The sequence below is a fragment of the Mesocricetus auratus genome, unplaced genomic scaffold, assembly GCF_017639785.1.
Source record: "Mesocricetus auratus isolate SY011 unplaced genomic scaffold, BCM_Maur_2.0 Super-Scaffold_100011, whole genome shotgun sequence".
Lineage (NCBI taxonomy): Eukaryota > Metazoa > Chordata > Mammalia > Rodentia > Cricetidae > Mesocricetus > Mesocricetus auratus.
Window position 1 is genome coordinate 2,682,074 of NW_024429195.1, and position 144,179 is coordinate 2,826,252.

At 43.4% G+C, this 144,179-nt stretch overlaps 4 protein-coding genes, 1 long non-coding RNA gene and 1 pseudogene across 10 annotated transcripts in view; 4 read left to right on the forward strand and 2 right to left on the reverse strand.

The window, feature by feature from the left end:
• The first annotated feature begins 19,031 nt into the window (after positions 1 to 19,031).
• On the forward strand, positions 19,032 to 23,506 carry LOC121143150. The gene is made up of 2 exons (XR_005880276.1): positions 19,032 to 19,148; positions 23,170 to 23,506. It is a non-coding gene; the product is annotated as an uncharacterized LOC121143150 (long non-coding RNA).
• Positions 19,954 to 71,934, reverse strand: Gmps (guanine monophosphate synthase). 3 transcript variants are annotated; one of them, XM_040754347.1, is made up of 18 exons: positions 71,879 to 71,934; positions 67,158 to 67,366; positions 56,411 to 56,491; positions 49,646 to 49,827; positions 45,927 to 46,041; positions 42,774 to 42,871; positions 40,864 to 40,967; positions 38,130 to 38,323; positions 37,705 to 37,870; positions 35,947 to 36,098; positions 35,014 to 35,187; positions 30,735 to 30,840; positions 29,616 to 29,731; positions 27,830 to 27,955; positions 23,806 to 23,921; positions 22,130 to 22,260; positions 21,064 to 21,236; positions 19,954 to 20,074 (listed from the first exon to the last, which is right to left on the reverse strand). In XM_040754347.1, exons 2-18 carry the CDS (start codon positions 67,302 to 67,304, stop codon positions 19,973 to 19,975), a joined length of 2,283 nt encoding a protein of 760 aa, XP_040610281.1. In that variant the 5' UTR covers positions 67,305 to 67,366; positions 71,879 to 71,934; the 3' UTR covers positions 19,954 to 19,972. The 3 variants fall into 3 exon arrangements, with proteins under 3 accessions (XP_040610281.1, XP_040610282.1, XP_040610283.1); XM_040754348.1 differs by lacking the exon at positions 56,411 to 56,491 and having other exon boundaries at positions 71,879 to 71,932; XM_040754349.1 differs by lacking the exons at positions 56,411 to 56,491; positions 67,158 to 67,366; positions 71,879 to 71,934 and adding an exon at positions 55,335 to 55,525.
• A 232-nt stretch (positions 71,935 to 72,166) lies between these two features.
• Positions 72,167 to 90,771, forward strand: Slc33a1 (solute carrier family 33 member 1). Its single transcript, XM_005077931.4, has 6 exons — positions 72,167 to 73,394; positions 78,910 to 79,100; positions 84,169 to 84,353; positions 84,921 to 85,038; positions 88,291 to 88,506; positions 89,710 to 90,771. Exons 1-6 carry the CDS (start codon positions 72,617 to 72,619, stop codon positions 89,875 to 89,877), a joined length of 1,656 nt encoding a protein of 551 aa, XP_005077988.1. The 5' UTR covers positions 72,167 to 72,616; the 3' UTR covers positions 89,878 to 90,771.
• Positions 90,772 to 93,267: 2,496 nt separating this feature from the next.
• CUNH3orf33 (chromosome unknown C3orf33 homolog) lies at positions 93,268 to 111,137 on the forward strand. Of its 4 annotated transcripts, none has more exons than XM_040754352.1 (5): positions 93,268 to 94,420; positions 97,466 to 97,525; positions 99,712 to 99,859; positions 105,898 to 106,058; positions 109,468 to 111,137. In XM_040754352.1, the coding sequence occupies exons 2-5, from the start codon at positions 97,481 to 97,483 to the stop codon at positions 109,864 to 109,866; spliced, it is 753 nt and encodes a 250-aa protein (XP_040610286.1). In that variant the 5' UTR covers positions 93,268 to 94,420; positions 97,466 to 97,480; the 3' UTR covers positions 109,867 to 111,137. The 4 variants fall into 4 exon arrangements, with proteins under 4 accessions (XP_040610286.1, XP_005077990.1, XP_040610287.1 ...); XM_005077933.4 differs by lacking the exon at positions 93,268 to 94,420 and adding an exon at positions 95,830 to 95,981; XM_040754353.1 differs by lacking the exon at positions 93,268 to 94,420 and adding an exon at positions 96,012 to 96,259.
• A 12,234-nt stretch (positions 111,138 to 123,371) lies between these two features.
• Positions 123,372 to 144,179, forward strand: part of Plch1 (phospholipase C eta 1) — a 219,688-nt gene continuing 198,880 nt past the window's right edge. The window contains exon 1 of the mRNA XM_040754354.1: positions 123,372 to 123,567. The gene's annotated coding sequence lies outside the window, so the exon portion shown is untranslated. The remainder of the gene's footprint in view (positions 123,568 to 144,179) is intronic.
• Positions 125,755 to 125,873, reverse strand: LOC121143366 (annotated as a pseudogene).

The following is a 144,179-nucleotide window of genomic DNA, read 5'->3' on the forward strand; positions in this document are numbered from 1 at the left end:
CCGTAAGGCTACAAACTTAGAGCTGCAGCCACTCCGCTCCCCCATCGTGAAACCGATCTAAAGTAAACTGTACTTCCTCTGACTTATTCCTGTTAGGCATTTCCCCTAAAATCAGATGGTGGTGGTTTATCTGTGTGTCTGTGTGAAAGGAATACTGAACTACAGAGTTCTCTGTACGAGCCTCTTTGTGGTAGACAGACTACATGGCTGTCACTTAGAACGGGAAGTGTCCCCGGAGGATCTGGGATCTAAAAGCTCGGGTCCCAGTAGCTGGCGCTGTTTGGTGGAGGTTGCAGAGACACAGGCGGCCTCGCTGAAGGAAGTACAGCCCTGGGGGTGGGCTTAGAGAGTTTAAAGCCTGGCTCTGCCTTTGCCTTTGCTGTCTGCTCGGGGATTGCACTGGAAGATGTGAGCTCTCAGTTCTGCCTCCATGATGAATGTTTTGTCTCTTTCCTTCTTCCCTTGAGACTGGGTTTCACTGTGTAGCTTTGGATGGCCTGAAACTCACTGTGTAGACCTACTCACTATATGTAGCTCTGGATGTCCTCGTACACACCAAGGCCCATCTACCTCTGCCTCCTGCGTGTTGGAATTAAAGGTATGCAACACCCACTCGTGGCTCATAATGGACTCTTACCCCTCTGGAGCTGTAAGCCCAAATAAATTCTCTTCTGGGCTGTTACTGGTCATGATGGTATGATGTGGGATGATGCTATTGCTCACTGTAAATATCTGTCACTTATATTGGTTTAATAAAAAGCCGATTGGCCAGTAGCCAGGCAGGAAGGGTAGGTGGGACTACCAGACTAGGAGAATGCTGGGACGAGGAAAAGACCCAGACACCGTCACCAGCCAGACACGCAGAGGAAGCAAGGTGAGATAAGGTACCAAGCTATGTGGCTGAACATAAACAAGAGTTAGGGGTTAATTTAAGTTCTAAGAGCTTGTTAGTAATAAGCCCAAGCAATAGACCAAACGGTTTATGGTTAATATAAGCCTTAACGTGTTTATTTGGGACCGAAGGGTCTGCAGGACAGAAACTTCTGTCTATGATGGTATTTTCTCACAACACCAGACATATTTAACACGATACTATTAACACGCAAAATTAATATGATAATGTTAAAATGTTGAAAAACTGTCTGGAGACTGAAGTGGTTAATTTTGTATCTGCAAGGGAATGGACCAGAAATAGAGACAGGCAGGATATTAAATTTTTTCTATCAAAAGTTGCATCCAGCCATTTTTCCCTTGTTTCAATTTTTATTAAAAGTGTTCTTCCAGTTAGTAAACCAAGAGAGCAGGGGAGGGTATGTGCGACGCATGTTATTCTCGACTGGCTGGGGTGTGATTGTTTCCCAGGTTCAGTCAGTTGTTCATGATGTAACTGCACACAGTTCTGGCGGGGCTTGGTTCCTGGCACCCTCACTGGTGGCTCATAACTTCCTGTAACCCCAGCTTGAGGGTCTGACCCCCCTCCCCCGAACTCCAAGGACCCTGCACTCACACACACATACTCGCACATAACCACACACACACACACACACACACACACACACACACACACACACACGCACACACACACACGGTTTTAGAAACGAAATCTTAAGGGAAACAACCTTCACAGAAAGGTGTTTTGAATTTTCACGCAAAAAAAAAAAAAGGGGGAAAGAACTCATTCTAAAATCAGCCATCAGAGAATATCACCGGTCGATCACACCATTCGCCACTTTAGCTCTTTGATGTTTTTAACTTATTCTTTGAAAGAGTCATACATGGATATAGTATTTTTACTTATTTTTATTTCCATTACCCTCTCACATACCTCCCCCTCTTGTGTTTAAGCCCTTCGTCACAAGAAGTCCCCAGTTTTTTCTTTTTATTTATTATTCTCTCATACACTACATCCCAGCCACAGTTTTCCTTCTGTCCACTCCACACAGTCCCCTCACACACACCTCCTCTCTCCCACAGATCCGCTGCCCCTCCATTTTCCTTCAGGAAAGAACAGGCCTCCCAGAGATATCAACCAAACGTTGCATGACAAGATGCAGTAAGACTAGGCACAAACCCTATATCAAGGCTGGATGAGGCAACCCAGCAAGAGGAAAGGGGTCCCAAGAGCAGGTATAAGAGTCAGAGATAGCCCCACTCCCACTGTTAGAATCCCACAAAAAACCCATGCTGAGGGGGAGCTCTTGAACCCCAGACTGATGGCTGAGAGGCCAACAGGGGACTGATCCAGACTCCATGAATGTAGTGTCAGTGAGGAGGCCTCGGAGATCTCTGGGGCCTTGGGTAGTAGATGAATGTTACCATGGGGTGCGAATGAACTTTGGGAGCACATTCCACATGAAGGGATGCTCTCTCAGCCTGGACACATAGGGAGGGGCTTAGGTCCTGCCCCAGATGAAATGAGACTCTGGAGATCCCCCCAAGGAGGGCCTTACCCTCCCTGGGGAATGATGTGGGGACTGGATGGGGGGCTGGGGGAGGGACAAGGGAGGAGGGGTGGGAGAGGGAGCTGGGATATTGACATGTGAAGCATGCATGCATGTTTCTAAGACATAATGACAGCAAGCATGCGTAGGACCTAGTGCAGACACACACAGCTTCTGTGAGTCTCCATGAGTCCTGCTTAGCTGATTCTGTGTTCTTCGGGTGTCCTGGACCCCTCTAACTCCTATAGTCCTTCCTACCCCCTCCTGTAAGTTTCCTTGAGCTCATCCTAATGTTTTGCTGTGGATCTCTGCATCTGCTCCCATCTGCTGCCAGAGGAAGCCTCTGTGATGATGACTGGGCTAGGCACTGATCTATGAGTATGTAGAGAGCTGCGAAGTGCCGCACCCTTAAGATGGTGCTGGCTTCCGCCTCTGCTAGCCTGACAGCAAGTGCTCTCTGTGATAAACAACTCCTTATTTGGTCAAGGCTGGATATCAGGCTTGCTTCCTCGTATGTGGACCTATCTGCTGTCGCCACATGGCTTACCGGGGTTGGCCGCCCAAGGGCCTTTTTAAGCTGTGGGCGGGCACTCCCTGGGGTCAGAAGATTTGTTCAAGGTCCTGAATAAACTGCCTGTGAGAAGGATTCCTGAGTCGCGTCTTCCTTGCTGGTCGAGGTGGTCGTGGCAGTTGGTGGCTCGTACGGGGACGCTCGTACGAAGAAAGGAATTCAGAACTCACAGCAGTCAGGGGGTGCACCGGTAAGTCCCCAGGTAAGGTGGGGATCCGCGAAAAGAGCGGGATTATTGTTCTCACCCGTAGAGCAGGGGAGAACGGTCAGCAGAGCCGCGTCAAAGCGGACAGGAAAGCAAAGCAGCAGAGCCGCGTCAAAGCGGACGGGACAAAAAGGAAAGTAGTAGAGCTGCGTCAAAGCGGACGGGACAAAAAGGAAAGTAGTAGAGCCACGTCAAAGCGGACGGAGTAAAAGTGAGACAAAGGGTATTTTTTTCTTGGCCCTTTGGGTGGTTGGTTTGCTCCTCTCTGTAGGTAAAGAGAGAGCAGGACAAATGGTTTGTGGAGCAGCGAACCAAAAGTAAAAACATCGTTAGCTTGGCTAGCAGGGAACCCAAAGTAAAAGCTAAAAAGAAACATTAGAAGCTTAAAAGAAACATTGTTAGTTTGGCTAGCAGCGAACCGAAAATAAAAACATTGTTAGTTTGGCTGTGGGCACTTCTCAGTTGCACCCAATTTTTTGGCTCTGAATGAGCTGCTTCGTTCTAAGAATCTAAGATTTTTGGAAGTTAGGGAGAGATCTTGATTTTGCATGGGACTGAGGAACAATATGGAAAATACACAAAAGTCTAGATACTGTATGCTATTGTGTTTTTCAATTTTTTGAAAAATCCACCCTCTCCTAATGGGGACTAGAGAACTACAAACACACTCTTAAGACCAACACAACACTAAACACACTAGCTGCTCCATAGTCATTCTACTGCTTTGAAATCTTGGAACCAGGGTGTCGATCAATACCCACAGAAAAGGTGGGACCTCACTGTGGACGTCCCAAAAGAAGCCACTGCTTTCCTGGGTGCTCCTTGAGTGGAGGCCTGGCTCATGGGTCCTCTGAAGTCACGGCAGGAAGAGATGTGCTAGGTAGCTACGTGGGCAGGAGAAGAAATAGAAACAAATTCCCGGAGGATGTTTTTGGCTATTTCAATGTTGTTGTGGGCAATGACCAAAGCTTTCTGAATGTCCTGGTAGGAGTAGCCCTGACTCATGAGACGCTCAATCTCACTCGAGAGCTGTGGTGAGGCGGCCGTGGAAGCAGGGTTAGCAGTGGCACCTCCACCTTGCTGACAGCTACTTGCTTTTCGTTCAGAGTTGATTCTCCGAGGGAATGGTTTAGGGGGCCTCTCAGGAACTTGGGAACTCTCATTGAAGTTTGTTGTAGGATCACCATCCAGAGGTAACCAGCCAAAGGAGGAGCTAACATCAGACAGCCGGCACAGGTGGCTTAAGCACATCGTAGCTGATTCCTCAGGGCCAGTGCTGGTGTGGGCTGTAGCCCAATTCCCTTCTAATCTGAGACGGTGTTCATCCATCTCTGACTTTAGTTTATTTTCTAGAACACCATGAGAGAACTCCGGATGGCTATTGTGCATGTGAATTCCACTCGAGTTGACCTGTCCCTTGCTGATGGCCTGATGTCCTGGTTAAACTCTGCCATGGATCACCTAAAGGAATGGGTGGGAATAGGGTCCCTACTTGGCCTGATGGCCATAACCTCCCTGGTATGCCTGTGGTGCTTCTGTAATGCTCGGTCTAATCAGCGCCATAATGCAATGATGGTCATGCAAGCATTCGCTGCCATTGAAGAAGGTCAGTCCCCCTCAGCCTGGCTGGCTACCTTTAAAAACTAATTTTCTCTGGTCGGGGTGCAAGGCTAAGCACTGCACGAGGGTTTGCTTGTAAGCAGTTAAGCTACCCTCGGAAGACAAGCCCGATTGCATGAAGGTTGTACCCAAGATCCTTCCCCTGGGAAAACAGGTACAGGATGGGTCAGGGTCACCATAGGCGTAGAGTCTGTAGGTGTCACCTGTACATTATCCCAGCTTTGCACACCAGGGATCGGGCCTCTATCTTCACCCACCTTTGTTATATAAAAACAAAAAGGGGGAACTGTAGAGAGCTGCGAAATGCCGCACCCTTAAGATGGTGCTGGCTTCCGCCTCTGCTAGCCCGATAGCAAGTGCTCTCTGTGATAAACAACTCCTTATTTGGTCAAGGCTGGATATCAGGCTTGCTTCCTCGTATGTGGACCTATCTGCTGTCGCCACATGGCTTACCGGGGTTGGCCGCCCAAGGGCCTTTTTTAAACTGTGGGCGGGCACTCCCTGGGGTCAGAAGATTTGTTCAAGGTCCTGAATAAACTGCTTGTGAGAAGGATCCTGAGTCGCGTCTTCCTTGCTGGTCGAGGTGCCAGAGGAAGCCTCTGTGATGATGACTGGGCTAGGCACTGATCTATGAGTATAGCAGAATATCATTAGGAAGATTCTACCCTAGATCTTCCCAGGTTCCTGGGCATCCCAGAAGTATTGACATGGGCTCCCTCTCAAAGGTTGTGCCTCATGTTAGACCGGTCATTGGATGGTCACTTCCACATGCTCTGAACCACCAATGACCCAGTCCATCTTGTAGGAAGGACAGGTTGTGGGTCAAAGGTTTGGCTGCTGGCCTGGTGCTCCAGTACCACCACTGGAAGCCTATGCTGGCTACAGAAGATGGAAAGTTCATGCTTAATGTCTTCCATTATACTAGGAGGAGTCCACCCTAGGGTCACCTCATAGGTTCCAGGAAGTTTACACTGCACTAGGTTTCCACACCATGCTCCCCTATTCCAGTTCTCTCTCCCTGTAGTCTCTCCCTCCATCCCTCCCTCCCCCACCTGATCCCTCCTGTTCCCATCCTCACCTGCCCCCACAAAATCTATTCTATTTCCCCTTCCCAGAGACATACATGTGTCCCCTCCTAGATCTTTCCTCTTTAACTTCTCTGGGGTTATGGTCTGTGGACCATAATATGATTATCATTTACTTATCAGCTAATATCCATTTATGAGTGAGTATATATCATGTGTGTCTTTCTAGGTCTGGGTTGCCTCGCTCAGGGTGGTTTTCTCTAGTTCAATACATTTGTCTGTGAATTTCATGATGTCATTGTTTTTTTACCCCAGTAGTACTCCATTGTGTAAATGTACCACGTTTTCTTTATTCATTCTTCTGGTGAGGGGTATCTAGGTTTTTTTCCCCCCGTTTCTGGCTATTATGAATAATGCTGTTATGAACATAGTTGAGTTACTGTCCTTAAAACTGACTGAACATATTTTGGGTATATGTCCAAATGTGGTATTACTTGGTCTTGATGTAGACTGATGCCCAATTTTCTAAGAAACCACCATAATGATTTCCAAAGTAACTGTACAAGTTCACACACCCACCAGCAGTGGGGGAGTGCTCCCCTTACTCCATATCCTTTCCAACATAGGCTGTCATTAACATTTTAATCCTTGCCATTCTGATAGTATCTTGAAGTCGTTTTGATTTGCATTTCCCTGATAGCTAAGGACGTTGAACAATTCTTTAAATACCTTCTGGCCATTTGAGATTCTTGAGAATTGTTTAAATCTATACCCCATTTTAATTGGATTATTTGGTATTTTAATGTCTAGCCTTTTCTCTTTTTAAATTTGTCTTTATTTCATGTACATTGGTGTATTGCCTGTATGTATGTCTGTGAGGGTGTCAGATTCTTGGAACTGGAATTTACAGTTGTGAACTCCCATGTGGGTGCTAGGATTTGAACCAGGGTCCTCTGGAAGAGCAACCAGTGCTTTTAACCTCTGCACCATGTCTCCAGCTTAATGTCTAGTTTCTTGAGTTCTTTATATATTTTGGAGATCAGCCCTCTGTCAGATGTGGGGTTGGTGAAGATCTTTTCCCATTCCGTAGACTGCCATTTTGTCTTGACAGTGTCCTTTGCCTTCCAGGAGGTCCCATTTACTGTTATTCTCAGTTGTTCATGCTACTAGTGTTATATTCAGGAAGTAGTCTCCTGTGTCAATGTGTTCAAGGCTATTTCCCACTTAACTCTTCCAGCAATAGTCAACAGAGTGCCTCAACTGGCCTTCTGCAATCATATTAGTGACTACCCTAATTGTCATCATAGAACCTTCATTCAGTAACTGACAGAAGCAGATGCAGAGATCCACAGCCAGGCACTGGGCTGAACTCCAGGAGTCCAGCTGAAGAGAGGGAGGAGGAATTACATGAGCAGGGGGGAAATCAACCCACGGATACAGATGACCTGAGCTCATGGAGTCTAGACAGCTATGGAGCCAACTTAAGCCCTGTGCATGTGGGTGACAGATGTGTGGCTTGGTCTGTTTATGAGGACCATAGCAACGGGACCAGGATCTGTCTCTGGCTCATGACCTGCCTTTCTGGAGCCCATTTCCTATGGTGGGATGCCTTGCTCAGTCTTTTTTTTTTTTTGGTTTTATGAGACAGGGTTTCTCTGTATTGTTTCGGAGGCTATCGGTCCAGCCCGGCCTCGAAGCCTTGCTCAGTCTTGATGTAGGCATGAGGAGCTTGGAGCTGCCTCAACTTGACAGGCCATGCTTTGTTGACTCCCAGGGGAGGCCTTTCTCTTTCTGGGGAGTGGAAGGGGAGGGTTCAGTATAACGGAGGTAGGGGAAGGGAAACAGTGGTTGCTATGTAAAATAAATTTGAAATTTTAATTTAAAAAATGCAAACAAAAGTATCTTCAGAGTTCTATTTAGAGCATTATTTGCAAACACATTTCTAGCACATTCTGTGAACTGTCAGTAGGTGGACCAAACATTTGCAAACCTTCCAGATGAAAATGCCGATGGAACCCCTCAGTCACTGTATGTCACTTGACCCTGACTTAAAGCTCACACATTTGATTTTACCCCAAGGAGAAGAGTTCTTGGCTAAAGAAAGGCAAATGTAAACATGTTAACTATAACCTATAACCAAAGTTTATGGGGCTAAAAACAAAACCAAATCTGTCTTTTGTTCCCATAATTGGTGGTGCGGGCATAGCTACTTGGCTTCCCGATGGCATCTTCTCTGGTTTTTTGTTTGTTTTGGTTTTTTTCAGTCTGCTTCTTCTAAGTTCACTATCTGTTCCTGAGGACTAGGATCCAGGCATTTTCTTCATCATCTTCCCATGGTTCTAACAAGGACAGGCCAAGCTTTAATTAGCACATAAAACTTGACTGACTTTGCTCAGCCTCTCCAAACACAAGTCATCGTATTCTGTGTCTCAGAAATAGTACCACAAAAATCAGCATGAGACTTCAATGGCTTGATAAGCTGTGGACCCAACAGATACACATGTCCCACTAGTAGTCAACCCTGGTGAGAACACAAAAGATGAACCTTTTTTTCTCTATCTGTACATAAAGCCTTTCTCAAACAGCTGCCGTTAGGATGCACACTCAAGTTCACACAGAAACACTGCCTTACTCACAGGCACTGAGTGTTAACACTGCACCCTATTCCCCACTCCACCCCAAGTAAGATGAAAACAGAAATGCCATTTAGTAAACGGAACTCCGAGTCATGTAGAGCTCTTGAGTATCTGGAAAGCCCTCTACATTATATTGGCAGAGTAGAAAGAGCCTGATCAGAAAAGGGAAAGCAATGCAATGAGTCACATGGTTCACAAGTTAGTTGCACAGGCCTGTGGTTCCAGCACTGGGGAGGTGCAGGTACAAGGGAGGATCAAGAACTCAAGGCTAGCCTGAGGCTACATAACCAGTTCCAGGCCAGCCTAGGCTACATGGGAACCTTGACTTAAAAAACAAGGTTTCTTATTCAATAATGAATTCATGGTTCATTGCTTTACTTTAAGCAAAAACAGGTTAGAAGGGCAGCAGAAGTATTGTTTAGCACAAAAATACCCAAAACCACGGCATCGACTGGAAAATCTGAGAACTGATTATCAACTTTGGAAACCACTGGTTGGGAATCACATGGTTCCTCAGTCAGAAAGGACAACTATGTCTCATTCTTCAACCCCGTAACAGAAACAGGAGACTCATCCAAAATACAGTCTAACAATTTCCAAATTTTTAGGGAGACTTGTTAAACATGTTGCCACTAGATATGTGTGTCCATGCATGCATGTGATTCTTGGTACTTCCCAATAAAATGCCATAAAAATCTAATTCAATGTATCATGACTTCGTCACTCATAATCAAACAGAAGCTACATTAGAAAGAATCACAAGATGGGAATTTCTTGCACTTAGCTAAATAATTTTTTATTCCACAAACATTTTTCTTGGAGCAAATGGCAATCATTGTAATGTAATTCAACAAAGACACCTTGACAAAGAGCTCTTGTGTTTTCTACCACTTTATATAGCCATGGTACACGGGAATTTCTCAGTGGTTTTCACTAACTTAAGAAAAAGTGGGCAATGACGTGACACAGACACAGTACTCTAAAGACGTAACATAGTGTCACGGTTAGATTAGGACCCTGGATTCATTTCTTAGGCCCCAACTGACATAAACTCCTTAATGTAAGTCACACATACTACAAAGCGAGCATCAAAAAACTTACCCCGGTGTTAAACACAGTATTTTTTAAATGAAGAATGACAGTTTTGATTTGTAAAATCTTCAAATTTAAACTCAGAAACATTTTTGGCTTTAAGCTGCGGTAGAATCGCAAAGCTTCTCAGTATAAAGTTGAATGTACTCATCCCGGGTCACTGACTGGAGCACTACCATGGGGGAGTGCTGTGGCTGTCAGAAGCATCAGCTCAGCAGTGTTTCTGCCCGTGTTTGCTCTCGTCTTCTCTAAGGAGATGGCTCCGTGCTGCTCACCACAGTACGTGTGATGCAGACAAGTGCTTGTGTATCAGGTCACACACACTGGGCGTCACAACAGACAACAGATTAAGGGTGATCTATATTGTGAGAAACTAAATGCTTACATAAGATGACTATTCAGAACACGTTTGTCGCCAATTTTAGAAGCACACATGCATATACACTTCTTCAGCTGCTCATTTAACAAAAGATACCCAAAGGTTGTGTCCACTGCTAACACTGGACAAGATGCTGACGTATTCCTACACACCTAAGGGAAGTTGATTAAACTTACTGTCCAGAACCGTTGATAACATATGCAATTTCTTGACAATCTCAACATGTCCTGTCCTCTTTGTGCTACACATTTACATAAAAACCAAGACTTAATGACAAACTATGAAATCATTCCCTCCTTTATGAAGTTTACTGAACACAAAAGATGTTAGTAATTTCACATTAACTTAGCAAATCAATTTTATAGCAAAATCATTGCAACATAAAAGACATGGTGACATGTCACTAACAATCACATAGCAATTGATTCACAAAAACTATACTCTTCGTTTCAATTAACAAGTGTTACATAGAAAATATGTTCAGAGGATGTTTACATTCATTTCATTTAAATGTCAAGGCTGTAATAGTCACGGTAGATGTAAAGAAATAACTTAAGAGTATGTTCTTCAAAGGTATGTGACTCCACTAGATTACTGGAAGTTCTGGTTTCTCAAGAATTCGTATTTCAGTGCTTCTGAGTGTAACATATGAAGGAAATAACCACCCTCCCTGAATTCTTTTGACTATAAACACAGCCAAAAGCACTCACGAGGTTCACAGGAAACAAATATCTGAACAAGTAAGTTACAACAGTGCTGTTGCGACTCTAACTGAGAAGGCATCTCTAGTTTTAACAGCTGGTAACCACTGGCACAGCTCCTAAAGCTTCTTCAGGTGGTACAGGAATAGCTCAGTCTTAGCTCAGGACAAAAGGAGTCTCAGAACTGTTGATAAGATAATCCATTCGGTTATTCAGCTCTCACAGGGGTAACAGTGTAGGCTGTCGGACAGATCCCCACATAGGTTGGCATGCCAGACATCTGGAGTATAGATGCAATCAGATCCAAAAATGTGGTCTACACCAACAACAACCATTGCAAATCGAAGAAGGATGAGCAATCAATGGTCATTAATATCCCTCAACATTAATGGCCCTAACTCACCCATAAAAAGACACAGGCTAGCAGAATGGATTTGAAGACAGAACCCTTCCTTCTGCTGCATAAAAGAAACACACCTCACCCTCAAAGACAGACATTACCTGAGAGTTAAAGGTTGGGAAAAAATTTTTCAATCAAATGGACCCAAGAAACAAGCAGGGGTAGCAATCCTAATACCTAACAAACTAGACTTTAAAATAAAATCAATCAAAAGAGATGAAGGAGGTCATTACATACTCATCACAGGTGGGTGAAACCCACCAAGATGAAGTGTCTATCCTGAATATCTATGCCCCAAATACAAAGGCATCCACATTCGTAAAAGAAACATTATTAGAACTTAAATCACATATAAAGTCCCACACAGTTATAGTGGGAGATTTCAACACACCACTCTCACCATTAGACAGGAATTCCAGACAGAAACTCAACAAAGAAGCAAAGTGTCTAATAGAAGTAATGACCCAACTGGGATTAACAGACATCTATAGAACATTTCATCCACATAAAAAAGAATACACCTTCTTCTCACCACCACATGGAACTTTCTCAAAAATCGACCACATACTTGGCAACATATCAAACCTCAGCAGCTACAAAAAAATTGGAATAACTCCATGCATCTTATCAGACCACCATGCTTTAAAATTAGAATTCAACAACAACACAAATTGCAGAAAACCTACAAACTCATGGAAATTGAATAATGCTCAACTGCACCATTCCTGGGTCAAAGAAGAAATAAAAAAAAAAAAATTAAAGACTTCCTCGAATTCAATGAGAATGAAAACACAACATACCCAAACCTATGGGACACTTTGAAAGCAGTGCTACGGGGGGAAGTTCATAGCACTAAGTGCCCACATGAAGAAACTGGAGAATAGTAATACTAGAGAATTAACAGCACAGTTGAAAGCTCTAGAACACAAAGAAGCAAACTCCCCCAGAAGGAGTAGACGCCAGGAAATAATCAAATTGAGGGCTGAAATCAATAAAGTAAAAACTAGGAAAACAATACTAAGAATCAATGCAATGAAGAGTTGGTTCTTTGAGAAAAATCAACAAGATAGACAAACCTTTGTCCAAACTTACCAAACAGCAGAGAGTGAACATGCAAATTAACAAAATCAGAAATGAAAAGGGGGACATAACAACGGACTCTGAGGAAATTCAGAGAATCATCAGGTCATACTTTGAAAACCTGTACTCCAGCCGGGCGGTGGTGGCGCACGCCTTTAATCCCAGCACTCGGGAGGCAGAGGCAGGCGGATCTCTGTGAGTTTGAGGCTGGGCTGGACCGATAGTCTCCGAAACAATACAGAGAAACCCTGTCTCGTAAAAACCAAAAAAAAAAAAAAAGAAAAGAAAACCTGTACTCCACAAAATTTAAAGGAAATGGACGACTTCCTGGATAGCTATCACTTGCCAAAACTAAATCAAGAACAGATAAGCAATTTAAATAGACCTATAATCCCTATGGAAATAGAAGCCGTCATCAAAAGTCTCCAAACCAAAAAAAGTCCAGGTCTAGATGGCCTCAGTGCAGAATTCTACCAGAAATTCAAAGAACAGCTTATACCAATTCTTCTCAAAGTATTCCACACAATAGAAGCAGAAGGGTCTTTGCCAAACTCTTTCTATGAGGCTTCAATAATCTTGATCCCCAAGCCACACAAAGACACAACTAAGAGAACTTCAGACCAATATCCCTCATGAACATTGATGCAAAAATACTCAATAAAATACTGGCAAATTGGATCCAAGAACACATCAAAACAATCATTCACCACGACCAAGTAGGTTTCATCCCAGGGATGCAGGGATGGTTCAACATACGAAAATCCATCAACGTAATCCACCATATAAACAAGCTGAAAAACAAAAATCACATGATCATCTCACTAGATGCTGAAAAAGCCTTTGACAAAATCCAACACCCCTTCATGATAAAGGTCTTGGAGAGATCTGGGATAATAGGGACGTACTTAAACATAATAAAAGCTATATACAGTAAACCAACAGGCAACATCAAACTAAATGGACAGAAACTCAACGCAATTCCTCTAAAATCAGGAACAAAACAAGGCTGTCCACTCTCTCCATACCTTTTCAACATGGTACTTGAAGTTCTAGCTATTGCCATACGACAACAAAGGGGGATCAAGGGGATACAAATTGGGAAGGAAGAGGTCAAACTTTCACTGTTTGCAGATGATATGATAGTTTACATCAATGACCCAAAGAACTCTACCAGGGAACTCTTACAGCTGATTAACACCTTCAGCAAAGTGGCAGGCTACAAGATAAACTCAAGAAAATCAGTAGCCCTACTATATACAGATGATAAAAGGGCTGAAAAAGAAATCAGAGAAACATCACCCTTTACAATTGCCACAAACAACATAAAATACCTTGGGGTAACGCTAACCAAACAAGTGAAAGACCTGTATCGCAAGAACTTTGAATCTTTAAAGAAAGAAATTAAAGAAGCCCTCAGAAAATGGAAAGATCTCCCATTCTCTTGGATAGGTAGGATCAATGTAGTAAAAATGGCATTCCTGCCAAAAGCAATCTAAAGATTCAATGCAATCCATTAAAATCCCAGCACAATTCTTCACAAACCTTGAAAGAACAATAATCAATTTTGTATGGAAAAGCAAAAGACCCAGGATAGCCAAAACAACCCTGTTCAACAAAGCAACGTCCGGAGGCATCACCATCCCTGACCTCAAGCTCTATTACAGAGCTATAGTCCTGAAAACAGCTTGGTATTGGCACAAAAATAGACAGGTAGACCAATGGAATCAAATTGAAAACCCGGATATTAACCCACACACGTATGAACATCTGATCTTTGACAAAGAAGCTAAAAATATACAATGGAATAAAGAAAGCCTCTTCAACAAATGGTGCTGGCATAACTGGAGGCTGGCATGTAGAAGAATGCAGATCGATCCATGTTTATCGCCATGCACAAAACTTAAGTCCAAATGGATCAAAGACCTCAACATAAATCCAGCCACACTGAACCTCTTAGAAGAGAAAGTGGGTGGTACCCTTGAACGAATTGGTACAGGAGACAGCTTCCTGAACATAACATCACTAGCACAGACAGTGAGATCAACAATTAATAAATGGGACCTCCTGAAACTGAGAAGCTTCTGTAAGGCAAAGGACACAGTCAGCAAGACAAAAAGGCAGCCCACAGAATGGGAAAAAATATTCACTAATCCCACATCTGACAGAGGGTTGATCTCCAAAATTTACAAAGAACTCAAGAAGCAAGTCTCCAAAACACCAAAGGATCCAATTAAAAAGTGGGCTGCAGAACTAAATAGAGAATTTTCAATAGAGGAGTCTAAAATGGCTGAGAGGCACTTGAGAAAGTGCTCAACATCCTTAGCCATCCGGGAAATGCAAATCAAAACAACTCTGACATACCATCTCACTCCTGTCAGAATGGCTAAAATCAAAAACACCAATGACAATTTATGCTGGAGAGGATGTGGTGAAAGGGGGACACTCCTCCATTGCTGGTGGGAGTGCCAACTTGTTCAGCCACTTTGGAAATCAGTATGGAGATTCCTCAGAAAAATGGGAATAAACCTACCACAAGACCCAGCAACTCCACTCTTAGGCATATATCCAAAAGATGCCCATTCATACAACAAGGATGTCTGTTCCACTATGTTCATAGCAGCATTATTTGTAATAGCCAGAACGTGGAAGCAATCTAGATGTCCCTCAACCAAAGAGTGGATAGAGAAAATGTGGTACATTTACACAATGGAGTACTATTCAGCAGAAAAAAACAATGGAATCCTGAGATTTGCAGGCAAATGGATGACACTAGAAGAAACCATCCTGAGTGAGGTAAGGCAGTCACAAAAAAAAGAAACATGGCATGTATTCTCTCATATATGGATTTTAGACATAGATCTGGGGAGTGCCAGCCTACAATCCCATGGCCAGAGTCTGGGAAACAGAAACTTCATTCAGTGGTTGATGGAAGAAGAGGCAGACTCCCACGGTTAAGTACTGAGCTGAACTCAAGAAATCCAGTAACAGAGAGGGAGGACTGATAACCAAAGGGATTAAGACTGGGCTGGTTTAACCCCCAGAAACAGCTGAACTTACAAAGGTTAACTCTTGAATCCCAGGCATCAGTCTGGGAATCCAGCATGGGACTGATCAAGACCCCCTGAATGTGAGTGTCAGTGAGGAGGCCTAGGTAATCTATTGAGCCTTGGGCAGCAGATCAGTACCCATCCCGAGTATACACATGGACTTTGGACTCTCATCCAACAATGTGAGATGCACTCTCACCCTGAACTCTTGGGGGAGGGTCTAGGCCCTGCCCTGGATGAAATGACAGACTATGGACACCCCCATGGAGGGCCTCACCCTCCCTGGGGAAATGAGGGAATAATGGGGGGGGGGTTGGGGGAGGGCATGGGAGGAGGGAGGGAAAGGGAGAGGGACCTGGAATAGACTTGTGAAGCAACCTTGCTTCTAATCTAAATTTAAACTGAAAAATAAATTTTAAAAAATGTACCTTCAAAAAAAAATGTGGTCTACACTGCCATCTACACTTAGTGAGGACCTCAGCAAGACTCCAGTTCCTCACCTGTTAGACTAGGACTTTAAACAAGAGGCCAGGCATATCCCCCTTTGTAGCAATTTCTTCCCACTGAGAAACTTAAAACTGGGGGTGGGCACCATCCACCCCACCCTAATTTAGTAACATCTAAGTTTTGTTAGTCCCCCACACACACTCAGGCAACAGCAACCATGGTTGTGATGCACTTAAGATTAAGGTTTCCATGGGATGACTCTTCTGTACACAGCCTGTCTACATAGTCTGGGGATTCCTCGTCTAGCTGTTAAACGTTCATAAAGCCATTACTGCAACGAAAGCCTCATGTGGTAAAAGTTTTCCTCTGCCCCCTGGTATAGCTATTTCAATTGAGACAAGAGAGCATTCTCAAGTTCATTTAGCCTGTACTCAGTTTCCAGTTAAATGGAGAGTTGGGACAAATTAAAGGAGTACCCACCACTGAGGCAACCGTGAAGACGTGCCTTCCAACAGCACTCTGAAGATCCTCGGAGAGGGGTGGAGGGGTGGTGGGCAGGGGCGTTGTGTTGCCATGCGAGAACACTGTCAGAACACGGGGAGTGAGACATGTTCAGATATGGTAACATTTTTGAGAGGTAATGGGATCTCCGGATCGTATGGACTAGACAATACTGTGACAGTACTTTCTCTCTGGTTAGTTGTACAGAGATGAAGTCTGCCTCTTCAACGCAGAAATCAGAAAGTCTGAATAGCAGCCCCTGCTCTGCCTACAGTTAATAGCTTGCATACCATTTGTTGTCAGAGCTGAAACATTCTGGCAGCTCTTCCAAATGCATAGTAAAGAGATTGCCCTGCAAACACTAAGTGAGCATTTCCAACAATCTGACATAACCAGATCTTGATGGTTCTTTAGCTGGCTGGCGGCGGTGGTAGCGGGTGAATGTGGGTCTGTGTTTAATGTTTTAAAAAAGTGTTTGGAGAGATGGCTCAGAGGTTAAGAGCATTGGCTGCTCTTCCAGAGGTCCTGAGTTCAATTCCTAGCAACCACATGGTAGCTCACAACCATTTCTAATGAGATCTGGTGCCCTCTTCTGGTGTGCAGGAATATATGCAGACAGAACATTGTATACATAATAAATAAATCTTTAAAAAAAAAATAAAAATAAAAAGTGTTAAGAACTATCTACTCAACTTCTCCACTGTCTCCTTATGATTTCTGTTGCTTATAACAAGAATGCACCTAGGCATGTGACTCAGCTGGTAGAGTGCTGCAGGCCAAGCATACACATGGCTCTTGGTTCAATCACCAGCAAAGAATAAACTGGACACAGAGTACACATCTCTAATCCCAGCACTAGGGAGGTGGAGGCAAGGGTCAGATGTTCAAGCCATCCCCAAATACATGAGGAACTTGAGGCTGAGCTACATAAAGTCTGTTTCAAGGTGACAGAGAAAGAATATTCAGGATTGGGTTTGATGCTGGAACTTCATAAAATGAGGTAAATGGATTAAACATGACTCATCCAAGTCCACATTTTAACAGTAAGACACAAGAACAAGATGGACAGGGTTGCCTGCTTTACCTGAATACCCTCAGTCCCTACACAGAGTAGAATTTACTAAAACTGACCATCAGTAGCTAAATGCAAAGAGAGCAGGGAAATCACCTTTTACAATTGATGGTTGCATGCAGCAGCTACTCCAAAATGAAGTGGGGGGGGGGGGGGAGCAGGGACAGGACGGGACAGTACAATCCTGTCACTGAGATACATCTAAAAACTTGTCCTCAAAAATTATGTCAGGCCATTACATCCAACAGAACTGACCATCACTGATAGGTCCATAAGACAGGGTTCTGTAAGTGAACCAATGCAATGGGGAAACATTTTTATTAACAGGAGAAAGCGCTTACACACAAGCTTGGAGATCAGAAGTGTGGCAGGCTTCCAAGAGAGAGCTTTTGCTTCTGCTTTCCTTTTATCCTCACCTGTGCCCATCCCCCAAAGGGGCGTGGACAATATTGTGGGCTCACCCCTACAGGGTTAGGATTTATTTATTTGGTTGTTGAATTTCCTGGTCTGCCAATTTTAGAATAAATTACATTTTCACTGATCTCACTTCCTCTAATACTTATAAAGAAACAAAATACATTCACTTAGAAAAGTCTCTCAAGTAAGTAATCGAATATGTCAAAACAGCTCAGGCTATCAAGTGGTAACTGTAGTCTAAGCAAAAGTAAACAACCTGTAAGGTCCTATGATCTAAGGCCTGGAATACACTTAATGGAAGGATGACTACATCCAAGAAAACCTGGCAGTTAGTTCTTAAAAGTCACTAGTAACTATTTCCAAGATGAGCTTGTGTCCTTGACTGTAACTACGTTCAGTAGTTCAGATGAACTACTGTGATGTTATCAAGTAAGCTATCTAATACAAGGCAAAGATGACCACAGAAGAAGGCAGACAGTAAATGAAAATAATCTCTCAGTCCCAGAAACCTTCTGTGTCATGTGCAGGTATGTTTTGGAGAAATTATTTTTTTTCCAGAGTAAGGATTACAAAAAAAAGACATTTAAGAGAATGTATTAGAAAAACACTAAATACATTTTAACTCCAATCAGTCTAAGATTTCAGTATCATATACACCACCAATGTGCAGAATGCAAGTGAGCAGCACTTTAGAAAAACACTAAATACATTTTAACTCCAATCAGTCTAAGATTTCAGTATCATATACACCACCAATGTGCAGAATGCAAGCGAGCAGCACTTTAGAAAAACACTAAATACATTTTAACTCCAATCAGTCTAAGATTTCAGTATCATATACACCACCAATGTCCAGAATGCAAAGATTACAAATGAGCAGCACTTCTAAATGTATGTGATCATCTGATCAGCTTTACATAGATCGTGGCAGTAAACAGTGTGCCACAAAAAACCTCAGGGAAAGAACATTCATAACCTTCATAATTCCTGCTGTTTATATTACAGACATTTTTTCTACAACAGGAAGGTTGTCCATGTAAATAAACATACTGACACACTGGAAAGCATTTTATATTTGCTAGTTCCCATTCAGAAATAACACAACTCTGGATCTGCTTAAATCTACCATTTTCCTGCTGGAAGTCCTTCTGGAGAGCTTCCTCACCAGGAAAGACCAGGAACACTTGACCTTCTGTAGAAGAAAAATACTGTTCAGATGTGGCTGTCTGTTGTGACAGAGGGCCCTTTCCCTCTTGGTTCAGCAGCAGTTTCTGGCTATCCTCTGGACTAGTCAGGCAAGACGACTTTAATTTTCAACACTGAATCCCAAATAGAAATTGGTACTAAGAAATAGACAGCAACCTAAAAAGTGGGTAAGAAAATATGGTCATATTTTAGAATTTAACTCTTTTTACTTCCCTTTTCAGGCCTGAATGACTGTCATGAAGAACCTGTAGGGAGCTGTTGGCAACGGCACCAAGCCCTGCCCTGGCTGTGAGCCTCTGCAGAAGCCAGTAAGGAGAAGGGGGCTGGCAAGGACAGCAGTTGGGACCTCTGCACACATCAGACCTACGCGTGACACTTCACAGGGACCTCTGCCCAGATCAGACCTACGCGTGACACTTCACAGCTTCCTCCTGCATAATAGAAACATCTCCTCTCCCGCCTGTATGTGGTGGGGATGAGTGAGAATTCCTTCTGCGCGGCTGTAGGAGCAGGCGACACAGGCTGGGAGGATAAAGCGCCTTGCTTTCATTAATAAGATGACAGAGGAGAGCACGGCATCTGTATGAAACTCAGTCCCTTTCTGCCACGGCTGTGGCAGCGTAACACCCTAAGGACTTCCATAACATGCTCCTGGTGTCCCACATCTTTCCCTAGTATCCTACCTGAAAGCGTCTAATCAGCTTTCTTTTATCTTTCTACGCTATATACAGCACTTCCTCGCCCTCTGGAGAAATTACTTACAGGGAAATTCAGATTCTCCAAAGGCACACACAGTAAATCACACTGGTAATTCAAGGATGCTTCTAATAGGAAGCAGACAGAAGTCACCGTCACTATCATCACAGACAGACATCGGGGTTCATACATAAGAAGTGAGGAAAAGCAATCTGTCTGCACTTGGGCAATGGTGTCTTGATATTTTCCCATACATACAAATGCTCCATTCCCTTCTAATCATTCCCAGCTCCAAACTTAAGCCGTGCATCGCTGCTACGAGAACTCAGACATGAAGTAGCTGCTTCAGTAACGTTTTTTGCAGTACTGCGTGTCATTGACAAGTGGTTTGTAATGAGCCTCCACCGCACACAGTTCTTCAACAACAACACATTTATTATTCCCACTCGGTGGTTCCCGGGGGCTTTGATGTTAGGTCATACATAATTCTAGAAATTCCAGGGATCTTCTTTATCTCAGTGACCATCTTTAGCACCACCTGTTTACAAAACAAAGGTAACAAGAAAGAGTGAGAATCCACTGCATGCTCAATAATCCTACAGGGCTTGTACTTGCACCTTAAAATTAAAACATCAACTACTTTGGCTATTAATTCTTCACATAAGAGGGATGGCTCTGAATAAACTTAAATAATCTATTTCTCTGATGTAAAGTCAGGGTTTGACAACGCAACAGCATCCAAGCATGTCACTTTATATGTTAACACAATACTTCACAAACTACCTATGGCTTAAACATACAACTCCAACGCTACCAAATATTTCACAAAGCACTCTAATAATGACCGTTGTCAAGGACAGCTTGATCACTTGACTGCCATGAACATCTGACAAGCTTGCCCATAAGGAAAACAGATGCTAAACATTCCCCAAGCAGCCATCCAGCAAGACCCTGCCTAAGCCCCACGTTAGCACACAGGAAAAGAACTCAACTTTTCACCTGCTGCTGTATAAATAACTCCTCTGGAACATGTTAGTGGAAAGACAAGGAACATGGTTTAAAACAACAACATGGGATTGTAGGGTTGGATTGCTGCAATGTTTGCCCAGCATGCACAAGACCCCAGGTTCAATCCCCAGCAAGGTGGCACAGAAGGCAAGAGAATCCGCTTAAGACCATCCTCAGCTAGAGATTCAAAAGAGCAGTCTAAGATACATACCTTTAAATACCATCAAATCTCATTCTTATTTCTTAAAAAGTCCAACTCCTAGCACCATCTCCTTTATATAAGAACACTATTTATAGCAGAAAAAGTTAACGGAACTCATTACTTTCTTTGCTATCAGAATAAGCAGGCATCTGGGAGTGTACTAGATCTAAAGTCCCTTTCAGCTACACTGCATTAAATATTAAGTGGAGACAGAGAGGAAAACTGAGACGATCTACTTTATAGAGAATCAATCTGGGTCACTGTACTATGTAGCGTGAGGCGCCGACATGTATGTTAGAAAAAGTGACATCAATCACCTCTACAGGTATCTCGTTGCCAGGTGTTGCAGGCACACCAGTCATGAAGTCACTAGTAATAAAGGTTCGAATAACCACAGATCGCTGGCATGAGGGCTGTTTCTGAAGTGGATCTCGATCAAAATGTAACGGAGTCAAAATCACTGGCATCTGGCTGATTTTCCCAGCATACCCTAAAGAAAGGAACACATCAGAGCTTATCATGACCACTGTACGGGAAAATTCTGTAGCCTGGCTCAAGGAAACCCTACACAGCATCTCCAGTCTCTCTCCTACCACGTGCAAACATTACGACACTCACACACTGTGGTAGCTCACATCTGTGGGAGGCTGAGACGGAGACCTCCAATGTGAGAGCACCCAAACTACATACTGAAAGCACATCACAAAAGGAAATAAACACAAGCAAAGAATGTTTTGCTCATGGCAATGTTGTAGCAATGAGAGACATATAGAGGGAAAGTCAATATTGTTATCCAGGTAGTCCCATTTATACTATAAACACCAACTTAGTGAACACCAGCCCATTTTCCCAGAGGAAATATAAAGATAGGTTCCTATAAACCTCTAGGCAAATTTGACTCTCTGCAAAACCAAACTAAAGTGTATTTCTGTTTAAAGACACCTAATTAAGATTTATTTTAGATCCATTAACATGGAACTCACAACCAATGGAACTATGATAGCTGCTTTGACTTATTAACACATGGATCTTCAGATGAGGTAGACCACAGCTTTCTTGTGTTGAGGGGTCCAGCTAGCTCTTCAATAGAAAAATCATCAACAAAACCCCCTGAAAATGTTGAAAGTAAAACAGCAAATAGACAATGACAAGAATATTTGTCTGCAAGCCAAAACAAGAAGAGTGCAAACATGTCGATACACATTTGTTTGCTACTCTGGGTGTCTGTAAATGGCCATAAAGATAAGTTAATTTTATTTGAAAGGCAAGATTAAGGAACCTCCTATAATAAAAGACAAAAGCTATATTCTACTACTAGAAAGTAAGGGCAAACAGCTGAAAACGTTGTTACAGTGTACAGTGATAACACAATGAGTCACTTACCAGACTCCCTGAGAATGTTATGGGCCTCAAAATCAGCTTGGCGCAAAGTACTGAGCACCCCCGTTGTCAAGAAAGTAGGAGTAACGTCTGTAGGAGGTTCTTTAACTGGTGGGCCAAAGATATAGACAACTCTAGATGAAACATCAGAGAAAACGCACTACTGTGAGAAATTGTGCTTGGGACTTTGGTTCACCTCAGGACAGCTCTGGGTTGCTTGTTCCCACGGATTTGCAAGTCTGGCTTTCCCAATTCTCTCCTGATCTTTAACACCAACCATTCCAGATTAACAAGTACATTTCAAGTTTTTGTAGCAAACTAAAGACAAAAGAAGTCCCGAGCAATTCATATTTGTTAAGCAAGTAACAGTCATGAGAAAACTGGAAAGAAATTACAAAACAGGATTTAATCACCACTTCTGGCACTAAACTAAGTTTTTTAGTAAGAAGTGTTAAATATCCTCTATTTGATATTATATACAAACCACACTACACTAAACTGCTTTTCTGTAAGAGGAAGTACTTTGAATTCAGGGGCTTCTAATGAAACTGGCATAGTCAAGAATAATACAGACAGATGCTACCACCTTTAACTACTGCCTGTGACAAGCCAATCATCACAAACAGACACAATACACAGTGGAGTCCTGCTTGGTTCTGAGACAGTGAGACTTCCCCAGGGATTAGTAAACATACTGACATAAGCCATGACATAAATCTGAGTATTACCCAATCTCAGAAAACATCCTCTATCTTTGTGAGGAGGTAAGCATTAAGAGTTAGGTCCAATCTCATCTTACAAAAAGAAGCAATAACAGTTCTTATGGAAGTCCGATTTCTACTTTGAGAGATCACATTCACTCCAAGCCAATTTTACTTAAATCTGGACTGTCAAATAAAAATTTTCTGTGAGCTTTTTATGATCTGAACTCTGGTATACAAGCTACATTACAGTAAACACTAAAAGACCTGTGATATTTGTTTTGTAATAAAACAAAAAGTAGCTAACTGTTAAATATGTATTTTCTCCCTCCTTAATTCCAGCAGCGACTATTCCTGTTCCAAGGGTGCACTCGTGGGTTTCCAGGATCCTCCGTCTGCGTAGGAGAACCCTGCGGCCTGACACGTCTTCCTAACCGAACAGACCATGGAGAGGCAATCTAGTCTTACTCTTCCCTCTCTTCCACAGTACAGCGCTGCGCACAATATAAACAAAAGGTTTTCCTGCCTTTCTCAGCATTGCCCAATTCGCTTTCCAATAGCCAACACCACCACAAACATTACTGGTCCAACAGTTATCCACAGCCCAAGGATACACCAATCTGATGCTGTCTTTGTTAGGGTTTCTAATACTACAATAAATCATCACAACTAATGGCAATTTGGGAAGGAAAGAAGTTATTTCTTACACATCCAGGTAACAGTCCATTACCAAAGAAAGGCAGGAACCCAAACAGAGACGAAATCAAAATATATTAAGTATTTATCAAGCCCTTTAGTGTCTCTGTAACCAAAGTACGGAATTACAAAGAGCTGTAGCTGCAGAATCGTTATCCCTCATCTCTTACATACATGTACTTCAAGCTCTTTAGTGTCTCGGTAACCAAAGTTCTAAAATGCATACCCTCCGTTACACTTCAGCCACACACACCCAAGTCCTCTGCCACCTGCAGAAGGTACCTGTTAATGTTATGACACATTCGGGGTATAAGTCTGGCAAGGAAAATAAGAGATTCCCAGTCAGGTTCATCTTTACTGGAAATTCCACACACATAACTGTAGGAACGACAGTCACCCTGAAAAAGAAATATAACCAAACAGTTAAGTCAAAAGATGGGTCAGAAACTATCTTCCACAGTGACACTATTAGTAGTAATTTTTTTTGCTTTTTAAAATGTATCTGTAAAATATATTCTAGGTATTTATCTAGTGATACAACTAATTCCCAAATTAAAACACCTTTTATTAAAAACCACCTTTTATTAAAAACCACTTGGGAGGTGGAAGCAGGCAGATCTACGTGAGTTCAAGGCCAACCTGGTCTACAGAGCAAGTGCCAGGACAGGCTCTAAAGCTACACAGAGAAACCCTGTCTCGAGGGAAAACAACAACAATGAAAACAAAACAAAAAAAAATCTGGATCAAATTAGTAACAAAGGAACCCTAATAAACATTTCAAAGAATTTATATGAAACATGTCAGAGGTTCACTTGGATGTCATTCCAAATGGCTGCCCAACTATGGCAAACTAGTACATTTAGCTTGACAGGAAGATCTACTACCTATATTTGTATTTAGCTCAATAAGTCTTTTGTTTAAAGATAAACTTAAAATACTAACTTAGATACTGAAAACAAATGAACTATTCAATTGAGCTGATTAAGAAAGTGACATCCAAATAAATAAATAAAAAGAAAGTGACATCCACACAATGAATGCTATTCAGCCATTTAAAAAGTGCAATCTTTTCCTTTGTAACAATTAGGGTAAAACTGGAGATCTTGACGTTATATGAAGATGGGCACCAAAAGTAAGTTCCACACAATGACAGTCCTAGAATCTTAAAAGTTTGTCTTACAGAAGTTGAGAGTACAATAGTGTTGCAAGAAGGGAGGTACAAGAAGGCTGAGGAAGGATTGATCAAGGATATTAACTCACAAAGTTAAAGTTGAATTACTTGAATACATAGTAATAGTAAAATGTTTCAAGAACACAATGAAATACAATATACACATGCATCAAAGCACGGCAGTAGCTGGGTATGGTGACAAGAAGGCAGAAGTCCTCCACAGCACAGACCTGTGTTTGAGAGATAGCCCCAGACAGAACAAGAACATCCTAGGATGCACAGTGGGGAATGTAAGAGGGGTGGGAGGCCCCGCCTAGACCAATTGCAAGGTTTGTTGGCCACACCTGCTTGAGAACAGGAGACACAGGCCGCATGCTCAGTGCTCCACTTCCCATGCCCAACTACCCTTCTCCAAGCTGAAAAAAAGAGACTGCTCCAATACTTCACCCTCCTAAAATGACTTTTATTGGGGGGGAGCCTCCAGAGGCCACAGATACCCTGGAGCTAGAGCTGTAGGGCATTCTGAACAGGCTGACATAGGATCTGCTCAGGTCCTCTGGAAGCGCAGCAAATGTTCTTGGTCATTGAGCCATCCTCCCAGCCCCTAATATTTTTATGTTTATTTTTTACTTGTCCATGGTGCTTCCATTTTTCTTTTTACTACATTTTAGTAGATAGTTTAGTACTTTTTTTTTTCCAAGAAATTATTATTTGTTCCTTTTAAAGACTTGTTTTTAACTGGACTCAATCTTAGAAGTAGAAGCTCTTCAAGCAAGAACAGGTTACATCTCTTGCAATTTGTTCCTGGCGTTTTTCTTTGGCTTCCTTCATTCTCTTAGACAAAAGTTTAGCATATTCTTCTGCAGCCTTGTTTTTCTTAGTGCATTCGCCCATACACAAAAATCTCAGTAGCCAAAATATAGAATTTTTTTTACGTATTTGTTTTTACAAAGTCAGTTAACTTTGGTATTTAGAAAACAATTAGAACCAATGCCAAAATAATCATGACTTTTATCTGGGCCTACATGGGTTATTTGCACAATAAAATTGAGTAGCTAACAACTAAGGCAACTTTACTTTGTAAAGAACTTTAGAAGACCCTGAGAAAATTTTATTTCTTTTTCAGAGAGGAGGGCATTAAAACAATCTTACTTAGTAGCTCAGGTCAGCCTCAAATTCATGACAATCCTCCTGTCTGAGCTTCTCAAGTGCTGGGATCTCAGACATGAGCCATCATGCCCAGGAAGTTTTATTTCGGAAAAGAAATAAGGACTGGAGAGATGACTCAGTGGTTAAAGAGCACGGGCTGCTATTGCAGAGGACCCAGGCTCAGTTCCCACAACCACATGTAGCTAACAACCATGGGGCTGGAACTCCAGTTCCAGGGGTGCCAGCTCCCTCTACTGGCCTTTAAGGACACTGCATTCATGTGGTACAGCCATACACGCAGGCAAAACACCCATACATATTACATTTTTTTGAAATCAGTCATCAAGCAAATGCTTCAAATGAATATTTCTTAACAATTAAAAACTTCTCTGAAAAAAAAAAACATAATGGGGAACTATTTCAACATAATTCCCTATCTTGCAGGAGTTGCAAATACGTTAGTTTCTTGAGTAGACTCTAATTAAGAGTTTAAATTTTTACTACTATTGATAAACTTTGTTGGAACTGAACTCCACATGTCACATAAGAACTGAGGAAAGTTTAAAAAAAGCCTATCTACACTTTTACTTTTGTATTGCAGACATCTGCCTGTAACTATCAAAGCAAACCTCAAAATAAACATATGACAACTGAAACAAATGTATGAGCCAGTGAAAGAAAACCAGTCACGCAATTCCAATACTCAACAGTCATTTAAAAACACCGAGCTGCAAATGCAGCTTTTTAAAAGGAAGGAAAACTAGACAAACGCTCTGCAACCAAAACTGGCTAATGTGCTGGCTTTGTCCGTTTGTCTGAAGTATGAATGTCAAACAAGGGACCCTACTCCACAACATGGAAGGAGAGAACTGATGGCCAAAAGTTGATCTACACACACATACTGTGGCATATGGATGTACTCACAGTCATGAATGTACATACACACACACACAAATTAAAAATAACTTTAAAAGACCATAGTAAAATCCTGGTGTTTTAAGTAAGTTTTGTGTTGTATTACAGTCAGTTCTCAGTCACATATGCTTACAGACTACAAGCTAAACATGTATGTACTTAGGCATCTGATGCTTTCTTGCAGGTAAAGAAAGGCTTCTCGGGCCAGGCGGTGGTGGCGCACGCCTTTAATCCCAGCACTCGGAAGGCAGAGGCAGGCGGATCTCTGTGCGTTCGAGGCCAGGCGGGACCGACAGCCTCCAAAACAATACAGAGAAACCCTGTCTCATAAAAACCAAAAAAAAAGAAAGGCTTCTCGGGGCTGGAGAGATGGCTCAGAGGTTAAAAGCACTGGCTGCTCTTCCAGAGGTCATGAGTTCAATTCCCAGCAACCACATGGTGGCTTACAACCATCTGTAATGAGATCTGGTGCCCTCTTCTGATGTACATGGAGGCAGGGTGTTGTATTTGTAATAAATAAATAAATCTTAAAAAAAAAAAAAAAAAAAGAAAGGCTTCTCAAGCCACAGTGTATCTCCTAAGTGTACAGACAAATCAAATAAGGACCTAACCGTTTTGGTTCTGCTTCTACAAGAAAAATAAACCAGCCAACCATGAAGTAAATGGTTCTCTGTAAGTTTTGCTTTTGGCTAGAGGAAAAACAAAGTTCTACAACTATAAAATCTTTGCAAAAGTTTTCATTTCTTTTTGGTTTTTCGAGCAGGGTTTCTCTGTATTGTTTTGGAGGCTGTCCTGGAACTCACTCTGTAGACCAGGCTGGCCTCGAACTCACAGAGATCTGCCTGCCTCTGCCTCCCAAGTGCTGGGATTAAAGGCATGTGCCACCAACGCCTGGCTTGAAAGTTTTCATTTCTTAATAGCTCATTCACTTCATAACCATCTTTAAAACTTTTTATCTTTCTAAACTTGGAATATAATTTCATATTTGATCTTCCAAGGGAATTCCACATCCCAACTTTGTGAAAACCAGCAGCAGAGGTTCCATCGCAATGAGTGGAGGCACGGACTCACCTGCACACCCACAGTTTTAATCGGCAGCAAGAAAGCGTTCAGTGAATGGAGACTTGTAATCTGCATGAGCTTCTCCTGGTCCTCTTCTGTCGTGCAGGCTTTGACTCTTTGTAACAGGGTATGAGGCTGAGAAAAGAAACAGACATTTCCTTTCAGGTAGCAAGCAACAAGGCCTCCATGATCTTATGTGCGAGCACCAATGTTTTTAAAAGCAGATCATGCAGGGTGTGCTTTGTGCTGCCATACTGTACCAGAAAATCCCGGGGTAACGAATAGAAATTAAATTGATATGCACTGAGACTCCGGCTTTTCCATCATCTACTTTCTCCATTTTGTATTGTTAACCCTTTGCACTTCTCCTTTGCTTCTCCTTTATTGGTCTGAAGTTAAATCCTTGATTTCTATTCATACAGTTCTCTTTTTAAGTATTAACACAGACATTGAAAAAGAATCAGCCTTTCTATCCTTTTGGCAATACAAACATTTTTAATGCTTTATGTTCTCTTAGTTTTAAACAGTAACAAATATATTGTTGTAGTTAACTGTTTTATGAAGTCCGAGTCTGACCATTTTACTCATTTATAACTTTATTTGCTTATCAATACCTTTTGTAGGCTGATTATCTTCTATCTCACTGCTTTTCCTACAGCCAGTGCCTTAGGAGTGTTTCCTAACCACAGCTACAGATCCCAGACTAACAACGTCTGAAATTCTAGAGATGGGCAAGTATATACTTCAGAAGCTCCCTGAGAGCCAGATGTGGAGAGGGTCATGACTACCTCTGATAAAATCACTAATATTTATACGTAGCCTTTCTTGGTCTCTTTGTTACGAGAAAGGCAAACTACTAGGAGATGGTGAAGGACGGAAGGCAGGCAATGGACATGAGTAATGAAGGAAGATATGAAGTTAAATGTTTTTCCAGCTGTCCTGGTACTGGGTAAGTGGCTAACAACATATTCAGTGGTGACAGTGTAAATTCCAAGGGGAGCCGCACAACCTCAGAATGGATATTATAATTATATGGCTCACTCGCTGAGGGCACAAACGCTGACTAATCGATTACTTTCAGCAGGTGATGCTCATTATTCCAAGTTTTATAATACAGCTTATTTAGAAAAAAAAAGGAATAAAAAAGAACAACAACAAAAAAAATTCATCTCCTTCAGACGACTTCAAAACATTAGGAAAAAACAGCGACTTAAATTCCTCAAATCAAGGTTGGTGGTAGTAAACGCTCATATCTGTATGACTTTACTGCTCTTAAGACAGCTTGGTGTGCACCGTGGCCATCCCTCTAAGCACTGAGCACCCTGTTTGGTTTGGTTTTGTTTATTCTTCTCTCATATAACACATCCCACGTTTCGCCTCCCTCCACTTCTCCCAGGCCTCTACTAGCCCCCCCCCCCATCCACTCCTCCACCATTTCCCATGCATAAGAACAGGCACCCTCCCAGAGTTATCATCTGTAAGAGCACAACAGGTTATACACCTCCTATCAGGGCTGGTCAAGGAGGAGGAAAAGGGCCCTAAGGCCTTTTGAGGGCAGGACTGATATAGTCTTATTTTGGTTAGACAGACAGATCTTCTAAGGACAGGAGCGATAGTCTTATTTTGGTTAGACAGACAGATCCCCCAGTAGTCTCTGTGTTATGCTTTCTACACAGTCACTACAAGTAAGTATTGTTCTTAATTTTCAAACAAATAACTTCATTTTAAAACAAGAATATTAACAGCCATCTACTTTGTTCTTTGAACTGACCAGATATATCAAATCAGTTATTACCTTCTTAACACTTGCAGAAAAGTCAGCTACTATTTTCAAAATATTGTTGGTTTCAGGAAAGTCTTTACAAATATAAGGTTCTTCAGCACATATTACTCTGATTGCCAAGCCAGGGCCTACAGAATAACAACAATTTTACATCAACAATTTGAATAGAAAACTGAAAGTAATTCTAAGATATAAAACCCTTTAAATGAACACAAGGTATTTAATTTTAATTGACTCCTAGAACTAAAATTTCAAGGCTGAGAGTAGTGCCAATGTTTAACATGTACAAGGACCTAGTTCAATCTCAAATTAAATCAAATGAATTAACACAAGGCATTTAATTTTAATTGCTGGTATTAATTTCCCATCCTAATTGTCTAACTTATATAATCTCACAAAATTTTCCTCAGGAAGTATTTTAATTAAATATATGCCAATTTACTGAAAATCTATTAAGGGAATTTTCCATCATACATAAATGTAAAGAAATAACCATGTAACACTTTTTTGATGTCCATGAATTAGTAACTAACATAGAACAAACAGTGTAAAGAGTGCTTTACATATGAAGGAAGAAGTTCTTGCATTCAAACAAAATGCTGCATCAGAAAACTAAGAGGATTTGGCAGTGACTAGGAGGAATACCTGATCCCAGGGACCCCCAAGGCAGCCTGGGAGAGGTAGGGGCTAGGGGATTCTAACTTTTATTAAGAGAACTAATTGTTTTTTAGAGACCTTATCTTTAAAGGGTGGGAGAGGAAAGACACAAATTTTAATTATCTCTTCTTTCCATAGAATAAATGATATATACATCATTTATGGCATAAAAATCCTAGATGTACAACTAAGAATTATATAGAAATATCAAAATATCTCTATGCCCCCATCTCCTAATCTGGCAGCAACGTCAACTGCCAGACTCCCAGGAATCATGCAGTGTCTAATTGCAGGCACAGAAGAGAATTAGTCATCTAACAGTACAAACACAGTAGGCACTTCCAAGACCTTGTTCCCTGTCACCCTTTCCTTTCCGTCATGTCACACAGACCCAAAACAGAAAGTGACTCAGAGTGGTCCCAACTGACACCACACGAAGGTGGACAGACAAACAGAGCCCACGTGTGCTTTTACCTGGAAAAGGATGCCTGGAAATCAATTCTTCTGGCAGGTCAAGCTCTCTGCCTAAAATCCTCACTTCATCTTTGTGAAAATCTTTCAGAGGTTCTATTACTTTTCCCTACAAGGAGAAAACGGGACCAATTAAACGATTAGACTTTATCATTTAAAATATTTTCTCCTACGAGGCTATATTTCAAGGCTATATTTCTCCTATGAGGAATTAGGTGGATATTTTTAGTGGCATTTATATTCTTTGTTGAAACACATTTTAAAGTAAAAGCCTTGAAAGTCTTAGGAATAAAAACAAATTCAGGGGCTGGAGAGAGGGCTCACCGATGCACAGACATACATACAAACAAAATACCCAAACACATAAAATAAAAGAAAATGTCAAAAAAAAATCTGGGAAAACACCTCCTCTGCTCTCACCCATTTCTCATATGACACAAGACGATTGGAAAAAGTAACGTTAGTGCTTAATTTTTCCAAATGATCTGCACATGGTGGTGCACACCTTTAGTCCTAGTACTTGGGAGGCAAAGGCAGGCAGATCTCTGAGTTCTAAGCCAGCCTGGTCTACACAGAGAAAACCTATCTATAAGAAGAAAAAACAAAAACAGGGGGAAAAGACTTTTCTAAACAGTACCAATAAAAAGATGGGAAGAAATACAAATATTTTATTCTATGTGTGTAGGTATTTTGCCTGCACAAGCACCAGTTGCATGGCCATCAGATCCCCTGGAACTGGAGTTAGGACTGTCAACTGCCATGTGTGTGCTGGGAACTGAATCCCAGTCCTCTGGAAGCAGCCAAGTGCTCTTAACCACTGAGTCATTTCTCCAGCCCCAGGGAAAATAATTCCAATTCCTGTCAAGTTAACACAGCATATGAGCAAAGGGAAGAACTTCTGTATGACACCACTGTGTCAAGTATACAGGGCAGTCAAACATTTACCGTGAAGGGTGGTTATCAGACAGTAGGAGAGGAACAACAGGGCATTTGATAGGTAAGTTTCAGTTCTGCATCAGAGCAAGTTACAGAATTGGCCTAGAATCTCTACAGAGATTCCACTATTCTACTCTAGATGATAATAGGATTTATGGTTTATACAAATTTTTTTTAAAAACAGGTAAGTCTTAACAAGATAGGAAAACGAAAACTTTTAAATCTTTCCAGTGGGAATGTATAAATTCAGCATTTTGGACAGCAGCCTAACAGGAAATCAAAATGTTGAAGAGTCATTATATATAATTTAGGAAATATTTTGTTTTTGAAAGAGTCACCTATAATCCTGGATTTTAACTTGGCATATAGCTGAAGATGACCATGCAACTTTAGATCCTCCTGCTTAGACTTCATGAGTGATGGGTTTACAGGGATGTACCACTACACTAGGCTATTCTGGCAATTCTATACCTAGGCATCCACCAGAAGAAAATGAATGTTTACAAGAATTTGCAGCTAATATTTATAACATCATTTCTAACAGCCCAAATGGGTAATGTCCACCAACTGAAAAATGTGAACACATATACACATTGGAATATTATTTGGCTATAAAAAGCAATGTTACATTATGCCACAGATAAACCTTGAAAATACATGTTAAGATACTAACTGAAATAGTGGAGAGACTACCTTAAATGCCCCTCCCTGATAATGATTTTTTTTGGGGGGGGGGTTTTGAGACAGGGTTTCTCTGTGTTGTTTTGGAGGCTGTCCTGGAACTCGCTTTGTAGACCAGGCTGGCCTCGAACTCACAGAGATCCACCTGCCTCTGCCTCCCGAGTGCTGGGATTAAAGGCGTGTGCCACCAACGCCGGCTCTTTGATAATGATTTTGACGACCATCTTATATACCATCCTAGAATCTCTATCCAGTGACTGATGGAAGCAGAGGCAGACACCCACAGCTAAACACTGAACTGAACTCCTGGAACCCAGTGACAGAGAGGGGAGGAGTGATGAGCAAAGGGGTCAAGACTGGGCTTCTTTAACCCACAGAAACAGCTGACCTGAACAAAGTGGGGCTCATGGACTCCCGACTGATGGCTGGGAGGCCAGCATGGGACTGATCCAGACCCCCTGAATGTGAGAGTCAGTGAGGAGGCCTAGGGAATCTATGGGGCTTTGGGTACCCATCCTATAATGAGGGATGCTCTCTCAATCTGGACACATGGGGGAGGGCCTAGGCCCTCCCTGGAATGAAATGACAGACTCTAGAGATCCCCCATGGAGGGCCTCACCCTCCCTGAGGAATGAAGTGGGGGGGGGGGAGCGGGCATGGAGGGGAGGGAGAGGGAGATGGGACTGACAAGTGAAGCAAGCTTGTTTCTTGTTTTACTTAAAAAAAAAAAAAAACTAGCTGAGCATGGTAGACCATGCCTGTAATCACAGCACTCAGGAGGCAGAGGCTGGAGGGTCACAAAAGTCAGCCTCAGCTACACAGCAAGTTAGAGGCAGGAGATACAGGAGACCATCTTTAAAAAAAAAGAAAGAAAGAAAGAAAAAAGGAAAAAGCCAAACATAAAAGGCCTCAAGGTGTCTAAAACAAGGAAAACTACAGATGCAGAAATTAGTGGTTTGCAAAGCATGGTGACCTTTAACCCCAGCATGTGAGGCAGAGACAGGCAGATCTCTTAAGTGTAAGGGCCACCTGACCTACATGGCAAGTTTCAAGCCAGCCAGGACTATATACAGAGACCATGTCTCCAAAAATAAATTAAAAACAAAACAAAACAAAGCCAGTGGATAGTTGTCTAGAGTTGACAAGCAGAGACGGGCAGAGTACAGTTAGAAAGGACTGGGCTCCTCTTGAGGACAATACATGTTCTACAATTAGTGGTGACGGTCAGTCACCCTTGCAAGTACTGGGAAGGAGAAAGAAAAGATGGAGGAGAGGGAAATGTTCTGTGCACACACGTCATGGGAAGTTCTCACTTCTGTGCACACACAACATGGTTAGTTCTCACTTCTGTGCGCACACATCATGGGAAGTTCTCACTTCTGTGCATACACATCATGGGAAGTTCTCACTTCTGTGCACACACAACATGGGAAGTTCTCACTTCTGTGCGCACACATCATGGGAAGTTCTCACTTCTGTGCGCACACAACATGTTTAGTTCTCACTTCTGTGCGCACACAACATGGGAAGTTCTCACTTCTGTGCACACGCATCATGGGAAGTTCTCACTTCTGTGCACACACATCATGGGAAGTTCTCACTTCTGTGCACACACAACATGGTTAGTTCTCACTTCTGTGCGCACACATCATGGGAAGTTCTCACTTCTGTGCATACACATCATGGGAAGTTCTCACTTCTGTGCACACACAACATGGGAAGTTCTCACTTCTGTGCATACACATCATGGGAAGTTCTCACTTCTGTGCACACACAACATGGGAAGTTCTCACTTCTGTGCGCACACATCATGGTTAGTTCTCACTTCTGTGCGCACACATCATGGGAAGTTCTCACTTCTGTGCACACACAACATGGTTAGTTCTCACTTCTGTGCGCACACATCATGGGAAGTTCTCACTTCTGTGCATACACATCATGGGAAGTTCTCACTTCTGTGCACACACAACATGGGAAGTTCTCACTTCTGTGCATACACATCATGGGAAGTTCTCACTTCTGTGCACACACAACATGGGAAGTTCTCACTTCTGTGCGCACACATCATGGTTAGTTCTCACTTCTGTGCACACACATCATGGTTAGTTCTCACTTCTGTGCACACGCATCATGGGAAGTTCTCACTTCTGTGCGCACACAACATGGGAAGTTCTCACTTCTGTGCACACGCATCATGGGAAGTTCTCACTTCTGTGCACACACATCATGGTTAGTTCTCACTTCTGTGCGCACACATCATGGGAAGTTCTCACTTCTGTGCACACACAACAATGGGAAGTTCTCACTAATGTGCACACACATCATGGTTAGTTCTCACTTCTGTGCACACACATCATGGTTAGTTCTCACTTCTGTGCGCACACATCATGGGAAGTTCTCACTTCTGTGCGCACACATCATGGGAAGTTCTCACTTCTGTGCACACACAACAATGGGAAGTTCTCACTTCTGTGCGCACACAACATGGTTAGTTCTCACTTCTGTGCGCACACATCATGGGAAGTTCTCACTTCTGTGCACACATCATGGTTAGTTCTCACTTCTGTGCACACATCATGGTTAGTTCTCACTTCTGTGCGCACACATCATGGGAAGTTCTCACTTCTGTGCGCACACATCATGGGAAGTTCTCTCGAACCCTCACCTCTTCCCTCAGCTTCCTGATGAGCTCCGTGTCATTATGGTGGGTTTTGATGAGCTCAGCTTTGCCACTAGCCACAAGGGATGCACTTTCGATTAGATCAGGCCGTAAAGTACCTTGGGCAAGGAAAACCTCCTCTGGCTTCAAACTCATTTCTCCAATTACTTCATTGGCAATCTGTTATCAATGAAAGCAGAACAGAACAGTCTTCTAAGAAAATTTTTTTCAACAAAGTTAATGAAATTTGAGTCTTTGCAGTACTAACCAGGAAACTGGATCTATCAAACTAGGGAAACTAAATTTCTGAACACATACATTGTGTGTGATTGAAAAATATGCAAACATTCCCTTCAGCACTTCCTGAAATCTGGCCACTGATAAACCCAGTAGAAGAGCAGTGCCAGCAAAAAGGTTCCTTCTTAAACATCATCTTAGCAACATGCATGCTTTTTAAACCAAAATAGTTAATATCTGCCAGCAGGACACACACACACACACACACACACACACGCGCGCGCGTGCGCACTTACTTTACGTGTATCTTAGAAAATAAAATTAGCTAATTTTGTTGAATACTGCACACATTAAAAGAAAGGTACCTGGCCGGGCGTTGGTGGCGCACACCTTTAATCCCAGCACTTGGGAGGCAGAGGCAGGCGGATCTCTGTGAGTTCGAGGCCAGGCTGGACCGACAGCGTCCAAAACAATACAGAGAAACCCTGTCTCGAAAAACCAAAAGAAAGGTACCTTAGCCAGGTATGGTGGTGCCTTTAATCCCAGCACTGGGAGGCAGAGGTAAGTGGACCTCTATGAGTTCAAAGATAGCCCAGTCTATAAAGCAAGTTCCAGGACGGCCAGAGATACACAGAAAAACCTTATCTTGACAAACCAATATAACAAAGAGAGAGAGACAGAGAGATAGAGACAGGAAGGTACCTTAACAAAAGTATCACCAATGATTTTTCTTTTTTCCTCAGGACTTGTAGTCATATTTAATGTTTTGCTAATTCTTTTTCGTGGGGTCCTGTCTTCATCTGAGATTGGAAGAGTGGTTGTTCCATTGTAGAAAGAATGAGCAGCATTTATCACTGGGAGAGATGGGAGAAGTATTTTAAACTACTGTATTTCTTTACATCATACATATCAAGGCACAGAAAGAAAAGCATACTCTTTGATATTCTTTATATTTGCCCCTGTGTTCAATAACCAGCAATAAATCAGCAGCAAGAGTTCAGATCTGGGAAATCATTAAGAGAACTCTGTAGCATTTAGATGGAACTCAACACTGTCAACGGTGCTGGTTGCTTTCCCTCTGGTCAGTGTTCCCCTAGAACAAGTGAACACCATAGCAATACGTATAGCCCCAAGACAGTTAAAAGCTGTGGCTACTCCACAGAAAACCAAAGTTCTTCAAAAGCTGCTACCTACACATTTAGAATTAACCGGATATCCCTTTATTTATTACACAAGAGCAAGAATCATACTAGTTCAATGGCAAAGTGTTTGCCAAATGTGTACAAGGTCCTGGGTTTAATTCCCAGCACTGTCCAATTAAATTAATAATACAGCTGTGTACACTGAATTTTTAATCTACTATACCATTTCACTGTAGCCAGTTATACCATTTTAGAGACTAAGAAATATCCATGTAAATCTCCAATGTAAATATCGCTAAAAATGTTTACTAGTCATTATCACTGCTGGGCAGTGGTGGTGCACACCTTTAATCCCAGCACTCGGGAGGCAGAAGCAGGTGGATTTTCAAGGCCAATCTGGTCTACAGCGTGAATTCCAGAACATCCAGGACTGTTACACATAGGAACCCTGTCTCAAAAAAAACTAACCACTCCCCCCAAAAAAGTAACAGTGACCGAGGATCTGTCCTTTCATTGACCTTGTATATACAAGCACCCAGCTGTTCATGCAGACATTATATGTCTTCCTCTATAATGCCCCACCAATTTTTTTTAATACACTGTCTCTCACTAAATATGGAGCTCACTAGTTTGGCCAGACCAGTTAGCCAGCAAGCACAGGGACTGGCCTGTTTCTACATTCTCAGTTTGGGGATTACAAGCATTAGGACACATCTGGCTTTTTATATGGGTCCTGAAAATAAATTCAGATTCTCGTGCTTGTGTGGGAAACACTTTACCAATATGGCTTGCTTTATTTTTTTCAAGTCTAGCTATGCTACCAAAGCTAATTCCAAGCTCCTGATATGGAATGATTGTCCTACCTCAATCTCCTAAGTAGCTAGGATTCCCAATACACACAGCAAGCATGTCTGGCTAGTTTTTAATCTTTCCCTGTATGGGCTTGGGTACAAAACAACCTTCATTTGTAGAAGAGCTTAGATACCTGCAAAAGTAATGCTATGAAATCAGGGGAAGGGAGGTTTTGAGAAGACAGGAAAGACAAACAGAACAGGACAGAATGGTAGACGCAAGATGGTAACTTACTAGTTTCAGTATCTTAGGACAACAGTCAGTATTATCTAAGTCTCACCCTGGACACTTCCCGACACTACACTTGATGTCAGCCAAAAGGTCAAGAAGCAACTGAACCCTTCTTGAAACAGAGGAGATTACACATGTCAAGTAAACGGTATTTTCAGCCTTAAGTTTGGAAAAGCAGGCTTGAAGAGATGAACCCTGGTGTGGTATAAATGAACTTCTCATGATTAACTAATACCTTTGACTTGAATTCCAAGTTTTTTGAGGGCCTCTTCAACAGACTGGCTTTCTCGTTTTCTCATAAATCCATTATCAATATGTACAGCGATAACCTGATCTTGGTTTAAAGCACGATTCAGCAAAGCTGTACAAACAGTTGAATCTACACCACCACTAAGTAAAACCTGTAAATAAAATGAAGAGAAAAAAAAAAATCAAACAGGATAAACAAACAAGAAATAAACACTGCCACCTTGCATAACTATTTAAAAGTGCTTTATATGTTAAAGATATGAACCGTATTAAAGATACATTGAAGATATGCATCTCAGGTGATACAACACACACATTATATATGTACCTGTCAGCTGTCAAGGCTAAGCAACCAGCTCTGGATTCCAGTATCTGACTTAGGTTTGCAGACCCCAGGTGACTGCTGCTTACCAACACTTTCGACGTGCCCACTCTCTCTTTGATCTCTCGAATGCATTCAAGCTCTCGGTTCTGCACAGTAAAGGTCCCGCTGCATCCAGCCACATCATACAGGAAATTCTTCAGTATTACTTTCCCGTTTTCTGTAAGGCCAACTTCAGGGTGGAACTGCACACCATATAGCTTTTTAGATTCATTGGCTATACCTTCATGGAGAAAACAGCCACAAAACAATTTTATGTCGAAGAAACAACTAATAGTCACAATCCACTCCTCAGATTCTTTCTCCTATGTTAAATGTATATGCCTTACTTCAAATTTTAACTACAGAGAAAGAAAATACATAAGTAAAACTACGTTGTCATAATCTTTATAAAGTATACAGCAAAAAATTAGCTGTAAGACAGGGCAGAGATTTTACTAGATTTTCACTTCTCTATCATTACCTCGGTTTTCTTGTCTATTTAATATAGAAAACAACTCAATTTCCATATATACTCGACAACCCCCAACATTTAAAAGAAAAGTATTTTCTATTATTTCCTTTTTGAGTTTCATTAACTACAAATACAGGTTGAGCAACCCTATTCAAAGTGTTTAAGATGCCCTAGTGTAACAGTTTCTAAGATTGAAGCATTCCACTTTGCAGGTAGCTCCTTAAGCAGGAAGTAAACAACTTAAACAGCTTCAAGAAGTCCCTGAAATTGACCAGACTCACTAGACGGCCCAGAGTAAGCATTAAAAGGAAGGAAGGGAGAAACTGAGCTAAGACTGACACCAGGCCAGCTGCCTAGACAGACGTCCAGAACAGTCTGGAAACCTAGAAGAGACACTCTCCAATCTGTGAGACGCCAACTGGCTGTGCAGCGTCACCCACGCTGGGGTAGACGCTGGTGACATGGCTGTCTAGGCCATCTCTGTCCCTGTGAGTAGCCTCACTCAGGTTACTGTAGCAATCCCAGTGAAACCCACTGGCTCACTAAATTGGACTTTGGAGGTATCCATACTTTGGTCTGTCCTGGATTCCCTATCTGGGGCAAGTAGAAGTACATGTTGTGTCTCCTCAGAAAAAGTTTTGTCACATTGTCACACACAGATATTTTGGTATTAAATTTTGTATGAAACCCAAGAATAAACATAAAATTCACTGATATATATCATAGACAAGTGATATAAAATTAAACAGTATTTTGACTGCAACTTGGATTTGGGGGCACTCAAAACACTTGCAACTTGTGAATTCAAGTGAGTAATCAAATAAGTTTTGACTTGTGGAATATTTCAGATATTCAGATTAGGGATATTTACTAAATGATTTCACCTACTTGACTACAGTGCTTAACTGTTGCCAAGCAACAAGTGCTAGGTAGGGGCTTTACATGGATATTACTATCCCTGTTTTATGATCCATGCATCAAGAAATTTGCCTCCACCCTTAGTAACTAAGTCGTGCCTGGCAGGCTCAAGATCACTGCACTTCATGCTTTATCTGGCTCTTGGGACTCCACACTCAGTTTACTCATTCACTGTTTGCCCCCTCTCACTCCTGGCTGCTGGTCCTCTTCTCCTTCCTGGCCTGTCTCTACATGGAAGCTGTCTTCTCCACACACTCTCAAGTGAGCTGACAGATTCTAATATCCCATGCTTAGGCTCATCTGTAGACCTCCAGTCTAGTACTTCTCTGGAGTCAAGATGTGTAACTGAATACTGGATACCTTTGTTTTGGTGTTTAACACATCATCTTGAGTTTCATGTGCAAACCGAAACCCCTGAGTTCTTTCCCTTTAAGAAAATAGAAATTCTACTACCCATCTGTTACTGGGGGGGGATCCAGCATTTAAGACCTGACTATTTTACCTTTGCTACTCCATAGCAGGAAACAAATCTTTTATCTGTCCACTCAGAGCATTATCACAATCCAAAGATGTGACTAGTCTGTCTAACACCCTGCTCTAAACTTCACTTTTCTCCCCTGATACCAGAATATACCACCTTCCTGCTTCTACCATGACCAAGTCTACTTTCTCCTCATGGTAACATAATCCTGAAATCAGATCATGCCTACCCTCTATTCAGAACACCACTTATCCAGGAATAAAGCCAAAGCTTAAGATCACTCAAAGCCCCACTACCTCTCGTGTTGGATTTACCCTTGCATATCTCTCACTACAGGCCCAGCTCGGACACTGCTTGCCATTAACACTTCCCTCAAAACAGTAACCACTAGTCACAATAAGGCTCATTACTTCTGCTTGCTTTTTGAATAAGGAGACCCCGCCCAGCTCAGTGGGGGCTTCCTCCTAAATGCTGGGTTAGACACAAACCACACCCAAACATCCGTCTTCATATGCAAGGTCATTTGTGCTGTTCTTCTGCCTGAGTCAGAAAGCAGCCACTAACTTTCTTTCCCACCGTTCACATCCTCTTGGGCCCATACCCAGACGCGTGCGTGCGTCCCTATGAATGAGCTACCGGCTTCTAACTTAGTGTCGTAAAGCACTATGGATTCTGAATGACTCCCTCAGGTGACAATGGCTCCTGCACACTGACAACAAACAGCTGTGAAAGAACAAGCAAGGACTTCATGCCAAAGCTGACAGACTAAGTTCACTCAGTGGGACACAAGTAGGGGGGAAAGAACACAGTAAGTGTGAAAATAAACACTCTAAATGAGCACTCATTTAAAAGTATCTCACACAGATCACTATATCTCCTCGTGATTACTCTGAAAATTCAGAACTTTTACCTGCCACAATATTCCCAGAGCGTGCTACAACCTTGAATCCATCAGCGACTTTGTCTACACTGTCTCCATGTGTAAGTAAAACAATTTCTTCCTTCTGAAGTCCCCTAAAAACATGTAAAGAGGAAGATTTTTAAATGTACACACAAATATCAACGAGAACCATATCAATAAATCATTGTACTACTAGTTTTACAGCAACATGAAACAAGTTAAGCGTCATCAGAGAGAGGGTACCTCAATTGAGAAAGTACCTCCATACGGGTGTAGGCAAGTCTGTGGGGCATTTTCTTAATTAGTGATTAGTGGGGGTGGGGGCAGCCCTGAGCTGGTTGCCCTGAGTTCTCCAAGGAATCAGGCTGCACGAGACACAGGGACTAAACTGCACTCCTCCATGGCTTCTACATCAACTCCTGCATGTAGGTCCCTGATCGGCCTAAGTTCCTGTCCTGATGTCCTTTGACCATGAACAGTGATATGGGAGCCTAAGCTAAATAAACCCTTTCCTCCCCAAGTTTCTTTGTTCATAGTGTGTCATCATAGTAACAGTAACTCTAAGACAGTCATTTTGTTTAGAAACAGAAGTTTGCTATATGGTAGATTAAGAAAATGTAGGGGGTAAAAGTTGCATAGCAATGCAACACTATTAGATTTATACATATATTAAATTTATGTAAATATAAGTATGTTCTTATATTATTTTATATTTATATAAATATTTTATAATAAATAAAGCCAATAAAGGATTTGGTGTTTTTTTGGGTTTTCTGAGGCAGGGTTTCTCTGTGTTGTTTTGGAGGCTGTCCTGGAACTCACTCAGTAGACCAGGCTGGCCTCCAACTCCAGAGATCCATCTGCCTCTGCCTCCCGAGTGCTGGGATTAAAGGCGTGCACCACCAACGCCTGGTACCAATAAAGGATATTAAATCTCAAAGAGGGCAACTAATGAAAATTGAGAACTAGGGCTAGCTCAGTGGCTTAATGTAATCACAAGGATCCAAGTTCAAATCCACAGTATCCACATAAAAAGCCAGTTGCAGCCACATGAGGCCCCGGAACTCCTGAGACAGGAAAAGTCTCAGGTGTTTCCTGGCCTAGCTTCAGGTTCAGTCAGAGACCTTGGCTCAAGAGAATGAGGCAGAGAGCGAAGAGTAGGGTGTCCAACATTCTCCTTTGGCCTCTATGTGATGCTCACGTGTGCACACCCACCACACACAGACACCATATACAGCGCCCGTGCTTGAGCGTGTATGCAATACTGAGACTGCTATTCTGCAGCTACATGTAAGGTAAAATGCAGGTTATTATGTAGCCAGTAAACAAGATTTTCAGGTTAAAAGAAGGACACACTGGGCTGGAGTGACAGCTCTGTGGTTTAGGGCACTTACTCCCCTTCCAGAGGATCCACATTTGGTTCCCAGGACCAACATTAGGCGGCTCACAATCACTCACCCTCTTCTTGTCTCAACAGGTGTGCACACCCACGGAATACACACACACACACACACACACACACACACAATAAATATAGCTTAAGAGTAAGAGGCATTAAAATCAAAACGTTTGGATGAAAATCCTATATTTTAACTCTCATATTAATTAGAAATAATTGTATGTACTGATTATTCAAAAAATACATTGCCTAATTGTTTACAAAAACACCTAGAAATAAGTACAACCAGCACACAAGGTGGCGCTCTAGTGTAAAAAAAAAAGAATGGTGTTTGAAGTGGTTAGCCCTGTGACCCACATGGTAACATAAAAGACCAATTCCCAGCAGTCCTCTAAACACCACACATGCCCCATGGCATTTACACACACACATATACATATATACAAATAACAAAGATTTAATACACACAAGCACACATACATCATGCATACATGCATAAGTAGACACAAAATTAAGATACCTGAACAATGAGCATGTGTTATCCATTGTAATATTGAAAACTCCATCTTCTCTAACACTTTTCTTATGCACAGTGCCTCCAAAAACCTTATTCATCATCTAATGAAGGAGGAAAAACATGAATGTTAATGAGTCAAAAGAAGTTTGTATGCTAAAAATATTCACTTATAACCTTTGCTCTCAAAATTTATGTAACATAAATATAACTGAGCAAACAAGTATTTAGTAAATGTAGGTAACTATAATCACTATATATAAATTATTAAGAAGCATGAATTTATAGCAAAATTTGACAAGGAATTTGACTTGAGATTAATTTCTGTTAAACACTGACAGACCTTCCATTTGGTATATTTTAATTCACATTAAAAAGAGAAATTTCAGACTGGTGTAGTGCCATGTCTTTAATTCCAGCACTCAGGAGACAGAGGCAAGTGAAGTTATGTGGGTTCAAGCCATCCTTACTCTATGTAACTGAGTTCCAGGATAGCCATAGCTACATAGTAACACGCTGACTCAAAAAGAGAAATTTCCCTCAGCTCAGAATTTAATTTAAAACCTCCTGCAAAGATACTCTGCGATTTAAAAAGCCATAGCAAGTAAGAACTGTAGCACCAACACAGGAGATCTATAGAGATGCCTAAGAGGCATGAAGGAAAAACCTATGACCCTTTTTTTGAATGGTTGAATTAGAGAATGACAGATGAGAGGAAACACTGGACACCAGATAAGGGCAATGCAATGAAGCCTTGTACTCCACATAAATGCACTTAGGCATAGCGGGGCACACCTTTAAAACCAGCACTCTGGAGGCAGAGGCCAGCCTGGTCTACAAAACAAGTTCCAGGACAGCCAGGGTTGTTATACAGAGAAACCATGTCTGAGGGAGGCAGGGTGAGAGGACAATAATGCTACTACAAATAATAACATAAAGGACATGAACTTCATCTGCAAACCACAAATCTGGTCAGCTTCGGTATGTAACTTCGGATTTAACTTCCCCTGCAATCAAAGAATAATCTTTACTCTTCCAATAGATGGAAAGAATATATTAAAAAACTCAAGAGTTCAAGGTCCTCTTAGCCACGAAGCAAAGGCTTTGAGGGCAGAATAAGCTCCATGAAACCCTGTTTCTACAATATTTATTCTGTGTATTTGCTGTAAAAACCTGTTTCTTTTCCTTTGTTACATGCTAAAGGCAAAAGGGAAAACATGCAAAGACAATTTATAGCTGGGAATGTTGGTGTATGCCTTTAATCTCAGCATTCAGGAAGTAGAGGAAGGCCTGTATCTGAGTTCAAGACCAGTCTGGTCTACAGAACGAGTAACAGGACAGCTAGAACTGTTACACAGAGAAATCCTGCCTCAGAGGAAAAAAGACAGTTTATAAACTGAACACATTAATACATGGTTATACATTAATCTGGCTTTTCTTTAAAACCTTTTTTTATGTGTTAGTGTTTTGCCTGCATGTATGTATGTATGTATGTGTGCCAATGCATTCCTGTGTCCTCGAAAGTCAGAAGAGGGAGCAGATCTCCTGGAACTACAGTTACTGCTATCATCCCTGGGTACCAGAACTCAAACCCAGCTGCTCTGCTCTTAACCACTTACCATCTCTCCAGCTTCTTGGCATAGAAAAAAAACCTTAAGAATTTCTTGATTTAAAAAAATTTTTTTTGAGTTTAAGAGGAAAGGGGTATATGATGGCTATTCTTGGTTGTCAACTTGATTACAACTAAAATCAACTGAAAACCAAGTTGCTGGGCACACCTGTGAGGAATTTGTAGTTAAATGAATCATTTAACACAGGAATTGTATTTATACAATTGAGGCTGAACACGAACACACACACACACACACACACACACACGACGCACGCATGCACACACACAAAAGAAAGTCTGGGCCCATCTTCTCCTGGCAGTCAACATACCTGGAACTCACTTTGTAGACCAGGCTGGCCTCGAACTCACAGAGATCCGCCTGCCTCTGCCTCCCGAGTGCTGGGGTTAAAGGCGTGCGCCACCACCGCCCGGCTGAGAAAGAAAACTTTGCCTTTGCCAGCACCTCTGGCACTAGAGCCTACTTCTTTGGGATTGTGATGTACACTGAAGTCCAGCTGAGACATCCAGCCTCATGGACTGAACAACTACTGGATTCTCAGACTTTCTGCTGGGAGACAGCCACTGTTGGATTAGAGGGACCATAGCCTATAAACCACTCTAATAAACTCTCTCTCCCACTCCATATATGTTCATTCTATCAGTTCTGTTCCTCTAGAGAACCCTGACTAACATGGGGGGAGGGGGACAAGAAGTTTTTTTTTTAAAGGGAAAATATCACAGTACTCAAGGCTTCAGCAGGAGGATTACCCACTTGTAGGTAGTTTGGACTATGCATCAAAAAGTTCTGTACCTAAGCAAGCTGAAAGAGAGGGAAGGAGGATAGAGGGAGAAAAGAAAGGACAGGGGAAGGAAAGAGGGGACTCATTAAATGTACTAATATGCAACTAATCATAACACATTATTCATTATTTCCAGATGATCCAATCAAGTAAGACAATGTTTACATACTATAATTTCGATAATTTTTAATCTGGTTTATGTTTCTATTCCTTTAGAACTTGTTTGGTAAAACTGATATTAACATTATCTGTTCTCATAGTCAGTGACTTTGTACGTATCTGGTCCATGGCTAAAATGGCCAATGGAGAGCACAACACCAAACAAAAGAGGCTGGGAGAAACAACAGGAGCTCCCACTGTTTACAAACGGACAGACAGCGGTGGGACAGAGTGGAGCACACATCCAATTCCAAAACTTGGGGAAGCAGAGACAGAGGTATCTCTATGAGTTCAAGGCTAACCCGGCTTACATAGGTTCTAGGCTAGTGAGGACTGCATTGTGAGACTCTGTCTCAAATAAACAGATAGGATAGACAGATGGACAGAAAGACAGATACACACAGACAGACAAACGGTGGTGGTTTGTTAAGAAATCTAGTTACTTATAAACAGGTTTCTTTATAAGGTCAACTTTACTATAGAATCAATACACAGCAGTAATATGCCTAAATTATCTTAAAGAGACAGTGGTTTAAATCACAAGAATAAAACATTTAGTCAACTCTCAAACTCAATTTTCAGCTGTACCTGCATGCCATAGCAAATTCCAAGAACAGGCTTGCCGATGGTAAATATTGCTGGGTCAAACCAGGGAGCATCCTCTGCGTACACAGAGTTAGGTCCTCCAGATATGATAATAGCCCTGTGGATTGAAAGGAGTCAGTACAGAATGTGATGCTAATCTTTAATTAAGATCTGTCCCATTTTGTACCATATGCCCAGTTCTTAAGGGTTAGCCCAAATCTGTCATCTAATTTAGCTACGTTACAATTGGCAACAAAATATTCTGCATATTCTAAAAACTTAAAAATATTTCAGGAGTAGGACTATCACAAGAAATTCGTGTTTACTGGTATTTGGGGGGTGGTTAAAATCTAAAGCTGACTTTACTGTTTGGCTTGTTTCTGGATTTTGGGGGGACAGTCTCACTATGTTGCCAAGACTAACATGGAACTCACTACCCACCTCCTCAGCTTCGTGAGTGCTGGGAAAATAGCACACACTGCCACAGTCGCTAGACATTAAGCATGCACTCCTGTGGGAGGAACTATGAACAGCTACAATCAGAAGCAGTTATGCGGGCCAGCCTGCAGAGGAGCGCCTATCTAGAGAGCAGCAGGAGAAAACAAAACAAAGAAAGCACTGGAAGCTGGGGTGGTATGAGCCAAATGTGTAAAATAATCTTAGACGGGTATACAACAGCATCAGGTACTGTGAGTGACACCTAAGGGCTGGAGAAAAAAAGGTTTGGAATAGCACTAGAATAGATACATAACCCATTCCTAACAAAGCTAACTCTGTAAGATGCAGTAAAGCCCAAAGCTTGCCCAGTGGTTGGTAGAGCACTTGCCCAGCTTTTAAGAGGTCCTGGCACCAACAAAAGACGAGGTGCGGGGAAGCAAGCACGTAATAGTCAGGAGCGCTAGGCTCTCAGGCATGTTTACAATTTCCTTTTTTAACTGTTGAACCACAGCACTTGTGGAAATCAGAAGCTAACACGGAGTCCGTTCTCTCCTTCCGCTCACCGGCGGAGCCATCTTGCCAGCCCCATGTTAACTCTATCAGGTGCCACCAGGGCTTCCCAGTGAGAACTGTCTACAAAACAGTAACCACTGTGCCCGGATCCTTCCTTCGTCCATTCCAGTCTACTAAACAACTCCAGGCTAGAAGGTCTCAGTAGTATTAAACGGAAGGCAAACTTTAAAGACAGATTAAATAAAGGATAGAACTCCAGGAGTACTTAAACCAAGTGTGAAAATCCTCAACAACTGAGGTGAACCAACACTGTGAGTCTTATAATACCCAACAAGTTATACAAATCACGCAGGTGAAGGCCATAAAGGTGGGCACCAAGTCTGTCAGGATACAAAACTAAAAGAACAACAGTTAAGCTGGCTGTGGTGGCACAAGCCTTTAATCCCAACCGCGAGAGGCAAGAGGACCTCTGTGCATGGTTTACAAACTGAATTCCAGGATAGCCATAATTACATAGTGAGATCATCTCTAAAACAAAACAAGCAAGCAAACAAAAAAGAAATGGCCAAATAGAACTTCCAGCAGAAAGGATCAAAGAAATAAAAGTCACAGTGATAAAATACCAATGTAACTTGTACAAAACAAAAAACAAAAAAAGTCCAAACAGGATGTCCTCATCAAACCCTTCCCCCAGGGAGCTCAGGGAACTGCAGAGAAAGAAAGACTGCAGGAGAGGATGGGTGACACCAAGCAAACAGCGTCTTCCAGATACAGCAGGGCTGACACACATATGAACCCAGAGCCTGGAACACAGGGCGCACTCAGGTCCAAACCACATGGGGTCCTAGAGCTGAGAAGGGAAGTGACATTATATCCCACCCCTAGCCAGGAAGCTGCCTCCCACTGGCAACTGCTTGCAAAGGAAAATTTAGTTTCTGCAATGGAGTCTCACTGGGTATTCAAACCACACTTAAGGACAGGCACCAAGCCCAGCAGTAGATGGTCGCAGAAAATCATAACGCTTTGTTAGGCTTTTTTTTTAAGCCTTATTGGTCTTTTGCTTGTACTTTTTTGTGTCTATGTGTCTCTTGTGCTTTTTCTTTCTTTTTTTATTCTGGCTTTATTATCTTTTTTACTGTTTTATTTTTCCTAAAGAGAAAGGTGTAGAGGTGGATGGGGATGGGTGGGGAGGATCTGGACGAGGGAAACTACGATCAGAATTTATTATGTGGAAAAGAATTATTTCAATACAAAAGAAAAGGAAGCAGCTCTGAGGACTTGAGAGATGGATGGCTCGGCAGTAGGGAGCCAGGCTCAGAACCATCTGCAACTCCAGTCCCAAGGGATCTGATGCGGAGCACCAGGGATGCACATGGGTGCATGGCAAACACCCACACACATAAATAAATAAAAGGACATCCGCTGGTAGCAAGCAGCTAAACAAAGATAAGACAGTATGCACCTGAATCCCCAACTCTACAGAAAAAGGCAGGAGGGTTAGAGAAAGAACTCTCTGGAGACCAAGAAAGCTCATAAAATACTGAGTTTGGGGGCTGGGACAGCAGTTAAGAGCAGTGGGTGCTCTTCCAGAGGACCCTGGTTCAATTCCCAGCACCCACATGGCAGCTCACACCTGTATGTAACTCAAGTTCCAGGGCTTCTAACACCTGACACAAATACACATGGGGGGGGGTATTGACTACTAGGAAGGCCGTTAAGAGCTTGCCATGCAAGTCTGGTGACCTGAACTCCTTCCATCATCATAGTCCAAGGGAAGAACTGATTGGGGGGGGGGGGAATGTTTGTCTTATTGGTTGATAAAGCACTGTTGGCCAATAGGAAAGCAGGACAGTTGGGCCTAGGGGTTGGGGAGGATTCTGGGAGTGTAGTAAAAAGTAGGAGTCACCATGTGATCCTGTGAAGAGGGGATACATCAGGATGGTGTCCTCAAAAAGATAAGTCCTTATAGAAATATATACTAGTAGTCATGGCTTATACTTAAGACAGAACTAGCCAATGTGAAGCCCTGGACATTGGCCGACAGCACTGTAACTGATAGAGTCTCTGTGTGTTATTTGGGGTTGAAGCGTCTCTGGGCTCGGGCAGCTGGCAGAAGAATACACATTTCACAAGAGTAACTCTCAAGTTTGATAACTGAGCCAGAGACCAGCCGGTAGATCAAACTCTGAAGCCACCTGCTAATCATTGCTGTTGAGTCCTACTATGATGGCACAGGTGTTTGATACCCTCGGCGACAGTCCTCCAGCAGGGTTGTTAATTAATTAATATACAGGAGGTCTTGAGAGAACAAACACAGGTCCTTTGTCTGTACAGATCAATACCGTAGCTGTTCTCCACACTCAACACACTTGGAAGTCAGCCCTACATTAGCTACCCTGGGGACATGAAGGAATCTGCATAGGGTGACAATCTGCCTAGACCACAGACCGAAAGGCTCAGTGTGCTGCAGACGCCTCTGTATACAGAAGGAAAACCTGTGTGGAGGAGAAAAGAGGAGCAGTGGGAAGGAAATGGAGTAGAATCAGAACAAAGTATAATGATACACATCATCAAAACAAACAAAAAATTAAGACATCAAGCTTATCTTTTTACCCGAAAGTATAAATTATTCCTTTTAAATTCCAAATCAAAGCTATAGGAAATTTCTTTAAAAAACCAAGCTGGGTTTTTATAGAAAAAACCCACATGTCCAAGTAAACTAATCATAAAACATCCCAAGATGTAAAACTCAAACAACGATCAAAGGTTACCGAAATCCTTGCTCCTTTATGGCGAAAGCTGGTGTTTCCAAGGGGAAGATCTCTGACTGCACAAAGAGCTCCCGCACTCTTCGGTCGATGACTTTTCCATACTGAGCCCCAGCATCCAGAATGACAACAGCTCCTTCGTACTCGTGACAGCCATCCTTTAGGTCTCCTCCAGCATTCTCTGGCTACAAGTAAAACAAACGGAAATTCTGATTTACAAAAGCTACATTACTTATTAGGGCGGGCTAGTAGGGTGGCTCAGCAGGAACAGAGTTGTACCCAAGTTTGAGGACCTGAGTTTGATCCCAGAGGCCTACACAGCAGGAGAGAATCAATTGTCCTCTGGGCTGGGAGGTAGTAGTGTATACCTTTAATTCCAGTACTCTGGAGGAACAGGCAGGCAGAACTCTATGAGTTCAAGACCAGCCTGGTCTACAAAGTTCCGGGACAGCTAAAGTGGCTACCCAGGGAAATCCCTACACACACACACACACACACACACACACACACACACACACACACGTTCTCCTCTGACATGCGTTCTCCTCTGACATGCATGCTGTGGCACACTGTGTCTTCACATACACAATATAATTCTTTTTTAATTACACCATTTTAAAAAACAGAGGGGTCACTGTTAGCTCCAAAATCACACAGAAATGCAACTTGTTAACTTATGTTGCAGACAAACAGCTCTGTTCTAGCAGTCCTGATTTCTGCCTGCTATGCCAGCATTCCTATTACTTGTGCCTCCTCTAGACAGTAAGTCACATGATTGCCCCAATAGGCTTGACATTCCTCTGAGAAGCATATTAAAGATGTGGTTAAAACCTGCCACTGCAGTGTAAGTATGGCTACATTCACTTTAACTAAAATCTTTTGCAACAGACATATCTAACCTACAACACTAACATTTTTAGAAGTTTTCAAACAGTGTATGTATGCCACCTGTGTACAGGAGCCCAGAGCCAAAAGGGGGCATCAGAAACTGGAGATAGTGGCAGCTTGTGAACTGCATGTCGTGGGTGATAGACACTGAACCGTCGACTACCAATTTTCCTATCCAACAGTTTTCAACAAGTAAGGTAATGCAAAGAGCAGCACCCAGTAATGAAGGCAAGTTCTTTTCTCTTCAAGCTCTGTACTATTCACAATGTGGTTTAATTAGATTTTCAAACTTATTTGCATCATATTGCAAAAGCTGTTTTAGTTAATTATTCATGGTGGCACAGGCCTTGAATTCCAGTACTTTGCAAACACACAGCAAATTTATAATGCTAACATTTTGTGTAGTGGTAGATCATTAGTTCAAGGTCATCCTCAGCTACATAGTGAGTTTGAGGTCAGCCTAAGGATGAACTACACAGTCACAAAGTCTGTCTAAACAAACCTTTCTGGATCTATCTGAAGGATTATGTTCTGCCTTGATGTGTTTTATTGTATCCACATGATTCTAACTGTCGTTGACAGCAACACAGTTGTTCATCTTACATAATGCAGAGTATCTTTAGGAAATAGTGTTGGTAAGAAAAAGTAGACATCAGATATCCAAGCACAGTAAAAGTACATTACCCAGGATCTGAGATCAGAATACATAACACATGAGTTTCTATTACAATTATTTATTGAATTACTCATTTTACATTTCTGTATTTACTTAGTGTGTCGGTAGACACACATGCCAGTGCATGTAAATAAAGGTCAGAGGACAACTTGTGAATTCTGAAGATCAGAACCTGGGTTCTCACACTTGTGTGGCAAGCATTTTTCTTTCCCACTGAGCCATCTCTCCAACCCTTACTATGTATTTTTCATGTATAGGAAAACAACATTGTTGCCAGAGTGTGAGGGAACTTCAGAAGTGATAGAAATACTTATACTGGGGTGGTGGTGGCACACACTATAAAAATTCAACCTATATACTTGGAGATCTGTACAGGTGACCACTTACTACATCTACTCTAAATAAAAATTTAAATTAAAAAACAATCCAAACTATTACCTACCTTCACAAACCAAAAGATGCTGCCACAATGATAACTGTCCCCCTCAATCTTCAATGGCATTAGACAGTGAAGCTCTATGCCAGAGTCATTGACAGAGCCAATACTCAAATCTAAGAGCCAGTTGGCCTGCTGCAGAATCACAATTTTGGGGCTTAGGTTGCACCTGACGAGCATGTGCCAGAAGTGGGGTCAGGGAGGGGATCAGAGGGGCTGGGAGGAAGGAGAAGGGAAGCAGGGGAGACCAAGAGGAGATGCAGCTCAGTGGACAGCGTTTGTCTGGGCTGTGAGAAGCCCTTCATTGCTCTAGCTCATACACACAGTAAAAAAAATAACAGGTGCTGAGCACCTGTGGCCAGGAGTTGTTACCTGTGTAAAATCAGTAGCACTGTTGTATGTAAATAAATTAATTGAAACATGTTTTTAAAGACTGTATTTATTATAAAACAATTATCCAAAGAAGTGAAAAATCAGTTGGGAGTGGGTTCACAGATTTGTAATCCCAATACTCAGGAAATGAAGGCTGGAGAAACTTATGGACAACTTGAGATACATGAGATCCTCTCCCTTCACCCCCCCCATAGCCCCTCCAAAGTAAAGTCTTCACAATTAATATCACAAGATAATAAGACAAACTGAAACGTAACACAAAAAAAATGAAAAGCAGCCAGGTGGTGGAGCAGGCCTTTAACCCCAGCACCAGGGAGGCAGAGGCAGGAGGATCTGAGTTCAAGGTTAGCCTGATCTACAGGTGTTCCAGGACAGCCAAAACTACATAGTGAAATGCTGTTTCAAAAAAAAAAAAAAAAAAAAAAAAAAGGTTGGGGGATTAAAAGTTAGCTAGCATATTCATGGTTTTTTGTTTTTTGGTTTTTTTTTTTGGTTTTTCGAGACAGGGTTTCTCTGTGGCTTTGGAGGCTGTCCTGGAACTCACTCTGTAGACCAGGCTGGTCTCGAACTCACAGAGATCCGCCTGCCTCTGCCTCCCGAGTGCTGGGATTAAAGGCGTGCGCCACCAACGCCCGGCGCATATTCATGGTTTTTAGTTCCTCCAGCATCATGGTTTTTAAAAACAAAAACAAACAAAACAAAGTCCATGGATTAAAAATAAAAGCCTAATGAATTATGATTGTATGGGAACAGAGTTTGGTGAAAATTTGGCCCACTACAAAGACACTCTCTCTTGATTCATAGAGGGCTTATTTTTGTTTATTTTGTCTGCAGCGAGTATATTAAAAAGTTATAAAAGGTAAAGTGAGTGTTGTGGCTTACACTCCTAATCCCAGCGTAGCATTGAAGAGGCTGGGGCTGGCGGCTGTCATGACTTCCAAGCAAGCATGGACTACAGTGTAACCACGGATGCTGGGGCTGCAGAGACGCTCCACCATTAGAGCACTGGCGGCTACTCCAGACGATCTGGCTCAGCTCCCAGAACCCACGTGTGGCTCATGGCCATCTACAATTCCAGTGCCGAGGATATGGTACCCTCTTCTAGCCTCCATCGGCACCAAACACCTCCATGAAGGCTAAATACCAGTTTCTTAGCTTCTTAATGCTGTATGTGATAAGATACACTATGACCAAAAGTGACTTGGAAAGGTAAGAGTTTATTCCGTTGACGATGGTGGTCCATCACCAGGGAACTCAAGGCAGGAGAAGAGAGCCATTAAACGAAGACTGCTTGCTCCCCAAGCTGGCTTACACAAGGTGGGGGCACTCCCACCCACACCAAAAGCATGCCCTACAGACTTGCCTACAGGCAATCTGGGAGGCATTTTCTCAGCTGAGTTCATCTTCCCAAATATCAAAAGCCAACCAGAACACCCAATTACATAAAATAACGGAATTTTTAAAGGTTTTTAAAAACCTGGGCTGGAGAGACTTATTCAGCGATTATGAGCACTGGCTGCTCTTCCAGAAGACCCAGCTTCAATTCTCAACAGCCATGTGGCCGCTCACAACTGTCTGTAATTCCAGTGCAAGGGATCTGGTGTCATTTCCTGGCCTCCACGGGCACACAGGCACACACATGCAGGCAGAACACTCAAACATTTTTTGAACAAAGTGTAACAGTTTGTGCATGTAGAGGAAGCTAGTCTTAGACTAACACTGGAAGGGGCTGGGATAACATCTTCCATGGTTAATTCTAATTGCTCAGCTTAAAGATTAGGTTAGGTGTTTTGGTTTTTTAATTTGTTTTTCATTTTATTTTTTAATTCTGAATAAGGGCTTGTTTTGTTTTTCCAGACAGGGTTTCTCTGTGTAAAAGCACTGGCTGTCCTGGAACAAACTCTGTAGACCAGGCTGGCCTCGAACTCAGAGATCCGCCTGCCTCTGCACCACCAATGCCCCGGCATAAGGGTGTTTTGCAGGCATGTGCTATGTCTGCGCCACGTGCATGCAGTGTCCGCAGGGGACGGAAGAGGGCGTTGGATCACCGGGGACTGGAGTTACAGACCAGCTAAACTGCTTAACGCCCCCCATGACCCTGAAATAAAATTTAGCTAATTCACCGTAAACTCCTATCAGAAATCAAAACTCTTTTTTTAAAAGTTTTTAAAATTATGCTCATACTGTTGAGATCATTTGAAAACTGAAATTTTAACTTTCTGGTACGACTTAATTTCGTGAAAATACTCTTCTGTATCGCAGTGTGTATTTTTCAAAGCTTGTAAAGTAGGCTTGTGTTCCTCTGATACCTCAGCGGATTCATGCACCATACAGATGCTAAATTAAAGACAAATGAACCTAAGTATGTGAGAGCGTGACAGGTGCCTAGCTTTGAGACTATGGATAGGAGCGACCTCACAATGTTCATTCATTTGTTCAATGCAGGCTCTGTGTGATTACTAAGTATTAAACAGCCATTCGAGAAGTTGTGACGCTTAAGCTCCGTCTTTGTAACAGCACTGAAATTATGCGTGGCTGTGGAACTCGATCCTCGCTTCAAAGCTCGGAGTCTCATACACGCGAAAGGAAATGGAACCAGTTCCCTAAAGCCAGGCCACAGCGACGCAGAGGGTGATGCGCACCTCGCTGAAGCGAATCGCAGGTCAACCCTGCAGTTTCCCGCTTTGAGGAGGTCATGAAGACCTCCCGGCCAAAGCCGACTTCAACTCGGAGGGGAAAGGCAGGGGGCCGAGGCCGGGAGCTGAGGGCGACGAGCTCATCAACGGCCCGACAACGCTCTCGGTCTGGGCTCACGCCCTTGGTCAACTCGTCCAGCCCTCGGCTCGCAGCGAGAGACCCGGCGGCGGTGAGCAGGTCCCCAAAACCAGCGCGTGAGGCCGGCGGCGGGGTGCGCAGGACCGGAATCTGTCACACACCTCCCCTCCCTCCGAGGATGGCGGGAGAGCCGGCGCCGGACGGAGCACACCTGGGCCCCGGCGCAAAGGGGGCGCTCGCCGGGACCCCACGGCGGCGGGAAACCGAACAGCCAGGCCCCCGCCCGGGCGGGGAAGACCACGGGCCCGCCGGCGCTGACGCCGCACGCGAGGGAGGCCCCGATGCGGCCCCAGGGCCTCGGCGTCCCTAAGGACCGGGCCGCCGCACGGATCTCCCACTGGCGAGCCGATCGGGCGCCTCCGACCGCGGGAGGCCGCGCCGCGGGCCGGGCCGAGGGACACGGCCGAGCCCCCGGGTCTCGCTCACGCCTGCGGAGAGCGGCGGGGACCCAGGCGCACACTGACCTTGGAATCTCCGTTGCACAGGGCCATCGCGGCGGGGGGCGCCGAGGGGATCGGCGCCGCGGGCGGAGACCGCTGGAGAGGCCTGGAGACGAGCGGCGCCGCTCCGGGACCAGAGAGCCGCGGTGAGCGTGCAGCACGGCGGCAGCTCCCGAGCACAGCGGCGGCGAGCGCGGCTCCCGCCTCCAGCTTCCGGACGTCAGTGCGGCCGCCCCCAACCGGCCCGCCCTAGGAGGCGGGGCCAGCCAAGCCCCGCCCCCGCCGGCCCCCAGGGAAGCGAGCCGCCCGCCTACCGGCATGGAAAGCTTTCGCCACGCGGCTGCGGCCTGGCTTGTTACCGCTAATAGGAGCCCAGGGCGGCTTAGCTTGGCTCGGCCGCAAGGGAAGCCCCAGTCAGGGAGGCCCCTTGCGCTGAAGGTCACCTGACTTCAGTGGCAGCCAAAGGCCGGTGGTGGCTCCAAGGAGCAGGCCTTCGAGGGCCTCTTAGGTAGCCTGGACTCAGCTACAGGACATCAGGTCTACAACGCCTACAGGATTTCCAAAAAGAAAGGAGCTTGCCAGCTGCACTGATTGGCAGCTGCACCAACGGGCTGGTCCTGGAGCTCATATAGCCAACACAGCAAACAGTGGTTTGTTTCGTTAGGAATTGTTTTCCTGTAGTTCCTCCAGCTAGCCCGTCGGCACCCATCGGGGCCAGTGTTACTTTGGAGTGGTTCTCTGAAAGAAAGCCTGAATCAGGGTTCAGGGAAAACACTAACAGAGTGTCCTGGCTCATCCCTGAATACCAGCACCCGGGAAGCTGAGTCAATAGTTTTCCGACCTACCACCTTATCTTAAAAAAAAAAAAAAACATACAATGATGACTTTTAGTAAAGCCTTTCAACAACTATCCATCCATTACAAAACACTAACATTGCCCGTGCTCTGCTGTCAGGGAGTGACGTCGAGCAAGTTGGAACCACCAGAATTTACCAGTGTCTTGAGAATGGTGAAGGACTGTTCTTGTCCTATCTTTTACAAACCAGAAAACTAAGACACAGTAAAATAATTTGTCACTCAAGCAGTCCTGATTCACTTACCTTGTGTTTGGTTTGGTTTTGGTTGGAAAAATGGACAGTTGAATTTCTCAGTGCCATGATAGTTGGGTTTTCTTGGTGGGTCTGCATGAACAGAGTGGAGTCAACGAATGAACAGTTTCAACTTGTGTAACATCCACCCGCTTCCACCGCTCCGACCCTAGCAATGCAGCAGAACAATGTGATAACTGGCTCTAAGGGCTGGCTGCATATCACCTCAACCTGAAAACTAGTAAACTGCAAGAGACATTTCAATAACGGATTCACAATGTCAGCAGGGGTGGGTGGCTCAGTGTATTTTAAGAGACGGTGTCTCTGTGTATCCCTGGCTGTCCCAGAACTCACTGGCTCAGTTTTTAACAATAAGCTATAGATTTCTCGTAGAGTCTACCCTGTTGAAGAAATTACTGTCTATTTACTAGCTGGCCTGGTTGTTGTTGTCTTTCAAGAATGGATGGTGGCTGACCACCACTTTTGATCCCAGAAATCAGGAGTCTGAGGCAGGAACATCTGAGTTCTAGGCCAGCCTGGTTTACTGAGTGAGTTCCAGGACAACCAGAGCTATACAGGGAAAACTGTGGGGAAGGGAGAGAGAAAGAAAGAAAAGAATGAATGGTGTTTGGCTGGACAGATGACTCAGCAGATAAGAACTACCCAAACATAAGGACCTGCGTTCAAGACCCAGCATCCATGTAAAATCCAGGTGTGGCCACATTCACCTATAAACCCAGAAATTCGGAGGACAAGAGATAAGAGAATCACATGGGCTTGCTGGCCGCCAGCCTAGCCCCAGCCTCAGTGACAGAACCTGTCTCGGGAATAAGGTGGAGGTTGATAGAGAACCTCCTCCCACGGCCTCTGTGCTCATCAACACGTGTGCACATAAACACGTGTGCACATATACCACACACACACACACACACACAAAATGAAATAAGAACTTTTTTAAAAAGATGGATGGCATGCAGAAGTCATATGTTATCATGTCCTAGTTGAAGGCTGGCCTAGGCTACACAGTGAGTTCCAAGATAGCCTGAGCTACAAAAAAAAAAAAAAAAAAAAAACCAAGAAGGAAAGGAAGTAAATAAAAGAAAAACTTCGGAGTCTCTTGACACCTCTTTTCTGAGCTCTAGATGCCTGTTATGGAGTGATGGTTAATCCTGATTGTCAATATAACGTGGTCTCTAATCAAGTAAGAGATAAGTGTCTAGGCACAAGTGTAATAGGTTTTCTTGATCACCTTACATGAAAGGGGAAGACCACTTTACATGTTAGCATCGTGTTCCCATGATATCCAGATAAAATGGAGTCCAAGGGAAGAGTTTGCTTTCTGATTATTTGACTGCTCATTGCCTTTCTCTGTCAAGCTGAGTTCATTTACCGGTCGCTGCTGCTACCGTTCTTCTTTAGTGCAGAACCCAGAGTTTCCAACCTTCTAGTGTGGACTGAATCCTGTGGGTAAGACTTGGAGGATGGAGGTAGCTCAACAGCTGAGGATTCTGAAGAGCTACCAGGTTCTCTGGCTCTCCAGGATGTAGACCACCACTGCTCACTGCTCAAGCACCCAGACGGTATCAGAGAAGCCGGTCCAGTAAGTCCCTTTACCGTATATGCATCCTCAGTTCTAGTCTACTAGAGAGCCCTGACTGACACACTATGTAGTTTTGGAGATTGGACGTAGGCCAGCTCTTTGTCACTCACCTATACCCCCCAGCAATCTTTTATTTTTTATTCTTACTTGGGTCTCACTAAGTTGCCCAGAAAGACATTGAACTTACTTTGTAGCCCAGGCTGGCCTTGACCTTGTGACCTTCTGCCTCAGCCTCCTACACAGCTTCAGTTTCAGTCTTTCCTCGCCACCAGCTGCAACTGAATCCAAACCGCTCACTTGCCTGCTAGGTCTGCAGAGATGTGGGACCACTAGCCTATTAGCATTGCAGGCCGTACTCTGCTGCTCCCTCGCTCCCCTCCACACACGCAAACAGCTTCAGTCCCTTAAATAGGGGGTGTTCTTTCTTGACTCTGGCCTTTTGCACAAAGTATCTTTCTCACTATGTTGCCCTGGCTGGCCTGGAGCATTCTATGTGGCCAGCCTGGAGTACGGAGTGGAGACACTGTCTCAAACCACAGAGGAAATGAGAACTGCAGCGGGAGGTGGGTGGCACAGATAGATTTCATAACAGACTGTGGAGCAAAAAAGAGCCAGAAATAATAAACACTATTCAACCATCACAATAGTAATGATTTCAGACATGAAATGTCAATGGATGCTAAAATCAGTGAGTAAAAGATAAGAAGTAGGTTCTACTTACACTATCTCAGAGTATCTCCCCACATAACAATCATTAATCATACAAGGTAAAATAGCAAGATTTTTGTCTTTCTTTTGTTTGTTTTGTTTTTGAGACAGGGTTTCTCCATGTAGCTTTGGAGCCTGTTCTGAAACTTAGATCTGTAGGTACTCTATAGACCAGGCTGGTCTCAAACTCACAGAGATCCGCCTGCCTCTGCCTCCCAAGTGCTGGGATTAAAGGTGTGCGATACAGCCTGGCCTTGTTTGTTTGTTGTTTTTGAGATATGGTCTCAATGTCAACCCTTGCTAGCCATGAACTAGACATGATTTAACTGCATCAGCCTCCCAAGTATGAATGCAACCACATCTGACAAAAATTAGCAACTTTAGAGGTGTCTTAATACACCTCCTTATTTGAGTGACCAACATGAATGTCACCATTAACAACAAATCAGTACAGTGTGTCACTTGATGATCTTAGTGAGATGAGCACAGTGTTACATTAGTGATGTTCTGCCTAAAATGCATGACAGAAACAGAAATCAAATGCAGGCACATTCCAAAAAATGGCCTGTGACTGTATCCAGTATTGATTTCTTTATGAAAACCTGGCCACTAAAGGGAATTTTTTTCTGCAATTAGGGTAGAGTTTATTCATCATCAACATTTTTTCCCTGCTTCACTGTATCAGTTGGTGCGGTCTGAAAGCTGGTTCTACTAGGCCTGAGATAGAGCAGCCCAAAGGTTGGGGCTTGGAACAATCTCTCCCAAGGCTTTCTCACTCACCCCTCTGCCACCTGCTCTGGGGACATCCTCTGAGGGCTGGGACACTTTGACCCTCTCTGTGGCCTCTTTCTCAAACTGCTTAGGACAGCAGGATTTCCTCTGCATCAGGTCAGAATTCCCAGGGGGAGTACTCCTGGTAGAAGCTGTGTTGTCTTTTCTGATTTTCTCCTCTATTGGCACACCAAGGATGAAATCCACAGCTCTGTAAGCAAACACTACATTGAGACATATGCCCAGCCTCTACAAGGCCTTTTCTTTTCTTTTCTTTTCTTTTTTTTTTTTTTTTTTTTTTTTTTTTTTTTGGTTTTTCGAGACAGGGTTTCTCTGTGGCTTTGGAGGCTGTCCTGGAACTCGCTTGGTAGTCCAGGCTGGTCTCGAACTCACAGAGATCCGCCTGCCTCTGCCTCCCGAGTGCTGGGATTAAAGGCGTGCGCCACCAACGCCCGGCTACAAGGCCTTTTCTAATCCAGCCTTAGCTTGCACACAGAATTGTTTCACTGCCATTTATTCACAGGATGAATCACAATCCTAGCCCAAATTCTCTTCTCATTGCTTTTAGAGCTATGCAGTTTATGGAACTATGTGAACCCCAGATAGTCAAGACAAGCCTGAGCAAAAAATACAAGTGCTGGAGGAATTGCCATCCCAGAGCTCAAGAAGTATTATAGAGTCGTAGTAATAAAAAAAAAAAACAGTATGGTACTGGCACTAACACAGACATGTACACAATGGAACAAAATCAAAGACCCAAACATGGGTACATGTAACTACAGCCATCTGATATTTAACAAAGGTGCCAAAAACATACTGGAGAAAAGACAGCATCTTCCACAAATGGTGTTAGGAAAACCAGATGTTCATATGTAAGAAAAATGTAAATAGACCCCTATCTATCACCTTGCACAAAAACTAATTCCAGATGGATGAAAGGCCTAAACTTGAACCCTGAAACACTCACACTGCTAGAAGAGAACACAGGCTGTGCCGTGCGTGACCCGGGTGTAAGAAAGGACTTCCTGACAGGACGTCACTTGTCTAAGAATTACGGCCAACAGTTGACAAGCGGGCTTCTTGAAGAGGCTTCTGCACAGCTGAATTAGCAGTCAACTGGGTGACGAGCAAGCCTACAGAGTGAGAAACATTGCCAGCTGCCTATCTGACAGAGGTTTAAGATCTGGAACGTACGAAGAGCTGCCGAGAAGGGAGCATGACCAACCTGCTCTCCCCAAGGACGCTCTTCTCAAGTAGAAATGCCATCCTCTCTCTCATATTCCTTCACTTTTATCTCAGATGCCCTCAATAACTAACACTGCCCTGCTCAGCCAAGTTTTCAGATTCCAAGTAATATGTGAACTGATGAAATGAAATCCACAATCAAAATTATAGGAAGGAGCCACTGCATGGAAAAAGAAGCCAGAGGCCACAAGCCTGGCAGTAAATCGCTCCTTGTGCTTTTGAAAAATAATCTGCAAACCACAGCTGCAATGGCTTGCTATCTAGAATTTCAATGCTTGGCTTCTGTGTTTTCCTTACACCAACCGCCCTGGGCTTTCAGAAACCATAAGAAGCCACATATATCTTTCTGGTAAAATTCTCCAGTAAACTAAATAAAAGGTTATTGGGATTTCTAGTAGTCAATAAAGGGGGGAAACAAACATATTTTTAACATTCCCCCCCAAGATTCAAGAAAGATTAAGAACTTTCTAAATTGAAACATAATTACCATGAATATAAGAAAAATAACAAAAGAAGTTACTTGATTCCAGTGTGCTGTTTAAAATAGTCCAAAATATGGTCTACAAGAGCTAGTTCCAGGACAGCCTCCAAAGCCACAGAGAAACCCTGTCTCGAAAAACCAAAAAAAAAAAAAAATAGTCCAAAATAACTCAATTGCCTTTGATTATTTATAGAGTGGCCAAGAGAATCCAGATCATATTGAACATGTCATCAAAAAAAGCGGAGTAATCAATATTTTGGTAAAAGCCATTTGGTTAATTAATTTGACTAAACTGGTCCTTGAGGTTTATTCTGGTTAGGAAAAGGATGACTTGAAAATTAAATACAGGATAATGTCCAGTGTTAAAGCATGGTGATTCATGCCTAGATACCATCGCTTGGGAGACTGAGGCAAGGTTGCCATGAATTCCAAATCAGCCTGGGCTACATAGTGAGGTCCAGACCAACCTGGGCTCACCCTGACTCAAAATAAACAGCAATAGTAACAATAAAAGTCAATCAGGGGATGACTGAGCCAACCAAACAAGAAATCAGCAGTGGTATATTAGCAGGTTGTCCTAGGTTACTTCAGAAATTATATGTACATTTTAAAGCCAAACTTACTTGCACATGCCTGTAAACCTGGCATTTAGAAAACAGAGGCAGGGGGATCACTGCAAGTTTCCAATTTTCAGGCCAGCCAGGGCTACATGGTAGGACTGCATCTCAAAGTCCCCTTCCCAAACGCACTTCTGTTAAGACGTCTGCCTCTGTGTTAGTTGGTGAAAGAATCAGAAATATATATATGGGAAGTCCTTCTGTGTATATGTCTCTCTTACTGGTTAATGAATAAAGCAATGTTGGCCAATAGGGAAGCAAGATAGGTGGGACTAGGAGTTGAGGAGGATTCTGGGAAATGTAGTGAATATAGTGAAGAGTAGAGGGTCGCCACGTGATCTCCCAGGAAGAGAGGATGTGTTGGAAGGGCTTCCAAGATAAGTCCTTATAGAAATATATATTAGTAATTATGGGTTAATAATTAAGTCAGAGCTAGCCATTAAGAAACCATAGCAAACAGCCAACAGCTTCATAATTAATATAGTGTCCTGCATGTTATTTGAGGGTGTGATGGGACCCAGGTGGGAATCCCACAACATACACACATACATATACATACACATACACACACACACACACACACACACACACATATATATGAGAGGAAAGCTTTAGAAATCCATGCAAGAAGTGAAAAATACAGAAGGAGTAGAAATAACATTGCACGAGCAGAAAAGTAAGCTAAATGCAGCCATACATCTCCCTGGCCAGAGACGATCTGGGGAGCTGCTTCCCAAAGCAGCCATCAGCCTATACAAATGAAAGCCCTGCAGCGTCCTGCTCAGGAGAAGCCCACATGGTCCTCGTGAAGTCTCAAATTCAGTGGTGAGTTTGGTGAGACGCTGATCCCTGCTGCAGACAGGAAAGCAGCAGAGACCAACGGCATCTTGTCGTGTCATCTCACTTAGGAGACACAGTTTCAAAGCTGTGCTGTCTGAGGCCCTGGGACCAGGGAGCATTCAGAAGTCAGGGAACCTGAATTTGGCCTAGACAGACGCTGTGAAGAGTAAAAATGTCAGACACTGACAACAAAAGTGTATGTATCCCAGGGATGGCTCAGACTGATCAGTACACAGAGAGACACCATCACCCTTGGTGGAAACGGGCCCCACCCACCGGAATTCCCTAAAACTGAGAGTTGTGAGTGAGAGGCCAGTGGATAGACCAGATTCCGCATGACAGCCATCTGTCTGTCACTCACAGATGGGCTGGGGACGTGGTCCGGCATAGGAGCACATCCTGCCCTTGCAGAGGGGACCTGTTTTCACTCCCATGTTGGCTGAATGGCCTGGGACTCCTGTTTCAGGGGATCTAATGGCACCTTGTGGCCTTTGAGGGTACCTGCACACAAGTGGTATACAACCAAACACACACACAAATATACATATGAATGAAAAATAATCTTAAAAATAAAAGAAAGAGCCGGGCGTTGGTGGCGCACGCCTTTAGTCCCAGCACTTGGGAGGCAGAGGCAGGCGGATCTCTGTGAGTTCGAGACCAGCCTGGACTACCAAGCGAGTTCCAGGACAGCCTCCAAAGCCACAGAGAAACCCTGTCTGGGAAAACAAAAAAAAAATAATAATAATAAAAATAAATAAAGAAAGAAAGCAAAGAAAAGAAAAGAAAAGAAAAGAAAAGAAAAGAAAAGAAAAGAAAGAAGAGTTAGAGAGAATGGGTCAGTCTTTCCATAGAATACTGAAGCAATTTTGAAGAAAATGCTGGTGTAAACATAGATCGTAACAGGCATCCTAAGGAAGTCTCAGATGGAAATGAAAACATTACTGAACAGAAGAGGCAAACCTGCAATAAACTTGCAAAGAACAAAAATCAAGTGTAGTGTGCTGCGCAGGGTGGGAGCTGTGAGCAGCGATACAACTGGTATTTATGAGGCTGGCACGACGGTGCATGCCTGTAATTCATGTACTGAGGCAGGAGAAGTGCTGTAGTTTGAGACCAGCCTGATCTATATAGCAAGTTCCAGGTCAGACAGAATCTACATAGAGAGTCTATTTTGAAACAGAACAAAAACACTACCACCATCAAAAACAATAATAACAAAATATGATCTTAGCAACATTTTGCTTTTACCTTTTAAGCCCCAACACCTGGCTTTATTTTTCTTTTAATAGGCCAAATATGGCTGGGGCTATAGCCCAGTTGGTAAAATACTTGCTTATCATGAACAGAGCTGGGTTTGATACTTAAAGCAGCTGTGGGGGTGCATTCCTGTAACCCCAACCTTGAACTCAAGACAGGGTGATGAGAAGTTCAAGGTTATCCTCAGCTATATAGCAGACAGTATGCTAAAGGCCAGCCTGGACTACAAACAGCCTCTATACAAAGCTGCAGGGGCCAGGCTGCCTGGCACAGCTCTGGGGGAAAGTCTCTCCTAGGTAGATCAGCAAGGGCAGGATCCCTACCACAGACAATTCAAAGGTCAACAGGATTGTGGGGGTTTGCATGAAAATGGCCCCCATAGGTGCGCAGATTTGAATAGTTGGTTACCAGGAGTGACATTGTTGGGGGGTGTGGCCTTGTTGGAGGAAGTATGATACTGGGAGTGAGCTTTGAGGTTTCAAAAGCCCATTCCAAGGGCAGAGTCTCTCTTCCTGCTGCCTGAATTTGGAAGTAGAACCGGCAGCTACTTCTTCAGCACCACGTATGACTACGTGCCACTATCTATGCTTCATGCCATGATGGTGATGGACCAAACCTCTGAAACGGCAAGCTGGCCTCAATGAAATGCTTCCTTCACAAGAGTTGCCATGGTCATGACGCCTCTTCACAGCTCTCGAACAGTGACGGAGACAAGGATGATTCTCAGGCCTTAAGATTTCATATAATGTGCCTTGTAATTTGCACTTATCTTAGACTTGCCATCTCTTTCTTTCTTATTTCTATAGATGTGAGCTTTTTACTCTATGCCTGAACCATAACTGTACTTTTTTTTGGGGGGGGGGACTGATATTACTCGGTAGCCAAGGCTGGCCTGAAACTCAAGTTATGGGATGACAGGCATGAGCCACCATTCTGGAGTCCATAACTGAACTTTGGAAGGCTATAGCATGTATCCTACAGGTGCACAACTGGGGAACAATTTCCCTTAAAATTATATATATATATATATATATGTATGTATATATATACATACATACATACACACACACACATATATATACATATATATACATATATATACATATATATACATATATATATGTATATGGATTGCTTTGTCACCTGTTGACATGACAAACTCCCCCAACAAAATCAACTCAAGGGAGAGAGGATTTGTTTTGGCTCACGGTTCAAGGGTGTGGTAATCGGGAACACGTGAATCCTGATGTCCTGATGGCAGGAGCCTGAGGCAGCTGTGACGTTGCTTGTCAGTCAGGAAACACAGACACATGTTAGCGCTCACCCAGCTTTGTACTTCAAGTGACCTAGCCAAGACAATCCCTGGCATGCCCTGGGGCTATTAAATTCATTAGAGAACCCCTTACAAGTACACTAAGTCGCTTGCCTCTTTAGAGATTCTAGATTCTGTCAGGCTGACAGTCAATACTAACCGTACTACCCATATCTGACTTAGATGAGGTTTAGTATTGAAAGCTGATGCCAGAAAACAGTAAGATTTGGAATGCAATGAGTATATTTCCATGTGAGAAGGAGAAGAACTGAGGAAGCAGGACTAGAATAGTATGATCACCCGTATTAATATCCTTCAACTATCCCTAATCATTGACTGTGGAAGCAGAAGTAGAATAGTATGATCACCCTTATTAATATCCTTCAACTGTCCCTAATCATTGACTGTGGAAGCAGAAGTAGAATAGTATGATCACCCGTATTAATATCCTTCAACTATCCCTAATCATTGACTGTGGAGCCTTCGGGCAGTGAGTAGATCATAAAATGGCGCCTCTATAAAAGGAACTAATGACTTTATAAAAGAGACTCTGAGTTGGGTATGGTATGAAGGCCTGTAAGCTCAGAACTCACTATGTAGCTCAGGCTAGCCTGCAACTTGTGAACGTCTTGTCTTAGTCTCTTCAGTGCTTTGATTATAACATGGGTGTCTTTACATCTGGCTGTAGGCTCTTTCAGTTGATTTTGATTTTGTTTTATATTATCACTATCCATTAAAAACAAAATTATACACAAAACATTATGCACACAAACACTGAATTGGATAAATACAAAACTTTTCCCTAAAAGCTTGCACTTGTAATATTCTCCTGTTGTTTGTTGTTAGCTGGATTCAGAAATTTAGTACTCAACAATAGAATGATAATTTAACTGAAGTAGAATAAGCTAGAAAAAGACCAACTTTTAGCACTGCTTGTACTGCTCATTTCCAAGCATGACTTCACTCTGACATCTGGAACAGAAGGACCTGGAGAAGAGCTAAAACACGATATGTCATTACCATTAGCAACCCGACCACAGAAGCTTATACCTGTCGACTGTAATATGTGTTTTTAGGGGAAAAAGCTGAGTGCCAGGCAGGGTTCTGTAAAACCTCGATTGCTCACTCACTTTTCCTTGTTGTTTTGGGGTATAAACTGGACCACAGACCAAAGACTTTCAGGAACTGTCCTGGCTCTGGTGACATCTTTATTACACTCTCACTGGTGTCAGAGTGCTTTTTCAAGAGAGATTCCCACAACATAACTACTGAAGAGAAATCAGCACTATAGCTAAGGAGTCATAATTGAAAGAAATTGTTAAAACACTGATAAAAGCCAGGCATAATGGCACATATCTATAGTTGCAGCACTTGGTAGGTCATAGTGCTACATAGTGAGTTTAAGAGCTATATGAGGCCCTTTCTAAAATAAACAGGACCTTATCTAAACAACAACAAAAAATAAGTAAATAGGCTAACCAACTACTTACTGATCAGATTTGCTGTCTGCTCTATAAAAGGCAATTCATGCCTACTATTGTAAACCTAGTCAAAAGCCCATCACGGGAGAGATCAGAGGTCCTGGGATGGGAAACTTACGATTTTTGTTTTGTTAAATGGACATGTCAAGCTTCTCTCTAGATATTTATGATTATACCCATGGATTAGGGCTGCTCTCAACTTTTGTCACGGAACCTTCTTTTCTTTCTGCAGTGAACAGCCGTCCATACAAAGGTTCAGCTGACCAAAGTGCTGAGAATAAGTGATTGGTGAATGCTCAGCCCTAAATGAGACATTTATATTAACCGTTTCCTGCCACCCCACTAAGACCCAGGGTACAATGCAAGAGCCGGAGGATGGCGTAGAAGTGCTGTCTTCTGAACATGACATGGACATTGCTCTCATGAAGTCACAGCAGCTACGATTACCTGTACGAGATCAATCCAGTCAACACTGCAGCATGGATGGGAGAGGGACTCAGAAGTTTCCCCCCCTATCTTAGGAGCTGTTGGCAGTGGTTGGCTGCTAGGAGGGTCGTTTTTCTTCCAGAGAATGGCTGCTGGTAGGTTGCCCATGCTCCAGTGCTTGGCCTCAAAGACGTGCACATGCAGGTAATACTAGTTGGACTCAGTGAGCTCTGAAAAACAAAAAAGAGAGGGTCCTACTGGGGAAAGTCGGAGGATTGGATATGATCAAGATACATTGTATACAAGTAAAGTATTGGCTTTTTTTTTCTTTTTGTTGTTGTTGTTTATTTTTTGAGACAAGGTTTCTCTGTGTAGCTTTGGAGCCTGTCCTGGAACTCAAATCTGTAGACCAGGCTTACCTCCAACTCACAGAGATCTGCCTGCCTCTGCCTCCCCTAGTGCTGGGATTAAAGGTATGTGCCACCACCATCTGGCTAAGGTATTGTTTTTTTTTGTTTTTTTTAAAAAATATTTTATTTATTTATTATGTATACAATCTTCAGCATGCCAGTAGAGGGCACCAGATCTCATTCAAGGTGGTTGTGAGCCACCATGTGGTTGCTGGGAATTGAACTCAGGACCTCTGGAAGAACAGTCAGTGCTCTTAACCGCTGAGCCATCTCTCCAGCCCCTGGCTAAGGTATTGTTAAAGAATAAAGATAAATTAGAATAAATTCACTTGTTCATTTGACCCTACCAGTTGAGCTATGCAGTGAGACCCTGTCTCACAAAATTAAACGATAACTCAACTGATGTGGCATCCATAAAATGAATAACTATTACAAGTTTAAAAAGAAAAAATATGGGGCTGGAGAGATGGCTCAGAGGTTAAGAGCACTGACTGTTCTTCTAGAGGTCCTGAGTTCAATTCCCAGCAACCACATGGTGGCTCACAACCATCTGTAATGAGATCTGGCGCCCTCTTCTGGTATTGCAGACATGCATGGAGGCAGGATGTTGTATTCATAATAAATAAATAAATCTTTAAAAAAAAAGAAAAAATATGATATATGTGGGTGGTATTGATTTATAAACATCTTATTTGGATTTCAAGAATACTGATGCTGGGGGTGGGGCTGATCCCAAAGGTCACTTATTATATGATTCTACTATACAGATTTTCAAATGACATAAATATAGTCAGGAAAAACATTAGAAACTGAAGAGAATTAGGAGGAGAGAGGGTTGGTATAGGTATGATATCAAACAGGAATAGCACTTAAAAGTTTAACACAGAACACACAAACACACACACACACACTAGTACATGTAAAAAAAAGTGAGATCTAAATAAGACTAGCTAAGTTACTTCATAGGCATCTACTTCCTATGTTTGTAGTATTAATGTATCATCTTACAAAACTCAATGAAATTGCTTGCCTACTTGGTGAATACCAGGCTAATATGACTCTGTCTCCATGGGAGTAGGGGGTGAGGAGTTGACAGAACCCAAAGTTGTCTTCTAGTCTTTATACTCACATACACCATACACTCATGTACACATCCACATACTAGTGTACACCCCAGCACAGGAACACACACATAAAAGGTCTGGGGTTAGCTCAGTGATAGAAGTCTTGTCTAGTATGTATGGAACGCAAGGTCCAATCTCAAAGTAAAGGGGAAAAAACCCCAAATAGAAATGTGTAGTGGCTTAACTTGTAGTAGTGGCCACACCCTTTGGGCCTGGTTTCAGGTGACCCCTTCAAGGCAGAGGAGTGGCTCTCTCCTGGGTGGCAGAAAGAGTTGTCAGAAGGGCAGAGACTGTATGTATCCTCTGGAGCAGGAAGGCTGCAGGTGCTTATTTACTCTTATCTGTGTTAAGTTCTTCCCCAGTAAAACACCTGCTTATCTTTTATCTTGGGTTTGGTGAACTCATTTAAACACCACCTTCAGAAATGCAAACTCATTATTTTCTCTTCAAACAAAGAAACCAAAAGCCTGACATTACGTAGCCTTTGTCTTAGTCAAGTTTCTACTTTCATGACCACAGCAGCTCTTCTAAAGGAAAGCAACTGGGGCTTGCTTTCAGTTTCATTATCTGCATGGCAGGTAGAGTGTGGCGGCACCCAGGAAGACAGCACACAGGTGACAGAGGAGCTACTGAGTCCTACATGGAGACCCACAGGCAGAAGGGAGAGAGGGAGGGAGAGAGAGAGAGAGAGAGACAGAGACAGAGACAGAAAGACAGAGACAGAGAGAGAGACAGAGAGACAGAGAGAGACAGAGAGAGAGAGACAGAGAGACACAGAGAGAGACAGAGAGACAGAGACAGAGAGACAGAGAGACAGAGAGAGACAGAGAGAGAGAGAGACAGAGAGACAGAGAGAGAGAGAGAGACAGAGAGACACAGAGAGACAGAGACAGAGACAGAGAGACAGAGACAGAGAGAGACAGAGAGGCAGAGACAGAGAGACAGAGACAGAGAGACAGAGAGACAGAGACAGAGAGAGACAGAGAGACAGAGAGAGACAGAGACACAGACAGAGACAGAGACACAGACAGAGAGACAGAGACAAAGAGAGACAGAGACAAAGAGAGACAGAGAGACGGCAAGAGGGCCATTAGGCTTGGCTTGGGTTTCTGAAACCTCAAAGTCCATCCCCAGTGACACATTTCCTCCAACAAGGCCACACCCAATTCAACAAGGGCACACTTCCTAATCCTAAACAGTGTCACCTATTGATGACTAAGTATTTAAATATAGGAGCCCATGGGGGGGCACTCTTATTCAAATTCATACAGTCAGTCAGTCTTGTAGGCTGCTTTCCTGAAACCCTTGCAATGCAAAAATGTGAGTGGTAAACCTTACTCTGTATTCAGTGGAATTGAGACTTGTACAGGTATGACAGCAAATGCTGGTGAGGCTAGCGTTTGGCAAGTGGAAGCAGGAGCATCAGGAGTTCAAGACCATCCTAACAGGTACATATCGAGCTCAAAGCTGGCTCGGGCTGCATGAGATCCCTTCTCAAGAAAAGCAAAAACAAAAAGCAGGGCCAGGCAGGGTGGTGCACGCCTTAATCCCAGCACTCAGGTGAAAGGCAGGGGGGTCTCTGTGGGTTCAACTCCAGCCTTGGTCTACAAAATGCATTTTGGGCCAGTTAGGACCACACAGTAAGACCCTGTGGCAAAAATAAGTAAAAAAGAAATAAACTGAGACTTTTGGTCTCACTAAGATAATAGCACTGCAAACTGTTTTCTTTTCCGATTTTTTTGTTTGTTTTTGAGACGTGATTTCTCTGTGTAGCCCTGCCTGTCCTGGAACTTGCTATGTAGACCAGGCTGGCCTTAAACTCAAAGATCCAGCCCGCCTCTACCTCCTGAGTGCTGAGATTAAAGGTGTGTGTCGAGGTTGCCCAGCTTTCAGTGTCTGAGAAAGGGTCTTGCTATGTCGTTATGGATGGCCAGGAACTTCGTTTGGATTACAAGCATGCACCAACTGAACGGGAAATCACACAATCCAATTAAGGACGAATGAAATAAAACCCAGTTCTATTCTTCTCTTTAACAAAGACTAGAAGACTTCAGGGCTGCCATTCATTTTCTGTTGTTTAAATACATTAAACTAGATGTGCTGGCTCATTATTTAAAAAAAAAAAAAACCAGGACTCAGGAGGTTAAGACGGGGTGGTGGTGGTGGTGGGTGGGGTAGTGGTGGCTGTAAGTTTGAGAGCAGTCTGGGTTATATGGGCTAGCCTGAGCGTCAGTGTGACCCAGGACCCAGTCTCAAAACAGTAGAAAAGTTAAAAATAATAGTAATAATAAGCAATAACAATAATTACTAATAGTCTCAAATTCCTGAGCGGGTGCAAGGGCTGGAGAGATGGCCCAGTAGTTGAATGCTTACTGCTTGTTCACCAACGTAACTCCAGCTTCAAACTTCTCTGTCTCTGTCTCACACACGCACACACACACACCCACACACACTCTGAAGTGGGAGGAGAGTTGGAGAAGAAGGGAGGAAAGGAAGGAGGAGGGAGGGAGACAGGGAGCACGAGAGAATCAGCTAAATGGTTAATAAGCTGCGGGGGGGGGGAGAAGAAAAAACCCGCAAGGGCAGCAAACGCGCGACAAAATTTAAAGCATTAAAAAAAAAATGACCAAAGCATGTGCTGCTGTGTTTGCAGGGACGCCTGAAAACTGGCCAGCGAGGCACTTCATAACGTTTTTCGGAAAACCTGTTTCTCCGGCATCGCTGGAGACACCAAATCTATGATCTCAACGTTCCCAGATCCAAGAGCTTCCAACGATTCGTGAAAAGAAACAAAACAAAACAAACAAACAAACAAAAAAAAACAAGAAAGGGAGGCCACTTAAAATGCCTAACTGTGGATGCCAAGAAGGGCGGCTTCGAGAAGTTTCCCAGTGGCATAAAGTAAGACGCGGCGGACTGAAAAGCTATCTATCTCATTCACCCGGTGTGTACACGGCGGTGCCCTACACTTTCCCATCCCACTGGGGAAACTGCACCGCCTCATTTCCACGCAGTCGAGCACCAGGCCAGCCGCGCGCTGACACCAAAGCTCGGTAACCATCTTGGGGCGGGAGCGTTACACAGGGAATGAAGGAAACACAAAGACAAACTCTCCCACACCACCCTGCTGCACAGCATCGCTAAAGAAGGGGCTAGTGGGGGAGGGGGGAGAAAAACAAAAACAAAAACAAAAAAAAACCGTGCTCACGTGGCGACGGAGGCCCAATGGCCGAGGCCCACGAGTGCCAGCCCGGCGCACGCGCAGACGGAACCCCGGGCCCCGCCTCCATCCCACCCCCGCCCCCCGGCGTCGCTTCGTCCGGGACGCACGGTCCGCGGGCGTCATCCCTCCCTCGGAGTCAGAATCCAGGGAATGCTTGGTTCCCGGCCGCACGTGGTTGGCGCCGCCCACGCCGCCGCCCCCGGAGCGGGTTCCTGATTGGTCGGCGCGGTCCGGGAGGCGGGCAGGGGACGTCTTTGGGAAGCGCACCACTTCCCGAAGCGCCAGGCAGGAAGTCATCCCGTGTGTCGCTCGGGTGCCGGCTGCGGTGACAGGAGAGCCCTCCGGCGGGCACCGGGGCACCGGGCGGGCGGGCGTGCGCTCCGGTCCCGCTGCACTTTGCGCGGCGGCCTCCCCCCCAGTCCACCCTCGCAGCGCCACGGCCCGCTCCGCCGGCCTCGATCCCGGCGCGGGGGGACGCTCCTGCCAGCTCCCCCCCGAGTCGCTTCTCCGGGGGCAGCGACCCAGGCTCGGCCTGGGCCTCCGGCTGGGGATCTGGCTCGGTGTTGCTGCTGCTGCTGCTGCTGCACAACCGCGACCGGTCTCGTCCTCCTCCTCCCCGTCGCGTGCGCCCTGCTGGCGGTGAGCGGTCGAGAGCCCCGTCCGGAGCGGCTGCCCGGGAGCCGGGACTAAGACATCTGCTGCTCCGCGTCGCCGCCTCCTGCTATGTCCCCGACCGTGTCTCACAAGGACAGCAGTCGGCAGCGGCGGACGGGCATGTTCAGCCACGCTCTGGACATGAAGAGCGGCCCGCTGCCGCCCGGCGCCTGGGATGACGGCCACGCGGACGCGGTGGGCGGGGAAGGGGACCGAGAAGCCCTCCTAGGGGACGCGGGCCCGAGCGACTACTCCCCCAAAGCCCCGCGGAGCTACAGGGCCGAGCTGGGCAGCATCCTGCTGCTGCTCTTCCTCTACGTGCTGCAGGGCATCCCCCTGGGCCTGGCGGGGAGCATCCCGCTCATCCTGCAGAGCAAGAACGTCAGCTACACGGACCAGGCTTTCTTCAGTTTCGTCTTCTGGCCCTTCAGTCTGAAGCTGCTCTGGGCACCGTTGGTGGACGCCGTCTACTTGAAGAGCTTCGGCCGCCGCAAGTCCTGGCTGGTCCCGACCCAGTACATCCTGGGGGTCTTCATGATCTACCTGTCCACCCAGGTGGACCGTCTGCTCGGAAATACGGACGGCGGGGCCCCCGACGTGGTCGCCCTCACGGTGACCTTCTTCTTGTTTGAATTCCTGGCCGCCACGCAGGACATCGCCGTGGACGGTTGGGCGTTAACGATGCTGTCCCGGGAAAATGTGGGCTACGCTTCCACCTGCAATTCTGTGGGCCAGACGGCGGGCTACTTCCTGGGCAATGTTTTGTTTTTGGCTCTTGAGTCGGCTGACTTTTGTAACAAGTATTTGCGGTTTCAGCCTCAGCCCAGGGGAATCGTCACCCTTTCAGGTAGTGTACCTTAATGTTAATACAGTACTGCTAAGTTTATTTTGCGATCACGACGGAACTTTTGATGGGATCTCTCTTTTGGCTGCATTTAATTTCTTTTTAATGATGCGCAGGATATTTTGCTTCATTTCCCTTTAAAAATTAGCGCAGTATTGGCGCTCATGATGAGGTTTTTCACACATGCATATATGTACTTCACGCCCTCTTCCATAACACATCCCTCCCTCCTCCTCCCTCCCTCTTCCTTCAAACAGCATTCTGAGTTCAAGATCCGTGGGCGTTTGCCTGATGTACAGGTGCACAGTTTAAAAATATTCACACTTTAAGCACGGGTCCCATTTTTTTCTTTTGTGTGTTTGTGGATTGAGATTTCTGGCCCCTTCTGATCTATTTCCACCTTCGTTTCACAAGTAGCCCTCATCCAGCAGTCTGCTGAGTGGCAAGGGGAGCTAGTGTGAGCATTCTTAAGTTGGCTAAGCGACAGGGCCTCCTGCAAATCAGAGTGCCTGCCAAGTAGGAACCATGGAGATGAACACTGGAACGGCCCAGAACAGCCAGCCATTGACTGTGGTAGAGATAGCAGGTGCCATTATTCATGGTTGGTTCTTTTCTTAGGCCGGATGCTGTTTTTTGAATAGCTGTTTGAATTGCTGGAATGTGAACTTTGTTTTCCAGAAGATTCTAAAATGGCTTGCTTTAGCGTTTGACTTTCCTGTCTCTAGTGGACTTTTGATTTTGTTTAAACATTTTGGGTTGAAGAGTTTTAGATTTTAATGCCTACACATGTCACATTAACTAGTTTTGAGGTCTCTGTAACTTGGTAATAGTGAAACTATAGTCTATGGATTCTGTTTCTATTTGTGTGCCCCTGGTGCTGGGAAATGAACCCAGCACTCCTGCGTGAAAGGCAAACTGTGGTAAGTCCCTATCCCATTAACCAGTGGGATTTTTTTTTCCTTTTCCAGCCCTCTCAGTGCTAGGGCAATTGACCTTTGTCTAGTCCTTAGTTTTTTAAAGGAGTCTGGACTGGTATCAAACTTCCATCCTTCTCAGGATCCACATACTTAAATCATGCACCACCGTGACCAGTTTAACTAGCTAATGGTTTTGAGGAATTTAAAGAAGATGGGGTCAGCCAGGTGGTGGTAGTGCATGCCTTTAATAACCCCAGCACTCATGGAGGCAGGTCTCAGTGAGTTCAAGGCCAGCCTAGTCTACCAAGTGAGTTCCAGTCCAGCCAGGACTGTTACACAGCAAAAACAAAAAACATGGAATCATATGAAATACCATTGCCTAGGTAGATAAAGAGATAAATACACACTATCTAGAAAACCTCCGTATTAGAATCCATAACTTAAAAACAGAAAAGCCAAGGGCTTGAGAGATGACTCTGATTAAGAACTCTTGTTTTTGCAGGGGTCCTGAGTTTGGTTCCTAGTACTCATGTAGCAGCTTTTAACCCTTTGTAACTCTAGTTTCAGGGAATCCAGTACCCTATTGTGGCTTCCACGGACACCAGAAACACAAAGTGCATTCACATACAGGCGAAACACTAATTTTACTCATGAAAGTAAAGAAACCTTTAATTTTTTATTTCTGTGATTAATTACAGGTACTGTAGAAGGAATATTCCGGGAAAGAACAGTTTGGACATTTAGAAACAGCAATCTACAGAACACACTGAGAACAGGAACGATGGGATGAGATAAAATCTTGAGGAAACAAAACCTTGGTTCCCCTGACTGGCTTTTTCACAGCTTCAGGACAGTCCCAAACTCAGAAGTAGGCTTTTTCTTTTCTTATACCCATTGTTTTTCAAGAACCCTCACAGACAAAGAGAGACCCTTTAAGCAGCAAGGGGTAAGAAATTCACAAGGACACACACACAAAAAAGATCCATTTGTTTCTTCATTTTTATGCTGAGGAAACTGCTGTCAAGCTGCTAATTAGAGACATGAACTTGGAGGTTAGATGTTCCATGGCTCTTACTTAATCTAATATTTTGCCTATCATTGGTAGGAAGTTAGAAAAAACCTCAAGGAAAACCTTAAGATCTCTGTATGTGCTGATGAGGCTGCTTTTGTTGTTTTTCAGACAAATACAGCACTGTGTCTCCATATATCTGAAAACTCACCCACTTTTAGATTTCCTGGTTCGCAGAAATGATAGGATAAAGTTTTAATTTTTTTATTTTTTTATTTAATTTTAAATAGCTTGCTTCACATGTCAATCCCAGTTCCCTCTCCCTCCCCTCCTCCTACACCCCCCACCATCCCTCCCAGCCTCCCACCCTATCCCCACTTCCTTCCACATAGGGGATATCCAGAGTCTGTCATTTCACTCAGGGCAGGGTCCAGGCACTCCCCTAAGAGTCCAGGCTGCGAGAGCATCCCTCTTTGTGTTATGGACACACGAAGTCCATTTGTATTCCAGGGATAAACACTGATCTACTGCCCAGGGCCCCATAGGTTGCCCAGGCCTCCTCACAAAGTTTAATTTTTTAACTGACTGAGGCTGAGCCACCATGTGGGTTCTGAGGACCAGATGTGGGGTCCTCTGGAAGAGCAGCCAGTGCTCCTAACTGCTGAGCCACCTCTCCCTCCCCTACATGACTTTTAAATTTGTTTTTAAAAGAAGTATGCCTCTAATGAATAACTCATTTTTCTCTCCATGCTTGCCAGCATTTGGTATTCTTGGTGTTTTTCACTTTACTGTGAGAGTTTCATAAGTTAGGTTTACAGAATAATATGAGTTATAAAGGAATATTTAATCTGATGTGTTTTAATTTTGATTTTTGGGATAGTCTTAGGCAGTCCTGGCTACTCTGGTCACTGTGTAGACCAGGCTGGCCTCAAACCCAGAAAGACCCGCCTGCCTTGGCCTCTGCCTCCCACGTGTCAGGATTAAAGGTGTGTGCTACCTTGCCTGGTCACAATATCCCTAAGAAGCTGTCACCCTGTAAGATTGGTGTTGGAGAATATCCATAGCATGAAGTGCCAGTCACTGTAAAATTACACCGTGAGCTCCACAGTGACACCACATATTAAGATATGTAAGACTAATTCTAAAAATCTTTGGGGTTGATACATTGTTTATTTATGTGTGTGTATGTGCGCGTGCACACTTACGTCCATGTGTCTGTGGAGGTCAGAAGACAGCTTTGTGGAGTGGCTGAACCGTCTTGGCAGGTCTCTGACCCTGAGCTTCCAATGAGTTGTACTGCTCTTCTCCTTATGAAGTGTATGTGTGTCTGTAAATGTTTTCTTTCTCTGCATAGCACTGGCTGTCCTTGAACTTGCTCTTTAGTCCAGGCTAGCCTCAAACTAGATACACCTGCCTCTACCTCCAGAGTGCTGGGACCAAAGGCATGCACCACCATTGCCTGACCAGCCTTTATATTTTTACTCACCAGTGGTAAATTGCTACACATTTTGAAACCTGCATTCATGGAGGCATTAGGCAAGCTCTTGTAGGCACTTTAGAATATTCAGTTAAAAGTCATGTTTGTGAAGGGTGGACGTCAGCTCTGCCATCGTGGTCATGTTGGAGAGCTGATGGTATACTCTCACAGTGATTGGTACTCTGTGTACACTGTACTCGGGAAGTGATGTAGATACCAACAGTCGCAGTCAGTGTGTTTGGTGGCTGTGCTGCAGCCGAGGTTAAGCCTTTCTTTCTGAGCTGCTGGCTTTCGTCCCCACTGCACTTTTTTCTGGCTCTGTGAGGGTCCCATGCGGCTGCTTCCTGTTCTTCATGCTGTTGTTTTTCCCTCCAAGCTCCAGAAGTCAGCAACAGTCTTTCCTGTGCATACAACACCCATCTGTTGACATTGCCATAAAGGGATTCAAATTCTAGGTGCAGATTTGTTTTTGTTAAAATCGCTAAGATTGCAAAGCACTTTCCTTGAGAAGTGAGGCTCTTAACCTAAAGTGTAACTGAAGACTCCATACTTTTCATTTAATTCTTTTTTGTTTGTTTTCTGTTTTGTTTTTATTTTTGGAGACAGGGTTTTTCTATATAGACCTGGTCATTTAATTCCTACCAAAAACTTTTAATTGGAATTCCTGTGGGCAGCCTTTATTAAGGCACCCCCCAAAAACTTTCTTAATGAAAATACTGCCGTAAGTGAAACTCTAAACACATCATCATTTGTCTCCTTTTAAGATTCAATATTTTTTTATTTTCATTTGTGTACGTGAGGGTGGGTGAGTATACACGTGAGTGCAAGTGTACTTGGAGGCCAGAGGCACACTGGAGCTGGACTTACAGGCCACCAGGAGTGAGTACTGGGAACACTTTGAGACAAATGTGTTCGGGTCTGAGCCAAGGGGCAACTCTAAAGCCAGGTTCTTGGTGAGCTCAGACAGCACTTGGCAGTTTATCATACAGAGGGGACTTGTGTAAAAATGCTTCATATATTTATATCGTGTGATATGTGCTCTATTCTGGCCTGTGCATAATGAGGATTCTTGTAGATGATTCTCTCTAACCCATACGTTTGTTAAAAGCTCTTTCCGTGAAACAGTCCAGACAGCTTATCATGTCTACATCTGTCATCTACAGATACTGCAAAGAGGTTAATCTTTATTAAAGAGATTAAACATGATCAAAAGTTTAGAAATAAAAAAAAATTTACATTATGAGCTGGCAAAGAGAGCTCAGTAGGTACTAACTGTGCAAGACTAACCATCTGAGTTCAATCCATTCAATCTACTGTGGAAACAGACACCCTCCCTTCCCCAGGGCTGTTCTGACCTCTGCATGAACCTGCACCTGCATTCTGACACACACACACGCGCGCGCGCGTGCGCGCGCGCACACACACACGCACACGCACACGCACACACACTCACTTCGGGAAGGAGATTTTGAAGCAAATAATCACGTGGTTGGTTTGGTATGAAGTGTTTAGCTTTTTTATTTAAAAGCAGGGCTACATATATGGGGTTGGCTTCAAACTCACTGTTTAATGAAGGATGACCTCAACTGTTGATTCTTCTGACTCTGCGTCCCAAGTGCTAGCATTACAGGGATGTTTCAGCACACCTGGCTACTTTTCTTTTTTGAGGCAGTCTTGCTTGGCTGGCCTTGAATTAACTTTGTAGCCCAAGCTAGCCTCAAACACTCTTGTGTCAGCCTCCTGAGTGCTGGGAGTACAGGCATGCACCACCGTGCTTGTTCAATCATGCACTCCTTATCATCTAAATTGCCACAGTTTAGCACAGGAGATACTTGGGTATAGAAGTATAACTAATGAACCTTATGTGATGTGAAAACAATTTCTTTCCTCTACCTAAAAAAATTTAATTACATCTGTAACCCACCCCTCAAGGTAAGTATCAGTCAGTTTTGCCTATTTGTCTATAGAGTCAGAACTATTTCATTTATCTGCTATGACTCAAAGTTTACAGCATAAAATTTAATGTATTTTGCTTAAGGAAAGTTGTATTTTATTTAGTACCAATGAAGTTACATTTCAAAAATTAATTATAGACTAAAACATTCTGAATTTCAGATTTTCTTTTTTTCTGGGGAACTGTATTTTTAATAACAACGACATTAGTAGCTCTTCTGAAAAAAGAAAACAAAGAAGTGTCAGTAGTAAAAGAAGAGACACAAGGGATCACAGATACTTACAAGCTACTGTTTGCAATCGTAAAAATGCCAGCAGTTCTGGCATTTTGCCTTCTGATTCTGACTTCAAAGGTAAGATTTTAAAACAAATTTATCATTATCATGGAATACTTTCAATGTCTTTTCATAAGTCCCCTTCTAGTACCATAGGATTTAACAATGGAAAGCAATATTTCCTGCCTATTAAGTACATTTTTAAAGTGATGATCAGATATCACTTCTCAGTAAGCTGTATGTCTTGGAAGCTTGAAGTTACACCCATGTGAAAATACTGTTACAGTAGTAATGGTTGGATGAGAATGAACACCTTGAAGTGACAACAGCTTTCTACTGCTATAAGGAGCGTGCCCTTAGCATTGTGGTAGTAAAGTCATTCAGGGTGAATGTGGCTTACAAAAATAAGGAAGTGTATGAGTATTTAAAAATATACTGTTTTTTTTAAATACTGAAAGGAAATCCACAAATGGAATTGCTTCATTAAGATGTCTTTGCTTAGTCAGGTGGTGGTGGCCCACACCTTTAATCCCAGCACTCACGAGGCAGAAGCTGACAGATCTTTGAGTTCAAGACAGCCTGGTCTACAGAGCAAGTTCCAGGACAGCCAGGACCACACACACCGCCCCTCCCCGCAAGTCTTTACTTAGCCAGATGTGGCTAATGCCTGTGGTCCCAGTATGGGGGAGGTTGAGGCAGGAAGATCAATTCAGGGTAGGTCTCAGTTTTGTAGCCCTAAAACTTTTAAAGATATTATGCCAGAAGCAAGGTAAGTATATTTTGCTATAATAGACTGTACCATATTCCCAGAGTCTAGACTTTTACAGTAATTTTTAAAATCCATCTACATGAACACTCTACAGCTGTCTAGAGTAAATCCTGTAGCTTCATTGCTTTCATTTTAATGAGTTGCTCCTCTTTAATGATGGAGAAGTAGTTAGAAGAAAGACTCAGGAATGATAAATTATATTCAGTCACGTCATTTAGAAATGAACACTTTTTGGCTTGTTCCTTTGTTTTCTATTGTTTTTGAGATTGGGTCTCAGCCTACAGCCCTTGCTTGCGTAGAACTCACTGTGTAGGCCAGGCTGACCTTGAACTCACAGAGATCTTCCTGCCTCTGCCTTTGGTGTGCTGGTTTTTTTTTTTGAGCTCCTTTTCTCTATTGTATGTGTGCATGTATCAGTATATATACATACCTTATATATATGTTTACACAACAGTTCAAAAGTAGAATTGAATCATATTGTGTATAATTTTATAATTCTTTTTGTCTTATTCCAGACATATCCCTATATCACTCAGTATTTCAATAGCTACATTAATAGTCACAGTATATAAATTTACTATGGGTTTTTTAGTGAGACAATATTATATAGTCCAGTGGCCGACTTTAAACTTAGTATGTAGCTAATAATGATGTTGAATAGTTTTTAAAACATTTATTTATTTTTATATGTGTATGGGTGTTTTGTTTGAATGTATATATGTACACATGTATGCAGTGCCTGTGGAGGCCAGAAGAGGGAGTTGGATCCCCTGGAACTTAAGTTACAGATGGCTGTGAACTGCCACATGGGTGCTGGGAACTGAACCCAGGTCCTCTGGAAGAGCAGCCAGGGCTCTTAACAGCTTAGTCTTCTTCCAAGCTGAATGCTGAATGTGCAACTCCCTTCCTCCGTCTCCCAAGGGTTAGGTCTGTAGTGTGCATCCCGTATATCTTATGTTAAGATTTATAGTGGTAGTTTGTTCATTCCGTTACTCTAAATTCCATGTATGAATATGCCAGTGTTTATTTTTCAAGAGCTGTGTAGGTGACTGTGGTTTACTGTGAATAGTACTTCTGTAAATATTCATGTAGGTGATTTTTTTGTGAGCATATATTCTTATTACCAGGTTATAGAAATTACATAATATGTACGTCTAGGCAGCTTTTTAAAATAGTTGCTCTGCTAGGACAGTGAGGTAGGGCCAGAGAGACCTGTAGGGCCTGAGCAGTTTCTTTTCAGAGTCCTGTCTACTCGGGTGAAGCCGGGAAAGAAATTCTGTTTTCAGGGCGAATCAGTGTAAAACAGTTGGAAAATTGGAGGAGCTTAGGGAAATGAGATCATAGGCTGATACCTGAGATGCATTGGATGGGAATAAAGCTCATAAGGTAACAACTTAGTCACAAGATTTGCAGGGGGGTTAAGATGCTGTTACAGTAAAGAAAAGTTAGTAGTCTTTTGGGATTGCCAGCAAGTGTCTGGGAAATGAGTGGGACTGTACTGCAAGGTGTTACAGATTAGTCATTATGCATGGCTCATTGTATCTTGACATTCTTACTTTAAAATCATTACCTAAAAAGGATTTCTCTGTATAGGGAGTCTTTACAGCAAATGTTAATTGCATAGCAATTCCTTTTCTCCCTCTTAGTTAATACTGTCTTTTGAGAACTTCAAAAGTGAGCACCGACTCTCCCTCATTCCCGCACTGTCTCCCTTCTCCAAAGCCTCCCACGTTCCAAATTCAGGATTCTTCATCATCATCTTCTTCCTTCTTTCCTTCCTACTTCTTTTCGAGAAAAGGTTTCACTGTGTTGTGTAGCCCTGGCTGTCCTGCATCTCACTCTGTAGTAGACCAGGCTGGCCTCAGACTCACAGAGATCAACCTGCCTCTGCCTCCGCCTCCTGAGTGCTGGGATTGAAAGTGTGAGTCAGCACCTCCTGGCTTCATGATATCTTCTTTGTTACTGTATGTGCATATGCATATATGTGCATATATAATCCACTGAGCCCTTTTAAAAGCTTTACTTGTGTGTTTGTGTGTCCAGGGCTGACCTCTTAGGATTAGACAACCTCTGTGGGAAGTTGTACTGGGAGGAGACTAATTCTCCCTCTCTCAACAGTCATTGACTACCTGTGGCTCTTCATCTAGGAGTGGAATCTTGTGGAATTTCCCTTGTCTATGCTATCAGGTTAAGTTGTGTTGTTATTATACTGGTCCTATTTAGGCAGCTGTATTTTTCTCATTTTGTAAATTTTACTTATTTTTATTTATGTGCATTGGTGTTTTGCTTGGCTGTCGGATCCCCTGGAAATGGAAATACAGACAATTGTGAGCCGCCATGTGGGTGCTGGGAATTGAAACCAGGTCCTCTGGACGAGCAGTCAGTGCTCTTAACCAGTGAGCCATCTCTCCAGCTCCTAGGCAACTATGTTTTAACAGCTCCCCTGTCGTACCTAAGAGGCTTTCACAGCAGATGCTCTGTTGTTTCGAGTGTTCTGCTCTTTCCACCTCCTCTTCCTCAGCTTCCCCTGAGCCTTCCTGGTAAGTAAGATGTGTCAGTTGGGGTTGGACACCACACGTTCAGTTGCTCTCTGCGTTTCTGACTAGTCGTGGAGCTCTCTTTAGTCTCCGTCTGTTGCAAACAGAAACTTACTATGGGTTTAAGGAGCCGTATTCAGAATGTAGTTAGAGAAAATGCTCTGATTTAGGAAAATGGCAGTGATCTGTTTTCCTCTCAGGTCTCAGCTCTGTGATCTCTCCACTCACAGATAGCTGTCTAGGTTTATAGTACTAGGCGTGTATTTCCCACTGTTGAGTGAGCCCTAAGTCTGATTAGATACTGTTTATTACTCGCTAAATGAAAGTGTCACCATTGCGCCATTTCAGATATCTTTCCAGTCCAGTTCCTGTTGTGGTTCATAGACTTTACAGTGAGGTAGGACAGCTGGCAGTTTAAACAGCACTGTCTGATACTGTGAGACCCAGTCCTGGGGTGGGGGGCTTCCAGATCAGTTCTTGTGCCGAATGTCTTGTTTTTCTGCTAGGATCTCACTATGTATTTCTGACTGAGGTAGAACTCCCTGTGTAGACCCATTGGCCTCAAACTCACAGATTCCCAGCTCTCTCTGCCTCCCTTGGGTTAAAGGCTGGCGCCACTGTGCCCCGCCCTGTGCTGGAGTAAGGGGCTTCTTCTCCTTTCCTGTTAGTTTTCCCTTTCTGTCCCCAGTTCCAGCTCTCTCACTTCCAACAGTGTGAGCTGATTGTTTCCCATCCTTGAAAACACTTAACTTAATTTTTACAATTCTGTCGAGTATGGGGGGCACCTTGTTATGTCTATAATTTGCATTTACTAGATGTTAAGGAAGTAGAACATCTTTCATGTTGTTTCTGCCTATTTGACTATCCAAAGTTGTGTTGATCTTTAAATTGTAAAAGGTATTGGCCGGGCGTTGGTGGCGCACGCCTTTAATCCCAGCACTTGGGAGGTAGAGGCAGGCGGATCTCTGTGAATTTGAGACCAGCCTAGTTTACAGAGCGAGTGCCAGGATGGGTTCCAAAGCTACACAGAGAAACCCTTGTCTTGGAAAAAAATATGTGTGTGCTTGTGTATGTCACACACACTGAACATATTATTTTGTTAGCTATGTATATTACAAATATCCCTACCATAAATCTTTTAAGAGTAAATGTTTAGTTATTTTACATATCTGAGTCATACAGAGGGAATATAATGCAAATGAGAATTATGCACTAATTATAATTAATCTTTGTGTTTTTCTTTTATGTGTGTGGGTGTTTTGCCTGCGTGTGTGTCTGTACACCACATGTATTCCTGGAGGTCAGAAGTGGGCATCAGATCCCCTGGGACTAGCGATGGTGGTGATTGTGAACCACATGTGGGTGCTGGGAATTGAACCAAGGTCCTCTGGAAGAGCAGCCAGTGCCATCTCTCCAGCTATACCTAAAGGCATGCCACTTCAGCCAACGGGGTTTTCCTTCTTTGAATAACAGAGTCTCACTGTGTAGCCCGGACTGTCCTGAAACTTACTGTATAGACTAGGATGGCTCATAGCAGTCTGCCGCCTGCTGCTGCTGCCTCATAAAGGCTGGGATTAAAGGCCTGGATTGAACTTTTTCAACATGGAAATTAGTTGTAATTAGAACTATCTGCAGTTCTACCACTATTGCATTTTCAATCGCTTTCACTATATAGAACTAGTAAACCATAGTGCAAAATATACCTTCTATAACTTGTCAGCTGTGCACTTGTGACTGACAGGGTCACTGATGAGACTGAAGGTTTTACAGGACTTGCGTGTGTTCTGACATGGGCCTCTCGTGTGTCGGAAGCTAACCCTCTCCTGTCCGTATGTTGCAGATTGGCTTTTCAGCAGCAGACGCCGTGACAGGCTTGAAACTGGTAGAAGAGGGGGTGCCTAAGGAGCACCTGGCCTTGCTTGCTGTCCCCATGGTGCCTCTGCAGATAATCCTGCCGCTGATCATCAGCAAGTACACCGCGGGTCCCCAGCCACTGAACATATTCTACAAAGCCATGCCCTACAGGTAATGACAGAGCCTGACACACAGCAGAGGTGTTGTGCCCGGGGTTGTGCAGCGCAGAGGAGAGCGTGCGGGAGGGAGGGACCAGGGAGGGAGGCATGGCGCGGCTCCAGTGTCGGTGTCACTAGATAGATCCACTTTTTCTCTTTCTAGCCTTCTAGCATGTCCTTTTGTTATTGGGGGCGTGGCAGCATTTTACTTTATTTAGTTGTTGTTTTGAGCAATGTCTCACTGTTTGTGTAGCCCTGGCTGTTATGGAATTTACTGTGTAGACCAGGCTGACCTGAAGCTCAGAGATCCATTTGCCTCTGTCTCCTGCTCCAGCCATTTTATTTATTTTTATTTCTTTGGTTGTTCGAGACAGGGTTTCTCTGTATTGTTTGGAGGCTGTCCTGGAACTGGCTCTGTAGACCAGGTTGACCTCGAACTCACAGAGATCCTCCTGCCTCTGCCTCCTGAGTGCTGGGATTAAAGGCGTGAGCCACCAACACTTGGCTGCCCCAACCATTTTTAAGACAGATTACTTTTTCATGTACAATGGATGTCAACTCATGTTTCTTTCTTTTGTAGATTATTGCTTGGATTAGAATATGCCCTACTTGTTTGGTGGACTCCTAAAGTAGAGCATCAAGGAGGATTCCCCATATATTACTATATCATAGTGCTGCTGAGTTATGCATTACATCAGGTGAGCTAAGAGGTAAACTGTTGAGTGAAATGATGGTGTGTGTGTGGTATGCAAATGATTATGTAAGTGGCTGGGCCCTTGGGCACACGTGTAAAGGCCAGAGCAGGATATTGGTTGTCTTACTCTATCATTCTCTGTGTTGCCTTGAAACAGGGTTTCTCACTAAACTGGAAGCTTGCCATTTTGGCGAGGTGACTGGTGATCTGCCTTTTTCTGCTCCAGAAGCTGGCGTTACAGGCACTCACTCATTCACGCATGAGCATCTGAACTCAAGTCCTCATAGTTGTAGAGGAAGTTTTCTTACATACTGAGCCATTTTCCAGTTCCTGAGAGAAAAATTTCATAGCTACTTCAATGAAGTTCAAGGTTTCCCCGTTAAGATTAACAATGAAATAATTTGATATGGGCCTCTCTAGTCTAATGTCTTTCAACTTAGTGTTAGTCATGCAAAGGAGTTTGTTTATCTATTCATTTTTCTTTAAATTGTTCCTTTATCAAGAATTTATTATATTTCAGAATTTATTACAGTGCTGACTAAGTTGACCCTTACTCTGTATACCGTGGTCCATTCTTAGATGTAGGGGAAAGTGTTTGTGTTTGCTTTGTTTTGAGATAGGGTCTGCCCATATGACCAAGCCTAGGTTTAAACTCACCGTGTAGCTCACATTGGTCTGCAACCGGAACTCCCATTGACTTTCCTGCCTCATCTCAGTCTTCCCCATGCTGGGACAGTAGGCGTAATCAACTTATCTTTTCTTAGGATAGAGGGAGGGATACTGGATTTAAGTAGTCTTTGACTTACAGTTTGTATTAAAAAAACTTTTGAAAGTAAGATATATAATAACTTCTTGATTTTTGACTGAAACTTGGACAGTCTCAACAGTCCCCGTCCTCGCCCCATACCATTAAATAATTTAGAGTCTAGGTATGGCAATGCCACACCTGTAATCCCAGCATTTTAGAGGTGGAGACAGAAAGATCTGGAGTTCACGGGCAGTCTTGGTGATGTAGTGAATTGGAGACTAGCCTAACTACATGAGACTCTGTCTCAAAAAAACAAAACAAAACCAGTCAGTCAGTCAATCAATAAAGACTTTCACAGTGGATCATATCTTACCAACTATATGTTTGTAAAATTATTGGGACCAGTATGTCAAATACATATTTCTGTTTTGCACAGAGTTAATACTAGGTACAAAATGGAAATTAAAAAGAAGCATTTGATCCAGTCAGTAGTCTCAATGTGTACCTAGGGAAAGAAGTATATGGACTACATTATTATAGTCCAAAGGCTTATCTATGTGGATTTTGATTTTTCTAGGAGAACTTCTTAAAGTACAGTCAGACTTTAAGGGAGAAAAAGATTCAATGCCTCTTAGACATGAGGAATGATGTGTGATATATGGCAGCAGCGTCATCATTTCTTTTTTTTTTTTTTTTTTTGGTTTTTATGAGACAGGGTTTCTCTGTATTGTTTTGGAGGCTATTGGTCCAGCCTGGCCTCGAACTCATAGAGATCCACCTGCCTCTGCCTCCCGAGTGCTGGGATTAAAGGCGTGTGCCATACCGCCCGGCTACGTCATCATTTCTGATGTGTTAATGACCTGGTGTTCCGTGACAGCAGCTGTCCTGAGTGCTGAGTGTAATTGAGTCAGTCAAACCAAAGTTTTTGCCGTTAGTGCAGTTCATGTAGTAAGGGCATCAGCGAGCCCACTGTGAAAGGCAGCTGCTCAGTTTCGTGGGACTTACTGCCTTCCGTGCAATGTGACTTTTCTCCACGCTTAGCTGCCCCAGCCCCTCATACCCACTTTGGAATCCCATTTTTATAAACACTTCATGGAGCACTCCTCAGAGGAATATTGTTTTGGAAATAATTTCTACCTTTCTAATGAAGGGTTAATTAATTTTTGCCCCTTTTTGGTTATGTTTGAGACTGTTTGTCCCAGACCAGCCTTAAACTTGAAATCATCCTGCCTCTGCCTCCCAGGTGCTAGGATTAAAGATGTGTGTTTCCATTCCTGTCTCTCAGTTTTTATCACCTGAGGCTTTTTTTCCCTGTCTCTCTCTAATTTGTTTTACAAATTTTGAGATGATATTCTTCAACATCATTTATCAAAATTTTTGGAGTATGCTACATATCCATATTTTGTTGTTTACTTCAGTAATATGGATGTATAAGTGTATATATGCATATATGATACATTTAGGTGCACATATATGATATATTTAGGTGCACACATATGATACATTTAGGTGCACACATATGATACATTTAGGTGCACACATGATACATTTAGGTGCACACATATGATACATTTAGGTGCACACATATTATACATTTAGGTGCACATATATGATACATTTAGGTGCACACATATGATACATTTAGGTGCACACATATGATACATTTAGGTGCACATATGTGATACATTTAGGTGCACACATGTGATACATTTAGGTGCACACATGATACATTTAGGTGCACACATATGATACATTTAGGTGCACACATGATACATTTAGGTGCACACATGTGACACATTTAGGTGCACACATATGATACATTTAGGTGCACATATATGATACACTTAGGTGCGCACATGTGACACACTTAGGTGCACACATATTATACATTTAGGTGCACATATATGATACACTTAGGTGCGCACATGTGACACACTTAGGTGCAGGACCAGTGAGAACTGTGTTTTATACGTCCCGCAATGCCGCCTTTCCTGTCACTTCCCCTTGGTCCCCTTTGCCTGTAAATGCAGAATGAGTCTTTTATCTTTGTCCTAGGAGCACAGTGTGTGCACTTCTAGTATGTTTTATCTTAAGCCTTTATTTCCTGTTTCTCCAGTGTATAATATATTCAAGGGAATAGTAGTAATTTTTAAATTCATCTTTATGCCATCATGTTCTTAAAGTATGGCTTATATAGTGTGTACTCCATAAATTTTGGTTGAATTGAATTCAGTAAACATTATGAAAATTAATTTTAAGTTTTATGATTTTGATATTCCTAATACAAGGCATAGTTTTACGAGTCTGACCATAGAAGTCAGAAAACAGGACTGCATAGTTTATGCTTCCCGCCTGTGTCCCATGCTCAATGCCAAATACCCTACACACACACACACACACACACACACACACACACACACACACGCAGACACACGCGCACACACACCTGCAGACACACGCAGACAAGAAAACCTCCTTCCACCATTCCAGTGTCCCCTTCTTTTATAGGTCACGCTGTACAGCATGTACGTGTCGATAATGGCTTTCAATGCCAAGGTCAGTGACCCTCTTATTGGAGGAACGTACATGACGCTCTTAAACACTGTTTCTAACCTGGGAGGAAACTGGCCGTCTACAGTAGCGCTTTGGCTCGTGGATCCCCTCACAGTGAAGGAGTGTGTAGGAGCGTCAAACCAGAATTGTCGAACACCTGATGCTATCGAAGTAAGTGTGTCTTAATTTCTAGCATGAAAATGGATTTTTTTTAGCTCTGTCATAATTAAGAGTAGTTATAAATTTGTATCTGTAAGACTAACTTAGGTAAAGGTGCTTCCTTCTCAGCCAAAGAGCAGTCTCCCCCATACTGAGGGTTGCTGAACTGCTCAGAAATGCAAAAATCATAGCTAACGTTTACAGTGCTAAGAAAGGGAATCCTGGCTCTTCACACACAGCAACTGTAGGTGAAGCTGAATGCTGAGTGTTTCATTGGTAAATTACCTCAAAGTAATATTACTCATGGACCAGCCGTGATCAGGCAGAGACACGCAGGTCTCCATGAGCTCCAGGCCAGCCTGGTCTACATAGGGAGTTCCAGAACAGCCGAGGCTACATCATAATGAGACCACAATTGTCTCAGATAGGCCAAATTAATTTTGTTGGTAATGTCTTCACATTTTCTTTAGCGCGGGGGGGGGCAGGTTTCAAGGCAGGATTTCTCTGGAACTAGCTCTTGTAGACCAGGTTGGTCTCAAACTCACAGAGATTCGCCTGCCTCTGCCTCTTGAGTGCTGGGATTACCGCCCGGCCACATTTTCAAATATGAAAATTCCATTTTTATCACTATGGTTTGCAGTAAGTGCTCAAAGTTGTTTTTAATTCTACTAGTAGCATTGAAGAAATCAATTTCATGAACATAGACAGACACCGTGGCATATGCTTATAATCCCAGAACTTGGGAGCCTGAGGTGGGAGAATTGTGAATTTGAGGCCAGTCTGTTTTTCACGTAAGTCCAACCGTCTTTAAAACCAAAGAAACAAACAGACATCAATATAGCCTACCATTTGAAATAAGTGAAATATTGAAGTCTTTTTCTCAAAAAGTGTATTTTATTAGTCTCCTTAGTTACAAAGTAGAAACATTAATTATTGAATACTTCTATAATGAAATCACAGAATATGGGTCCAAGATACAGCTCATTTGCCTAGCATGCACAAAGTTCTGGGTTTTACACACAAAACCAAGCTCAGTGATGTATGCCTGTAATCCCAGCAGTTGAGTTGTAAGGAAGAGAGTCAGACGTTGAGGGTATCCTCAAGTACGTACTTCAAAGCTAGTCTAGGTTATCTTAGAACCTGTCTCTATAAAGCAAACAAGGGGGGAAAAAAGGAAAAAGTTATAGAATATTTGTTGCAATTTTGTTTTTATAGCTTTGCAAAAAGCTTGGCGGCTCATGTGTGACAGCCCTGGACGGCTATTACGTGGAATCCATTATCTGTGTTTTCATTGGATTTGGCTGGTGGTTCTTTCTTGGTCCAAAACTTAAAAAGCTACAGGACGAAGGACCATCTTCATGGAAGTGCAAGAGGAACAACTAATGCCAACATCAGTGGACATTCTAGAAGGTAATCATAGTTTAGTTTTATTGATAAAGCTATGATAATCAGTGTGTAGGCGTATAAAATGTTGTTTAATTTTAATTTAAAATGTCAAATAGTTGAAAAATAGAAATTTCTTTGTATGTTTGATCATATTTTTCCTTGCCTTATCATTGTATTTGATGTTTACTTAAGGCCAGGAAACAACTCTTTTGGTTGTATTACTTGATTTCTGTTAATGTACTGACCAAAGCATATTGTAAGCTGTGGTGGAATGGGTGGTTACCATGCTGCCAAGTATTGTGTTAGTACCTGCTGTTGAGTTGTATTTAACATTTTGGTACAATGTATCAAGTGGGACAAACCTTAATATCCAGGTACTAATTAGCTAGTTTGACCTTATGTTAATTCTCACTTTAAATTGTAAATTTGTAAGAATTTATGTGGACTCCGATGCAAAGAAAATGTAGACTATTAAAAACATTGAGTTGTTTTTCTGACCATAACCACATTGTACAAATGAATCTGTTAAAAATAACTATTTTAAATGTAATTTTTGCTTTTGTAAGCATGAAAGATTTATAAGAAGATTGTTCAAACTATTTTTTTATAAATGAAAGCTATGGTTTTTAATTTATTGATTTCCCTATTCCTCACTTTTGGGGACGCTATTTTGGTTTCTTGTTAACTCTTGCCCCTAGGTTTATGGTATGGTTTTTGTCACAAGTGTGTCATGGCACATAGACAACTAATGAGGGGGATCAAGTTTGTGGTTTGTGTGTTTATGGCTGACTTGTAAAAATAAAACCTAAATGTCATTCTTACTGTAGCTTTTTAATTACCGTGAGAAGAGAATGTAAACTTACAATTAAATAAAATTTCAATTAACTAACACCATAAATCTTAGAGCTACTGGTTTAAAGAGAGATTTTTATGCCATTGATAAATTACATCACTCTGTGGGTGATTATTATTGTTTATCGTTTTGGTTTTTCGAGACAGGTTTTCTCTAGAGCTATGGAGACTGTCCTGGAACTCACTCTGTAGACCAGGCTGGCCTTGAACTCACAGAGATCTGCCTGCCTCTGCCTCCTGAGTGTTGGGATTAAAGGCCTTAACTAAGTGCCTTATTTGTGAAAATATTCTCATAATTACTTATGCCAAATCAGGAATGGTATATCTGGTTCTTTTTCTTAAAGATTTATTTATTATGTATACAGTGTTCTGCCTGCATATATACCTACATGCTGGAAGATGGCACCAGATCTCATTATAGATGGTTGTGAGCCACCACGAGGTTCCTAGGAATTAAACTCAGGACCTCTGGAAGAGTAATCAATGCTCTCTCCAGTCCCCAGTTATTTCTATTTCTTAAAAACACATAGTTTTTTAGTATTTACTGTTGGATCAAGTCCAGAGTGTCTGTGTAAAATTTCAAGTATGAATTGAATGTGATCATTTTTTGTTTTGATTTGTTTTTCGAGGCACGGTTTCTTTGTGTAGCTTGACTGTCCCAGAGCTCTCTTTGTAGACCGGGCTGGCCTCAAACTCACAAGACATCCACTGGCCTCTACCTCCCAAATGCTGGGATTAAAGGCGTGCGCCACCACTGCCCAGCCTAAGTTAATAACTTTTGATGAAAGAAGGCCAAGGAGTTGCTCTCTCCCCTAAACTATAACCCTAGCCCTTGGATCTTTTTTGAAATAGTGTCTGCTATGTAGCCTAGGATGACCTCAAATTTGCCTTAGTCCTCCTGCTTTGACCTCCCAAATACTGGGATTACAGGCATGTAAAAGAGAGTAACAGGCAAGAAATAAATTAGAACGGCAGCTGGTGAAGACCATGCTGGGCAGAGATTGCAGTCTGTCGTGGTCTGGAAGCTTTCTCCAAAGCTTGGCATCAGGATACCCTACCCCCACCCCTGGAGAGACTGCCTGTCCTCTACCTGCGGTCATCAGGAGAATGCTCCTGGGCCAGGAAGACTGACATTATATTAAAGCTGTCTCTATGCCTGGATGCCTGATTTATCCTCAGCGTGACCCTTGACACAGTTCTATGAGAAGCCTTTCCCCTGCTGCACATGTGGTGACGAAGACTTGTTATAGGACCCAGCTGCCACATCAACGCCTCATAATAGCCGTGTGCCACTTAATGCAGTTGGGGTTTTCCCAGGCTCCCATTCCCATACATTCCCTGTGCTCTGGAATAAAGTTGAGCTGATTCGCCGAAGTCATCTGCCGGAGGGTTGTCTCCAGCCTACTCAGAGCCATCAGAACCATGTCCCTGTTCCCTCCTCCCTCTCGGACCAGTGCACCAACGATCTGGAGGAAGAAGCAGAATCACAGGTAGCATCAGAAAAGGAAAAGAAGGGCTGGAGGGACCGCTCAACGGTTAAAAGCACTGGCTGCTCTTCTAGAGGACCCAGGTTCAATTCCCAGCACCCACATAGCAGCTCACAACTGTCTGTAACTCCAGACACGCATGCAGGCAAAACATGAATGCACATTAAATGAAAATAAAGAAAGGAAAAGAAAAAAATAGAGCCCAGAAATTGGGTTAGGGAATTGTTCCCCGAACAAATGTTATTCTAAGTAGATGAAACTGAACATTGTCTTAAATTCATAGAGTAAGGGGCTGGAGAGATGCCTTAGTGGTGAAGAACACTGGCTGGTCTTCCAGAGGTCCTGAGTTCAACAACCACAATCTGTAATGAGATGTGGTCCTTTTTACTGGCCTGCAGGGACACATGCAGGCAGGACACCGTATATGTAGTAAATAAATGCATCTTTTAAAAACCTAATGAGTCGGGGAAATAAAGGCACAGGAGAAAGGGAACAATTTGCTAGAGACAGAAAAAGAATATAGCATATGTCTTAATATTTTATTTTTAGGATTATTTTATATGTATTAGTGTTTTGCCTCCATATATGTATGCGTGTACAATACCTGCATGCCTGGTACCGAGGAAGGCTAAAAGAGGTTATTGGATCTTCTTGGACTGGAGTTACAGAGGGGTCTGAGCTGCCATGCTGGTTTTGGGACTTGAACCCAAGTCCTCTATAAGATTGGCAAGTGCAGCTGGGTGTTGGTGTGCACGCCTTTAATCCCAGCACTCGGGAGGCAGAGGCAGGTGGATCTCTGTGAGTTTGAGGCCAGCCTGGTCTACCAAGCGAGTTCCAGGACAGCCTCCAAAGCCACAGAGAAACCCTGTCTCGAAAAACCAAAAAAATAAAAAAATACATTAATCAAGAGGATCCACGTTTTTAAAAAGGTAGGTGTTTGGTAATTCCTGCTTTACACAAAAAACAGACACGGGAGAAGGTAAGTGATTTTTCTTTTTTTCTTTTCCTGGTTTTTCAGGACAGGGTTTCTCTGTGTTCTGGAACTTTGCTCTGCAGACCAGGCTGGCCTCTGCCTCCTGAATGCTGGTACTGAAGGCGTGCATCACCACGCCTGGCCGTAAGTGATTTTCCGGTCCCTCCCCACTGTGACACTGCTGAGCAGCTGATGTTGCCTTCTGGTTACCACTCACCTGTCCCTCATCACAATCCCTTTATGCCATCTAAATTAGCTCCTAAACAGCGACAAGCTTCACACTGCTGTCTCTCATCTTACTGTACCAATCCAGTGTACCATGTGCCGAGACTACAGGCGCATACGTGGTTTGTGTGGTGCTGGAGGGTGAACCTACCACTTTGGGCATGCTGTGCAAGCACTGTACCAACTGAGCTACCTCTCTAGCCTCAAGAACGAACTTTAAATCAAATTGTTTATCAGGGGTGAATTTTAGCTAGAAGACACATCATCCTTTGAATTGGGGAAGTAGGAGAACACTTAATGGGGAGAAAGGGTCAAAACTGGGAGCTGAAGTAGTTAGGAACCCACACTGCGCCTGTAGAGAGCCTGAAATCAGTCCCCACCCCCATGTCCCATGGCTGTCCATAACTCTAGCTGCAGTGGGACCCCTGACCGCCACCTGCGTCTGCTAAGGCACACGCATCCCCACGGAGACGGTGACTTAAATCTCTACAAGTATTTTTTAAGGTCGATTTTTGAGTTTTGTCATAAGTCACTTGAAAATGAAGGGACGGGCATGTGTGGCTGAAGCTTGCCCGGCCTGCAAGGGGTGCTGGAACAGATGCCTGACCCAAGGGAAGGGAGGAGAGTGAGGGCCTGGCCATGTTTGACGAAAAAGGCAAAGCCTGGGGAACGGATGGACGACAGGACCTCTGCTGGTGAGAGTGGGTAGTGCAGTGTTGTTGAGATGAGATTCACCAGCTTTGCTTTCTGACTTTCCAAGCAGCCTTGGAAGTCAAGAGGGACGTAGCCATGATGGCTTGGCCCTGTAGATAAGAAAGCATAACTAGATACTTCTAATCTCTAGAGGACTGTTTGGCTGTTGTCCATCCCTTTCCTTAGAACTGTCTGTCAGTTCTTTCACACATGCACAGCTAAGCAAGCAACACAGTTTGATACGCCAGTGTCACTCATAAAAGTGGAGAAGGCCTGGTTTGCGCAACATCGTACATCTGATTTCTGTAAGGTAAGCTCATGGGACTTTTTCATTTTTATAGTTTATGTTTTTGCAGCGCCAGGTGTTGTGATTTGAGGAAATCAGTGCTCCAGGGAAAGACGCCATGGGACAGGGTTCAAGCAGAGAGGTTTTTAAAAAACTTTTTAATTGGGGAAAGGGATCATAAGAAGGGGAGGGGGGGAGACTAGCCTGAGGGGGGGCACGAGAACAGGGGAGAGGAAAGAGGGTCAGGGAGAGAGAAGGATAGGAAGGAGGTGGGCAGGACCCTCTTAAAAGGGAACATATTGAATATGCATAGTTGGTGCTCTTAGTGGCAGCAGCTGAGGACACATCCTGTCAGGACCCAAAGGACAGGCCAGTACAGATGCCTGAATACTAACTAACACTAGGGATCCAGCCCAGGGCTTCACATGTTAGGAAAATTCTACTGTAACATTTTCAACATTTAAGTAGAGATGATAATGTAGTGAACCCGCGCAGACGTTAACAACAGTGCCCAGATTTCCAGTACTTGTAACACCAACTGTGAAGTTTGCCTAAAAACAAGCAAACAAACAAAATGTCCACCCACGAGCAACACTGACTCCTCAGCGACCACGGGTGAGAAAGCGTGGATCAGCACAGCCGGGAAAAGGCCCCACATCTGTGTGCAGGGTCTCAGTGCACACTAGCAGAGCCTGTCCTTCTGGAAATCAAGCTGATACCGAGACTTCAAACCCCCACCATAGTGGACTGTTAGACTTCCTTACCGGCTCAAAAGCTCCGGGCTAAAAGAAAATTTTATCAGGCAAGCTATTTCAGAAATTACCAGGTGCAATGGGAAAGGCCAGGTCTTTCTTTGGGCCAAAGTTAAATTCATTAACATAAGTTTCGGCTTAACGAATAGATACATGCCCATTTCTCTTTCCTCCATTATGTTCGGCATTAAAAATATTTAGAAAGTCAGGCACAGTGCAACATGCCAGTGACCTCTGCAACATAGACCGTTTCAAAAAAGGACGTGGAGCATTGAAGAGTCTCTGCCCGACAGGTAGAAAGTCCCGGGTTTGCTCTCCAGCACCATAAAATACTGCAGCTGGATGGCTGAGTGCGAGTCCAGCCTGGTCTGCAGAGCTAGTTCCAGGACGAGCCAGGGCTTACACAGAGAAACCCTGTCTCAAAAAGCAAAATTAAAATAAAAATAAAAACTTTAGAAAAATCAGCAAGAAACGGATCACGCATATTCACCCAGATTTCCTAATTGTTAATATCCTGCCCTATTTTTGTTGATGTTTGTTTTGAGTCAGTGTTGTGTTGCTCCGGCTGGAGCGGTGGCATCGCAGCACCCACTTCCCGGACACCGGGTGCAGGCGCCGGAGAGGGGAGGGGGACCCTGGGACGCGCAGCGCAGAGCAGCGCCCCCTGCCGCCCGCGGGGGGAAGCAGCACGCTCTCTCGCTCGCTGGCTCGCCGGACGCGGGAACATGGCGCGGGCGAGCCTCGGGTCGCGCTCGCCCGACCCGGACCGAGGGGAGGCCAACGTGGTGACGCGCGTGTCGCAGTGGGCGGACAGCCACCTGCGCCTTGTCCAGGTGCCACGGCCCGGCGGGGTGGGCTAGCCTGAGACCCGCAGGGACCCGGGGAGGCGACATCACACCCTTGACCGCTCCGGTGGCGGCAGCGGCCAGGCCCCGCTTCCTTCCTGCGAGGCTGGCACGGGACTGGGGGCGACACCGCAGGAGTGGTTCAGTGTGGCACCCGGTTCAGTGTGGCAGGCAGGTGACCCCGGAAGAGCAGGGAAGCCCAGTGGGCCTTCACAGAGCCTTTCCCCTCCTCCCCCAGGACTGGGATTCGAACTAATGTAAGCCATGTAAGCCTTCTAGTGCTTTATATATATATATAATTATACATAATATTATATATATTATTACATGAATATTATATATATCCCCAGTCCTGAGCAAAACAAGAGAAGCCACGGGATTTCAGTTAAAGAAGAGAAACTTGAGGTCCCGGTGGTGACGCGGACAAAGAAGCCGCCCCCGGGTCGATGGTGGTGGTGGTGGTGGTGGTGAGCGCTCCCGGCATGGGCGAGCAGCAGTAAATGACTGATTAGGAAAAGCCGCAGAGCTCTGGAACACGCAAACACCGGGGCTGTGCTCTCGAAGGTGGTCATTAGTCTTCAAAGCGCAGCTGCAGGTGGATGCCGTCCGAGGAAACCGGCCGTAGCCGAGTGCGCAAGGGAGATGGGAGCTGGGCGTACCGCTGAGAGCGAGCTACGTATAAACTTAGTGGCCGAGCGAGCGCGTAAGGTCCCGGACTTGGCCGACACCTGCAGAAAGCCACAGGAGAAGCTGGAGAAATGAGGCCTGGGAGTCTCCCTGCGGGGCCGATAGGGGGCAGAAGCAGAGACCGACGGAGCCTTGGGGAAGACAGGCAACTAGAGGCCAGGAGGGGAATGAATTTGGAGGGAGCAACTGCTTTCCCAAAAACTCTGCGCAAGTTGTGCTTTGCAGCTAGGCAGCATGTGAGGTCCAAGGCCCTGCCTGCTGACATGCCATTGTAGCCCTATCCTTAGAGCAGTCTAGTACCTGCCGTTTTGTATTAGAGAGTGCCAAATAAATACGTGTATTATGATTAACTAGGTTAACGTCCAACCATTTACACACACACACACACACACATTTACCCAATATGCTTGCCACGGTCCTGTATTCTAAGGTGTTTCTGTCAAATACGGAATTCACCATGGATGTAAAGTTAGAAATGTTAGGTCAGGGGCGCATTCGAGGGATTCACAGCCAAGGTAAAAAATCATTCACACTCAGATCCCCGTGCATGCCGCCAGATTTTGCTAAGGAAGAACCAGGAGGCAATCCTGTAGGAGTAAAAAGGCAGGATGATCGTTGCAACTGGGGACACAGCAAAGCGTCGGGGAGGACTGAGTCGCCAGCTGGGGCATTACTTGAACCGCTAGCGATCACGAGGGCAGCCTGCTTCCCCCTTTTTAAGTTAGCACGCTCACTGCTGGAAGTGACAGTTGATGAGACTTCACCATTGACTCTTCTTTCTGCAGAACATCAGCACTGGAATGGCCATAGCTGGAATAATGCTACTAATAAGAAGTGTTCGACTGGTGAGTCCAAAAGGCTTCAAGCTGTATTTTAGAATGATAAAACGTATTTTAAGATCTTGGTTGAGATCTAAAGCAGTGAATATATTTTAGAATCATAAAAAAGTGTAGAATTGTATAGTCCTTAAGTCTACAGATCATTTTGCATAACCATGTTTTTTACAGTAAAAAAATGATTCCATAAAGGATTTAGTCTGTTAAAATAGTATAATCACAAAACTTGCATTTCAGATACTGTGGAATATCTCAAGTATATTATATATTGCTTATAAGAGGCAGTAACAATTGGATAGTTATTTTCCTGACTTGTGCTAAACCACTAACCTAAATGCCAAAATTCTCAAGACTACGTGTAAGGAATGAGCTGGAGTAAAGAAAAAGCAAGCAGGTTAATAACTTACAAATTTTATTTATGCATTTATACCAGCAGGCCCTAAATTGCTGTTATCTCTAATCACATGATTACGATTCCATGAGCTGTTTCAACTGTTCAACAGACCATAACCTTTCAGCACACAGATCTTAATTTTCTGTAAACAAAATAGGATGTAGTTGGGTGTGGTGACTCACACCTGTATTCCTGGCAGTTTGGGAAACTGAGGCAGGATTGCTACAAGGTCATAGCCAGCCTAAACGGCTGGTGAGTTCCAGGTCAGCTTTGCCTGGGCTACAGAGGGAGACCTCGTCTCAAAACAAAACCAAAACCAAACAAACTAGGAGTTGTCTAGTTTCCTTGTTTGGGTAGGGAGTTGTTGGGACTGATGAAATCTTGTCTTTTAGGCAAAACTGTTTCTCAGGTGTTTTGCAAATAGACAATTATATTTAGATCAAAATATAAATTCCGATGTGGCTGTTTTTTAGTCATCGAACTTAAATGGTGAGATTACGGAGTCATCTGTTTAATTTGAAAGGTTGCAACTTTCCAGTATAACCTGGAATGGTTTCTCAGGCAGCATGGAGTGACAGAGTCTCGATAATGCTGGTTATCACTTTCACGTTGATTAATATATGAAAACAAGCCTACATAAATTCCTTATGTGTGCCCACACAAGCAAAAAACCCAGAGTGTACCGGACGGTGGTGGCACACACCTTTAATCCCAGCACTCTGGAGGCAGAGGCAGATCTGGTCTACTTAGTGAGTTCCAGGCCAGCCTTGGCTCGGGGAAAACAAAACAAAACAAAACAAAAAACAAACCCAGAGTGGGTCTTCTGAATCCAAGTTAAAAGTAAGTTCCGGGGCTTTGAGACGGCTCAGTAGTTAAATGCTCTTGCACGAGACTCGGAAATCTGAGTTTGATCCCCAGAAACCTTATGAAGGTGGGAAGAGAGAACATACTCCACAAAATTTCCCTCTGACCTCCATGTGTACAATTCACTCACACACACACACACACACACACACACACACACACACACACACACACACACACGAAAAATTTAAGATTAAGTCCTGGTTGAGTAATAACTGAGAAATCTCCCCAGCATTTGGATGAAGCTCTCCTCTCTTGCAGAGAAAATGTGCCATAGCATCAGATATTCTTTCTAGTATTAGAAAGATGTACAGTGTTATGTAAGGTTCTGAACCAGCCACGGTGATAACCCCAGGCACGGGTAGGTGTTGGTGGAGGGTAGAAGTAAATTTCCAATGTTGGCCTACCCACTTCTTTTCTTTTTAAAGGTTTGCTCTGTTTCCTAAATGATATTTAAAAAAATTAAAAAGTCTTGCCAGTTAGGAGTCTGTTTTGATTCAACACAGCTTTGCTTAGGATTTATATTTAGCAGTCTCTTATATATTAGCTTGAAGTAGAAATGGACGAGTAATAAGCTTTAACTCTCCAAAAACATCTTTAAGTTATTTACTGTTATATATACGCGTTTGTGCATGTGTGAGTTTATCTGTTCCAGATGCCAGAAAAAGGTGTCAGTTCTCTGGAACTGAGTGTTGGAAACTGGACCCACATCCACAGCCAGGGTACCAAGTGTCCTTAACTGATGAGCTATCTCTCCAGACTCCATAAACACTTTTGATTAAATATTGAAATGTTGATGTAAAAACTTTTATTAAATATTGAAGTGTTAAAGTTAATACTTTCATTGGCTATGTCTTAACTGCAAAATGCTTAGATACCTTCATGTTTTCTTTTTATTTTAAGTGAAAATTAAATGTTTTTCTTTGTAAATCAACAGACATCAAAATTTACAACCTCTTCAGATATTCCAGTAGAGTTTATAAGAAAGAAGGTTAAACTACGTGGCCGATTACAGCGGATAACTGAGTGTGGTCTAGAAATTGAACATATTCCTATTACTTTGCCTTTTGTATCTTCTTGGAAAAGTAAGTAAGATGCAAGAATTTGTAAAACCGGATAACTGTTGTAGTCATTATTGTGGTATTTAATAAGTAGACGCTCTTTATAAAGTAGCAAAAGTATACTAATTTCCGATTACTTTCCGTAGTCTATGAAAGTCTGAACCTGGCCTTATTTACAAGAGATTGTTTGGTCTGGCTCTGGAGTTCTTGTCTTCCTTCTCTGCTTTGTTTTAGTCGACTACCCAGTCTTTCACAGAGGCCTTCGGTTGTTCATACTACAGATGATGCAACCTGTTATGGCTTGGGACCGAAGATAACTGTACAGTGCTGAATGAAAACAAACACGATCCTTCTAACATTTGTAGCTCGCAGTCTTGGTGGAAGAGAGACAAAGTACATGTGAAATTTTGTTCTAATATTGATGAAGACAAGGAACAGAGTCCTAGGATAGATAACCTCTCAGGTCTGGTGGGGCTAAGGAAATATACAGCACTCAGAGAAGTTCTCATTGAGGGGTTGTTATATGCTCAGGTCTGAACATTTCAGTGGGCTAGCCAGGAACAATGCAGGTAAGAATGAGCTTGCATCTTTTGACAGTCTATATGAAGGCCCCTGTGGTTGAGACGGGAAAGACACATTGAGAGGACCGAAGGAGACTAGATGGGTATTAGAAGCCACATCGTTTCTCTAGTATTATTAGTTATCTCACTTCATAGCAAAGGTCCAGACACACACACACACACACACACACACACACACACACACACACACACACCTTAAGCCCCCATGTGAAGGATTAATTGCACAGGTGTTTCAATATGCTGTCTTTGTAGTATTCATTGTTCTGTCCTGCTTTTTTGAATTTGCTGTCTATCTTCCAAGCTAACTCGCTTCCTGTGCATATTATATATTCACATTTTTATCTTCTCTACCGAGGTATAAGCTCCTGATAGACATGAACAGTTCCCTGAAAACCTGACACTCACAACCTATAGAAAAATTCTGACTAGTTGATAGAGTTTGCATAGAATGAAATGATGGAGTTTTTGTTGTTGCTGTGATTGTTTGGTTGGTTTTGGTTTTAGTTTTTGTGTGTTTTGTTTTATAAGCGCTCTCCCTATCCAGTGAAGCCACTAGGACATGGCTAGAAAAGCTTCGGTTGGTTTTGGGTTTTGCTGTTTTGTTTTGTTTTGTTTTGTTTTGTTTTCTTTGCTGTTCAGTCCAGAACACCATGAATGCCTGATGAAAGAAACCTGATGTGCATCATTCAACATATGGTGGCCCCCACAGAGAAAATGATATGTGACTGACATAAATTATTCTTAGGAAAGAGATGTTTTTATTTTCAGAAGTAAAAAACAAAACAAAAACTTCTACCTAAAAATGACTTAGGAAGTAGAAAGTCACTACCCAAGGACTATTTTCAATGATGTAATAATATACTAGAACATAATATTTTTCATATGAAGGGAGTTATTAAGTCAGTGTGCCTGGCGCTTGAGTCAAAGAGTGCCTGCTTAGTGAGTTTGAGGCCCTGAGTTTCATTCCCAGCACTGTAAAAACAGCGAGAAAAGACTGCCACCCACGTTCCTGCCACCACTTTTACTATCTGGTTGATAAAATACAGCTAGACCTTGATGCTGCAATGATAAACGGCACACTTATTGAGTATAAGCATTTATTGTAGAAATTACTCACAAGAGAAAAACAAGAAACCCAGATGAGCCAAGTTTTTTCCGCCGAACTGGAAGCCGAAAAGACAGCAAGAGGTTCTGTTGATCAGTCTTTTATTCCTTCATCCGTACACGCCCCTAGCCATGCCCGCCACGCCCAAAAGTGGGCCTGGCTAGTGATGTAGTTCACCGCGTACGTCCATATACGTCTTTAGTGGCACCTAAAGTGGATGTGGTTAGTGGTGTGGTAAACTGCCCTTTTATTACCTCATTTGTATGCGCCTCTAATATGCCACATGGCTAATGGCGGAGTACCAAATTTTACTCTACAAGACCTTTTTTGTTTCTTATGTTTGTAGGACTCATATCTAGATCCTAAAAATTGAGGCCATTCTTTATGCAAAAAGTTTGGTTCAAATGACTGTTTGTTGTGTTAGATAACTGTTCTATAGCAGTGACCAAGGCAACTTACAAAAGGAAGCATTCAATTAGGGGGTTGCTTCCAGTTTGTGAGCACTAGTCTATTATCACCCTTCCTCATGACTTCTGTGACACCCCTCTCATGGTCTTTTATGGAGGTAGACAAGAAGGCATAAGCACATCCATGCCTACATATGCACAACTATGAAAAATTATGAAATGTCTGGACATGGTGGTGTACACCTTTAATCCTATCACTGGGGAGACAGAGGCAGGTGGATCTCTGTGAGTTCAAGACCAGCCTGGTCTACTGGTTCCAGGACAGCTAGAGCTACACATAGAAACCCTGTCCCAAAAACAACAACAACAAACTTATCAAATGAAATACTTAAAACACTTTACATTTCCAACAGTGATTTAGTGGATGTCTGTTCTTTTACAGCCTTATTGCATCTAGTGACCTTAGAAATAGGCAAATGTCTGCAATAATCACAGAACTTGCAATAGTTACAATATTTTTGAGAAATGTACATATTCCAAGGTGTTTCTCCTGTCCTAGGATGTTGTCTGCTGCCATGAATTTCCTTGAAGTGTCAGAACTATTACGTTAGAACACAACTATTGTGACATTTATTTTGTAATAACATAACTATCACACCTATTATGTCATGACACAGCTATCATGACTATTACGCTACGACATGGATATCATTATGCTGTCATGGCTGTGTTCTGGATAGCTCCATGTCTGCATGACCTAAGCTAGTTATCTGAAAGGAGGGAACCTCAACTGAGAAAATGCATCTGTAAGATTGGGCTGGAGTGGATTTTTCTTAGTGATTGATGGAGGAGGGCACAGCCTGTGTTCTATAAGAAAGCAGGCCGAGCATGCTGCGGGGAGCAAGCCAGCGAGTACAGAAAGCACACAGCTGTGTGCCATTATGTCATGCCACAGCCATGACACCTGTTATGTCACACCAGCTGTCACAACTGTGATGTCACAGCATGGTTATCATGACTGTTAGGTATGACATGGATATTATAACTATTATGTCACAACACAGCTATCATGTTGTAACATGGCTATTACAGCTATTATATTTATAACACAGATATACTATTATGTTATAATATAACTATTATATCTATTATAACATTGCTATTAGAACTAGTGTAGCAGTTAGGATTGTTCACAAATGTCAGTGTGTTTATCATAAGCTTACCAAAATGTTAAAAAATATTTATCCATGCTGGGTACAATGGCACAGGCATTTAATCCCAGCATTCAGAGTGGGGAGATCTCTGTGAGTTTAAGACCAGCTTCATTTACGTAGCAAGTTCTGGGCCAGCCAGGGCTACATAGGGTGATGCAATTTCAAAGCAAACAGATAACAAAGAGTTTGGTGATGAAACAAAGTCCTTAGTGATGTCATTTATCACGGAGACAGTGTCGTTTCATGTCATTCTCTGATTTTCCAGCTGTCCATATTTCTTTTCTTTCTCCTTTCCCTGATTTTGTGATCATCCACAGGACTCACATCCTTCCTTTCTGACAGAGTACCCTCAGCCTACTCTACGAGAGCCATGCTACTTCCTGGCCAACTTCTGGCATCTCTGCGCTGTCCCATTCAGTGAGGACTGGATTTTAAAAATCGTTCCTATGCAAGACTTATTGAAGGATGCTGGAGAGAAGACTTAGTGGTTTAGAGTACTTGCTGTTCTTACAGAAGACCTGAGTTTAGTTCCCAGCACTGTTTTGTTATAACATGGTTATCGAGACTGTTATGCATAACAGCTATCATAGTTATTATAACAGATACAAATATTAAGTTATAACAGCTGTCAAGACTCTTATTCCATAAAATGGCTATTACATCTGTTACATCAGAACACAGCTATCACACTTCTAATATCATTACGTAGTTAAATGACTATTATGCTATGCAAGATTTATTGAAGGTGTCTGGAGAGATGACTTTTTGTGGTTTATTCCCAGCAATTGTCATAATTGTCATGTTAGTTCACAACCATCTGTAACTCCAATTCCAGGGAATCCAATTCTCTCTTTTGAACTCCAACGGTAGGTGCAGAAACATACATACATACAAAGAATATTCATACATATAAAATAAAATATATCTTAAAATTTAAAAGATTTATTGAAGAACCAGAAAGGCAAAAGTTTCATATCATGGAAACAAAGCTGAAAATAGTAGGGATTAGTAGTTGTGTATAGGCAAGATGGCTCAGTGGGTTGAGGTGCTTGCTTCCAAGTCTCATTTGTGCAATTTCAAGGACCCACGTGGTAGGAGAGAAGCAACCTCCAAGTTACCCCCCAACACCATGCTTACGAGCACACATAAACACATATGGAAATTAACTAGATGTACTAACTAAGAAACAGGCGGTTGAGGACCAGCGAGATAAGTCAGCGTGTAAAGGTATTTACCACCAGGACTGAGGAGCTGAGTGTAATCTCTCAGATCACATGGTAGAGGGAAAGAGCTGACTCCCACATGTTGTCCTCTCATGACTACATGTGTGCTGTGCGTGCCTCACACACGTAATAAACACATGGAATACTTTTTAAAATGTAGAAGTGTGCCTTCTTTTTTTTTGAGATATTTTTTTACTATGTAGGCATGGCTGGCCTAGAATTAATTATGAACACCCAGGTGGCCTGAAAGGTGTGACAGTCCTGCCTCTGCTTTCCCAGTGCTGGGCTGTAGGCAGCGTACCCCCATACCCAGCCAGAAACCACAGGCTTCTGAAAGTAACATTTGCGTTTCTAAGAATAGTCAAAGGTTTTGGTGGAAATCTGAACATTCTCATACTCACTTGTTTTGATGGTTTATTAAATCATAATGACTTTATTCTTACTGGTTATATCATACTTTGAGTGCTCAACAAGAAATTGCCCCCCCTTTAAAAAAAAAGCCCAGTGGCCTTTATTCTGTGACAAATTGGGACACTAATGCTAAAATTGATAATGTTGAATAGAAGCCTTAATGAAAGATCGTCGGTGGTACTGGCAATATTCAGACATTAGGGCAGACTTCGGGATTTATTTGTATACCAATGACTTACAGTCATCTAGTTTTTAAAACTCGTTTATGTGTTTGTGAGACAAAGTCTTGCCAGGAAGCCCAGGCTAGCCTCGAAGTGTCCATACTCTTGCCACTGCCTTGTGAGTGTTGGGATTACAGCCTTGTGCTACCTTCCTCGAAGCAGCATCTAACCTATGCTGTATTTGTGTCTTTATCTAATTCCACATTAGCTGTACCACACAGTTTTTGCTAAGGGCACAATCCTCCCACCTACTGATGCTTCTTGGCCTGAAACTCAGGCTCAGGTTTTAGGAAACCCAAGTCTGAAGGAAAATGTTTACGGTTGTCAGCACAACCAAGTTTTAGAACATTTTTTATTAAAACAAAACAAAACTCATTGCTGGGCACACGCCTTTCATCTCAACACTCAGGAGGCAGAAGCAGGAGGATCTTTAAACTTGAGGTCAGCCTGGTCTACAGAATGAGTTCCAGGACAGCCAGGGTTGTTTTACAGAGAAACCCTGTCTCAGGGAAAAAAAGAAAAAAGAGTTGCCTTGGTCATGGTGTCTCTTTACAGCAATATAACCCTAAGACAATTTTTTTCTTTCTTTCTTTGTTTTAAAACAGGAAGTCCTGGCTGGTCCTGAACTCCTTATGTAGACCAAACTGGCCTTGAACTCACAGAGATGCACCTGGCTCTGCCTCCTGAGTGCTGGGATTCTAGACTACCACACCTGGCTTATACTTGTATTGTTTTAAAATGGAATATAATAAAAATAAGTGGTCCTTAATTTAGAGCTTGAGTATCTATAAATAAGCATTTATAAATAATGTGTGTGTTAGGGGTTTGGAGGCAAATGGCTTTGGACTTTGCTTTGTGGTCTGCCTCGACGCTAAACCGCTTTGTCCATCCCTCTCTTAGAAGAGCCATGCGGGGCTTTGCTGGTGAAGCTGGCCGGAGTAGAGCTCACTGACATGGGTAAGGTCTGGTTACAGGAAGAGCTGAAACCTTCCCAGCTGCTGTGGTTCCAGCTTCTCGGAAAGGAGAATTCAGCACTCTTCTGCTACCTTTTAGTGAACAAGGTAAGCAGGGCCAAGAAATAACTGACCCTGTTTTATTCTTAACGTGAGTAAGCACTTATTTAATTACCATTCTGAATACATGATGAGCTTTTCAAGCTGCTAATCATGATTATGTGTAAAGAACAAGGCGTTTTATTTTATTTTTTTCTGAGACAGGGTTTCTCTGCGGCTTTGGTATCTGTCGTGGAACTAGCTCTTGTAGACCAGGCTGGTCTCGAACTCACAGAGATCTGCCTACCTCTGCCTCCCGAGTGCTGGTATTTAAGGCATGTGCCCCGCCACCACCGCCTGGCTCATTGTGGATGTTTATGTCAGTCAAATAGGATTTCTAAAGGGACTGGAGATTCAAGCTCTTGCTTTAGGCAGTTGACCACCAACCTAGAAGTCCAGCTCCGGGAGACCCAGTTCCCTCTGCCGACACTGCACTCATGCGCACAGACTCACACATGTACACACTATTTAAAAAATAACAAGCTAAAGCCTAGAGATGGCTGAGTGGCCAAGAGCTCACATGGCTCTTACAAAGGACATGAGTTGGATTCCTAGCACCCAGATCAGGCTGATGACAAGCACCTGTAACCCCAGCTGGAGGAAGGGGGGATCAGGCACCGAAGTCACATGCACACATACACATCGGTAAAAGTAATAAAATAAATATTTTAAAAAATCAAATAAATAAAAATACGGGGCTGGAGGGCTGGCTCCGTGGTAAAGAAGGCTTTCTGCTCTTGTAGAAGACTAATATTTCGTTCCTAGGACCAACATGGTAACTTACAAAGGTCTGTAGCTGGAGTTCCAGGGATCCAGTGTTCTCTCCTGGCCAGAAGACACACACGAGGCTCACGTACATACATGCAAGCAAACATTTGTACACATAAAATGAAAGTAAATGTTGATTAAAAATAACAATGAAGATATAAAAAGAAATTTATAGAGAGGGAAGAACTTTCAAATTATTAATGACTTTAGCCATTGTAAATAAAAGACTATTCCCCACAAATTTACATATGCATGAGCATATATTTGCATATGCATGAGTAGATTGTATCACACTGCCAGTAGAAATCACTTGGGGAATTAGGCTTGGCAACTGGGAGTTACAAAGAGCAAGGATGTTTTCTGAAGGTAAACACTGCTTGGATATCCTGTGTTCACACTCAGAAGCTGTAAAAGTAAATGTCTTGCTCACGTGACTTCACGCCTACAGAAAACCATCCTCTGGAGTTGCTGTTCTCATTTACAGGTGGGAGTTGAAGGAACGTTATGCCTTGACTGGACTAGCCAAAGGAAGACTCCTTCCTGGTTAAAAAAAAAAAAAAAAAAAAAAAACCCACCTTCATTCTTCGTCCTTAGCTTGTTTTCCAGGTGAACAAATTATTCTGGGCACACAGCGTGATTCAGTTACTTCTGCTTGAACTCTAGTAATGCGTGAGACTAAAATTTAGTTGTTTTGGTTTGGCTCAAGGAAATGAGCTTATAAAATGTTTTAAACTGAGGCCAATATAATTTAACTTTTCATGAACCAAAATTTATTGCACCCAGAGAAATAATGTTTTCTCTTTAATTTTATTTCGAAGATTTTTTTTAAAAAAGATCATTTTGTTTGATAGATTGTTAGAAACTATTTCCTCATTTAAACCTGCAATTTTAACATTTTTAGATTAATTTTACATTAATTGTAGTTTACTTTTTGAAAATGTGTGTGTGAATGTGTTTGTACATGTGTCTGCTTGAGATTTATGTGTGTGTGTGTGTGTGTGCACGTGTACATGTATGTGGCTGAGCCTGTCAGAAAAGGGCGTCGAATCCTTCCGTGCTGGCGAGCACCTGGCTTGTTACACGGGTGCTAGGATGAAACTCCAATTGAAATGATTGTACAGAAAACACTTGCTTTTGTTGTTGTTGCTGTTGTTTTGTTTTTTTAAGATTGTATTTATGGGTGTGTATCTACATGTGTGTGTGTCTACCTGTGCAGTGTTCACAACCAACCAGAAGAGGGTGTTGGATTTCCTGGAGCTGGAGTTACAGACAGTTCTGAACTGCCCTGTGTGGGTGTTTGGAGCCAGACTGCAGTCCTCTGGAGGGTCAGCAAGCATCGTTAACCTGCTGAGCCATCTCTGCATGATCTACTTCACAGTGAAGCTGTCAGCACGTGGTTTTCATTAGTTTTGTTAGACTAGAGCAGGATCTGCTTTAGTCCCATGATTTCCTATGGGGAGGGCTTTTTATTGATATCATTACGAGTTGGGTATTCCAGAAACGAAAGTTTCCAGGTGGTCAAAGATTATTTGAAGTAGGTGTTTTTAAAATGTACATACTTGGGTTTGGAGAAATTGCTCAGCGGTTCAGGACAGTGACTCCTCCTGCAGAGGACCCAGCACTCACAGTGGCTTAAAACTGCAACTCTAGTTCCAGAGGATCCAGTGCCCTCTTCTGGCCTTTGCAGGCACTAGGCGTGAAAGTGTTGCACAGGCATACATAAAGGCACACACCCATACACATTTAAAAAAAGGAAAAAAAAAAACCCTACCTGTCAGAGACCCCCAAACCCTGTGACTTTTAACTTAACAATTTGATGCTGTTCCATCCCCTGTGACTTGTTTACCTGTTAGTTTATAGTTTGTTTTGCTGCGGGCTCTCATTGTACAAATCCTGTGCTCTGTTTTTTCCTCTGCACAGCCAAGAAAGTAAATAGTGCGTTTTATAGTTTACCATTTCAATGCTTCTTTGGGTTAGAGATCAAGGAGAACCAGTTGAGTTTGAGCAAGGCTTGCATGTGTATTATATCAAAAAATAAAACCCCCAGTTCAGCAATAGCTGTTTTAGGCCCTTAAACCCCTTTGCTGTTTTGCTGTTCTGTTTTGACTCTTATTGTGTGTGTGTGGTTCATATGTGTATACAGGAGTTGGCACTTGTGTGTGCACGTGTGGAGGCTGGGTGTTCATGCCAGGTATTTTGCTTGGTTACCATGCACCTTATCATCTCTTTCTGAACCTGGAGATCACCTACTCAGCCAGGCTGGGTGGCCATTGAGCTCCAGGGATTCCCCCGTCTCTGCCTCCCCAGCACTGGGATTATAAGCCTGAACTGCCATGCCTCGATGTTTATGTGGACCCTGGGTGTCTCCAAGCCCGTTTAGGATTGTTAACTGTTTCATTTGAGACAGTGTCTGATTCTGCAGTACAGTCTGGCCATGAGTATGTAAGTAATCCTCCTGCCTCAGCCTCATAAATACTAGGATTACAAGCATGTGCCACCAAACTTGACCTGAAGACCTTTGTGTTATATGTTTTTTTTGTTTTTTGTTTGTTTTTTGCTGTTCTCCAAAATGATAAAATTGTTGAGTTTTAAGGTTAAATAATGTATTATAACAACTTATTAAAGAATAATTTTCTTTATTTTTATTCAGGGTGGATATTTTAATGTGAATCTGAATGAGGAAATTTTGAGAAGAGGTTTAGGCAAAACCGTTCTGGTCAAAGGACTAAATCATGACTCAAAAACCCACTGGAAAATCCACAGGCGCTTACTTAAAGCTGAACTGACCGCCTTAAAGAAAGGAGAAGGAATATGGAAAGAAAAATCTGAAAAGGAAAGTTATTTTGGAAAATTCAAAGATTCCTGGAGAGAAAGATGGAAAAAGGACAGCTTTTTAAAAACAACTGGACCAGATTTCAACTTGACCAAAGATAGTTACTATGACAGGTTTCAGAGGGCTTGTGGGAGCTGGAAGGACCACGTGAGCAACTTCTCCTTAGTTTTAAAACTCAGAGGATTTGTGAGCCGCTTATACTTTCGGAGAAAATGATGGAGCACCCTCAAGGTCTAGAGGTGACCTCTGAAGAGTGAAATGCATATGTATGTGACCGCTTTTTGTTGAGTCAAGATGGACATTTTTCAGGTGACCAAAATTCTTGCCTACTGGTTCTTAAAGACTAAAAACATTGTTAACATAGAATCAGTTTGAATGAATTATGGTCAGGAAAAATGACACACTATCCAGAGGTACCTGGTAGAAGGATGTATATATGTATAACTAATGTTCTGCCTTTTTCTTCTCCCTCCCTCCTCCTGGTGCTGGGGATTGAACCTGGGGCCTCATGCACTCTGGATTAGCTAGCACACCACTACCGAGCTACATTGTTAGTCCTGTATTGCTAATGTCTCAAGAGAAAATTTAAAGATTGGCTGTTAAATTAGTTATTTTGGGCAGCCGGACTTAATAATCGTTTTTTTTCAATTTCATCAACTTTATAATAAAGGAATTTTTCAAATGTTTTCTTTCTGAGGACACACTTTTTCTCCCAGCGTCTCTCTAGCTGCTGGCAAGTTTGGGCTGGTGCCACAAGAGGTGTGGACACCATTCTTGGTAATAAAGGTAGCTAACCTCTCCCTGTTGTTTGATGAGAACATTACCCTTAAGACAAGGATGAGCCCGGCACTACAGAAGACACAAAGAAAGGGTAAAGCCAGCTTGGAGTTGGGCACGGTGGCACACACCTGTAATCCCAGCACTCAGTAAGTAGAGGCTGGAGGAGACGGAATTCAAGGTTATTCTTGGCTCGTAGGATTCAAGACAAGTTTGGATTAATATGAGACATTATCTAAAACTGAAAAAAAACCCACAAAAGGAAAAAAAAAGATCCCCCAAACCACTTTAATGTACGTAATAAAATCTTCCTTACAGTATAGGCCTCTTTTACGAGGTCAACAATATTTTGCTGTCAGAATGGAGTCTAAGAATGGAGTCATATGAGAGGAATTTGAGTGCTTGTGAGAAAACTCCAAGAAAACAAGAGTTTTGTAATCTCAGTTTCTTAAAAACAAAACAAAACAAAAAAACTAGAATGTTCTTGGAATGTGATTTCATGCCCCTCCAAGGTATACCAAAGAAGAATGAGTTTGCATCAGGTTATTTTCTACAGTTATTATTATTATTTATTTATATGCTTCTATGGAAAAACATGTTTTTGCCACATGTAACTTGTCCTTGTGGCTGTACATTTTACTTGGGTGACTCCTCTTAACCCTCAGAGTATAAATTGTCCGATGCTCTGAATAAAGTTGGCTATTGCATGAGACTTTAGTCCGCCTCATTTTTAGGCCTTGCTCTCTCAGATTCATGCCGCTAGCTGGAGTAGGAAATAGCCAACGTCCTCAAAAATCTGTGTAAGGAAGGGTTTGTTGTCATTGTTGTTTAGACATAGCCTCATTACATAGCCGTGGCTGGCCTACAAACCATTGTGTAGACCAAGATAGCTTTGAATTCACAGAGATCCACTTGCCTCTGCCTCCTAAGTTTGACCATGCCTGTCTAAGAAGAATTAAAAAAAAATGAGTTGTGATACCGAGAAAAGTCAGACCTAGCAGGCCCAGAGAGTTAGCTCCAGTTAGAATGTATGCTATAGGAGTCTGTCTTGGTTACTTTCTATTGCCTTGACAATACACCATAAGTAAAATAACTTTTCAAAGAACTCATTTAATTTGGGGCTTATGGTTCTAGGGGGTTAGAGTGCATGACCATCATGGTAAGGCACATTACAGTAGGCAGTCATTCATGGTCCTGGAGCAGTAGCTGAAAGCTAACATCTTGATCCACAAGCGTAAGGCAGAGAACTAAGTATGAATGAAAGCCCACCCCGAGTGACACACCTCCAACAAAGCCACACCTCCTAATCCTTCCCTAACAGGTCCACCAATTAGGGACCACGTAAATATACAAAACTTTTGTTGGGGGGGTTGTTAAGAGAAGCTTTTTCTTGTGAGGAGCCTTCCCGCCAGCCTGGTTCTAGAGCCGCGTCAGTCCCAAATAAACACACAGGAGGCTATATTCATTATGAAGCTGTTGGCCTTGCTTGTCTCTTACTGGCTAGCTCTGGTTTAAGTAATTACCCCATAATTGTTAATCTAAGTATGTCTCTTACCGGAGAATAGTTCCGGGCTCCTACCCCAATGGCGTTACATCTCGAACTCTCTGTGTTTCTCCTTCCCAGAATCTTCCTGGACTCCTAGCCCCACCTATCTAGATTCCTATTGGCCAGCAGTAATTTATTGACATATACACAGGACTTCCCCAACAGGGGGTGTCATTTTCATTCAAGCCACCATAGAAGGCGTGCTGTGAGTTTCCTACAACTGCCTGACTCTTTGTTGATAACCTAAGAAGGTTCAGACCCTGTAGAAGTTAAGCCTCATTCATTGAGCTCCCCAAGGTTCTGAAGAGTGTGTGTCTGAATGTGGTTTTGCATCTTTACCCTTTTTTTTTGTAGTAGAAATCTACATCTTAGATTTTATTTCCTGGCCCTAATACCGCAACAACTTTTATCTTGTTGTAAGGGTATGTACTATGTTTATAGAGAGTTAACATTTAAGTTCTTGTGTCTTACTCTTTCCCATTTTGGCTCATTTAAGTCAGTGGTCTCTGACATTTTATCTACCATGCTGTTGTCTTTCTAGCTGTGTCAGGGGAAGATGAGACTTCGCAGGTCTTTCACCCAGTCTATCCTCTCCTTGATATGGGGCAGTTATGGACAAACGAGCCGGAAGACCCCTGAAGTGGTCTCCATTGGCTGACTTCTTACTCTGTACCTAGCGGTAACACTTGTGATGGGAGATGTCATTCTGAAATCTGTCTCTTATTGGTTGTTGGATAAAGCACTGCTGGCCAATAGGGAAGCAAGATAGGTGGGACTAGGAGTTGAGGAGGATACTGGGAAGGAGAAACACAGGGAGTCACGATGTAGCCGCCATAGGGGTAAGAAGTCTGGACCCTTTCTCCGGTAAGAGAAATACTTAGATTAACAATTATGGAATAAATACTTAAGTCAGAGATAGCCAGTAAGAAACCAAGCAAACGGCTAACAGCTTCATAATTAATATAGCCTCCTGTGTGTTCATTTGGGACTGATGCAGCTCTGGAACCAGGCTGGCAGGAAGGCTTCTCTCTACACACTTGTCTCTAGTGGAGACATTCCACTGGCCAGCGGCTTTCTTTTGGATCCACACCTGCGTTATTGGCTTTATGACTGGTTGATGTTACAGACCAGTTTCTTTGATGGTGCAAGATCAAGATACTCCTGATGACCTCAGACACAGTGGATCTTTGTGTCCAGGGTTAGTTATAAAAAGCCATTTGGGAAAAAGTCCCACTTCAGCCCATGTTTCAGGACATAGGCTCAGTTTCTTTGCCCTTTTATTACTTGTTTCTGTTGCGACTCAAAACGTGACATCCCCAAATGTGGTACCTAGGCATAGCCAATATTTTAAGATGAAGGAAATTGAAAACAACAGAAAAATTCAGGAATGGGAGAGGGCCAGACTCTGGTCTCCTCTGGCCTTCACTTCCTGATAGCAGACCCGAAGATGCTCACCCTGAGACAGTTAAATGGACCTATCTCCCCTAGGGTGTCGGGCATATCTACAAAGCAGCATCAAACATTCAAAACCAATATTGCTATAATTCAACAGTGTTTTATTATTCCTATTTTAAACTGTGTTTATGCGTATCTGTCTGTATGTGGGTATGTGGACATGTGGGGTGTCTGTGAAGGCATCCGATTTTCCTAGAGATGGAATAATGGGCAGTTGTGAGCTGTCTGACGTAGGTGCTGTGACCCAAACTCTGCAAGGCCAGTGTGTACACGTAACTGCCAAGCCATCTCTGCAGCCTCAGCCTTACTGTTCTTATTCGAAGCGTTCCTTCTAATGCTTATTATTCCATAAATAAGCAAAAATATTGGGAAAGAGGGTGATTTGACACCTTCCTGTTGTTCTGGCTTCCTTGCAAAAAGGTCCCTCTAAGCAGTCAGGTGGACTTTCCACATGCACTTCAAGCACTCCACAGGTTCTTTGAAGACGTCAGCTCCTGATGGTGTAGCTCAAACTGTCATTTAAGGATAGTTACTTTTATTTATTTGTTTCAGTTTTTCGAGACAGGGTTTCTCTGTGTAGCTTTGGAGGCTGTCTTGGAACTCTGTTCTGTAGACCAGGCTGGTCTCGAACTCCCAGAGATCTGCCTGCCTCTACCTCCCAAGTGCTGGGATCGAAGGTGTGTGCCGCCACCACACAGCCTATAATAGTTGCTTTTGCTAAAAAGCATTGACTGATTACATGGACCCACAAAACAACAGGAAGCTTTATGAAACCTGATCTCTGGTGGGGTTGTCCTTATGTGTATATGTTTCTCTCATTGGTTGATGAATAAAACACTGTGTGGCCAGCGGCCAGGCAGGAAGGATAGGCGGGGCTACTAGAGGAGGAGAATTCTGGGAAGTGTAGACAGAGCAGAGTCGTCATGTAGAGCCTGGGAAGAGAGCACATTCTGGTAAGCCAAGACCACATGGAAATATGTAGATTAATAGAAATGGGTTAATAGTTAAGACAGAGCTAGACAATAAGAAGACCAAGCCACCGGCCAATAGTTTTTATTATTAATGTAAGTCTCTGAGTGTTCATTTGGGGCAAGGTGGTTACGGAACAGGGCAGGAAATTCTGTAACAGATCTCTGCCTTCGTTTTGTCTGTCTCCTTTATGTTGGGTCATCTGCTTACCTTTTCATTAATTAATCATTAATCATTCAAGGAATGTTTGTCTAAACTATCTCATCCACCTTTAAGGCAGAAGGGACAGAGATAAGTCATTGTTCTAAATCTGTAGTTGTCTTGGATTCCAAAGGTAGAAAACCCTCTTGGGAAAGATCCAGACCCCCACATAATGGTAATTATGCATGAGGGCGATGCCCCTGAAGCAGACATAATCATCTAATGAAGGCCATTTCGTTCTGTCAGTAAGAACTACTTTGGGCACACACCTTTAATCCCAGCACTTGGAGGCAGAGGCAGGCAGCTCTGTGAGTTTGAGACCAGCCTGGTCTACCAAGTGAGTTCCAGGACAGCCGGCCGGGAACTCAAAAATAGCCCCAAAAGAAAAAAAAAGTTCCTGTCAGTGCCCTGAAGGCAGACATGGGCCATTAGGCCCCTTTATCTGTTCTTTACCACAATACCGAGTTGGATAAATCTCATCTCCCAGCTTTTCTCAAGGCTCAGCTCTTCACAGGGCAGGCTGAGGATGAGTGACTGACTGAGCCTAACCTACACCAATCACTGGAGCCCAGGCTGTGACCCTTAACTTTCAGGTTGCATAGCTTCTGCTATGACTGTTTCAAACAGCTCGGACTGGACTTTGCTGGCAATGGTTTCCACACAGGCCAGAGGGTAGCGTTTTCCCTAGAGGCCTAACGGAGGGACAATATGCTGTCCCCTGGTGTTGTACAACTAGGCTCAGTAAAAGGCATCTCTTACATGGTAGGTTTGTTGTTGTTTTTTGAGACAGGCTCTCTCTGTGTAGCTCTGGCTATTGTAGAACTCATTCTGTAGACCAGGCTGGCCTTGAACTCACAGAAACCCACCCGTCTCTGCTTCCCAAGGGCTGAGTTCAAAGGTATGCACCACCTCTGCCCAACTACACAGTGTTTTTTTTTTTCTTTCTTTTTTTTGGTTGTTGTTGTTGTTGTTGTGTTTTTTGTTTTCGTTTTGCTTTAGTTGAGTAGGACGAGCTGGCATCGTGAAGACCACAGCAGTAAGAAAAGTGCCAGGCGGATCTTTGAGGTTAAGGCCAGCCGGTTCTACAGAGTGAGTTCCAGGACAGTCAGGGCTACACAGAGAAACCCTGTCTGGGAAAATGAATATAAATAAACAAACACATACATGAATAAAACAATAATGCAAATAATTTAAAACTAACACGTGGTTATGTGGTTTGTTTGCTTTTTTTTTAACTGCACTTTCCCCTTTGCTGTGTTTGTGTGGAAAAATAAAACCATATGGGATTATTTTTGGGGGGGTTGGTGTTAAGAAAACAAAGCAAAGCACGTGTTGGTAATAAAGGATGCACCCCGCTGGAATTCCAAGCTGTGGGGAAACAGCAAAGGTTCCCTTGTGTTATGAATTCCTACCCTTAGGTGTTTCAAACCTCTGCAATTCATTTTTCTCCCTTTCTCTCAGCATCTACTTCAGTTTTTCTTTAATACCTGCAATTAATGAAGGCAGCAGAGGATGGACAGCGAGTTCCACAATAGAAATGAGCGTATTCCATGATGCAACCATGTTATCAGCTCTAAGCTCCCATGTTGTTTCCTATTCAGAATAATGAACCTCCCTTAGACGTCTTGTCTAAGCCGGTGGAGCAAGCAGACACTGACTCTGTGGGACGTCTTTCTGGAAGCTGGAGCCCAGAGCGGAGCTCTGAAGCCCTTAGAGGAAAAGGGGGCTCTGTTCTTCTCAGCTCTGCTCTTTGTTTCCTGTAAAATACTTCAGTCCCTCCAGGAGGAGAAGGAGGAGGAGGAGGAGGAGGACAAGGACGAGGACGAGGAGGAGGAGGAGAGGGAGGAGGAGGACGAGGAGGAGGAGGAGGAGGAAGGGTATGGTGGGAGGATGGGAAACTTCACTTTTATTAGCATATTTTTTTGCCTTTTAAATACTATAATCTCATGAGAAGTATAGCCGGGTTTAAGAGAAGCTGGGCATTCAATCGATGAACTTACTTGCAGCAAAACCTACTACTCTGTGCTATCCAGCAGTCACAAGGTACACTGCTTCACCAATACACAAAAATGAAGCTGGACGGCCATGCATTGGGACCCTTTACACTGGGGTACAAGCCATTAATTCCTAAGTTTGAGAGGCCGGTCGAATCTACAGAGGGAGTTTTACACTGTCAAGAGCTAACAGTGAGACTCTCTCTAAAGTTCAGTGCGTAGTTCCCACTCTGGAAAGTGGGAACAGACTTGTGAAAGTTCTCCTCGGACTTCTACATGTACATTGTGATGTGCATCAACACCTCCCCCCAATACACACACACACACACACACACACACACACACACACACGCGGGGGGGGATGATGTGCATGGAGAGAGGGAGGGAGGGAGAAAGAGAGAGAGACTAACAATAAATGCAATTAAAATTTAAAAAACGAGTGTTGGAGTGGTGCCTCATCAGTTAGCTAATAACACTTCCTGTTCTTTCAGCAGACACAAATTTGGTTTCTGCCACCCATGTCAGACAACCGCCGGATTGGTGCGGAGAAAACTTGTTTTGCTTTTCACCGTTCATCCACGGAGTTTTCACACATTGACAAAAGCAAAGCCGTAACGAAGCCCGTCTCTTCTCCTTATTTATAATGTCAAGTGTATCTGCCCATGGATCATATAGCAACTTTAACATTGCCATCTTAAAAAGGGAAATGAACTCCGACGGCTTGTTACAGGAGGAAATATGAGCGTCCCGTTTAAAGAATGGACCACTTAAAGATGTTACAATTGCGGGTAAGGGAAGAAGGTGGGTGAGAACTGAGCCTTGAAGACAACCATCCCTTTAGATAGCCAACGCATCTCTATGACTGATAACAGTGAAAGGAGTTGCTGGCGTTTTTTTCCCCCCCGAGAGCTTCTTTTGTGCCTAGAGGTGATGGTAACTCTTGGTTGTCAACTTGGCTGCATCTGGAATTAACTGAGACTCCCCGGAGAAGGACACACCAGTGAGGGATTCTGCTGGTTGTGCAGTGAGAAGAGCTACTTCCCATCTGGATCCTGAAGGCAGGAAGAGACACCTTTAGCCCAGATCTTTTGAGCTAGGGAAAGCCCTTCACTACTTTGGGCCACATGTTGGGCTGGGAGCCTATATAAGGACAGGGAAGAAGGACACTTTCTCTTGGCCTGCTTGTTCTCGACTTCATAGCAAGTCCATTCCTTCACCGGCATTTGAGCCTAGTTCTTCCGGGTTCGGGTGGACACAGAAGACTGGCTGAGCTCGAACAGCGACTGGATTCTTGGACCTTTTGTTGATTGGCAGTCACTTGCGGATTAGCTGGACTGCAGTCTGTAAGTAACTCTAATAAATCCCTTTTCTGTATAAGTATAGGGAGACACGTCCTGTAAGTTCTGCTACTCTAGAGAGTCCTAATGCACTGACAATTTGCTAAGGGCTGCAGATATCCTTATTTGGTTACTCTGAAGACAAGCGCATTTCTGTCAGCATGCAAGATCGCAGTTCTGCAAAAGCCTTTAAACACATGCGTGTACACATTACGCCGAGTCCCCGCCTCCCCAACCCAATTCCTGGATAGATAAAACTGCCCAAATCAGACAGTCCATACTGAGTAACTAAGACACAGGCTTCATTACACGTTTCACTTTTGTGAGTGTGTCAAAACTCCGTCCATCAACAGAGAAAACCACAAGGCACAGCTTTCCCACCCATGCCCCTGTCTCCTCATCTGGAGTTCGGGGTGACAGGTAAACATGCCCCCTCCTGCTTGGTGGTTCAATGTGAGGTTTTAATATTTGTTCTTAAAATTCTTGAGCAATACAGAAAGTCGGGTCGTAAGGCCAGGTCCTGTTCATTACTTCTACAGTGCTATCTATATTTCAGCCAAGGCTGATGACCTAGGGCTGGTCCTGGCCTGGCAAGCTCTGGAGAAATATGTGTTGAAAGGGAAGTGACTCTTTCCGGATAACCTCCATAGGTCTGGTTCCTTGACCTTCTGATGCAATGATTAAAACAGAGGCCTTGTTTCTGACTCTTTCAGGCCCCTGCTTCTGACCATAACCCTGTATTATTGCTGGTTAAACTGGAATACTTTAAGTAGAGCTCTTTTCTATCCCCCCCCCCATCAAAAAGTACTGGTTGTTTCTCGAGGGGGAACGTCTCCTTCCAGCACACACATTTCTTAATAACATAGTTCTCTTTAAAAATCCTTTGCAGTGTACAGCCTAGCACGTTGTAATCCGTACAGGGCACGTGAATCAACCTCGGTGAATCAAACCCTGCTTATGGGATTTTTCTGGGATCCTGATTGTCAGTGCACATTCAGCATCAAGCCAGGGTGGTATGCAGAAATCTGGCAGCTACTGAGAAGGGAGGTCCGGGCAGAGACGTGCCAGGATAATTAATGAGAGGCATCCCTTAGAATCTAAGGCTTAGACGGTGAGGAGGTGGAGGTAGGAAAGATTATGTCCACCAGCTCTAAGTATTTAAGAAAAATGATGTTTTCATAGTTTTTCTTTTCTTTTCTTTTCTTTTTTTTTTTACCGATTTGAGAACTTTAAATCTAGGGACCCTGTCAAGGGTTTTTGGTGACTGTTGTGAGGTCCTTGCATCTGGGGAAGCAGGGAGATTCAAACAGGATTTCTTCTATTTTTGGTTGTGAGCCTAGCCTTTAACGGCTGAGCCATCTCTCCAGCCCTCAAGCCGGATTTCTTAGCTGAACTGGATTAAAGTATCAGCAAGAGTCCTTTGATCTTGGGAAAGTGGAAAAGACTTACTATAAAAGATTTTAACTTGTATGACAGGAGATCCTCTAGGAAAGGTACTTCACCACACAGGTAAAAGGAGTTTTAATGTAGATGCCAGTCTCCTGAATTCCCTTTTAGCTAGTCCCGGTGAGGGGTGATGGTGGCAGGTGTTGGAGGTACTATTTGTTTTATTTTTCTGTTGACTCTGGTACCAATGGAAGAGGCTATACAATCAAAGGGGCTGTTTGCTACCCATTGTGTAATCATTTTGTTATTATTCTCTCTCTTTGTCACAAACCAGAGGAAATAATTCACCCCTACTTTCACAAAGTTACCACAGTAGTGACAATTTCTTGGTTTTAATCAGTGACGCATCCCCTCCCCACCATCACTCTGTAGCCACCACGTCTAGGAATTTAAATTTTCTTTCCTCAACAGTGTTTTTAAAAAAAAACAGTGTTTTAAAAAAAAAACACTGGGAAAAAAAAGGCTATATTAAAAGACACCTGCGATCCCAGCACTTGGGAGATGGAGGAAGAAGGATCAGAGTTTCAAAAGCCTCTGCTACATACATAATGAGTTCGAGGCCAGCCTGGGCTACAGGAGACTCTGTCTCAAAAAACCAAATGGTAACACACACACACACACACACACACACACACACACACACACACACACACACACACACACACACACCAGTATAGCATGTTTGTGTATGAGCTCATTAACTTTACGGTTAAGTAGTAAGGGCCGGGAGATGGGATTTTTTAGCTTAAGGGTTTAGTTTTAGAAAGAGGAAGAGGGGCTGGCGCATCGATGGCCCAGTGGCTATGAGAGCTGGCTGTTCTTCAGAGGACCTCCATTTGATCCCCAGCACCCACAAACATCGGTAATTCCAGTCTCAGAGGGATCCAACAACCTCTTCTGGCCGCTATGGGCACCAGGCATGCGCCTGGTGCAAAGACATATGTGCTACTGTCATGTGACAATTTTTTTTCCCCTTGCAGAGACAGAATACACACACCTATTCACTCCAGACAGGGAGCCCACGACAATCCAAAGCATGCATACCACCAAAGCCCAACTTGGCAAGCCTCAAGTTTATCTAGGTTACTTACAGGAAGATGAGTGAGGGGTCACTTGCAGGAGCAGAAATGACTCAAAGACAGCTGCATCACTGAAGCCCATCCCTGCATGGGTGACCGCTCGCAAAAGCAGGGAATCTGGAGGCACACCACACAGCCTGCAGGCAGCTGACCAGGTTGGGGAGGGGGGGTTCTTTTCCAGGTGTCAGGGTTAATCTAAATCTCCTGAAATCTGCTTGGCTGGGTTCTGCTTCTTCCAGGCCTCAGAGTCTTTGCATATTAGCTTCATTTCCTCTGAGAGGGACCCTCAGCTTTTATTATTCATTCAGGTAGGGAGAGGCCTAGTGGAGAGGCTTACTGCTGAATCCGGTCAGTTTCAGGGACTACCTCAAGGTTGTTTACCTTGCTGTTTAAGGGACTTCCTAAGGAGGGCAAGTTTCAGTCCTCAGAAGAAACCGTTACACAACAGCAGACAAAACACCAAACACATAAAATAAGGCAGATAATTCTAAAAGAAAATTTTAAAAAGCGTTATGACTGTGGGGTAAAAGGTCTTGAGTTCTCTTTCAGGTTTGAAAACTCAGCAAAATCCAGTTCCCCAGCTGGAAATCTCACCAATCCCTGGGTTTGCCCTAAACTCAGGATTTGAAAGCCCACCAATCCCCACCCTGGAAATTTCCACCCTGGGAAACTCCTCCCCCCAAGAAACCCTATCTAAAACCTGTCTCCTTCTCAGGTCCCTGAGGCTTCTCCAGCAGAGGCAGCCACCCTCTTGTGTCTTTCTCAAGAAATCTATTGTGTGGGGTCTGTTTTGTGGTGTGGTTTACTGTACTCCTTGGCTCCCGACTGCTGGGATGCCTTTCCTCTCAGAACTGCAACTTTATTATGAGGGAAATCTTACCCTTCGGAGCTACAACATTTCCACTCAGGAAGCCTTTCCCCTCAGAGCTGTAAGACTACTACAAGTTCTCATTCCTGTTTTCCATAGGTTTGAAACGTTGCTTGATTAAAAAAAATTTAAAGTTCACGAGCTACAGAAATAAACAGTATCAAAATCAAGAACCCATAGCAGATAAACACGCTTGTCAAGATGTTTGTGCTTGAGTTTATTTTAACCTGTGCATCTGAGATCTTTCGGTTCCAGAAGACAAACACAGGAGCCTGGACTGATGGATAACCGTGACTGATGGGAAGTTTAATCATCTTGCCTTTTCTTTCTTCCTTTTTCCTATTCACCATGGAGATTGCCACCCAAACAAAACTCTAAACAACCCTTTTCTACACAAAGAAAAGCAATTTGGAGACAGATGACTTGTCTATTTTTTTCTTTTTCCTCTTTCATTTTTCCGTTTATTTACTATTTATATATTTGGTGCTGGCAATTAAATTCAGGGTCTCAAAGCACACTGTGTGTTTGCACCCTCAACCCTATTTGGTTTCTTGTAAATTGGGTGTTTGTGATCTGGCTAGAAGAGTAAAAAGAAAGAAAAACTGGGAAACTTAACCCTCTCCCCCCATGAAGCCAAAAGACCTTGACTTTTTTTTTTTTTCCCCTAACCCTAAATTGGTTTCTTCCTCGTACTCTGCCGCTATTCTGGTGGCTTTTTTTTTTTTTTCTTTTCCCTGAGAGTCCGGGATAGCTTTGCAGGATAAAGTTTCTTTTTGCCCATGGTGCTTTGCTGTGACATTGTAATTGCCTCTGTTCGGCGGAATAATACAAATGGGTTGTTTCTATGGCATCGGCTGAGAGGGATGAAAAGGTGAAATACTAGATCTTGTGCTGAGGGGTCACAGCGCGTCCCTCCTCCCAGCCGCCAACCGTCTGTCTGTCAAAGAATCCTGGCGACGCAGCCGCACTCCCTTCCAATCTCAGGCTCTCTTTTATTACTTCCTGAGCAGATTCACGCACGGGGGAAAAAAAAAGACTTTGTGTTTACGTTGTCACTAGGCCCGGACAACCCTTGCCAAACCCTGTGCTGCCTCGCCGGCGCTCCTGGCTTTCTTACTGGTGAAAAGTTTTCCTTTGAAAGGTGCACGAGCGGCCGCGTCGGTCCCGCAGTTCCTCCCAGCCAGGCTTTGAACTAACAATAGGGCAGGTTGAATGAAGACTGATAAATGCAAATCCTGGAGTCCCCCCAAGCCGGATCACACCGCGCCACGCTGGTCCCTCTCCACCGCTGGGGCGCTCGTCTTCCGGCAACTTTTGAAACACTTTGCTGGGTGCAAACGTCCCTCGGCCACCGCCGTGCGCCTTAGCCTCTCCAGCCGACGGTTAACCGGCTTGTTAATGAACGCCCAAGAGCGGCGTTTGGGAAAGGCGAGGAGATAACAAAGCGTTCTACAGCCTGCACTCCCCGTCCCTCAGTGTGATTTGTGGTTTACTCAGCATGGGTCGCCGTGACTTAGCGGAATTATCAGACGCTATATTTATTGGAAAAGGGACAAGGAGGGGCGGGTGAGTGGGTCGTTTGGAGCTTTATTTTAGCAGCGTTGCAAACTCATCTGTAAGAGCCTGCCTGGCACAGCTCGCTCCCCACCCTGAACTCTCCCAACTTTGCTTCTGCAGCTCCTTTATCTGCCACCCAAACTGAGACTCCACCGGGGGTGGTGGCCCCGGGTTTGGGATCCTTTGAAATTTTCCTGCGCGGGGGGAGAACGTGAGATCTGTATCCCCAGGGGTTCTGGCCCGCGCCTAGCAGGGAGCCCCTTCAGGAGCGTGCAGGTCAAGGGGTCCAGGGTCCCATCCTTACCCCACCCCCGCCCCGATGACCGTTCCTGCTGGGGCAGCCGAGGTGGCAGGCGCTCCCGTCCACTCACGCTGGCGCTCCAGTTCCGGATTTGCGCCCGAGCTGCTGGCTAGGTGGGAGGGGGCTCCAGGGCGAGCCTGAGGATTTGAATGAGAAAGCAGGTTGTGGCGGCAGCGCAGGTCTCTCTCTTCTCCTCTGTGGGTTCTGCTGGCTGCTGTGGAGCGGTCCCCTTCTGGAGGGGTCCTGTTTTGCCTTTTGGCAGGTGCTCGGGATTGGAGTCTCATTCGGCCACTAGCGGAGAGGTCACTCCAGCATTTGGGAGGTTGCGCCGGTGGCCAAAAACAACTCCGAGGGTCCTTCATCCGCGGGATACCCAGAGCTGAGGAGGTCAGTGTTTTCCAGGGGTGAGGGTGGAGGGCAGGAAGAGGGGGACCGGCGTCACGCGAGCAGGTGGCGGAGTGAGTTCTTTCTGGGCAGCCCCGGCCCCGCGCGCTGCGGACTGCGCTGTGTGCCAGGATGCCCCGGGCGATGACCTGGACCACAGCAGCTCGTGGGTTCCCGATGGAGCGAGTGGGGCTCGGGTGCCTGGACGAGACCTAAAGTCTCGCCTTCCCTGGCCGGGTTGCAGAACTCCAGCCTCTGGGAGGGTCGGGCATCGTTGCGAGCTGACCCCACGAGGGGCTTCCCGGGTCCTCTGGCTGCAGGCGGCGCAGCTCTGAGGTCTCGGGAGCGCGCTCTCGATTGCACGCGCGAGCCTCACGGTTCAAACAAACAAACAAACAAACAAACAAAAAACCCAAAAAACCTCCTGGCATTAGGAGCGAGGAGGGTTTACTCCAATTGCCCTTTCCTGGGACAAATCGGAGGTGGCCGGAGCGACGCCCGGGCTGCGAAGGCGCTTTGCGCGCCTGCGCGGGATCCCATGGCAACAGCGCCGGGTCAGAGACGCCGCTGGAGGAGCAGCAGACCTGTGCTGCTTGGCACAACTGTGGCTCCTGCTCTACACTTTTGTTTGTTTGCGGCTTGGCATCGACTTAACGATCTCATTTTTCCCTTTAAGAGTTTAGCACTAGAGTGGTGATAAGATGCATGAAATAGAAAATATAAAACTTTTCCCTCCTGCGTTATCCCTACTGATCCTGGAAGCTGCTTATTGGAACATTCAGGTTCTCTCCTTGTATCCCATGAAAGAGGAGATGAATAAGACTTTACTTCATGGTGAGGTGTTTTAAATTTAATCAGTCTTGTATCTTAGGAGGACAGATCTGAGTTTTTCTTTCCGCTGTGAGCCCACAACCCCTTAGTGCCTGCGTCCTTCACACAGAGACCGCACAGAGCCCGATGCTCTCCAAAATGAACTAACTAAAAATACCGGTGTCTGCAAACAAAGGCTCCCTATGGCAGCAGAGGCGTTGCTTTTCCTTTGGTTTACGGCTGTGGTTACGATCTCGTTTGGAAAATGAATGCTTTAAGACGTTTTATTGCTGACTCGTCTTCCCAAGCTGTCTGCTGAGAGTCGTTTTCCTCTTGAAAACCCCCTGCCCTCCTTTAAATTCCGTTTGTTTACACTCAGGCGAGCATTTGGCAAGCGTACAGATCTTCAGGGTTCCCGGGGGGTGGGTGGGTGCTGTAACTCCTTGTTTCTCTGCGTCCTTAGACTGCATCCCTATTTTGCAGGGCGATTGAGAAAGACTTGCTATTAAACAAACCGGTTAGAGTTTACTTAACTGTTCATAAAAGTTTAAAATGGAGTTAATTTTCTTGGGACAAAGTATGTCCTAAAATAACTTGGGTGAAGTAACGTAAGGATTCTGCGCAGAGCACGATGCATTCCAGAATATGGAGTGTTTAGTAATACCAGGACTTTTAAGATGATTTCATCTAGTGCCAACGGCAAATGACAGTCAGTGACATCAACATATTGCTTTTCCGACATTAGGCAAATAGCATTCAAATAATTTTCTATTTTCTCCCCCACCCTTTTTCTCATCAATGTCTAGACATTTTGCAACTCATATAGCTCTAATATTTTTTTTAAAAAACTCTTATATTGAAATTTAGAAAAACGTAATTTTCAGGTTCAAGTACTTTGTGACCCTATTTGGTGGTTCCGATTCCCTAATTCTCAGTGACATGTGTTCCCGCCAGTTCCGGGGAGGAAAACTGCAGTTTTAGCAGGTCCTGGGATAATGAGATTGGGAGTGCCTGGAGGAAGGCTGGGAAGGAGACAAAGGGAGAGGAGGCTTGTGGGCAGAGACAGATTTATAGTGACTTGTAATAAAATATGTTAGAAATCCTGGCTTCTGTTTGACACATTTTCTGCATCGCTGACTTCAAGTGAATTTATTTTGAAATTTAGTCTCTAACATAATTATATAGAGTTATAAAAACAGACATGATAAAGGATTCATAACATAAAGTACTCTGTGTGTGTGTGTGTGTGTGTGTGTGTGTGCGTGCGCGTGTGTGTTACTAGGGATTGAACCCAAGGCTTTGCTTTTGCATGCTGGGAAAGCAGTTTACCATCAGGCTATATGCCTAGCCTCAGTGACAATTCTTTGTTTTGCCTTTTAAAGCCTACAGCACCCGGTGTCCCCAGGTTGTCTCCCATCCAAGTACTAACCAGGCCTGACCCTGCTTAACTTCCGAGATCAGACGAGATCAGGCAAGTTCAGGGTGGTGCGGCCCTAGACGTGGAAATTCTTAAGAAAACGTTTTGTATTGAATTCATTCATTTAGCCAACAAACACATTTGTTGAGAACTTATATGTAAGCAAGAGGAATGCATCCAGTGTCTTGGCCTCAATGAATTAAAAGAGTTCTGGGTTCTGGGATAATTGCAGTACAGCTTCTGGTTTCCAGGGTGGCGGCACTGCTTCTGGTGGTTTTCTTTTGTCCCCTGGTGCAGGACATCAGCCCCAGCTCCTCACATGTGGTGTACAAGCACCCTGCCAGTAGCTGCATCTCCATTGAAACTTTTGGTCTTCTTAAGAGAATAGTTAATTTGGCGTTGATTAGAAGTCTAGGCTCAAATAACATCCCCCCCAAAAAACTTAACCAAAAACTGTGGTTAAGTTTTTATTTAAAAACTAGTGTGTGTGTGTTTTAAAGCAATTTAGATAAGATTATCGTGTGTGTGTGTGTGTGTGTGTGTGTGTGTGTGTGTGTGTGTGTGTGTATGTGTGTACTTTGTTGACACAGCCCTCAGAATTGTGGTCTGGGTAAGTACAGTGCCTAGCGTGGGAGAAACCAAGATGCCTACAGTTCAGGTTTCCCAGGGGCAGCTAGGTGAGTGTTTCAGCAGCCTTTGTTCTGGTTCTGTGCCTGCTGCCAGCTCCCTTCAAAGAGCAGAGTTTGGGCTGCATGCTTGAAGGATTGACCATTATTTCTCTGAGGGGAGGGGGGAAGAAAGGGTGGGTGCGAAATTATGGCCCGAGGAAAGGGTTGCAGTGGAACAGTGTGACTTTTAGGTTAGGGTAACTTTTAGGGAGTACCGATTATTGGCGTCTCTTACGTCCACTGCAAGAGCGCTGTTGAAATACTGACCGTGGTTGATAAACATTTGCTTTTGTCATTTCTAGGTCAGGGAAGATTGTGGCCTTCTGGCCTTCACCACTCCGGGAGTTTAATAAAGACTGGGAGGTCAGGGGTGTGCCGAGGAGCATCCCCCCATTTGGTTATTGCTCTTTGTCTAGGAAAACCAGACTCAGCTGTGAACTGTGCACCAAGTGATGCAGAACTCATTACTTCGAACAATGCCTTCCCTGCCTGCGAAGTGTGTCCCCTCTTCTTGCTGGCTGGGGCTTATTCCAGCCTAGCTGTGGCCACAAGGAAAATCATTTAGACACAGTTCAGCAAGCGCTCACTTGCTTGTCTTTGACACCCGTGACCGTTTTTTTTGTTTGGGGAGAAACCCAGTATTGCTGTGATAGGGTGTACCAAATTGGAAGGGCACTTTAGGAAGCCCGTGAAGAAGTTTACACAGCTTTTTGCTATTATCATCAAAGTTTCTGTCTTCTGTGCTTCAGAGGAGAAGAGGACAGGATGGGCAAAGGAAGGGGACAGCCAGAAGAGAACTGTTTATGCCAAAGTTAGAAATGTTCTTTCCAGCTCGGCAGTTTGGATACCGTAAGTGCTCGGGCCTTACAGTCGTTACAGAGCAGAGAAAGATGACTCTGCCCCCATGTGCTGCGAGCATTAGGAAGCCAAGGATTAAGGCTACCAAGTGACCTTCTTAAATTCTTAACGCTAACAAGTGGCAGACCGGGGATGAAACTACTGGTTTTTCAATCTTGCTGCTTCAGGAAATCTGGGAACGGCAGGCGTCAGGCGTCAAATCCTTACCGTGAGCATGCTGTTTTAGAGTCATAAGAAGGCGGTTTAACTGCAGATGCAGAACGGTGAAGCAGTAACCATTTTCACAAGCTTTGTGTGTGTGATAGTGAGTAGAACAGACCCTGTCTGTGCTGTGATAATGTATTTGGTTCCAAGCGTGCGCACATCGTGAAAACACGCTTTGTTTATATAGATGCAGGAGTCCTTTAGGAACTTGGGAATTTTGGCATGATTGAGATCTAGTACGGCTGGGGAATTTGTAGTAGGTTCTTGTCTAGTCAGTATCATAAAAAGTACAGGAAGACAAGGGAGAAATGGACATGTGACTAGGCATGTGCTGTGTGTCTCTTCACAACCCATAGCCATCCGAAGAAGTTGAAGTTATCCCATGGTGCTGATGAGACACTCCCCCCCCCCCCCAGTGAGGTTACTTTCTTGCCTGCGGTGTACATCGGTTGGGGAGGGACTTTAGGATTTGAGACTAGGTTTGCCCACCTCCACGTTCTGTTGTGTCAAGCTGATGCTTAGGGATGCAAGGGACACGTTTATGCAAAGACACAGTTGGCTTTGTTCTCAAGTTCCCCTGCTTCATACAAAGTGCAGACAGGTAGGAGGAGTGTTTCTGCTGTCCCCGTAAGCAGAGATTCATTCTGGAGGTTAGGGGGTTACAAATTTAGGTCTGGCTGCAGAAAAAACACTCAAGACTTTGTTTATAAACTGTGCTGGCTGTTTGTTTAGAAGTGAGCGGTGTTTAGGTTCTTTTCTTTGCACATCAAAGAGGCCCACTAATCACTTCTGGTCTGTTGTCATCTCGTGTTGGACCTGAGAGGATCCTTCACCAGCTCCATGCCTGTTTTCTGACGCATCAGGACAGAAATCTTGGCTCTGTCTTAGATAACCTTTGCCCGTTTTCTTTTTCTCGAGGCAGGATTGTGAAGAGCTTGCTACGGGAATGAAGCAGGTGAGCTCTTCATAAAGCTTTTCCTAGCTTGGCATCAGGACCACCTCGGATGGTTGCTGAAAAGTGCCTGATGTGAGGCCAGAAGTCCGCGTTTCTTTGGGCCGTCCAGTGCTGGGAGGGTGGATGGGAGCGTGTGATGGGAGCCTGTGATGGGACTGCGTGGAGCTGAGTGCAGAGAGCCACATTGTGTTTTGAGAAAAAACCGAGGCTCAGAAATGTCCCTGGCCACACAGCTCTTTGCGGCTGGGTTGCAGCTGGATTGGGGCTGGAGCTCAAGTGAGTGGTAGTCTCATAGATAGCATAACACACACACTTCCCCTTTGTCTTTTTTAATCCCACTCTCTGGTTCCGGTTAGTTCCAAGCCCCGCCCCCGCCCCCCCCCCCCCCCTTTTTATCAAGGGTCTCAAGTAGCCCAGGCTGATCTTGAACTGAAGGTTTGGCTGAGGATGGCCTTCGACACCTGATCCATCTTCCTCCTGAATCCTGGGAGCTGTGCACCTCCACGCCTACCTCGAGTCATTCCCCCGTGGCTCATTCTGCAAACCCTTTTCTCTGTGGCTGTGTCTTTGGCAAGGAACTTAACTAACCTGTCCAGCTAGCTAGTCAGCTGCTGGGGCCCACCTGTTAAATTGCACTGGCAGTCTGGAAGGTCTAATCTAGCGCTGCTGCTTGTGAGTTACTGATTAACTAATGAAAGGCCTCGTGGTTTCCTTTCCACCCGTCTTCATTTCCCCGTTGTTGCTAGTCTACGAGGAGATTCAAACATTCAAATTCAGCTTCCCACTTCCTTCTTCCCGCCTCTTGGATGTGGTAGTTAAAGGAGCCTCTGGGACCTCAGAACAGGTCTCCACGGAGTGCTAATAAAAAAAAATCTCTGCGAGATTACCCTAGGTGGAAACGTGGAAGATGTATGCAGAGTTTTCAGGGGCCAGAATCCAGAAACAGAAGTGAGTTGATTTGCTGGTAATTGTGTACAATTTAGTTTTCTGGACATCCTGCTTTCTTCTGCCAACAGTTCCTTCTCTAACAGTCGTGGGACCAGAGGTGTTGAAGAGAAAATATGTTTTCAAAAGAGGTTTGCGTTTATAGACAAAGGTGATGCGTTCGTATGAGGAGTTAGGGTTATCGAAATAGTCTTTTGGTTTTTATTTTAATTTAAAGTTGATGGCTGCATGTAACCATTGATACTAGAAGGAGAAGAGGGAAGGTAGAGGGGGAAAAGTCTTATATACACATAAAATATCTCTGGACAGAAATGCAAGAGACTAGTAGAATGAATGGCTTGCTGAGTGACAGAGGCAGGAACAAGCTGCTCACTGTATGCCTTTGTGTGACTTTTAAATTTTTAAAACTTAAAAAAACGTTGGGTTTTCGGTAATAAAGAAAAATATGCATTTACCTCCTAGGCCTTTGTAGATATAAGAGCCGGGACGCAGTGCTTATACTCTTTTTGAAGATCTCATCGAAATTGACATTCAGTGATTTTGTTTGCTTTTGTTTTTGAGACAAGGGTCTTTTATGTAGCCCTGGCTAATTCACTATGTGGTACCCCAGGCTGGCCTCAAACTTGTGGCAACCCTTCTGCCCCAGTGTTGGGAGGGCTTAGGACTTAGATTTCAGGCACACATCGTCACACCGGCCGTATTAAGTAATTTTAAAAACTACTGTGCTTCAAGCTCTTGGCAGATTTTTTTTTCTTTCTCACCAAGCCTGCCTATTGGCTGCAGTTAGACTCAGGGGGCCCACTGGCAGTCCGTGTTTGTTCAGTGAAGTTAGAAAAGTCTCTCTTTTCTTTATCTTTTTGTCTTACCCACTGTTTCTTTTCCCACGATGGAGACCTCTTGACCATTCCTATATTTTCCTGAGTAGTTTCTGAATGGGTATCGCAGAGATCTTTTCAGAAGGAAAGGGAAACGTTTGTATACAGTTGCTTTATTCTGAACCACAGCTCTTCTCCATTTAAATAGTGAGTGAATTGGAGGCATTTGCTGTTTACTGAGTGAATCGTGAAGATACAGTGCTACATGAAAAATAAGCACAAAGTCTGTACCAGCTTCCCTGTCGTTTGTCAGAAGCCAATGGTTCTCAGCACAACCCTGAACAATCCCACCTCAGATCTGGTCCAGGTTTTTTTTTTTTTTCCCTCACAGAATTCTTCTTGTTGCTCTGTTAGTTTTCACTCACTGGGAAAGAAGTGTTCTTATTTTGAGTAGCTCACACACATTCTCATGCATACACGTTTGTATGTTATTATTGTTATTGTTATTATTATTATTATCAACAGTGTGTTCCTATGCATCCCAGGCAGACCCTTCCACTTTTGAGCCTCTTGCCTCAGCTTCCTGAATGCTGGGATTTCAGGCCTTCCAATAACACCCAGCTCTAAAAGAAAAAAATTTAAAATGTTGTGAGTACATGTTCTGTCCCGTAAGTATCTCTTAGCCCTTTAGCTGGTTCTTTCATAGACCAAAAGCATCATTTGTTTCTTTTCGAAGATAGAATTAATTTACAGGTTTGGTTATTTTATTTTATGTGTATGAATGTTTTGCTTGTGTGTGTGTGTGTGTGTGTGTGTGCCTGATACCCTTGGAGGTCAATAAAGAGCATTTGTTCCCCCTAAAACTGAGGTTTGAATGGTTTTAACCACTACCCTGGGAATTGGACGTGGGTCCCCTGCAAGAGCAGTAAATGCTATATTAACCTCTGTCCAGCCTGGCACAATAGATTTTATATCCTCTTGTGTGCAGATGGGCTGGGCATGCTGGTGTGCTTCCATGCTGGCACCTAAGAGGTTGAAGCCAGAGGACTGTGACTTTAAGGCCACTCTGGGCTACACTGGGACACTCTCTTTCAAGAAAAAGCAAAAATTCAAATGATAATATACCAGCCATGCGTGTTTTTCCCTTTAGTGCTGCTGGGGACTGTACCCAAGGCCTTACATATAGTGGGCAAGCACCGAGCTTTATGCTCTGTTGCACGAATTCTTCTTCTTTTTTTTTTTTTTAAGGTTTATTTATTTGTTATGTATAGTGTTCTGTCTGCATGTATCCCTGCATGCCAGAAGAGGGCACCAAATTTCATTGCAGATGGCTATAAACCACCATGTGGTTGCTGGGAATTGAATTCAGGTCCTCTGGAAGAGCAGCCAGTGTTCTTAACCTCTGAGCCATTTCTCCAGCACATGTTGCACGAATTCTATTTGTTTTTTTTTTTTTGTTTTTTTGTTTTTTGTTTTGTATTTACGAGGCAGGGTGTCTCTGTATTGTTTCAGAGGCTATCAGTCCAGCCCGGCCTCGAACTCACAGAGATCCGCCTGCCTCTGCCTCTCGAGTGCTGGGATTAAAGGCGTGCGCCACCACCGCCCGGCCTATTTGTTCTTAATAAATTAAAAACTCAGTGTCAGTTACCAAGGGGTGAAAGCTTAAGGATCAGAGAAGCAGAGAGGCAGCCGGTAGAGTTTCTAGTTATTCTGTAGATTCTTTGTTTTCTTCTTCTCATGCTGTAGACATCCTTTGTGATTAAATCGTTTTCCTAGTTTGCTTTGATATATTTGTTTTTTTTTTTATACTTTGTGCATTTTCTAACCACTTTTGGTTTGCTTTTACAACTCTTACACAAGACGTCTTTGAGCTACAACAGGCTGTTCTGAGGCAATAACGTCACTTAGGTGACGTTAAAAATTCAAGTGGAGGTGCACATCTGTAATCCCAGCGCCTGAGAGACGAGGGCAGCAGATTGGGTTTAATCTTAGGCCTGACTACTTAGTGAGTTTGAGGCCAGCCTTGGCTACTTGAGGCTCTATCTCAAAACACTCGAACAAAGCCAAAACCAAAAACCCCAAACAACAACACTCCAAAATAACCAAATCTAACATATTTATTCTACTCTTCTATTACTTTCTGTTTTTTTTTCTGTATCAGATTGTATCTTTTTAATGTTATACATTTTTAGAAAGTATTTTTTTGTTTATTGTGTATATGGTATTATGCCTTCAGGTCAGAAGAGGGCACAAGTTCTCATTGTAGATGGTTGTGAGACACCATGTGGTTGCTGGGAATTGAGATCAGAACGTCTAGAAGAGCAACCAGTGCTCTTAACCTCTGAGCCATCTCTCCTGCCCCAATATAGTTTTTACATTGTATATCCCTTAACAAATTATTATTGCTAATATCTTTTAATAGTTTTATCTTTAAAAAAGATTTTATTTAGTTTGTTTTTTGAGACAGAGTCTCTCTACAGAGTTCTGAAACTCACTATGATACCAGGCTGGCCTCCAACTCCCATAGTTCCATCTGCCTCTGCCTCCCAAGTGCTGGAATTAAAGGCTTGCACCACCAGGGTTGGCAAGATTTATTTTATTTTATTTTATTTGGTTTTTTGAGACAGCCCTGGCTGTCCTGGAACTCACTGTGTAGACCAGGCTGGCCTCAAACTCACAGAGATCTGCCTGCCTCTGCCTCCTGAGTGCTGGAATTAAAGATGTGTGCCACCACCACTAGGCAATTTATTTTATTTTTAAATTATGTGTATGTATTTGTGTGTATGTATTTGTGTGTGTGTGTGTGTGTGTGTGTGTGTGTGTGTGTTATGGGGTATGTGCATGTGAGTGCAACTGGCCACAGCTGTGTAGGTTCTCCCTAGAGCTGGAGTTATAGGCAGTTGTAAGTTGTGAGCTGCCTAACATTGGTGATGGGAACTAGATTCAGGTCCTTTGGAAGAGCAGGGCATGCTCTTAACTTGGAACCATCATTCTATCCCTTTTATGTTTAAGTTTTTATACCAAGAATATCAGTAATTTAGCCAGGCAGTGGTGGCACACGCCTTTAATCCCAGCACTCAGGAGATGGAGGCAGAGGCAGAGGCAGAGGCAGGCGGATCTCTGTGAGTTCTAGGCCAACCTGGTCTACAGAGTGAGTTCCAGGACAGACTCCAAAGCTACACAGAGCAACCCTGTCAAAAAAAATCAGTAATTTCTATACATCTATATAATGTCATTAAAATACCCATTCTCTGTCCAATGCATTCATTGCTTTTGTGCTACTACATAGTGTCCTTAAATTTGTGCTTAAATAATCTCCTTTAGCATTTCTAGGAAGATAGGTTTGGTAGTTGTGTTGGATTGAATAAGAACAGCCCCGTAAGCTCATGTATTTGAATGCTCAGTCACGAGGAAGTAGCAATACTTGAAAGTGTTACAAGGGTTAATAGGTGTGGCCTTGTTGGAGGAGTATGTCACTGAGGGTGGGCTTTAAGGTTTGGAACCTGTCGTGGAACTCTGTAGACCCGACTGACCTCAAGCTCACAGAGAGCCTCCTGCCTCTACCTACCGAGTACTGGTATCACCTCCACCACTGCCTGGCGGCTTTTCTTATGTCTATGTCATGTTCAGGTGCTGCAATCTTTCGATTGGCTTCTTAGGTCTTGGGAAGTTATTTTCATGCATTGATAGTTGTTTAAGTTGATTTATTTGTGGTTAGGTGTATATCAGAAAGCCAAAGTCACAACGACAACTTTTTTTTGTATGTGTTTATATAGTGTATGTGTATGTTTATAGAACATAGAGGTTGATATCTACTGTCTTCTGTCACTCTCCACCTTATTTTTTGAGACAGGGCCTCACATTGAACCTAGGACTTACTGACTGTCTACACTGGCTGGCCAGTAAGCTATAGGGATCCACTTGTCTCTGCCTCCTTCAAGGATGAGGTTACAGAAGCTGTGCTAACATATCCAGGGTTTTTTATAATGGTTTTGGAAATCTGAGCTCAGATTTGTTTGCTCAGTATGCACTTGACTAGCTGAACCATCCCCATAGTCCCTGGTCTACTATCTTGATAGTTCTTTAATGGCTGAATCTTTTCAACTTTATGGATGTACCATAATTTAACCATATTGGTAATTAGGATGCTTCCAATCATATGCAAATAAATGCAGTGAATAACATGGTATTTGCATAGTTTTGCACAAGCCCAAGAATGGTTATAAGATTTTTTAGAAACAGTATTACTGAGTCAAATGTGTGTGTGGTGTGTGTGTGTGTGTGTGTGTGTATGTATGTTCTGGCTAGTTTCATGTCAACTTGACACAAGATAGAGTCATTAGAGATGACTATTTTAAGATCAGGCAGGCTTTAGGCAAGCCTGTAGGGAATTCTCTTAATTAGTGATGGATGTGGGAGGGTCCAGTTCACTGTGGTCCTACCCCTGAGCTGGTGGTCCTGGGTTCTATAGGAACAAGGTAATAAGCACACACCTCCATGGTCTCTGCATCAGCTCCTGCCTCCAGGTTCCTGCTGAGTTTTAATTCCTGACTCGTCTTCTCTCAACGGGAAAATAAACTTTTCCTCTCTAAGTTGCTTTTAAAGGTCCTTTTTCACAGTCATCGTGCCTCTAAATGAGGACAGTAAATTTATAACTTTGGTAAGGATTGGTTGTAGCACAAATTCTAATTGGTCTTTATAATAAAAACCCAAAGTCAGAGATATAGGGGTTCATGCTGAAAGATCAGAGAATGCAGAACAGCCAGCCACTACGGAGACCTTTTACCTCTACCTAATCCTCAGACCGAATGGGCGATCCTTTCTCTAGGAATCCTCAGATTGAATGCAGTGAGTTCCTGCGTCCTCCAGCTTTCTGTTCTTCTCTCCAAGCAGCCATATAATCCCTGTCTACACCTCCCTAGTGCTGGGATTAAAGATGTGTTAATATTCAGGCATTGTTATGCCCAGCCCCCAGTACCCCAAAAGAACCACCAAGGAGATTCACCGAATGCAAAGGCAAAGGTTTCTTTATTATGAAGCCTGAGTAGGGATCTTACTGGATTGGGAGCAAGTGGAATGCGGCTTACAGCTAAGGGGGCTTTAAAAATTTTTTTAATAGGGAGAGACCATAAGGCTGAAAAGCCTTGAGATTACAAAGCTTCCGTGGTTACACAAGATAAAACAATAACTGTATGTTTAAACAGGACACAACTGGGCAGGATGTGGTAGGGGGTATTGGGTCATGAGCTTGTTAATTATCTCCTGGGCCAGGGATGTTTTACACCCGTGAATTGGTGGCTATCTGGTTTTCTTTAGGACGAAGGAATGTTCACACAGCTGGTGGTGTGTTAACTGGACTTAGGCCTCTGGACATGTAGTTAAGTCCTTTCTTTTGCGCCATCTTGGGGAGCACAGAAATCCTCTTTTTCCTGTATGGACTTAGTTTTAAGATTTTCGACTTTTGTTAATTTCTCCTGTTTCAGCATCTGTACTGGCCTGTCGTTGGGGTTCTGGCAGGATTTGCTCTCAGCTGCAGCCACTAAGGGCACCTCCTGTGCACATTCACTAAGTTCCCTTTTAAAAGGGCCCCGCCCCCTCCCTCTTTCCCCCCTTCCCCCCTCTTCTCTCCTGCCACTCTTGTCTTCAGAGGCCAATCTCCCTCTCCCTCCCCTTTTCCCATTCACTTTACCCCAATAGAAAAAAAATCTCCTCCTCCACCCAAGCTCTGCCGCATGTCATCTTTCTCTTGTACACTGGTTTTTTTAAAATTACAACATGAGTGGCTTCCAAGTACTGGGGTTAAAAGTGTGAGCCACCACTGCCTGGCTCTGTCTCTCTTAGACTGGATCCATCTGGTGTAGACCCAGGGTGGCCTTGACCTCACAGAGATCCATCTTCAGGCAGGCTTTATTTGTTAAAACACACACAAAGTATCACCATCATTGCTACATTGGTTTCCTTCCAGTCTGAACAAGTTCTATCCCTATAGGAAATGTATCACATGGGATAATCTCCCCACAGCTGCCCCAACACCCTTGCAACACTTCATGAGAATCTAGATTTTCGCTGATCTGATAGACAAAGTTGTGCAGATGAACCTTGCTTTTTCTCCTATTTACGATGGGTTAATTGATAAAACAATTTCTTTTTTTTATATTATTGAAGATTTTTCTTTTTCTTTTTCCTGTGCTGGGGATTAAACCCAAACATTTGTGCTCCACCGACAAGCACTGCACCACTGAGGTACACCCCTATCAGCTGTGTGTGTATATAAAATTTTTATTTAAATTAGAAACAATCTTATTTTACGTATCAGTCCCAGTTCCCTCTCCCTCCCACCCACCCCCATTCCACCAACCAACCCTCATCCCAACCCCCATCCACTAAGGGAGGGTGAGGCCTTCCACAGGGGAACATCAAAGCCTGTCATATCATTTGGGGCAGGGCCTAGGTCCTTCTCCTTGTATCTAGGCTGAGAGAATATCCCTTCATGGAGGAATGGGCTCCTGAAGCCCATTCATGCATTGGGGATAAATACTGTTTCCACTACCAGAGGTCCCATACACTGCCTAGGCTTCTTAACAGACACCCATGTTCAGGGGGCCTGGATCAGTCGTATGCTGGCTCCCCAGCTGTCAGACTGGGGTCCATGAGCTCCCACTAGCTCAGGTCAGCTGTCTCTGTGGGTTTCCCCAGCCTGGTCTTGACCCCTTTGCTCATCACTCCTCCCTCTCTGCAATTGGGTTCCAGGAATTCAGTTCAGTGTTTAGCTGTGAGTGTTTGTCTCTGCTTCCATCAGCTACTGGATGAAGGCTCCAGGATGGCATTTAAGGTAGTCATCAATCTCATTGTAGAGTCCAGCTGATTTCTTTACACATCCTTTATTATATCACACTGTATTTAATCAGCATATTAATAATATGTCTTGATAAATGGTATGATCTGGAATGTGGTTTATCCGTTGACCTAAAACTCAGACTGAAATTTGATTGCCATGGTGGCAGCGCTGCAAGCCAGGCTTTTAAGAGGTAATTAGATTATTAAGAGATTAGACTCATCCTTGTGGCACTAGGGTGGTTACCGTAAGAGTAGTTGGTCACAAAGCCAGTCTGCCCTCCTTACCTTGTGCGATTTGCATGTGCCAACTTGTCCTTGTCTCCTCTCTGGAGTATGGCATCCGGAGTCTTTACCGAACCTGGAGCCCAAACAAACTGACTTAACCTTTGTTCCTGGCTGACTGCCTCCTTCCCTCTTCCCCTTTCTCTCTTCCTCCAAATCTTCATTTCTTAGGTTTTTTTTTTTTTTTTTTTGTGTCTTATCTCTTGTATCCGAGGCTGGCCTCACACTTGCTGGTCGATGGTGATCTGGAACCCCCAACCCTTGCGCTTCCCCTCCCCGGAGTGCTAGCACGGTTGGCATGTGCCACCACGCCCAGCTTCCGAACTTTTGTTCTTCATAAGCTGTTGAGACTCAGATCCTATGTTATAGCAACAGAAAGTGGACCAGGATGACTTTTTTTTTACTTTTATAACTGATAGTAGTTTTTAAAGCATCCATTATTTCTTTGTTCTGAAATGTCTGTCCTAATATAATCCCCTCCCCCCTCCCCCCATTTAAACTTAGGTATCTTTTGGTGTCTGAGTATAACCGGTTCACCTTCCTTTTTTATTACTCCTTTTTATCTGTTTTGTGTTCCATCCGTCACGGATGCCGCCCTTTGATGTGCAAGTTTTTACACACATCTTCATTTTTTTGTTTTTGTTTTTACATCTTCGGTTTTGTAACCCATTCTCTCATCTGTACCGCCAGCATCTCAGTGACCGGGACCTGCATTTGGGCTTCTCCCCACCCCTCAGCGTCTATCTGTTGTAGGGCTGAGCGCATACAGGGGAATTAATTTGATTTGTAAGGAAACGGGGCACAGGTAGGAGAGAAGTAACATCTTTCATTCTGTTACCTAGTTGGGAAGGAGGAGAGACGCTCTTTGACTGGGGGTTTAATTTCCAGAGCGAGGCATTCTCTCGCTGGAGCTGCAGTCATTTCAGGCTGGACGGCAGGGAGACGCTAATGCTAGCAGATGATCTGCTCCACTTACTCACTGGCGAGCAGGGAATTGGAGACAAGAAGGCGGGATGAATTGGGGGTGTGTGTTAATCTGAGGTATCTGGTCTCTAGGGGAGATACCCGATTCTGAGACTGAATATTAGGTACCCTTAGGCGTGCAGGAATAGGTTGGAAACCACCGACTCGTCTGTTTATTTTTGTGCGTGGGTGGATGTGCGCGTGTGGCTTATGCGCAGGTGCGTGTTATGGAGGCCAGAGGAGCACCGTGAGTGTCCCGCGCGCTCTCTCTCGCTCTCCATCTTAATCTCCCGGGACGAGTCACTCCAGAACCTGGAGCTAGGCTGGTCTCCTGGCTTCTCCTGCCGTGTCACCTCCTGGGGAACAGGCAGGGTATGGTCATGCTTGGCTTTTTATACTGGTGCTGCTACCATCCCCAACTCAGGTTCTCATGCTGGTGAAGTGCAGGCTCCTACCCATTGGACCATGCACACAGCCCTCAGACGATGAGTTTAAAAGACGATTGGTGTGAATCGGGGATCTTTGGGTGTCAGAACTACAGGTTAAGTGTAGGATTTGTGTGCTACTAGGGATTTTTACATGCGACTGAGTATGTCAATATGGGCTAGAGTTCGAGACTTTAAAAAAAATCTAATTACCAGACACCTCGTTTCTTTGGGTATTGGCTTTTCAGTGTCGTGTTAGCATTAAGTCACTCTGTGTCTCCACTGTAGTGGGACTTTCTTGTCCACTGCCTGCCCCACATAATGACACGGGGTCTTAATGTTAGTTAAAGTGCTCAGCCTTAACTCGGGCTTGTTCCTAACTACTTCTTCTCATTTGAAGTAGCCCAGATGATTTTTAAATCTCCATTCTGGCACGCGGCTTGTCATCTCATCTCTGTACTGCCCATACCGCTTCCCTCTCATCTGGCTCTCCCGTCTGCCTTCCTTCCTTCTACCCAGAGTTCTCTCTTTGCCCAGAAGTCCCGCCCGCCCGGGCCTCTTGCCCAGCTGTTGGCCGTTTAGCTTTTTTTGTTACACCAATCACAGTAATGTATTTTCGCACAGTGTACAGATGTTCCACAGCAACCCTCTTTGGAGATGCCACCGGCTCCTAACGTGAGGGTGGGAGGTATCAGGACTGCTCATCTTGGAGTCTGGGTTTTCCTAAGGACGAGCAGGGTTCTCCTTCATATAGTCTCTTTCTCTCCCGCCCCCACCAGTTGTCATCCCCCCTTTTATTCGGAATTGCACAGCCTTTAGGAGTGAAATCTTTGAATATATATATATATATATATATATATATATATATATATATATAAATTCCAGAACGGTTTCTTGATAACTGTAGGGACCCTAGGCGATCTTAAAAGCTTTCTGTGTTTCAGTTTTCTAACTGTAAGACGTGGACAATAAGTTAACGTCTCTATGACTTTGGGGTGGTTATTTGTGAGATGCTCCCTATGACTCTTGGCCCAGGAAATACTTCAGTGTGTCAGCAGTTGTCGCCAAGAGACACCAAAGTAGCACATTGTTGGGTTTGTTAGGCGCTGATTCGGCATTGGAGCTGCTCTGAGGCACCGAGGGGGCATTCCTAGCTGGGCTCTGTTTCTGATAGCGCTACCATCTTACGGGGTAAGACTACTCAGACGCAGGTTTGAGCTGAAGAATATTATGTTTATCCGGATGGCAGGTATACTGGATGTTCAGGATCCCAGTGCAGCCCCAAGATCTTTTCAGGGTGAGATTTTAAGCCCCCCAAACCATATTCTGGGTTGATGCACTTTCTGTTAACAAGAACAGTTAGTAGCCAGAAGCAGAATTATAGAAGCCAAAAAAAAAAAAAAAGTAAGATTAGAAGTTTTAGAGACTTTCCCAGAGCTATGGACTCTGGTGGGTTAAGTCTTTTCATTTTGGCAGGTGATAATGTCTACGTGATGAGTTTTATGGCCATTATGGAACCAGTCGTGCTAAGGTCTGGGGGCCCTACTAAAGTCTGGGAGCCTGTTACACATTGAAATAATTTCGTAACACCAGGTAAAACAAACATTTTTCTTAGATTTAACATACCAGTGACAATAACTCATGTAAAAGCTAAGTAAAGGGGGAGCCGACTAAATACTGAAGCTGACTTTTGCCTTGAAGCTAGTTGCCAAACAGGGCCAAGGAGATGGCACCTGCTAACAAGTCCAGCAACATGAGTTCAATCTCTGAGACCCACAGGGTGTGTCCTGTAAGTTGTCACACGCGTAAACAGACAAATACATGCAACGAAAATTTTACAAAGGGATTTTCTGAACGAATTTGACCAACTATCTCAACTTTAGCTTTCATGGCTGCAGGAGACAAAAAGACAAGGCTAGATCATCTAATTATAAAACGGGGACTCCAAAAAGACGCTCCTGTTTTAGAAAGGAAGTTAGAATGCTCTGGAAAAGAAATCCAACAAACGAAAACCAATTACTTTCTTTCAGACTTTATAAGGAAATCACCATTAAAAGCATTGGTGTTACAAGATAGGCTCCATTAAAATTCCAGCATGGGTGCAGGAGAGCCTCACTCCTTCCCGATGGCGCATTGACAGTTAATGGCCTTTCAGAGAGGGGATGACATTTTCTTTAGTGGCGGAGCCGCTGGTTAAGTTGCCCCACGCTCCAGTAAATGCCCCTCACACCATGCCACCCATGCTCATGAAGCAACCCTGTTTAACTCAGTGGAAAACACACACACACAGACACACACAGACACACACACAGACACACACACACACACAGTCACACACACACACACACAGACACACACACACACCATCACACCATGGGGGCAGGTAGGGGGACTCGGGAACAATACAGGATTTAATGGGAATGGGATAGAACATAAGAGGGAAATAAGGTGATTATGATTTTTTTTTTTTTTTGGTTTTTACGAGACAGGGTTTCTCTGTATTGTTTTGGAGGCTGTTGGTCCAGCCCAGCCTCTAACTCACAGAGATCCGCCTGCCTCTGCCTTCTGAGTGCTGGGATTAAAGGCGTGCGCCACCACTGCCCGGTGGTGATTATGATTAAGAGACATTATATATATATATATACACATATATATACATATATATAGTAATAAAGTTATAAAAGAATAGCACATCTCCCTCAAAACAAGCAAAAAACCCTCACAAATGAACAAAAATTCTTGGTAATATGGAAACATATACTCATAGTTTCATCACTCTAGAAGTTTGAGGCCACTTTCTGCTGTATAGTGAGTGCTGGCCAGCCATCGCTACAGTATGAGTATCTGGGGCTGAGTTTGTGGTTCTAAAGCAGCTCTACTGCAGGTGTTCACACACTAACTACATGCTTGGAAAAAAAATCCCTGGATGAAATTTTCTTTGAACAAAGTGCCTCTGGTATTGTAGAATGTAGTTGAACTTTCTTTGGGCCACTAACCAGCTCCCAAATAAAAACATGGAGACTTATTATTATATTAGTTATGAATGCTCAGCTTTAGCTTAGGCTTGCCCCACTGGCTCTTTTAACTTAATTTAACCTGTTTCTATTCATCTACATTTTGCCTTGGGGCTTTTTACCTTTCTTTCATTCTGCATGTCCTGCTTACTACTCTGTGTCTGTCTGTCTGGCCCCTGGCCTTTTTCTTGTGACTCGTTTTCTTTCTTTCTTCCTGACCCTGAAATTCCTCCTCCTACTTATTGCCCAGAATTCCCAGCTGTATCTCCTTCCTCACTATTGACTGTTCAGCTTTTAATTAGATCAAATGCGTGATATTTTGATTATATTCTGACAATAAAGCTTGCTTGGAGTCAAAGGGCAGAGCCAGCTACTAGTTGACCAAAATTAACCATAGAGGTTTTGGAGGACAGGACAGATAAGAGACAGGAAGCAGTAAGGCAGGGCAGAGAGAGGATCTCAGCCCTTTTGGATGGAGGATGGAAGAGATAGGAGGTCACTCCACTGCTTCTCTGATCTTTCAGGTTCTTACCTTGATATCTGACTCCTGATTTTTTTTATTGATAAGGAATAATTAGATACACACATCAAGGCCAATCAAGTACCTTAGGCAGGCAAGATAAAACAGCAACACATCTTTCCATAATTAAATCAATGCAACACATCTTTCCATAGCTAAGCAAACATTCTACATTTCCCCCTTTTTGTCTAAGTAAAAAGAAAGGCTTTATCTTTATCAGAGTAAGACTATCTATAGCTTGACTGATTATTAAGTAAGAATTACATTTATGACCAATAGCCTCCAAAACAATACAGAGAAACCCTGTTTCATAAAAACAAAAAAAAAGAAAGAAAAGAAAAAAAGAAATAAAAAAGAATTACATTTACAATATCCAGTCCATTTGCATTTGGCAAATTCAGATAAAATACTCCATTATCTATCCTACCTTGGTGAGTTCAAAGTTGTATACCTAGTTTACTTTCTATCCTAACTTGTATTATTAGCCAAAATTATCTTTTTAGATTTCAAAACATTTTCTTAAATAAACAATTTAAGCTTTTACAGTTCTCAGCCTTATAAATTTTACATCTCTTATGTAAATTTCTTTTCTGAGCTTACTATATAGTTATCTTGTCTTCAACTCCATCAGAGACCTAAGAAGGCTATAATATTACCCAAGTAAACAGCAAGTATAAGGCAAGCAATTTCTAAAACTATAGAAATGAAATGACAACAATATCTGGCTTCCTGGACAGTCACACAAGATTCCTCTGAAACATTGGGGACATCCATCTTTGGCCTTCAGGCCTAGAATATCCGACAGACTTTCCTGGGATTTTGAAGGACTGTGCCACCTTGTGTTGGAAAAGTTTGGCAGTCTTTTAACCTTTGAGTCCTGCTTGTCTAGTTTGTTCAGTATACTGTCAGCATTCAAGGCAAGGGCATAGTGGATAACTTTGCCACAATGAAAGCGAACTCCATTTGAAGGTTCTTCGATGCCCATCATCCTTTTATGAAGTAGAGTGGTGCTGCCAGGAGCAGCCGTGTCTCACTGTCATGAAAAGCCCATTATGTAAACATCGTAAATTTCATATTCTATAGGTCTGTGGAGCCTTTGAAGATTGTCTATCTAAAATATGTGTCTGTTTAGCCTCGAAAACATACCCGACATGACTACATGTTTGATTATTATAGAGGACTAACTACTAACCTGCATTTCTTACTTATCCTAAGCAATTTGTAATAATAGCTTTCAAGGACAAGACGTTTGCATTGTATTTTTAAAATGAGCTGCTTAGGTACAATACCTTAAACAAGAATGGAAGCATATACTTGGCATATCAAAATACCCTCAAGTTTGTATCAATATATGAAAATCCATACCAATGTAAAATTTTTGAGATGAATAGTTGTCTTTCATCCTATTATATCCCTGTATCCCCACTAAATGATGACAAACATCCATAACTCACTGAATGACCCCAGGGCACCTACCCTACTTCTTGGGAATGTGGGCATAGTGATCTCTAGACTGCTTCCTGTTGTCTGGGGGCAATGGCATCCTCAGAGGACCCTGAGAAAATTGGGATAATGGTCAAGTCCTATATCTCCTCCCTTGCTATTGGCATTTCAGCTTTTTATTAGACCAATCGGGTGCCTTAGGCAAGGTAAAACAACAACATGTCTTTACATAATTATACAAATGCAACACATCTTTGCCTAGTTACACATATATTCTGTAATAGTAGATGATAGTTTCTCCCCTCTTTTGTTTTTGTTTTTTTTTTTTTGAGACAGGGTTACTCTGTGGCTTTGGAGGCTGTCCTGGAACTCACTGTGTTGACCAGGCTGGTCTCAAACTCACAGAGATCCACCTGCCTCTGCCTCCCGAGTATTGGGATTAAAGGGGTGTGCCGCCAC

Bases quoted from the DNA above. Each gene is read 5' to 3' on its own strand.
- Slc33a1 (XM_005077931.4), top strand. From the start codon at position 72,617: ATGTCCCCGACCGTGTCTCACAAGGACAGCAGTCGGCAGCGGCGGACG. The intron at 85,039-88,290 runs GTGAGCTAAGAG...CTTCTTTTATAG, and splicing joins TGAGTTATGCATTACATCAG to GTCACGCTGTACAGCATGTA. The intron at 88,507-89,709 runs GTAAGTGTGTCT...TTGTTTTTATAG, and splicing joins GAACACCTGATGCTATCGAA to CTTTGCAAAAAGCTTGGCGG.
- Gmps (XM_040754347.1), bottom strand. From the start codon at position 67,304: ATGGGCAACCTACCAGCAGCCATTCTCTGGAAGAAAAACGACCCTCCT. The intron at 30,841-35,013 runs GTGAGGGTTCGA...TTCTCCTTGTAG, and splicing joins TCAGGAAGCTGAGGGAAGAG to GGAAAAGTAATAGAACCTCT. The intron at 27,956-29,615 runs GTAATAACTGAT...TTCTTTTCTCAG, and splicing joins TTTCTGCAAGTGTTAAGAAG to CCTCATACCCTGTTACAAAG.
- CUNH3orf33 (XM_005077933.4), top strand. From the start codon at position 95,874: ATGGCGCGGGCGAGCCTCGGGTCGCGCTCGCCCGACCCGGACCGAGGG. The intron at 95,982-97,465 runs GTGCCACGGCCC...TTCTTTCTGCAG, and splicing joins GCCACCTGCGCCTTGTCCAG to AACATCAGCACTGGAATGGC. The intron at 99,860-105,897 runs GTAAGTAAGATG...TCCCTCTCTTAG, and splicing joins TTTTGTATCTTCTTGGAAAA to AAGAGCCATGCGGGGCTTTG.